Source organism: Rhinopithecus roxellana, chromosome 5 (genome assembly GCF_007565055.1).
Source record: "Rhinopithecus roxellana isolate Shanxi Qingling chromosome 5, ASM756505v1, whole genome shotgun sequence".
NCBI classification, from domain to species: domain Eukaryota; kingdom Metazoa; phylum Chordata; class Mammalia; order Primates; family Cercopithecidae; genus Rhinopithecus; species Rhinopithecus roxellana.
This window is the reverse complement of record NC_044553.1, coordinates 27057757-27201935: the sequence shown is the minus strand read 5'-3', so window position 1 is coordinate 27201935 and position 144179 is coordinate 27057757. Positions and strand designations below refer to the sequence as shown.

The 144179-nt window shown below is 45.5% G+C and overlaps 2 protein-coding genes and 1 non-coding gene across 4 annotated transcripts; all 3 read left to right on the top strand.

The window, feature by feature from the left end:
- Window positions 1–44932: 44932 nt before the first annotated feature.
- Window positions 44933–120160, top strand: ST8SIA2 (ST8 alpha-N-acetyl-neuraminide alpha-2,8-sialyltransferase 2). Of its 2 annotated transcripts, none has more exons than XM_010373447.2 (6): window positions 44933–45654; window positions 81504–81566; window positions 85703–85831; window positions 89774–90031; window positions 96058–96351; window positions 115530–120160. In XM_010373447.2, exons 1-6 carry the CDS (start codon window positions 45557–45559, stop codon window positions 115813–115815), a joined length of 1128 nt encoding a protein of 375 aa, XP_010371749.2. In that variant the 5' UTR covers window positions 44933–45556; the 3' UTR covers window positions 115816–120160. The 2 variants fall into 2 exon arrangements, with proteins under 2 accessions (XP_010371749.2, XP_030787593.1); XM_030931733.1 differs by having other exon boundaries at window positions 85703–85837; window positions 115530–116646.
- Window positions 68609–68739, top strand: LOC115898076. Its single transcript, XR_004057829.1, has one exon. It is a non-coding gene; the product is annotated as a small nucleolar RNA U109 (small nucleolar RNA).
- A 3396-nt stretch (window positions 120161–123556) lies between the features above and the next one.
- On the top strand, window positions 123557–124460 carry LOC104670262 (uncharacterized protein C15orf32). The gene is given in 5 exon segments (XM_010373448.1): window positions 123557–123620; window positions 123623–123673; window positions 123676–123744; window positions 123747–123905; window positions 124336–124460. Coding segments are annotated over 5 exon segments (468 nt in total).
- The last annotated feature ends 19719 nt before the right edge of the window (window positions 124461–144179 follow it).

Genomic DNA, 144179 nt, shown 5'->3' with positions numbered 1-144179 from the left:
TGCTGGTATTCACTGGGAGTAACTGTTATTACCTGTTTCCTGGGTATTTTGCTGAGGTCCAAGGGGAAGTGTGGAGTCCCCACCATGCACCTCCACTTAGGAGGTCCTCGCTTGCTGGAGCTATTTTTCCATTGCATTCTGGACACCAGAATCTCTCAGTACTTTGTGTCCCCCCAACTGGGACATGCAGGAACTTCTGGGTCCCCAGATGCCAGGGGTGGGTATAGGGGAACTGGGCACTATCTCAGGACCAGAAATCCTCAGCCCCTGTCCTCTACCTCTTGGGCTGTACCCTTCTGTCCTGGTGCCAAGCTGAGTTTTCCTGGGCTGCATTTTTGGAAACAAGGAGCAAGCTGTCTTACTCTTGGATTCACCTAAATTCCTTAGATATTTCTTTAAAAAATCCTCCTCAGCTTCCCAGAAGAATTGGACCAGGAATAAAGAAAGAACACTCTGACTCTCTGCCCTTCCCCCTCTTGCTATTCCTCATCCTCTCACTCTTCCTCATCCTTCCCAACTATAGAAGGACTTTCTACTTCCTCCTATGGTCTGATAGGAGCTGTGCCTCTTACATATCCTCTTCTTTTCTCAATACATTTGTCCTTTCTTTCCCTCAGACAATGAAGACAAAAAAATCAAGGGAAAAAAAATAACAAGATTACTCAAAAGAAAAGAAATTGGGAAAGGTGTTTTAAAAATATTATTCCAATTATATGAACAACCAGTAGCAGTGTTAAGTGACTTACGTATACCTTGTTTCATAAAATTGCATTAAAAGCCTATGAGGTAGTATTGTTGTCACCATTTCAGAAACGGAAAAACTTGGAGATTCAACAAGCTGATAACAAAGGCAGTAAGAGATGGAGAGAGGCCATCTGATCCAATATCTGAGCCCTTAACCCCTGGGCTACACGCCCTCAACTAGCCCACCTGCTTCTGCCTGTCTGAAATCCCAGAGGCCGCAGATCTGACTTTCATTCTCTACCTCTGGCAGCCCAAGGGCAGCATTTTCCCTAACAGCAACTAATGTATGTAAAGAAATATTTCACCATCATTCCAGTGTCTGAACCATTAAAGAAGAGGTTTGGGTTGATATTAACACAGGTCACCTAGCTCAGCCATATCAATTGTTAAAATATTAAAAATTGAACTATTAAAATATTTCCATTCTGGTGGTTAAATAGCTGCTGTCCACAAAACTCCCAAGTGCCATCCCTCAATGCCTCATCCCAATTGATTGGTATTCAAGCCCTACTCACTGGAAAATATTTTGAATATCACCCTACAAGAGAGAAAGAGGAGTTTCACCCTACTGGATTGGACATATATTTATAAGCACTCCCTTGAGCTATCAACGGTACCATAAAGTAATAGTCATTTTTTCTAGCATTAGTGAGACAACAGAGCATAATGTCTAGCACACAGCAGGTGTTCACTAGACATTAGTTGTACTATTATCCAAGCCATGTTGCTGAAAGTCTTCCTTGAGGGGGAGCTTGGAGCCCAGCAATTCCCAGAGTTAAGAGAACTGACAGACATTCTTTTAGAAGGCAACAGTAGAGCAATTTTCATTTAAATCCCCAAGGTGGAGATATGAATCAGAAATGGCTAGAATCAGAGCATCTGGATAAGTTAGCAGAGGCAACTGCCTGGGCATCAGAATGCTGGACCTGAATGGGCAATAAATGATAGCAAAAGCAAAGTGAAATGAGAAAGAGATTTGGGTTGATGGCAGAAGCCAATTGTGCTCACCACCAAGTCCTCCCTGTAGGCAGATGTGGGGCACTAACATTTACTGAGCACTTTAGCCTCTTTGACTTCTCATCTGACATAAAAAGAGTGCCAGCATTCCCATTTGTTTATGTTTGAAAACTGGAGTTTAGGGAGGGTTAGGAATTTGTCCAAGGCCACACAGGCAGCAAGACATGTGGCTGGAAATCACATCTATCCTATCTGGTTCTAAGGCAGTTATGCTGCCTCCTCCACGACACACTTTTGCACTTGGGTAGGAGTGGGGGATAGTTTACCCAGATGTGCCCTTTATGCACTGCTTTGGTTTGTCTTAACAGACCCTTTACAAGTAAATAACAAAAGCCATAGTCAAAATACTCATGTGTTCCAAAGTAGATATTTTAACAGAACCCACTCACAAGCCAGAGAAGCCTGTGACGATGGTAAGAAAAAGTAATTAGATTCAAAGTACAGAACAAAACACACACAGCTGTGCCTGGCAAGGGAAATAAGAAATGAAGGTATCAGTTGATGAGATGAGTGGGAAACAAAGGCACTCATAGCCTCAAGTGTTTCCATTGCAGTGGAGCATTGGGTGGTGCAGAGGATGCACTTCGCCAATCTATGGCCTCCCTGGATGAGCTGGCTTGGCCTTGGTGTGGACAGGAACTGTGAACCATGAGGCAAATGACTGTCGGCAGTGTGCCCAGAGGGTGGATCCATGGAATGGGAGCCAACAGCTGAACTGTGCATGCTTATAGCTGACATCAAAGCAGAGGCAATGGGCCGGGTGTACAGACCGAGGAGGAACTGCAGCTAGAGTATGTCTATATCCTCACATGGTGTCTGTAAGGTCTAGCCTTTGCTGATCTTCATTCTTGGCTATCTCTTCATGGTTTTTGGATTGCTCTTTTGTAGGCACAATGGCCTTACCTGAGCCTCAAACCAATCTGTGATGAAAAACATTTGTATCCACATCCCCACTCACAACCCACATCTTTTTTTTCTGCTTTTTTAATCAGTGAAGAAACTGCCTCAGAGAGAAGAGAAAGTAACAGACCTGGGAGGGTACCTGGGTCTTCTGACTGGGGGAACAGCATGGAATAAGAGGCAGAGAGAGAGTTTTGAGATCTGGTTCATCTAGATTCAAACCTGGCCTCTCACGAGCTGGGGCAACTTCAGCAAATTATTTGACCTTTGCAAGCTCCCATTTCTTCATCTGTAAAATAGAGATAATAGTATCTAATTCAGAGTGTAGAAATTAAATAAATTAATATATGTAAAGTGACTGAGTGTCCATAAATGTTATTTTTCTTTTTCCTTCTAGACCAGTAGTTTTTCCATTGTACTGGATAAGTTTCCGAGATTTGTGATATGGGGGTGAAAAAGGAAATTGTTTCTGGCATTCTCAGCCTTGTGCCCTCCACGTTTCCATTGTGATCATGGAAACTCAAGCCAAGGCTGCGCCATAGTGGGATGTCTGGGGCATGTTCTAGATGACCCTCTGCCTGGTTTAGACAGTTCTCCCAGCTCTAACGCTGTTTAATTCAGTAAGAAAACATCCGGCCGGGCGCGGTGGCTCAAGCCTGTAATCCCAGCACTTTGGGAGGCCGAGGCGGGTGGATCACGAGGTCAGGAGATCGAGACCCTCCTGGCTAACACGGTGAAACCCCGTCTCTACTAAAAATACAAAAAACTAGCCGGGCGCGGTGGCGGGCACCTGTAGTCCCAGCTACTCGGAGGCTGAGGCGGGAGAATGGCGGGAACCCGGGAGGCGGAGCTTGCAGTGAGCCGAGATTGCGCCACTGCACTCCAGCCTGGGCGACAGAGCGAGACTCCGTCTCAAAAAAAAAAAAAAAAAGAAAGAAAAAAAGAAAACATCCATACCTTTGATTAATAAATCCTCTGTGAGAGTAACATCAGTATGCAGCCATCCCATATGGTTTTGACAAAATTTTCATGAAAATGTGGGACTTTCTAAATGTGGGGCTCTTTATTGAGTATGATCAGAGTCAGCTCCATGGTTCCCAGTGGGCAGCTGTGCTTGTAATCTCACAGCACAACACCTTCTTCTGCACTTGGCTCTCCTTAGCCTACACCTTTGGAAGAGCTAGAGGGTCAGGTTCAGGAAAAGTAAGAATTTGGCATGCTCCCATTTCTCATACCAGAAGATCTTGCCTCATCTCAGAGAGACGCTGGCTCCCTTGTTCTCAAACTCACATAAAATACCTTTCCATAATTGGGGTTTCTATGCAGCAATGTGCTGGTAAATGTTTAACTATGGACTCTCTAGAAAAAAAAAAAATCTGATTTGTAGCATTTGCCAATTTCACGATGTAAACACTCTCATCATGGCGATTTCAAGCTACTGTCATGAGGCGATTGAACATGGAGTTATGAAATAGGTACCCAGTTCTCATAGGCTGGGAAGTGCTGGCTCTATTCTGCTAAATTTACTTACATTATCTCATTTAATCTTATCAAAAATCCTAGGAGTTAGGCATTATTGTTTCCATTTTATAGAACAGAAAATCGAGGCATAGAAAAGGAAAGTAACCTGGTAGGGTTACAGAGCTCTTAAGTGGAGCTGGGATTTGAAGCAAGGTCTGTTTGATCCCAGTGGCATCCCTATCAAACACTACACTATATCCAGTCTCCTTGTTTATACTGCCTGCTTTTCCACTGCACCCCCACCCCCAATCAAACCAGAAAGAATCTAATACATTATTTACATTTGTCTGCTGTCTTCCCACACTTTTTTCTCTCTCCATGAACCCCTGCCCCCAAGCCAGACACCCAAACTTTAATCTGTCTTTATCCCATCTCAGAATTTCATGTGTATGTTTTCAGTTTGCTGATGTTAATGAGTCTTTGTTACCACGAACATGATCTTTGTGGGGTTCTAGATTCCCCATTCCTATTATAAGACCACTGCGCAACCCTAAGCACTGTGTTTTGTCCTAAGAGATGGCTCAATACTTTTTTTTTTTTTTTTTTTTTGGCTCAATACTTTTTTAATTGGATAAGGATCTTGAAGATACTCTGGTAATCTGGGTCCCTGGAGCCCACAATTTTCATTAGCAGATGGATGAGTGAGATTACTTCCATCTCTCCCTCTCCCTCTCCCCTTAATAGAATTAGCTACTTTCTGACTGGTCTCCTTGTCTTGAGGTTTGGCACCACTGTGTCTGTCCTCAAATCCATGCTTGAGATGCCTTCATAAACACAAACCTGACCATGTTTGCAGTCCACTACTCAGAAACTGAGGGTCTCTAGTGCCTACTGTACTTAGTCCCTGGATGATTTTCTGAGCAAGAAAATGTGGACAAATAAGTTTGGGAAATGCTGCAAACCAGATCCCCTCTTTCCAGCTCACAGTGCATGTTAGCGTATTAGAGGGAATACAAAGACTTGTTTTCCTGTGTTCCTTGGGTCTTCTCAATGAACTGGATTACAGAAATGCATGCCCTTTGCCCTCTGAAACATCTGCTAAAATCTAAAGACTAGAGCTTGTAAAACAAACTTCAGAAAAGGCCTGCCTAAAAGGTGCCCAAACTCCTTAACTTCACCTTCAAAAGCTTCCAGAACCTTGATCTAATATTCCTCTCCAATATAGGAGCTTAAGCCTAAGAATGAGACAGATCCAGGTTCAAACCCCAGCACTGGCATTTAATAGTATGTCAACTTAAGCTATTTACTCTCCCATTCTGTGCCACAGTTTCCTTATCTATAAGTGACAATAACTGTACCTACCTTCAAGGGTTATTATTAAAAGATTGCATGAGAGAATGAATGTAAAGCTCACAGTAGAATATCTAGCTGATATGGTTCAGTTCTGTGTCTTCCCCCTTTGTTTTCTCTCTCTCCTGCTACCTTGTGAAGAAGGTGATTCCTTTCCCCTTTGCCTTCTGCCATAATTCTAAGTTTCCTGAGGCCTCCTAGGCATGCAGAACTGGGAGTCAATTAAACCTCTTTCCTTTATAAATTATCCAGTCTCAGGAAAGTTCTTTATAGCAGTGTGAAAATGGACTAATACGTAAATTGGCACTAAGTTAGTGGGATCCTGCTATAAAGATACTTGAAAATGTGGAAGCGACTTTGGAACTGGGTAATGGGCAGAGGCTGGAACAGTTCAGAGGGCTCATCAGAAGACAGGAAGATGTGGGAAAGTTGGGAACTTGCTTGAGACTTGTTGAATGGTTTTGACCAAAATGCTGATAGTGATATAGACAATGAAGGCCAGGCTGAGATGGTCTCAGATGGAGATGAGGAACTTCTTGGGAACTGGAACAAAGGTGACTCTTGCTTTGTTTTAGCAAAGAGACTGGAAGCATTTTGCCCTGGCCCTAGAGATCTGTGGAACTTTGAACTCGAGAGAGATGATCTGAAATTGGAGCTTATGTTTAAAAGGGAAGCAGAGCATAAAAGTTTGAAAAAATTGCAGCCTGACGATATGATAAACTAAGAAAACACCTGTTTTCTGGGGAGAAATTCAATCTGGCTGCAGAAATTTGCATAAGTAACTTGGAGTCAAATGTTAATTGCCAAGACAATGGGGAAAATATTTCCAGGGCATGTAAGAGATCTTGGCAGCAGCCTCTTCCATCACAGACCTGGAGGCCTAGGAGTATAAAACAGCTTTGTGGGCTGGGCCCAGGGCCCTGCTGCTCTGTGCAACCTAGGGACTTGCTACTCTGTGTCCTAGCTGCTTCAGTTCCAGTGCGGCTAAAAGGGGCCAAGGTATAGCTTAGGCCATTGCTTCAGGAGGTGCAAGCCCTAAACCTTGGAGGCTTTCACATGGTATTGGACCTGCAGATGCACAGAAGACAAGAACTGAGGTTTGGGAACCTCTGCCTAGATTTCAGAGGGTGTATGGATATGTCCTGATGTCCAGGCAGAAGTTTGCTGCAGGGGCAGAGTCCTCATGGGGAACCTCTGCCAAGGCAGTGCAGGAGGGAAATGTGGGATCAGAGCCCCCAGAATCCCTACTTGGGCACTGCCTAGTGGAGCTGTGAGAAGACCCCAGAATGGTAGATCCACCAACAGACCCCAGAATGATAGATCCACCAACATCTTGCACCGTGCGCCTGGAAAAGTCACAGGCACTCACCGCCAGCCCGTGAAGGAGCTGCCCAAGGCCATGGGAGCCCACCCTTGCATTAGTGTGCCCTGGTTATGAGACATGGAGTCAAAGAAGATCACTTTGGAGCTTTAAGATTCAATGACTGCCCCCACTGGATTTTGGACTTGCTTGGGGCCTGTAGCCCCTTTGTTTTGACCAATTTCTCCCATTTGCAATGCATGTATTTACCCAATGCCTGTACCCCTACTGTATCTTGGAAGGAACTAACTTGTTTTTTATTTTATCGGCTCATAGGTGGAAGAGACTTGCCTTGTCTCAGATGAGATTTTGAGAGACATTTAATACTAGAATGAGTTAAAACTTTGAGGGCCTCTTGGGAAGGCATGATTGGTTTTGAAATGTAAAAAGGACATGAGATAGGGGAGGGGCTAGGGGTGGAATTGTGTGATTTGGCTTTGTGTCCCCATCCAAATCTCATCTCTAATTGTAATCTCCATAATCCCCACATGTTGAGGGAGGAACCTGGTGGGAGGTGATTGGATGATAAGGGCAGTTTCCCTCATGCTGTTCTTGTGATAGTGAGTGAGTTCTCATGAGATCTGAAGGTTTTATAAGTGTTCAACCATGCCTCCTTCATGCACTCTCTCTCACCTTCCACCTTGTAAGATGTGTCTGCTTCCCCTTCTGCCATGATTGTAAGTTTCCTGAGGCCTCCCAGTCATGCAGAACTGTGAGTTGATTAAACCTCCTTTGCTTATATATTACCCAGTCTCAGTTAGTGTGAGAATGGACTAACACACTAGCCTACAGAAAAAGACTCAATGAATGGAATTTCTGTAATAATGACGATCTTTTTAAAATTCCCTTGCAAACCCGCTATGACACACTGCAACCAATCTGCTTGCCTTATCCCAAAATTGCCCCACGGGTCCAAATTCTAAGCACTTTCTATATGGCATGCTCTTTCTTCCTCACCTCCATGCCTCCAAACCCCTTCCCATTATTTGATGCACAGGCAAATGGTGGTCATGTGGTCAGCTCTCCCAGCACCTCTTCCTTCCTTGATGCTGTGGAAACCAGTATCTGACCTTTTAACACCTAGTTTCTGTCTCTCCTGGGGCACTTAATCCTCTTCCCAGTGTGGTTCTTGCCACCAGCTGGATGGGCTGAGGAAGCTTCCTGGTGCAATGTGATGGGCTCCAGCTCAGGTTTTAATGCTCCCCAAAAAGACTGGCTCTGTGACATTGAATAAGCATCTATTTCCTTATATCCAACTTGGAATAAGGAATCTGATATTAATAGAACTTCTCTGAGGATTTAAGGAGCTCGCCTGTAAAGTGTCCAGCGTTAGTTGGCTTTTGTTTCCCTCCCTCAACATCTCCTCTTACTCCAATCACACAATATTGGAGGCTTAAGGAATATTGAGCTGACTGGCCAAGTGGGCTTGATAAATAGGTATCTTTTAAATCAACTTTATAAACTTATCTATTTACCAAGTCTCTAACTTGCCTTGCCTTGATCCAACAAAAGAGGCAATTTCTAAATCCACAGTATCCGACTTTCCTCTAAAACTTCTACAGTGAGAGGAACAGTGCCCTGATCATGATGAAAGCAGTGAGATACCTGATCAGAAAGTTACCTATACACAAAAGCTCTTAGGGGGGTTTAGTACCACTCCTTTCGCCAAAAAATCAACTCAGCTACAATATGGAAACTTAAACTCTACTGGTTGTGACAACTAGAAGACAGAAGGGCTGCATTTTTTGGTCTCAGCCCCATGTATAACTTGATATGGGACCATGGGCTGACAAGGACTCAGTTTCTCCTTAAGCAAGTGAGGACATTGGATGGGAAGATAGCTCAGCTTTCCTTCCAACTTTAAATCTGTGGAAAACCACAGTGCTCTCTCTCCATTGCCTCAAGTCTTAGGTACGTGTTAATTAGCTCCCAGAATGGTGTTTGCTCTCATGCTAAGAGCATCCCACGAAGAGCATCAGACCAGTGGTGTTGCCTTCCATTAGCAAAGGCCATGCTGAAACCATCTGCTCAGCCCAGAGCTGCCTGTGGGACTCAGGCCACAGAAGCAGGGAGCTTTCTCTGAACAAGAAGGTCAGTGAAGAGGAAAGGCAAAAAGGGAGGTTGTTTCCTCTCGACTAATTTGGTGCCTTTGTTTTGTCTGTGATTCACATACAGCCAATAAATTAATCCCCCAAGATGGCAGTAATGATGAATTTGGTATTATGGTCTAACTCTTTGGTAATCTCTGTAGAGGGATAATAGAGACCTAGTCTCTACTGAGTGAGAGAGAGGTAGTAGATATCTGACTTGCTAGCCCTTCCTGTTCATTGGTCTATTTGTCTATTTTGACCTGAAATCAATTAAGAATTTCATACCCACCAGAAAGAAGATTAGCTCTTTGAAATCTGGACCAGCAGATTTTTGTGTTTCTGCTTTTACTTCTGACTTCTGGCTAAAGTTGTAGCACTGAAGCTATTAACTCTATATGATCATTTGTCTATAATTGAGAAGGGCCTTGACTTCTTCTAGATATATGAAATGTTTTCCTACTATGGGATGGTATTAATAAATTAGATTATAATGTTTCTAAAATTACAAGAGGGTTTGTTTTGGTTAGTTTATAAAATTAAACACTTGTATAAATAGAATATTTCTAAAATGTTTAGAAAATAAAACATTGAATTTATACTTTAATATCATAGACTAGACTTTTTAAAAATCCTCCTTTCACAAATTGTTCACTCAAACATTTTAAGAAACCAAGGTTACATAATTAAGGTAAATTTTGGAAATCACACTAGGTTGAGAAAAACTGTCTTTTCTCTGATTTATGAGTATTAAGTATAATACAACAGTACATATTATTTTACTTGAGTTTGTTTTCTCAAGAACAAAACAATTATCTGAATCTTCTAAACATGTACAGGTTTACTAATCAAATAAGCTAATAACTACTAATTTACTAAACAAACTCCTACGTGATGTTTAAGATTATGAAAATTATAAATTTGTGTTCAACTAAGTTGAATTATTCTCACAAACTTTTCATATCAACAGCAATTATTCTTCAGAGTGAACCAGTTTAGACACAATTTTCAACATCTTTAGTTAAATTAAAATTTAGATAAATATTAAAGTGAATTAATTAATGGATTTTAGAAACCCAGATATCTCCTATTAAGTAAGATAGAATATGACAACATTGATTGCTAAGCATAAAGTTTATGGACTTCTGACTCTTATCTTTACATACTATACAGCTTTTTTTTTGGATCATATTAACAAACATGTTCATTTTGAAGTATAAATGTCTAGATGAAGAAAATTGTATTATGTGTATCACAAACTTTGTTAGTCTGCTAAAATGCTTGTATATGACAGACAGTTCTCAATTATCTACCCCGAAATTTTCTCCGTGAAACAGAAGTTACTTAAAAGTCATAATTAATATGGATGATTAAGACTATATGTATTAGCCGATTTTCACACTGCTGATAGAGACATACCTGAGGCCAGGCGCGGTGGCTCACACCTGTAATCCCAGCACTTTGAGAGGCCGAGGCGGGCAGATCACGAGGTCAGAAGATCGAGACCATCCTGGCTAACATGGTGAAACCCTGTCTCTACTAAAAATACCAAAAATTAGGCAGGCATGGTAGTGGGCGCCTATAGTCCCAGCTACTCAGGAGGCTGAGGCAAGAGAATGGCATGAACCCGGGAGGCAGAGCTTGCAGTAAACCGAGATTGCACCACTGCACTCCAGCCTGGGCGACACAGCAAGACTGTCTCAAAAAAAAAGAAAAAAAAAAAAAAAAAAAAAGACATACCTGAGACTGGGCAATTTACAAAAGAAAGAGGTTTAATGGACTTACAGTTCCACGTGGATAGGGAGGCCTCACAATCATGGCGGAAGGCAAAAGGCACTTCTTAAATGGAGGCTGCAAGAGAAAGAATGAGAGCCAAGCGAAACAGGTTTTCCTTATAAAACCAACAGCTCTTGTGAGACTACCATGAAAACACTACCACGAGAACAGTATGGGAGAAACTGCCACCACGATTCAATGATCTCCAACCACGTGCCTCCCACAACACGTGGGAATTATGGGCATACAATTCAAGGTGAGATCTGGGTGGGGACACAGCCAAACCATAACTCTCTACTAGGAACACAAAGAAATACAAGGGCCTATGTGCTTTTGTTTTTTCAAGCAAATCTGTTCCAGAATATCAAGGCAAATGAAGGACAAGACATGAGAAGTGAATTTTACTTTCCTTAGTTTATAATGCCTGAATCTAAAAAGAAAACATGAGATATGTTAACATTTTTGCAGAGTTTGCTTCATTTTGAAGGGTGAGTTTCCTTGTATACTGACCAATGTCTTTACCTACAGTATGAAAGAATATTCTTTACTTTCTGTGTGATCATCCTAGACATAAAAGATTCAGAATAATTTTCTTATTAGAAGTAATTATAAGTAATTATAAATTATCAATAATTAACAATTTTCTGTGTCTTATTATGGTACTCTTGACTATTGAAAAAGCAAAACAAAACAAAAAAGAACAAAGGTTCATCCCTCATAAAAGAGCCAAATTTCTTTTCAAGTCTATGTTATTTTTAAATGTTTTATAATCACTTTGAAAAACTATTATTTTTCAGACACCTATCTTAACCGAGTGTTTAAATCGTCTCTAACATATCTCTAGATTTTGTCTTCCCTAGATTGAATCTTAATTTTAAAGTAAAACAAAATAAAATGTGTAGGGAGTTTTCTATACCTATCTTTAAAAATTCCCAGTAAGCCACTGGAAAAGGCTATTACAAAATTTGTTCTTTTACCTTTTAGAAAGAGATGCTAAAAATAATTAGGTTTGTTTGTGAGTCATGCTCTTTGACTAGACTCATGATCATAAGAAATGCATTTGAAAAGCTGTCAATTCACAAGGGCCGCTCCGCCTCCTGCAGCTGAGACAAGCCTCTGACCCTGGTAGGGAGCAATCCCTGACATAGCCCTGCCCCCCGGTTTGGATAACCTTGAAAATGGCCTGGTTTCTCCCTTCTCTCTTAGAGCCTCTATGGGATGAGAGGACTTAGGAGTCCAAAGGATTTGGGGGAGGAAAGAGTTCACTGACTGAAGGGAGCACAGGGAAGAAATTTCTCTCAAATGTTTTCTCTCCTTTCTGTGTTCACAGGCCCCCCAGTTTCTAGATGTTTCCGTCTCCATGTAACCATAGTGACCTTTCTAAGCCACAGAGAAGCTGAACCACTAGGATGGATGAGTGGGTGGGTAGATGGATGGATGGATGCATAGATAGATAGGCTGGCAGATAGATGGAAAGTTTGTTTCACGGATTTGATCTTACACAGCTGTAAGCAGTCCCTGCAACACTGTTGTCTTCGTGTCTGATGTTGGATTTGAAATCTTCAGGGCAGTATTTTGGGAAGAGAAGATAGACCTAATATGAGGGAGACCAAGGACAAGCTGGAACCCACAGGATGGGCTGAAACCTTTGTCAACCCTGATGTCCTGCAGCAGCTGGCCTTGGGCCATGGGGAAAATTCAATTGTTCGTGCACATCGTAAGAAAATTCATGGATTTCTCAGTTTTTTTCTATCACATTTTGGGCTACCATTTTTCTCCTAGTGTGATTTACCCCCAAATTTATCTAGGGATTCCATCAGGTAAGCACCTGCCAACTCAGCCTGAAGAGACAGTTCACAAGGGCCTAAACTTCGTACTTCCTCTCTGACTGTTCTCCCCTGGCATCAGCCCATGGGATTTCTATCTAATCTGTGTTTACAAAAGAAAAACATCTGCTTGGGAAACAATCTTTCAAAATTTTTCGGCCACACTACTGGGCAGTGGCTTTTTAATCTTTAAAATGAAGCATGCAAAGTCTTTTTTCCTCTGGCCCTACCACAGTCATCACCTTGGGAGAAAGTGGGCTCACCTCTGTCTGCTGGGCAGAGGGCTGAAAACTGGAGGTGGGAGATGGAGAAATGGCAGACAGGCCTGGAGGAGCAAATGGGGGAAGGAGGTACTCATCAGTTAACATTTAGAGGGGAAAGAGGTACACAACAGTTAACTTTCCATAATTTTCCCCCACCACACAAATATTCCAAATGGAGGACTAATGGCACAGTAATTTCAACAAATATCTTACTCCTTTCCAGCAAAGAAAGAAATGAGCTGACACATTGTCCTTGACTTTGAAAGTAGCATGTGGCCACAGTTGTTGGGAGAGGGACCAATCATGGCCGCTGAGCATCCCTGCACATTATTGCTGGCTGTGCCAGGATGCAAGGCCCTGACTGTTCTTCACTTGGGCTGCTTCTCAGGGACATGTCTCTCCCCAAAGAGCAGGCTTTCTTTCCCTCCCTATAAAAATGATAAATCCTCCAAGATCGGGGCTCATCCCCTGTCACCCAGCCCCCTGCCTGTGCAGGTACCCATCAAGGCACACCTATGTCACTTCCTCCATTCCTCATGGGACTTCAGGTCATGGAGAACTGGCATGAACATGAAACTCTGGCTACAGATTTCCCTGTAAGTAACAAAGTTCAATGTCCCTGTCCCAGATAGGGTAGAAGGGTAAAATCTCAGACCACTGACAACTGTCTTCAATGGTGGTCTCTCAATGCCTTCTCCAAAAGGGCATGTCAATCACCTTAACCACCATATGTGTGTCTTATCCATGAATGACCTCAACTAAGACCCTGCTAAGTAACATATAGAAAAGGAGGAGATGTTGGTGCTTAAAAAAAAAAAAAAAAAGGCAGTGTAGAAATGTATTGTCCACCAACTACTGGCTGGACTTGTCTGACACCCGTACTTAGAAATTCCAAAGCGCTACAGCCATGACATCAATCACCTGGCCCATTATGAGTGCCTGGCTGTGGTTTTGGTATGAGGCAGAAAGCCTCTACCAATCCAATCCTGTTTCTTAGCCCGCTGCTAGCAAATGCTCGCCGTTCCCAGGCTCCTTGCATCCTTTCCAGACAAGTTTTCAAACCTAATTAAGCTTAGCATTATCATTGTTTTTATCACATTAAGTTCCCACTCGGCCCTCAGCAGCAGAGACCACAAAGTCAGCACTGCATCTTTAAACAGAAACAACAGATTTTGGTTCAATTAAAAATTCATTAAAATGCAAATTAGTTTGTAAATTTTTTCCCTCCTTCTGATGATTCCTCAACGTGGCTTTTTAATCATAGCTGGCGCTGAAGGAGAGGTGAAAACCTGTGGCTAGAAAGGAATATAGAGGGAGAGCCAGAACCCTGGAGCTGTGGGGCACATGCTTCTCCAAGAACCGTAATCCCTTCCTTTCCCCTCCATAACTCCATTTCCTCCCCAGAGAGGACAGTTTCAGTCTCATTCTTCCATGGTGCTTGGCTGATAACACTCAATCATTTTTTCAGATCTCAATCTCACTGAACAATGTGATCTTAAGGGAAACACCAGGATAAAATGAATAATTAACCTTCTCCACATACATTCCCTGGCCATGCTGTAATATTCTGATAATGCTTTCATGATGAGTTCTCCACTAACAGGGCAGTGAAATTTGACTAGTGGGCTCCTGCAATGACTAAATATGAAAAATTAACACCCCAAGGGTTTAGCCAGGTAATCTCTTGGCCAAATCTTTCAAAATGACAGAAGCCACAGAGAAACATTCACAAACTAGTAACAGTGTTGGCCAGGCGTGGTAGCTCATGCCTGTAATCCCAGCACTTTGGGAGGCCAAGGCAGGTGGATCATTAGAGTTCAGGGGTTCGAGACCAGCCTGGCCAACATGGGAAAACCTCATCTCTACTAAAAATACAAAAATTAGCCTGTTGTGGTGGTGCACGCCTGTAATCCCAGCTACTCAGGAGGATGAGGCATGAGAATTGCTTGAACCCAGGAGGTGGAGATCGCAGTGAGCCAAGATTGAGCTACTGCATTCCAGCCTGGTAAATAGAGCAAGACTCAGTCTCAAAAAAAAAAAAAAAAAAAAAAAAAAAAAAAAAAAGTTTACTATACATGGAAACTATAGGACTTTACCTTGCATTCTCTCATGATCTACACAGCAACTTTATAGTGAGGCCTGCATTGTAATGTCTCACATAAAAATGGGGAATCTGAGGTTTGGGGATTCTGAGATACTTGCCCAAAGTCACCACTATAGTTCGGTTAGTTTGACCCCCTCCAAATCTCATGTTGAAATTTGATTCCCAATGTGGAAGGTGGGGCCTAGTGGGTGGTATTTGGGTCATGGAGATAAATTCCTCATGAATAGGGTAAATCTCTTTTTGTGAGTGGAGGGTGAGTTCTCACTCCATTAGTTCCCAAGAGAGCTGGTTATTAAAAAGAGCCTGGCACCTCCCTCCCTTGTCTCTTGCTTCCTCTCTCACCATGTGATCTCTGCATATACCAGCTTCTCTTCACCTGCCACCATGAGTGGAAGCTTCCTGAGGCCTCACCAGATGCAGATGCCAATGCCATGCTTTTTGAACAGCGCTGCAGAACCATCAGCCAAATAAACCTCTTTTTGTTAAAAATTACCCAACCTCAGGTTTTCCTTTATTGCAACACAAATGGACTAAGACAGTCACATAACTAGAAAGCAGTAGTCAGGGCTTGAACCCACATACATTGGATTCCAAAGTCAGTGCTCTTTCCATTACATTAATCCCATGACTTTGTTCCTGTGTCACAGACCTCATTCAGCTTATTGTTTCACTGAATTGACCAGCAGTTACATTCAATTGCTTCTGAGACAGGTTGGATGTATACTCCGATGCTGACTTTCAAGAAAACAATGCCATGCTGCCTCAGACTGAAGGAGAGATGGTCTCATCTTCCTGCTTACTGTGGGAAGCCAAGAAACTCCTGCAGGTTCATTAGATGCCCCTAATTGCTGAGAACACATTCAGGAAGTATGGTAAATGCAACTTAATTGAGAACTAATTAACTTGCTATAGTTATCTCGTTATATGCCAATTAAATGTCTAAATATTCCTTTCTTCTCAGATAAGGAATTTTTAAAAAATCAGTGATGAAACTGGATCTCCAAATGAGAGAATTCAGGTGGCAGGCCCCGGATGGACACCAATTTTACAGGGGCATTGGTGGGGCCTGGTGGTCCTGAAGAGGAAGTCAAGCTCATTCACATCATTTTAAAGGAAGATGTTCAAAGGCAGAGGACAGATTTTGACTTGCAGAAGAATTCTCCATTAAATCTGGTATGAAATGGGATTTGGCCCAGAGGCCCCAAGAGACATAACCTGGCAAGGGCTGTTCCTACTACCCGGCTTTTCTCCAGCTATTTAAGGTTTATGCTTTTTATCCCTTTGTTTGCTTTTAATCTGCCCTTTTCTGTGGAAATCCAAGGAGGCCTTTCATGTAACCACACATTGTCATCAGGAGTGTATTGCCAGGGCAGGGCTCAGTTTCAGCTCAGCTCCCAAGTAATCATTCACTTTTCATTTGTTTTCAGTGGCAATGTAGTTTAACCCCCTCCTCTGCTGAGTTTCCACAAGCTCTTTCAAAGAGAATCCCCGAAGATGGAGGAGCTGAAAGGTGCTTCCCTAGCCAACCAGGAAAGAAGGGAAGGCTGAAAGAGTAAGTCCATTCACAGGACTGCACTTTCAGCCCCGATGTTTCTTTCTAAAGAATGTCTGTTTAAATCACTGAGAAAATAAAATTCTATTCCCGTCAGAAACCTAAATCAATATCTGGTCCTGGGAGATGAAGGGAGTCGGATCCCATTCTCACCCAAACGTTGTCACTGGAACTGATGGGCCAGTGAGTGTGGGCTGCCTTGTTAAGATCACTTGGTGCTGCAGGAGGAAAGTGTGTATCTGGTTTCTCATCTTAATGACAAGCAGGCATGACTGCTTTGAAATGTTCTGCTTGACTCCCACAGCCTTCCAGTTTGACAACTGGTGCTCTTTTCAGATCTTTCTGACTTCCTGTCTTGTTGAAGAATGTCCCAGCCACGTCGTTCCCGGGGCTTTTCCATTCTTCCTTGCTCACACTCAACGTTCATCTACTTTAGGGGCTGATGGTGCTAACATTGTTTGTTGCAATCCTAGAGAGATATTAGAATAAAGAAGTCCCGTTCCCAAAGGGGAGTTACTCACCTGCTCTGCTCCAAACTGAACACCCAACCTCTCAGTACAGATATGTTTCTATTAAAGAAACTGATGGGATTCCTTACCTCTGTCCTTCAAGGAGATAACAAAATAATTAATTGAAAATGATGAGTTCACCCTCTGGAATGAAAATGATAAACTACTTATTATACAGTCAGTTTAGGCTGTGTTGCATTCAGCAAATTATAAATAAGGCACAGGGAGATTCTGATACGAATTTCCAATTTCTTATCATTACAAAACGAGTGTGATCCTGCCTTTGTTACTATACCTGGAAGCTTGCCTGCCGTCTGATCCATCAGGATTTGGAAATTTAAGCTTACTTCCATTGTCTCCAACCACACTCTTGTTCCATTTCAGTCTATGCCGGGACACACAGCTTCTTTGTACCAAGCCCTTGCTTTCTTCTATTTGCAGAAAATTCTCAATCTCTGCTTATGCATTTGTTCAAAGTTCACTTTAAGTACAGAGTATTTATCAACTGTATTGCTCTGCAAAGTGCCCGCCGCCGGAGACTCATTATGGGGAATGGCTTCTCCTCCCTACTTTGCATGGCCCTGCAGCTTTCTGTCTGTGTCTCTCTCGTGTGAGTGTTCTGTTTTCTTTGGCCAGCTGCCTCTGTTCTCAGCCTGCATCTTGATGATCGGTGGCATATTTCAAACTCCACTCCTTGAGGGTGGGGAAGTAACTACCAGTTTGGGATTGACATTAAAAGAGCTCTTATATTGCATGGAAATGTGGTTACTATGTCGAAATCCTTTTGAGCAGCACCCTGGCGACAGAAGTCTAACCCAGGCTTTGGGGATGAGGATGATGAGGCCTGCAGGGAAGTCTGGTTTCTTCTAGGGAATGTTTTTCAACTCTGGCTGCCCTTTGGAATCCCTTGGGTAGCATTTGCAAATTCAGACACCTCTGTCCCACCCTAGAGACTCTGATGAATTATCTGGGAGGCAGCCGGAATCAGGCTTGTTTCAAGTTCCCCAGGTGACACTGAAACCACTGGGCTAGAAGTGTGACATCAAATCAGAGTCCATAAGAAAAAACTGAGATTCACATTAAGGGGAGAGCAAGTGTCAAGCTCAAGTTCAAAGGATGAGCAATGGGATTAAAGTCCAGACTTAAAGCCAAGAGTCCAAAATGGGGCAGAAATGGAGCATGGTGTAAAAGAAAAACAAATCAGACAAGAGCCACAAAAGTCCAGAGTGCCCACTGCAAGGCCCATGCCCTGGTGGGCCCACAGTTCAGTCTCAAGACCAGAGGGGTTGGGGCAGCATGGCATAGTGCCTGAGGCAGGAACCACAGGGGTCTGTGACTTCCTGCTCAAGGATATTTCACACCCTTCTTCCAGCAGGACCTAAGAGTTGATTATCACAACAAATACAATAATGTAAAATCATTCAGTGTTAGGGCCGAAAGAAATAATTTAGTCCAACCTCCTTCATTACGTCAAAATCAGATCAGGATGTGTTTCTCCTCCCCCAGATCTTCACTATAAAGACTAAAAGACTCAAGTCAGGTATTCATAGAAGCAAGCAGAAGTGGCTTGAAATTTTAATAGGAACATTTCAATTATCATCAACTCTGTCATTGAAGGGTAGTGGGGAATGTGACATAATCTCTACATCAGCCTTTCTCAAACTTTAGTGAGCTTGGAAAGTGAGTGTATTAGAATGCATGTTGCTTGACCCACTCCAGAGAATCTGATTCAGTAGGTGTGGGGTGGGCCCCAGGAATCTGTATTTTTAACAAGTAAGATGCCCTACAAGCCCAGGCATTCTTACATGGGTGGTTCCAAAGCCAAGTTTTTAGAAATACTGGTTCTAAGTGATCTCATCATTTGTAAACCTTGGCTTGACTCCTGGATGGAAAAGCAATTTTCAGATTGGCAGTTATCAACCCTGGCTGCACATTAGAATCATTTGGAGAGCATTTTTAAGAAATACTGATGCATGGGTGTCTTAGTCCATTTGCACTGCTGTAACAAAGTGCTATTGGCTGGGGAGCTTACAAACATAAGATATTTAATTCTCACAGTTCTGGAGGCTGGGAAGTCCAAGATCAAGGCACCAGCTGGCTCAGTGTCTGCTGAGGGCCCATTTCCTGGTTCATTGATGCCACCTTCTCACTGTCTCTTCACCTGGTAGAAGGTAGCTCTTTGGGCATCTTTTATAAGGACATTAACCCCATTCATGAAGGCTCCACCCTCATGACCTAATTGATTCCCAGTTGTCCCACCTCCTGACAACATCACATTAGTGATTAGGTTTCAACATACGAATTTTGGGGAGACACAAACATTCAGGCTACAGTACTGGACCTTAACCCAAACCAACTGAATTAGAATCTCTTAGGGCTGAGGCCTTGTATCAGTTAGACATTGCTATAACAATACTGTATAACAAATATCTCAAAACTCAGCGGCTTAAAACAATAAACATCTATTTCTCACTCATAGTACTGATGATGGCTAGAACACAACTGTTCTAGCCTGACTCACCTTGGTGACTGCTCCAGATTGTAGGTTGGATTCAAGTCAGCTTCACATATGTTTCAGTGTCCTTGGACCAATGGCCAACAAGGATATGTTCTTCTCATAGTAGATCACTAGACTGCAAGGGGCAAGACAAACAGCACATTTAAAGCTTCTCCTCCTGTCATGTCCAGTAACATCCTACTGGCTGAAGCAAGTTTATGTGGCCAAGCCCAATAGCAAGAGGATGGGGAAAAAAGAATACTCCACTCAAAAGTCTAAACTATCACAGGCTCCACCCTAGACCAATTAAATCAAAATTCCTGGGACAGGGTATAAGCAATGAGAAAGCCCCCTAAAATGTACAGCTAAGATGGAAACTCATTCTTCTAAAGGGTGATTCAGGCCCCAGGCCCATAAATAAGCAGCTATCCTATCTGAAGAAGTTACAGTGCTATATATTTGGAATAAAACATGGAAAGTAGCACTGTGGCAAAAGTATGACTAAATAAATAACACAGAAAATAAAAATCAAGCAAAGTACATTGTTTGTGCTTGTCAGCCCTTCAAATATTTGGACTCAGCCCTCATATTCTGCACTGCTGACCCCAGCTCCTTTTCTGACCTTTAAAGAAAGTTTCAGTTCCTCCAATCATAGTCCAGGCAGGATGCTTTCAATTCTTCTCTCCCTCTGGTCTCACTCTTCTCCGAATGCACTCTATATGTTTTGTTGTGCACCCCTTCAATAAGGGGTCCCTCGAGCACATTCCTGCTGTGTTCATGCTGTGGCCTTAACTCGAGAGGAACAAACTCAGACAGGTTTTCCCCATGTCCTCAAGACCAAGTTCCTGTTCACACAGCCCAAGTGAAACCACTGCGAGGAGGCAGCACCTGCCCATCTGGCCCATCCAGCTCAGGTGCAGCCACCCTGGCTCCATGTCAAGGCCAATCTCTCAGCCTCTTGCCCTCCCAGATCTGCCTCTAACTTCCAGAGTGTCCCTGGACAAAGTCACTTCCTCCTCTTTTGGTCCTAATTTCTTCATCTGGAAGAAAAAAGTCCACAGCTGGCCACATCCTTTCAGTTCCGACCTTGGTGAGGATGGAGCTGTGCAGGCATGAGGGTGGCCCTCAGAGAAACACTGTTATAGTCAGGGACCCAAGGGAAGCCTAGAAACTTGCCAGGGGTGTTTGCCAATAGCATTCCCATTAAATGCTCAGACCTATGCAGCTCGAGAAAAATTGTTTTGTTGCTCCTACTAGAAAAATCCACTAATTGCATTCTCCCAATGATGGACAGTGGATAAAGAAGAGCGTTAATACTGTCAGCTCTGTGGGACAGTCTAGGATGCAGTTTCCCATCTGCTGCAGCGTCGGGAGAACTCGCAGGCCTCACTGTCTGTGGTGGCAGAGCCCTGCTTTTGCAGCAGCCTCTCATCACTCCCCACTTTCATCATCTCCCTGCACCTGAATACTTGGGAGTGGTTTGTGGGGATCATTCATCCATCTGCCCTTACCCTGACCAGCAGCCCTGGGTGGCCCAGCTTGGCCTCCCTTTCTGTATTCATCTCTCCTCTCTCTCTTGCTTTACCTATCACGTTGGCCTCCTGGACACCTCTGAAACACACCACATTCTTTCCCTCTTACTGGCCTTCACGCTGGCTGTTACCTCGAGCCTGAAACACTCTTGCTGGGGTGACCAAGCATCCCAGTTTGCCTGAAACTGTCTTGATTTTAAGATTGGAAGCACTGCTTTCTAGGAAATCCCTCAGTCTGGGCAAACAAGAGGGTTGGTCACCTTTCAGTGTTAAATGTTCACATGCCTGGCTCTCACTTCCTTCAGGTTCTGCTCTATGATACTTCCTGAAAAAGGATACCCTGATCACCTTTATAAAATGCCCACCCCAGGGCCAGGCATGGTGGCTCACACCTGTAACCCTAGTACTTTGGGAGACCAAGGTGGGCAGATCACCTGAGGTCAGGAGTTTGAGACCAGCATAGCCAATATGGCTAAACCCTGTCTCCACTAAAAATACAAAACTTAGCCAGCCATGGTGGTGGGAACCTGTAATCCCAGCTACTCGGGAGGCTGAGGCAGGAGAATTGCTTGAACCTGGGAGGCAGAGGTTGCAGTGAGCAGAGATCATGCCATTGCACTCCAGCCTGGGTGACAGAATGAGACTCTGTTTCAGAAAATAAAATAAAATACCCACCCCAATTCCTTTCCACTTTTCATCACTTACTGAATGCTGAGCTTGCATGAACTGTATTTATTATCTGTCTCCTCTGTATATCGAGATCAGGGACTTCATCTTTTTCCCTATTTAGAGCAAAGACTCGTCCACAGAAGGTATTCTATAAGTATCTTCTGTTGGACTGATTTTAGGCAAACCGAATTGGTGTCTTTTGCCCTGTTGCCACAGAGTGAAGTCCAAGGCATTGGACTCAACATCGTGCTCTCCTGGAACATTTTAGGAGGCCGGTTGGTTCTCAGGTTTCAAGATCTTGGACCTTTGCTCTTATCATTACCTGTTTAACAATAGCATAAGCTACCCAGAGATGCAGTGGCCAAGGCCTCAAACAGAATTGCATTTGCTCTTTATTTTTATTTTTATTTATTTGTTTGTTTATTTATTTATTTATTTTTTGAGACAGAGTCTCGCCCTGTCACCCAGGCTGGAGTGCAGTGGCGCAATTTCGGCTCACTGCAACCTCTGCCTCCCGGGTTCAAGCGATTCTCCTGCCTCACCCTCCCGAGTAGCTGGGATTACAGGCACATGCCAACACGCCAGGCTAATTTTTTGTATTTTTAGTAGAGATGGGGTTTCACCATGTTAGCTAGGATAGTCTCGATCTCCTGACCTTGTGATCTGCCCACCTCGGCCTCCCAAAGTGCTGGGATTACAGGCGTGAGCCACTGCGCCCGGCAGCATTTGCTCTTTAAACCTGCAGCAAAGTTTCATGGAGAAACATGAGACCCTCTAAACACAAATTTAAAGAGAACAGGTACAGTATGCCCAAGAACTGGAGAAGAGCTCAGTATTACACATCTGCTTTTTAATCATGAAACAGCAATGAAAACAGCAACTATGAAGCGCCAAGTTAATTTCTCATTTAATTCTCACATTTATGAAACTTAAATGATATTACTTCACCCTAGAATCTGGGGCACAGACAGGACAAGTAAATCACACCCACTGCTAAGTGACTGTAGATATTTGAAGGTAAGTCTGACTCTGAAGCCCTTAGTCTTCCCTCGATATGAAATTGCCTCCTCATTTCACTAGCTATGCTAGGAGGTAATTTTAAAATATAGTATGACATTTCCATAATAACTTGGAAAACAACATGTTGTATGAAAAATTAGGATACAAACATGTATGTATGCTTTACTAATATTTACATTTTAAATTTTACATAAGAAAAAGCATTAATTTAAACCAAAATGACATCCGGTTGCGTTAAATGATTATTTTTAAGTAACTTAAAAAATAATTTTCAAATGTCTGGTACTTCTAGATTTAAGAAAAATTATTATGTTTGTTCAAAGGCAAGTTAGCAATACCTGGTTTGCCTGTGATGAGACAGGTGGAGAGCTTCTAAGATCTCAGATCTTTAACATCACTGGCTTCTTCAGTGGTAGGAGTTATTGCAAAGAATGGAATCGGTCTTTCAAACAAAAAGGCAGAGAGCAGAGAAATGTTGATGGGATTGGGGTTGGATAGTGTCTTGGCCAGCACCGAAACTAAGTTGGGGGAAGTGGTCACTGTCAAGGGCCAAAGACTCCTGTGGTTGGACTACCCTGAATTAGTGCCCACGGACAGGCCCCCTGCAGTCAATAACCTCAAACCAAGATTAGTCTCAGAGGAAGCTGGGGAATGAACTTGGTGCTCGGTCCCCTTTCACTTACAAGGGAAAAAGTAAGAAGCAATTTTCTTTTTTATAGCTGTTTTGGATCCAGTGTGTTCCCTGAGAAGCTCTTAATATGGCTTAGCCTTTAGATGTTTTGACAAGTGTGTGATCAAACCAGAACAAGCCTTGTGTGCACTTTTAACCAAGTCTATTTTTCAAAAGCAGAAATTGGTGAATAGTGAAAGAACAACTTCTCTGTAAGAGGAAATTCCTACTGTTTAGGACTTTTAAATCGTTTATTTGAAATAGAGTTGTATAGGACCCAGGATTGTGGTGTGATAGGAATCACAATCTAAATAAGAAGTAAGAGCAGAACTGCTCTGCAAAGGTAGCCCTTCCATTTGGATCTTACTTACCTCTGGAATCACACTCCAGGAGCCAGGACTTTAGAGAGCACCTTAATTTAAAAACCACCCACCTCGGGGGACTCCACTGCCCCTGCTGGGTGGTGCTCCCATTCTCACTCCCAGGAGTCCTAAATATAAAACATACATCCAGTCACACACGAAGACACTGCCATATCTCAGGGAGGCCTGGGCTCCTCTAGCCACATCCACGCCCTCAGAACAATTCCCTTTGCACCTGCACTGGAAACTTATCCCAATGCCCTGTGTTCTCTCTTCATCAGCACCATGCACACCTCTCCAAGTAAGAACTTAGAGTAATTCCTAAGTCCCCTTTCAACAGAACCTATATATAACCCCACCCTAAAAAAATCCGAAAGATTTCTTTCACACCTGAGGTTAAACATTTGGAAGAGTACAGTGTGTGTGTTGGGGGGGCGTGTGTGATGCATGCGTGACTGTGTGTACCTGCATGCACCATGGATCTCAGCTCAGACAAATTTAATAGACTTAGCAGTCTTATTTTCTCTTGAGGAGTTGTACAGTAGGTTAAAAGTACATGATTCATAGTTTTTGCATTCATTAGTATCATTTCTATGCTGCCAAATGCCTAATTCTGATGCATAGTTCCCACTAAACCTATAAGCAAAAGGATTTATTTTATCATTTCATTTTATTCATTGCTTTTCTTTCCCTTTCAGTGTTTTCCTAGGACTATGCCATAAGCACAATTTCACTTGTGATTAGCCATGGGATTACAGTGGTGGGAATTGGGAATCTGGGTATAGGTCTCCGGGTGGATGGCACCTACCACCTGTGTGGAAAAGGCATGTTTCTAAGGACAGTGATGGCCTCAATCAAAATTTTTTAGCGAGGACAGAGGAAGCCTCACTTTCCAAAAAGTCACACCTGATCCCAGTGATTGAGTTCTGGCCCCAGGGTATTATGACCTTCTTAATATCTGTATTTTTGCTCAGTGGTTTGGACAAAATGCATTTCCCTTTAACCTGACTATTCTGAGATTCCTAAGTAGTCCCATCATGAACAGGCAGTTCACAGAAGCAGCACAGGAAAAGATGTGCACTCTCATGCATAACGAAATAATTTCTACCTAGCAGATGGCAGATCCACAAGTTTGATACTACACCGTATTAGCAAGTGAGGACAAACATTTTGACAGAAGAGTATACTGGCATAGCTCTTTGGCAACTGCCACACCAAAACATAAAATGGACATGATCCCTGATTTAGCGATTCCCCTCCTAGGACTTTATCCCAAAGCTACCATAGCCCATGTCAATGTTACTGAAGAAAAATCCCACACCTGTGCACACTAGAGTCACCTGACATTGTAACCTCACATCTCACACAAGCACCCCACCCTGCTCAGCAACTGCATCACTCTTCTCAAGTCAAATGCCCTCCTCTCCTGGATGACCTTGCCATACTAGCCCCTCATTTCTTAAACTCTTAACTTCTGTCAACTGGAGACTCCTCTTCAGCCTTCATTGAGGAAAACATGCACACACGACTCATTTTCCCAATTGAAAAATGGTAAAGAATCTATCAGGGGAGAGGAAAGAAAGGACAGGATTTTATGACAGTCAGCCTCAGAGCTAAATGGGTTTAAACGCCACCTACCAGTATGAGACCTTGTGCAAGTCATAGAAACTGTCTAAAATCCCATTTCTTCATCTAGATATCCAAGATCCTGGTCATGACCATGAATGAAAGAATCAAGGATGACTCTTGGGTGTTTTGACCTAAGAAACTGCATAAATAGTGGCACCACTAACTGAGATGGCAAAGGTTTAGACTAGTGGTTCCCCAAGTGTGGCCCCCAGGGCAGCAGGATGAGAATTACCCAGCCCCGCCCCAGAACTACTGAGTCAGAAACTTGAGCGGACCCAGCAACCTGCTTTAGCATGCCTCCCATTTCCTCCATTTCCGATGCATGGTAATATTTGAAGAGCGGTGATTTAGACAATATATCAGAAGTGAAGCAATTTTAGGTATTTTAGGCAGGAAAGCATTTAAGGTAATAAGTGCTTTAAAACCCATAAAAGGAGTGGTAGGGGGAAAACACAGGTCATGGGAGGGTGCCTCTGCTAGCTTGGTTCACCTCCAGCTTTCAAAAAGGTAGGAAGTTGCAGGAAATTCAGAAAACTTCTTGCAATAATTTCAGCTTCAGAGGTAGATGATTCATAGAAAAAGGCTGGAGGCCACCCCCTCATTGCCTAAGGTCCAGGAGGAACAATTATTTGGCTTCTGCTTATTTTCCTCCCTCCAAATCTCACACAGATGCTTCTTACTGGTGGGATCTAAACTGGAAACCCATAGGCAGGGGTTCTGGGGCATATAATTGACAAATGTCCAGCCCTTGTGATCGGGGGCAGAGCATAAAGGGAAGAATGGTGTTGAGTTACCAGCAGACCATCCAGCACAGACGGAAAAAAAAAAAAAAAAAAAACAGAGTTATGTTTGAGGTGAGGATGACACATTTTCACGGAAGTGTGAGGCAGGCAGTTGGGCACCTGAGACTGAGACTCAGGCGTGAGGTTGGAGAGGAAGGTCTCAATGTGAAAGTCTACATCATAAAGATGGCATTGAAAGCTTTGAATTCCCAAGATAGCATTGTCAGAGACAGCATGCAGCTACAGAAGGTATGAGGAGACTCAGAATGGAGCCCTGTTTGACCAGAGAAAGAACAAATAGTCAAGGACTCAGAGAAGAAGGGGCCACCCTAGAAAGTGGACTATTTGGAAGCCTCGAGGTGGGAGTGTCTGAAGAGAAGGAGGGCCTGATGCAGTCAGAGGCTGCCGGAGGTCTTGTTTGATGGAGATAGACAACAGACTCTTTGGCTGGCAAGACGAAGGCTACTGGTAAAACAAAGGAAGCCACTTTCAGAGGCGTGGTGGGGATGAAACTGTCTGGAAGCAATTGAGGGAGAATGAGCATAAAGGATGAGGAAGTAGAGACAGGGAATTGGCATCCCATTCAAGGACATTTACTATGAAAGGGGACAGGGGACTGCACCACTGCCAGGGTCTTGGCTGTTTAGAGGAAGAAACTCAATCTCAGAGAGTTTCTATGACTTGACCAAGGTCTCAGACTAGTAGGGCATTGAAACCCATTTACCCTGAGGCTGACTGTCACCAAGTCCTGTGCTCTGTTTCCTCCCCCAGACGGACATCCCACAATTGTTCAAGTTGTTCTTTTCTCTGGATTTGTTTTCTGATACTTATTAGAAAGAAACTAAATTCCCGAGTTACACCGCAAAGCCTCTTTTCAGGAGGTGACTTTTCTCTTACTGGAAAAGAGATGTCATTAGGCAGAGGCAGGGGTGAGGCCCCAGGCTGGTCTTTGTATCTTCAAAAGCAAACGCCTTCTGCTAATTTCCTTCCATAAGCACTTTCACAGAAAAAGAAGTTTCAACGTGATAACAGGGAGAAGGAAGATTGACACCCCTTCCCTTTGATTGCCCCAGGTTAATAAACCAGTGTTTGTGTAAAGGGATTGGCTCCAATGGCTCCATGAATCTAAGCCAGCCAAAAAAGATAACTCCAAAAATAATCACAACATGGGCAAGTGAGCACTACTCTGGGATGGGGTACCGAGCTGCCTGTCACTCACTGTCTTCCCTAAGGACATAAGATGTCACTACCTACCGGGGACCAGACCATAGATTGGCCATTAGATCTGAATCCTTCCTGCGTGACATGAGATGCACTTGATTTAATCAACCTAAGAGAGGCTGAAAGACAGCAGTGGTTTCTGCAGAGATGTTAGAATGATCTACTCATCCACTGGTTTGACCGAATTTACCCTTTGTAACCTGATGCTTGGAATCCTGGTCACATGTGCTCCCATACACGCTAGAAATTACCACCAAATCAGTATTCTCACAAAGCAAATAATCAAACTAAGAAAGGGTGATCTGGGCCGGGCACAGTGGCTCACACCTACAATCCCAGCACTTTGAAAGGAGGCTGAGATGGGCAGATCTCTTAAGCTCAAAAGTTTGAGACCAGCCTAGGAAACATGGCAAAACCTTCCCTCTACAAAAAAAAAAAAAAAAATTAGTCAGGTCTAGTGGTGCACACATGTAGTCACAGCTACTTAGCTACTTGGGAGGCTGAGGCGGGAGGGTTGCCTGAGCCCAAGAGAAGGCTGCAGTGAGCTAAGATTGCACCACTATACACCAGTCTGTGTGACAGAGCAAGACTCTGTCTCAAAAAAAAGAGGTGGAGGTGGGGGGTGATCTGATTTGAATTCCACCCTGAAATAAAATAATAAATTCTGTCTTATTTTCTTTCTTTACTAATTTAGTTAGAAAAGTAACACATGGACATTGTGGTGCAAAGTGAGGAATTACATTTCAGCAGTGTGGTGAACATGATGATGCCCCACTCAGATTCCCATTCAAAAAAAGACTGATTTTCCCAGTTGCTGGGGGTGCCGTGGGCTGATGGCTTCAGCTGTCAGATCTTTCAGCTCCGAGAGCTGCTCAGCCATGAGCATGCCCTTCCCAGGGAAGCCTACATCCCATGACTCATCACAGATAGGCCTGGCTATTTCTGTCCAACAGGGGACAATTTGTTTGGGCCATGCATGCTCCAGAGCTCCCCGGGGCTGGGCAAAGACTTTATCAAGCCTGCACTCAAGCTTTACTCCTTTCTTTGCCCAAACCTGCTGCCTCTCCCTTCCTCTCACCGGTGTTGGTACCCATAAAAATCCCATCTGCTTTCAGAGAATGCAACCTAGGATAACTGGTACTGGGGGTGGTTCAAGAAAGCAAGCTGGAGTTTCTGAGGAGGAGCCCTGGCTGCCAGCTGGCAATGAGGACCCCATCACTGGTGGTGCGTGGAGCATGGACAGCCTCCGGCATGAGGTAGCAGTCCAGTTGTTAAAACTCTCAGCTTTGATGAGCTGGGATGGCACGACAATGGAAGACAATACATCTGATGGAGCAATTGACCATAAGTATGTACTGGAGTGGGACTATGGGATAGTAACTATAAGGATAATGACTTGAAAGGCTATTGTTAAGCACCACTGATATTCTAGAAAACGTTCCTGAAAAGCTACAATTGAAAGGCAAGTATGAAAGCCAGAGGACCTTCTTGGTATCTAACAAAGAGTCTTTCATCTCCTGCAGTGGGAGGACAGAGAAAGCTGAGGCCCAGGCTCAGGACTTCATAGTAAGAGCACACAAACTCCAGAGAAGTTCAGTCCTCAACCAAGACAGCTCTGTTATGCCAAAGTCAGGGTCCTGGAATGGGAAAAATGAGGCCCACACTTTTGGGATAAGAATACCTAGGCAGATGCCTCTGGAATTCTGAATTCCCAGATTCCTCTGAATTCTCCATGTCTGCAAAAAAAAAAAGTCCTAACCCTCCCTACAAAGGTCTAAGGTTCAATGCAGAAGCTGCTTTCCCATTAGACAACATATTCCCCTTTCAGGATTTGCCCCTGCCTCCTCTCCTGGCCATTAGGCCTGTAGTAGGGCTAAGTCACAACATAACCAGTCTGTGGGCCTGATATAGGAGGAAGGGAGCTATATCCCAAACAGGCTGAAAACTTTAGCCAGCAGATGCTAGCAGGAGGCGGGGTGTTTAATCAGTGACCATGGGTGTTTGATCAACGGGGTGAGAACATGGCTCAGTCAGAGTACATTGATTTGGGAGCTCTCTCCCAAGACACACCTTGTCAAGAAGTCTGGGAAATGATGCAAACTTGCTACTATGATGGACCCTAGAAACATGGAACAAGTGATAGTTCATGCGAAGTGAAGTTGAAATACCAGAATGGCCACGGCAGATGCTGCAGGAAGGGATTAAAAGGCTCTGCAAAGTAGGCATTCTGGAGTAAATATATCATGTACAGCCGGAAGATACAACAGATGTTCCAATGTTCAACAGACGTGCTAAGAAAGACTCAAAGGAGATACCATTTTCTAAGGTGAGGAGTTAGGGGCACTAGCATCACTAAGATGTTCAGAGGTGGCTCTCCCCTGTAAGAAAGGCTGATCTCCCTCCACTCATGCTGCTTCTGCTCCCTCCTTTCCACAGGTGTTGATAGCTAATAAACATCTTGTAACGCATACTTCCTTCGTCTCAGTGTCTACCTCTAGAGAACCCAACCTGTGCCAAAGAAAAAGAAAAAATAATGAGAATTAAAGTCACCTCAAATCACAACCCCCCACTACCATCATAAATATAGTGTGTCTTGAAGACATGATATCTCTGTCATAAGAATATAAAATCAGCCAAATAAATTGTAAACTGGTAAGTCACCCTTCTGTTTATTCAATGACAATGTCAAAATCTCAATTTTTTCATCAGAATACAATATAAAAGCCTGCCAGTGCCATATGTAAATGATCCGTAGCCCCCAAACATTTTAAGAATTCTACATTTACGTCTTCCAGACATAATGACATCCAATATTTTGTAGTATATAGACCTCTTGACCTGGGTGTCAATTCTCTCTTACCATGTATCAAATTACCAACTACTTAGCAGCTTCAGACAACACGCACATTATCTCGTAGTGAGTGAGAAATCTGGCATTAATAAATTGGGTTATTTTCTTTACAGCCTCTTGTAAGGCTGCAATTGAAGTGTTGTCCTGGGCTGGAGTCTCGTCTGAATGCTCAGTTAGGGAAGGATCCCTCTCCAAGCTCACTCAGTGATTATGAGCAGGATTCAGTTCCCCTCTGTAGGTTGTTGAACTGGAACCTCATTTTTTTTTTTTTTGGATAGCTTTATTTCTAAGTTGACTTCATTTAACATTGATGGATATTCTTTTTTTTATTATTATACTTTAAGTTCTAGGGTACATGTGCATAAAGTGCAGGTTTGTTACATATGTATACTTGTGCCATGTTGGTGTGCTGCACCCATCAACTCGTCAGCACCCATCAATTCGTCATTTATATCAGGTATAACTCCCAATGCAATCCCTCCCCCCACCCCTCCCCATGATAGGCCCTGATGTGTGACGTTTCCCTTCCCGAGTCCAAGTGATCTCATTGTTCAGTTCCCACCTATGAGTGAGAACATGTGGTGTTTGGTTTTCTGTTCTTGTGATAGTTTGCTAAGAATGATGGTTTCCAGCTGCATCCATGTCCCTACAAAGGACGCAAACTCATCCTTTTTTATGGCTGCATAATATTCCATGGTGTATATGTGCCACATTTTCTTAATCCAGTCTGTCACAGATGGACATTTGGGTTGATTCCAAGTCTTTGCTATTGTGAATAGTGCCACAATAAACATACGTGTGCATGTGTCTTTATAGCAGCATGATTTATGATCCTTTGGGTATATACCCAGTAGTGGGATGGCTGGGTCATATGGTACATCTAGTTCTAGATCCTTGAGGAATCGCCATACTGTTTTCCATAATGGTTGAACTAGTTTACAATCCCACCAACAGTGTAAAAGTAAGGAAACTCATTTTCAATGGCTGTTGGCTGCAAGCCACCCTCCTTTCCTTGCCATGAGGGCCTTTTCCACGTGGAAGCCGCTTCATCAAAGTGAGCAAGCAAAGAAGACAATAGAGGGAGTCTCAGAGCAAGACGGAAGTCACCAAATCTGTAACCTTATCATGGAGTTGACATTTCCTCAATGTTGCAAAATTCTATTGGCTAGAAACAAATTATTCAAGGGAAAAAGATTACATAAAGCTGTGAATACCAGAAGGCAGATGTCATTGGGCACCATCTTAGAGGCTGCCCACCACATTAAATATGTGCATATTTATGTTTGCAAAAGTGGAATTGTGCTCTTTTATAATCTTCTTCAAATTTCTAAAATGCAAATGACTTTCTATATCCATAACAGTCATCTGTATATCATTGTTAGTGACTGCATAGCATTCCATCGAATCTCTGTCATGATTTATTCACCAAGTCCTACTATTGAACATGAGATTTTTTCCAGTTTTTATTTCTACAAGTGATGCTCTTATGCACATCCTTGTATCTAAACATTTCCACACTCATTTATATATTTTCTTGGGAAAGAATTCCTAGAAATGAGTGAAATTGTTGAGTTGAAGACAATGCTCTTTTTAAAGACTTGTTACTTTATGAAATGTTTTTAATTGATCTCCAAATAAAGGATTTGTTAGATTGGCAAGAGCCCTCCATTCCTCCCAGTGGTAAAGCATACTTCTGTTTCCAGCGCATGCCTATGTGCAGGAGAAGCCAGCCTCCTTCTGGTGGGTCTGTATATTCCATTCTTACTATCAATTCACCCTACATAATGGGAACCCCATATAACAAGGCTTCTATTATATCCCCAAATTGCTCTCAAGAGAAGTTGTTCCAATTTACCATCCTGTGAACAGTGTATGGGATTTATCCACATTTATTTTAGATCTGTTACATGAGAAGGTGCTGGTCCATCCTTAATGAAGCACATACTGTGGGTTTTATGCTGATCCATTTCCAAGATGCCTCTGGAGCCAGGCAGAGATCACAAGTGTGAGGGGTTTTCAAAACATTCATGGAAAAAATGGAACTGAAAGATAAAAATAGAAGCCAGGTATAGTGGCATGCATCTGTATTCCCAGCTACTCAGGAGCTCGAAGCAGGAAGATTGCTTGAGCCCAGGAGTTTGTCTCTAGAAAGAAGAAAGAATAAGAAGAGGAGGAGTAGGAAGAAGGAGGAGGAGGAGGAGGAGGAGGAGGAGGAGGAGGAGGAGGAAGAAGAAGGGGAAGAGATAATATACTTTATTTCTCAACATAATCTCCATGAAGGTCAAGACAATTTTGTAGGTGATAACACTAGCCATTTAGTCCATCTCTAAACAATGTAGGGTCCTTGGAATTTAACCTGTTAATGCAATATTTTCTATATTATTCACTAAAGAAAAATGGGTGCCCTTTACAGATTTTTTTAGGATTAGGAAACAAAAAGAATTCAGAAGGAGCTAGATCAGCATTATAAGGTGAATTCCTAATGATTTCCCATTGAAATTATCACAAAATTGTCCTTGTTTGATGAGGAGTGAGCAGGAGAATTGTTGTGGTGAAGAAAGACTCTCTGGTGAAACTTTCCCAGTAGTTTTTAGGCTAAAGCTGTGGCTAACTTCCTCAAAACACTCTCATATTAGCTCTCCAAAGAGACAACAAGCAAAATGACTTGAGCATCCCAAAAAACTGTTGCCAGGACCTTCGCTCTTGGCTGATCCATGTTTGGCTTTAATGAGACCACTTCCTTCTCATTGGTAGCCATTGCTTTGGTTGTGCTTTATCTTCAAGATCATGCCAGTAAAGCCATGTTCCAGCTCCTGCTACAATTCTTCAAAGAAATGCTTCCAGATCTTGATCCCACTTGTTTAAAATTTCCATTGAAAACTGTGCTCTGGTCTGCAGCTGATCTGGGTGCAATGAGCTTGGCACCCATTGAGTAGAAAGTTAGCTCAACTTTAATTTTTCAGTCAGAATCTTGTAAGCTGAGCCAACTGAGATGTCTTTGGTGTTGGTTGTTAATCATTGGTCCACTTCAATTAGGACACGAACAAGATTGACTTTTTTCCTTAAAAATTGATGCGGATGATCTGCTGCTGCAGGCTTCATCTTCAAAACATGTTATTCATTTGTAAACTGATTTCTTTGGGGGCATCAGCTTCATAAAATCTTTGTGAAGCATCAGTTATTTTACCATGCTTCCACCCAAGCTTCACTATAAATCTGATGCTTGCTCTTGCTTCAATTTTAGTAGAATTCATGTTGCTTTGAAAGGGGCTCTTTTCAAACTGAGGTCTTCTTTCTTAGTGCCTCAATCTAGATCTTGTTCAGATATGTTATAACAAGTTAGTGTGAGTTTATTTTTGTGCAACAAATTTTTGAAATCCATGCATGGATTTTTCATAATACGCATTTTTCACGAACATTTTGAAAACTCTCATATGTGAGTCAGACTAGATATAAATCACCAAAAAGTGGGGACCCTGTCAAGAACTGGAATGTCTATGGCCCACTAAAGGCCTTCATATTCAGAAACATTTTTAAACACATTGCTGGGCCAACGAAATATTTTTGTGGCTCAGATTACATTTGGGCTATGAATTTATAATCCATGATTTATTCTTAAGAAACAATTGGTAATTTTTACAAAGTAGAATTGTTGCCTCTGATCATGAAGCAAAAGCATTTCCTAAGCAAAGCCAATTGGCTCATACAAGTGATCTTGTGTAGTAAAGCAGTCAGTCCTTACTACATAAAAAGTCATATAAAGTGGGCCATCAGGTACTCCAAGATGGACAAAGAACAGAAAAATGAACAGACTTTCTCTTCTTGGGATGCAAAACCAGGTGTCATAAAAAGCATAACTGAATGAACAAATGATGACAGCTTCTTGCTACAGTGTTCACTTTCTCCTTACCTGCTATGGGAACAGAGCTCTCTCCTTTTGAGAATCTAGGAGTAATGGGAGATGCACTTATAAATACACCCACACTTTCTGTGAATCTCAGCAGCTTCAACTCCACATCCCTGGAGAACTGACTATAGGAATCCATTAAGTTAATGAGGGGTTAGGTGCAGCTATATCTGTGCAACATGTGACAAGCATCACCCCCTAATTGAATAAGGGATCTTCTGCAAAAACTCTGATGGAAAGTTATGGCTTCTATTTCTTAACTACCATAGTGCTGGGCACAGTGCTGGGCACATAAGGGGAAGATATTTAATAACTACCTGATGTTTGGTGCAGACTTCATGAATACAAATGCTGTGTTAATGTAACCCTCCTCCTCCTCCCCCAAGAGAGTGGATTTACTGTTTTATATATCTTCCTTTGGAGAGTAGATGGGGGGGCATTAAGGGAAAGACACCTGGTCTAATTTTATACTACATACGAATAACTGAGCAAAGTGGAGATAATTTATATTTTTTAACTTTTAAATGTAAACAGCTAGAAATGCACACCTACTCTGGTTGTGCCCAAATCAGGAATAGTGCAAAGTATCAATGTATTATTAATTTTCATTGATCATGGAAGGTGTCAATCTGCTATGATTTTCATTATTGATTATCCGAAGAACTGCTCAAATTTAATTTCTTCACCAAGGCTAGGAGCATTAATGAAAGGACCCATCTGCAGAGATTACCTGGACTTTCCAACCAATTTTTGATGATCCAGGTGCATCTCCCCTCGATTTGTTTGCCTTGAATACTGATTTCCACAGACAACATGCCCACTTTTCATCTCAGTTCCAATTATATGGTGATTGAAACTGGCTTCTAGGAGTTCGGGTTAGTCGATAAGCAAAAGGCAAGATTCTTGTCCTCCAGTCGGTTGTAACCTCTCCCAATTCCTATTCTCATTCTCTCACTTTCTCCTTTGACCCCTCCCTGCCCCAGGATTTACCTGGCACTGACTCAGACCAAGTCCGCTATCTTTCCGGGGCCCCTCTTCTAGCACAGTGCCACCTGGTGGCCCCCCTCCGCTATTACAGCAGGACAACAGCAGCAGGGGGAACACCTACCCAATCCGTGAAAATGAAGACAGCCAAGATTAACCAAATAAAAGAAAGCAAATGATCGATATAGAGAAACAGAGAAAGAGAGAAAAAAAAATTTTCCTTCTGTGGAACTTCCCATAGATTCAAAAGTTGCATGAAAACAGAGTAAGAAATGATTCTGTTGAGACTGTTTACAAACATCAAAACTATACTTCTATTCATACCTTTTCTCAAAATACCTTTTATATTGTATTGGTCAGGGGATGAGGAGGACTTTTGAGTGGTTAAACATTCCCTAAGGAAGCTCTCTCTTTACTGGCTTCTGAAAGCAAAACTATAAAATGTTTTTCTATTCTCTGGCAAATTATGATGAATCATCAATATTATTGATACTTAAGAGTATCCTTTCAAATGGCTGCAGCAAACCTCGGAACAACAATTCGTACCTCATACAAAGCATCTGATGTTCACAAAGGCTGGCTGGGTACTGTAATCCTGGGTCCTGGCTGGTATTTTGCCATGTAAAGAAGAAAAGAACAAAGTGGCAGTTATCTTTTTTTTAGCTGTGCTTTGGAAATGACCCCAAAAATGCTTATTGGATGTGATTTTAAATTTCTCTATTTTTAAAATGGGTGTTGCTTAGTGATTTCTGCCCTACCATTATTTGTGGTCAATTCCATTGTAGAGACTGAGAAAAAGAAGTTCTTTTCCTGCCAGCTTTATCTTCCCCATTGATTTCCTCACCCAACGCATGCCCCTAATCGAGCTTGAAATGAATGCAGCTTGGCTTTTGTTTTCTTCCTTTGTTGGCACACCTCTGCCAGAGGCCAGCTGTGGTCTGAGCTGCGGGCACTCATCCTGCAGGGAGGAGTCTGCTCCTCCTAGAGGCTGGAAACCAGAGGGAAAGAAGGGAAGGACAGGATGGGTTTCCTTTTGCTAGGCCTTGAGACGCAAGTGAATATTATCTTTTGAAATGAGCTGCACTACAGAAAATAAGAGCTTTATAACATACATGAGAGCCAGGAAGCTAGCAATCCAGTTGGAAAGGTAGAATGACAATGTTAGAAAATGTGGGAGGTCCTCATGCCAGATGAAGTCCCTTATACCTTAAAAACTGCAACATAAATGTAGTATTCTCAAACATATCATTGCTGGCCCAAATGTGGATTATTCACACAGACCAAAAAAAGGGAAAGAGAAGGACTTTGGTTAAGAAAGTCCTCCAGGGTATCTGTCACTGATTCTGCATTCCTGAACTCTCCCCATACAGCCAAAAACTGATGAACTTGAGCCCATGGGGCCCTCCAGTAAAACTGAGATAGTCTGGTTGATCTTATGGGGATTTAGAGGGGTATGATAACCACCTCTAGAGCCTTTCCTCCTCTAAACCCCAGGTCTTTTCCCTTGGGAAGAAAACTAGAAGCTCAAGCTGGCCTTCCTGATCTCTCTCAGTCCCATGCTCTGCTATACTGGGAAAGTCACATGCATTTCTCTGACTCAGTGTGTGAGTAATTTAGATGCTCACAGGGGTTGCTGGGATGAGCCCAATCTACCTCCCAGTGATGTCAGATAGCTTGAGGCCATGGCTTTTCCCAGGGCCACTTAGGGAAATTTACTGAACTGCTTTCAGACCGTAAGAGCAATGCAGTGCCCTCTTGTCATCTCAGTGAATTTCCAGAAATCTCCAAAACGGACTCTATTTTCTCCATTTGATCAAGGATATAATGGAGGGTTCTGTTACTGCCCAAGGATTTGGAAGTGAATAAATCATAGCTATTACCATATTATAACTTGTTGACGCAGAGGCAGATACACAGTTATAGATCCCTATATAGAATTGCCAAAATTATCTCCCTGTTAGTAAACATTTACTCTAAGCCTCAGTTATATCTGGGATTTCAATGTACCCTAAGGAATATTTGTAACACAAAAGTATGCAATTCTACTAGGCCATAAAGATAGTCTTTCCAAACAAATGTTAACACTAATAAATGTTAAGTAGTTATAATGCCCTCTTAGAGTTTGGAAGAGTTTGAGACCATTTGGATTTTACAAATCTCTAAGAAGCCGTCCAAAGAAACTTAAATTACTGTTGTCTTTTTTATCTCAATAAATTCTCTCCTAGCAAAGAAAAAAAGTTATTCCAAAATATGTAGTAGTCTCCACGCTGCTGCATTCAAGGTGAAGATAATTCTTCTCACAGAGAGCTGAGCAGTGCGGGATGACTGGAAGACCTCACCAAGGACTTTATTTGTTGATATTTGGAAAGGAAAGGTCACTTTATTATGATCCTTATATTTGTTTGCCCCTCCCCCGTGTTAATGTATCCTCTGTGCTGCTTCCTGCACGAAATCACCAGCACTGGTGTCTGAGCGATGGTGAGGCTGCCTGCACGAAATCACCAGCACTGGTGTCTGAGCGATGGTGAGGTAGCCTGGGACACAGCCCCCTCTGCCTGTGTTTGCTGGTGAGACTGGGGCACCATGTGGATGTGAAGCCACCGCGTCTTTTCTTGGAATCACCCCCTCGCTCCAAAAGCTAGGGGTTTGCTGTGATTCTTAGCCATGAACAGAGATGTCCAGGTTGGGTGATGATGAGGTCGTCACCAGGTGAAGAGGATGTAAGAAAGGAGCCGTGAAGCTTCTCCAAGGTTTTCGGCCCAGCCGGGGAATGCATTGCAACCTGTTTTCCTCCCCCGAAAATTGCAATATGAGTATTAGGTAGATGCTTACAAAACATCAAAGAAAGGTTGAAAATTGTCTGCAAAACCAATTTTACTAAATATGTGTGCTTATGTTGGTTTATTGAGAAAGAATATTAAGCTCTGGCAAAAAAAAAAAAAAAAAAAGAACCTCAGTGCAGAGAAAATAGGCATAACAAATTTTAATAACTTTTTTCCTCATTACAGAGTAATTTATGATCATTGTAGAAAATTTATAAAACAGAGAAAAGTATGAAGAAAAATCAAGATCAATGCAAATTTTACTACCTTGAGATAATTGCTATTTTATAAATAAATATATATTTAATTATCTTTCTATTTTTGCATTACCATAAATAATAAAGTTCTCTATGAAATGAGTACTTACTTTATGCTAACATTCTACTAAGTGCTTTAGACACATTATCTTAGTTTATTCTTACTAAAATCTGTGAATTAAGTATTATTATTGTCCCCATTTAACATCAAGGAACTAAAATAGACCAGGATCACACAAATAACGAAAGATAAAGATGAATTCTGAGCTCTGATAGGTGTGATCTCAAAATCAACTCTAAACCAGAACTACTCAAGTGTGGTCCAGGGACCAGTACTGATCCATGAACTGTACATTACTGGTCAATGCTGAGATAATTACAGGAATTGAGGACAAGCATTTAGACGCCTTTGTAGCAGCTTCACATTGTGATGCACATAATCGCTGACTCTTAGTGATGAAGGGTATGGGGGCACACAACTTGCATGGCTGGCCAGGGGCAACTAGTGTGAACTGAATACCAGTCAGGCAGTAGGACACTCGCTCTGAAATCAACTGGAGATTTAAGGAGAAAAAAATTCGGTCCTTTGCCACAAATAGTTTCCGAAGCATTGCTCTAAACCATTATATTGCCTCCCCGGAGTGAAAACAAAGAAATCAATGTAGCCAAGTAAGATGCTAAGAAATAGGAAGATGCAGCGTTATGAAGCTCAGCTCCAGAAACAGCTTTGTTGCTCACAACCTCGGTCATTAATGGTGACTGACTTTTGGCAAGTCCTTCTCCACCCAAGCATAAGACAGGGCCTTGAGGACTTGCCTGTAGAGCTGAAGATGGGAGAGAAAAATCCTATGATGGGCTTTTCCATTCTTACTGTGGCAGATGTTACCAGCTGTCCCAACCCCCCCTCCCCCCATCCCCTTCCCTCCCTTCTTCCAAAACTGAGTCTCAGCTGAGCACACAGAAGCTCAGAATAACGATTTGTTCCCTGTGTCCCTTGCAGCTAGCGGGGACACAGGACAGGGTCCTGACAGAGGAGTGTAAATGGGAGCATCTGCTGGAGGTGTCAGGAACTTTCCTCTTTCTTCCTTTTTATCTCTGCTTCCATTCTATTGCTTGGAACCTGGATTTGATGGGCCAGGAGGAAAGAGTCTCACCTTGGAGATGGTGGAAAGGAAGCTGAAAGGATCAGAATCCCTGGGGACTTTGCAGACTAACCACAGCAAAACCAGTGTTGGCTGCCTGCTGGACGACTGGCACATGAAGAAGAAATAAACTTCTGTTTCAAATAAGTCACTGGCGTTTGGGGTTTATTGTCCCTTGTAGCCAAATTCAATCCAAACTAGTATACTCATGCAGCCAAACTGGTCTCTTGATCACCCTCCCGCTCCCAGTTTTCCCTAGTCTGCTCTGTCAAATCTGATCTGAGGACTGGGAAGAGAGGATGTATAACCACACAGACTGCATTTGAGGCAGGGGAGAAGTAGAAGAGGAATCCCAAAGGAACATTTTACAAGAAACTGACTTGGCACCAACAGTTTCCTTCCTCTGTCCAGTGTTTGGTGCCAATATCCCAGCAGGTCGACATCCTGATGAATGCTGCCATGCCTTTGGGGACTATCCCGCTTGGAGTTTACTTTAGCAACAGTATTTCACCTGGCATGCTCACAAAGGTATTGTGACTGTGGCGACCTCCTGTTGCCACTGGTCCCTAGTTTTGTCCTGGAAGTGGCTCATGCTGGCTGTTCAATACAGTCATTATTAAAAATGGGAATATATCAACTTGAAGTTCAATAAATCATATCAAAAACAAAGGTAATAAATACTCAGAACTCATCACTTCCTAATTTCATTTTCCACCCTTGACCATGATCTATGTTATTGAAGTTATCTTGTTTCTTGTATGAATATGGTGGGAATACTGTGTCATGCTGGGCGGTTCACATCTTTTCCTAACTCTGCCTTCAGTGATGTGACGATGAGGGTTTGAAATTGACCATGATGGGAACAGATATTGACTGGTGTTCTTTCCTCCTAGATAATGTGGGGCCAGAGAGGAATAAAAGTCCCCATCCCTTCGCAGTTTCCAATCGCATTGAAGTATCACAAACATGAAATAAAATATTATGTATGAAGGAGAACTAGAACTGAACTCAGCTAGGAGGCAGGAGAGCTAGAATCTGTTCTCAGCTCTGAAACAAGTGGTGGGACTGTGGGCAAGTCCCTTGGTCTCTCAGTCACAGCATTTTTCATCTGGAAAATCCCACTGGACTCCAAGCTCCACCAGGGGAGGAGCTGCATCTACCCCATTTGCTGCCACATCCCAGCCCTCCAGCATAATTCCAGACATGTAAGAGGCAACGAAGCAATGCTTGTCAAGTGAATGAATGAGTGGGAAAGCACCATCTCCACCAACCCTTCCAGCTCTGAGAATGCAGAGGTTCATGATCCAAACTAAGGTTAACAGAAGTGACACAAGACTGAGAGCCAGGGATGGACAACATGGACCAGTTTCCTCAGATGCCTACAAGGAAGGGGCCATGCTGGACTCTGGGCAAAGGTGGGCAAGCCAAGAAGTTGGGCAAGCCAGGAAGTCTGACTCAGAGATCACAGTGATCATTCCTCGAAGCCCTGGTGAGAATCGTGAGTGGACATTCCTTTTTGTTCTTCTCTGCTGTCTGGTACCTGACTTCATGCTTTGGTTCAATACTGCCTTGAATCCCAATTGAAGAGTTTGTTAAAATCCCAGCCAAAAAAAAAAAAAAAAAATTGAACCATCCCCCTGCCTGTTACCACTTCGAGCTCACTGTGGAGCTCATTCTCACACCCCTCCCAAGATCTCTTGCTGATAATCTCAGAAATATTTACAGCAATTGCCTGAGTACATTTCTTTTCTTTCCTTGGCTAAACTATAATTTTGCTATTTTAAAAAAGTTACAAATGGAATGCAAATGTGCCCGTTAACTTTTCAATATTCTTACCACTCTGAGTCTGATTTTAAAGGGGAAAATGTTGCATTTGTGAGAATACTGAAATTTAATGTAAATTTCTCAAGATAAGGCAAGTTCTCTCATTTATTAGCAGTGCAGAAACACAATAGTCAATGAATCTATCCCGACTATGATATTCTACCTGTTGACATCACCCTCCCATCCTAACCAGCCCCAACACACACACAGTTCCTCCTTCAGAGATGATGAGAAAGCAAGACCATTACCACTTTGTAGTTATTTCACATTCTAAATTGCTCTTGGAGCGAGTTCAAAGGTGTTAGGTCAGAATTTTGAATGAGATTGTTGTTATTTATTCTTAAGGTTTTTAAAAAAAATCTGAACTGATTGAAAGAACTAGTTTTTTTCCATGTTGAAAGATGAAAACAGAGATTTATGATTATAGTCTCACAAATGAAGGGTGTGCAGTGAGTGAAGATAGATTCGTTCCCAGAATCCTGACATACCAGAACTAAGGGCACACAGTCAGAATTAAAGAAGATGCCTGTTTACAAATCTATTTAGAATTGCCCCAAGTGCAGAAGAGGATATTGGCCATCCCACAGTCCCACATGTTGCAGGGGTCAGGGTAGGAATTCAGCTTCTTTGAGTCTCAGTTTCCTCAAGTGTAAAAGGGAGATAATGATATCTATATGAAAGGATTGCCAGGATTAAATAAGAGAAATAGCCCAGGTCAGTGCCTTGAACTTGTGTGCGCTCACAAATGTTAGCTCCACTCCCCCTTGCTCCCTCCCCAATCTGACTTGCCCCCATTTCCAGCCAGTCACTTGGACAAGTTATTATCAATACTGACCTTACTACTCCCAAGAAGTGGCTCAGGTGAAAACTCTGCATAGCTGGGGTGGAGAGGGGGAGTTTTGCCCTATGTGTAAATGGTAGATACAGTTTTAGAGTTTCCATGAATTCAGGCTTCGGGCGGTTCCCCATTCTCAAGATTGCAGCTAGAAGGACAAACATGCCCTCAGCCAGTGTCAGACACAAGGAAGGGGTGTCCATGTGTGACCCTGTTGGGCTCCTTTGAGCTTCTGAAAAGCCTCTCGGCCCTCTGTCCCTCATTACTACAAATGGCCCAGGGCCTTACCAGTTGCCTGAATAGCTTATATACTCAATTTGAGTTAAAATGTTAATGGGTGGTAATGGCTTTTAATTTGCCACCACTCCCTCATTTTAACCCAAACATTCAATGACTTAGTCTACAGAAGTGATGACTATGGGACCTTCTGGCTTCTTGGAAAATCCAAGGCAGGAAAAGAGACTTGCTTAAACAGAGGGACAGGCAGGAGGGGAGGGGTCAGGGTGGCCAAGCCAAGCATGTGCCCATGTGGCAGTTCACATCATCAGTCTGACATTCTCTGCCAATCTCATTCAGTCTTCCTCTTTCCAGATTCCAGGAACAAACTCATTTTGCAGAGGCAGCAATGGGTGGTGGATGTACACAGATCACTTGTTAAAGGAGCTGGCCCAACAAGACCCAAACCTAAGTGATCATAGACAGCAGGTATTCTATAGTCAATGATCACAAGGGTCCCCATCACCCTTCAAGAAAAATCCCTCTTCAGTGACTCTCATTGCAAGGACAGCGTCTACGTGAGAAAGCTAGCTCTACTTCTGAGCGGGTATACTTGCGAGACATTGCTCTGTGGGTCTGATTACAGCGATTTCTCTATATGGAATCAAACCATTCAACAAAGGTTCCACTGTTTCCTGTCCACTCATATGACTCTTCTCTGGTGGGTGACAAGGAGGAAAACTGAGTCTGGGATGAGAACATAGGCCATCTAACAGGAAACAGAAATAGATTCTGCTGTAATCGTGGATCACCTAACAGGAAATGGAAATAGACTCTGTTGTAATCATGCTTGCAGCAATGAGGTTGACCTGACCTGGTGAATTTAGGATCACGGCAACACTTCCATGATGTTCTGCATGGTAAGAGTGTAGTAGGCAGAGAAGTAGAGAAGCAGATAACATAGGAGAGAGAGGTCAGTCAGCTTCTTCTTGCTCTTTTGGGGGATCTTATTAATCAATTATAAGTGAGCCAGGAGACCTTAGCTCTACTGTAGCTCAAATCCCCTATCATAATTAGACACTTGAATGTCTGTCTTCCTTTTGAACAGTGAGCCACTAGAGGGCAGGAAACCCGAGGCGTCTCTATCCACTTGGTGTCTCTAGCCCCTAGCACAGAGCCTGGTACAAGGTAGGTTAAATATTGCTGCAAGTTGGAGTGAATGGAGGAGCGATTCAAATAACGAGCAGCATACCACGAGCATCCTGTACTTTCCTCTCCCTATTCAGGTATCCCAACAATTCCCTTCAGAAAAACAAGGCAAAATGGTGACAAAAACCACTCCACACCTCCTAAACCACCCTTCCAGCAAGACAAAGGGAAAGATCTTGGCACTTTGAAAACTTGAAATAAGGATGGTTAGACCCCGTGCCAGTCACACTGATGGGAAACCCTCCTTTGACGTCTCATCCCTGCCTCTAACAGACAGGGAGAGTGAGGTCCAACATTGTTCTCCACATTAGAAAAACCTCACCCCAAGAAAAATACGTGGTATTTTCGAAGTGCTTACTGTAAAAGGAGCAGGGGTGCACTGACTTTGCCAAGGGATAGGAAGGAAATGAAGCGCTGAGGCAGGAATTAGTCCACTCTTCCTCTGGGTAAAAGACATCTGCTCCTGGCGCTCCTCAAAGGAGGTGATGCAGAGCTCTCCCTTGCCGCTGTGCTGCTTCCCTAATCTGCTCTCAGGCTGGGTGATGGGAGCTCCTCCTGCAGAGGAGAGCCTGTCCTGGCTCCTAGGGTCAACAAGTGCAGTAGCCCCTGGCTTGGAAGCCTCCCTCCTGCTCCTCCGTACACACGAAGAGGCAGAAGTGCTCTGGGTACAAGCGGTGCTTTGGTGGGAAATCAGAAGGCCCTCTTACATCCCCGGGGGGCGCCATGAAGGGACTTGGCTGCTGCCAGCCCCTCTGCAAACTCCTCTGAGTGGTCCAGGGAACAAGGCCAACCCGCCCCTCCCATTCACTGGGTTGTGGTTTCCAGCACTTAGGACATTCCGTACAGCTTCTCCAACGGGACTCCTCCTCCCCACACTCAAACCCCAAGGACCCTTTCATAAACCAGATGATCATTTCTGGAAAGTTACATTTCTTAATTTCAGGAATTGTTCCAATTAGTGCAAAGAAAATAAAAGGTAATTATCTAATTCCAGTAAAACTTAATGGGGCCCTTCCCATCCCTGGCTAATGGTTGGTGTGAAATGTAATTTGACTTAAACTGTCTAAGGCAGTGAAAGTGTGAAATATTCAGGAAGAGTGGGGGACATTACCCCTTGTGGGAGCCATATTTTTCTAGAAGGCATTTTGATCAAGACAGGACTCCCAGGGTTATTGATTTTGGGGCTACTGAGAGTCCAAGAACTGAGGAGATGAAGGCCACCCGGCGTCAGTACCGCGAGGGCGGAGGGAAGACGGGCGCTAAGTCTCCCATTGGGGTTCTAGCCGAGGGTTCCAGCCAGGATTTCGTGACCTGGGGGCAGCTCGGAGAGCTCTCCGGACCTAGTATCGGGTCTATAAATGGAGAGCAAGATAAGCACCTGGAGGGAGTGGTTTCTCGAGAGAGCCTCGCCCACAAACTGTAGTCAGCATCTTCACCGAAGTTGGCCTGTCTTGGATATTTCTTCTCTCCTCCCCTTCCTCCACCTCCCCTCCTAATTCATCAACTGCTGAAACATCTGCCTGGCTGAAACCGCCTTCTCGCCGCGCGCTGGGGGCTGTTCTCAGGTGTTGCTCTTTGTGTTGAGAAAACTTTGCGAGGAGGCGAGGGAGCTGGACAAAGAGCGGGCGAGGGAGGGCGTTTGCCAGCCTGAGGGGTGCGCCGGGCGGTGCGCGCATTTCTCTGGGCTCAGCTCAGTACCCGGTCGTTCGCGGTGGCCAGAGCCCAGCCTCTCTAGGCCAGGAGTGGCAGCCTCCGGCTGCAACCCCGCGCCCTCGGAAGCTGAATAAAGCCAGGCGGGAGAAGCAAAGGCTAGCAGGTCTGGACGCTGGAGTTGGTGGGAGGAGGCGAGCAGAAGCGCGGAGCAAAGCTGTCAAACTGCGCGCGGAGCCCGGCGCGGGGCGGGGGAAGGGAGAGGAAGGAGGGAGGGAGGGGCAGGCGGGAGCCGAAAGGGAGCGAGCGGGCTCGCCGCGCCTGAGCAACCCCTGCCTGTCGCTGCCGCTGCCGCTGCCGCTGCCGCCGCCGCCGCCGCCGCCGCCGCCGCCGGCCCAGACTCGCCCCGAGCGCAGGGTATCTGCCCAGCTGCGCGCGGCACGCGGAGGCTCCGGCGTCCGCCGCTGCGCCCTCCAGCCCCTGCTCCTCGCGCCGGCCCGCGTGGGTCCCGGCGGGCGCGAACCCACCATGCAGCTGCAGTTCCGGAGCTGGATGCTGGCCGCGCTCACGCTGCTCGTGGTCTTCCTCATCTTCGCAGACATCTCAGAGATCGAAGAAGAAATCGGGTAAATAGCTGCGCCCAGGCCCGTGCCACGAGCCCGGGCGGTATCTCTCCCTCCTTCCCTACTCTCCACCCTCCGACCCCCTTTGTGTGCGCCGCGCCCCCACCCCCCTCCGTAGCTCCGCTGGAGAGGTAGGGACGGTTTGGCAGAAGGTAGCGGTGACGGGGCCCGGGACGGTTTGGGGAGAGGAGGGTGGGGGCGCGGCTGCCGTGGGGTGTCCCCGGGCGGGGCTCACGGGAAGCCCCCAGCTGGCCCGCGTCGGGAAGCGGGCTCGCCCACCCTGCCCCCCTGCCTGGCGTGTCCAAGCGCAGTGTCGCCGGGGTCGAGGGAGGGCGCCGGGGAGTGTCTCGGGCGGGCGGAGGGGCCGAGAGTGGAGGGAGGCAGGAGTTTCTTTGTCTCCGGCACGGCCGCTTTCTCGCCTTGGCAAAGTGGGCAGGGAGCGCGCAGGGATCTCTGAGCTGGGGGAGGGGTTCCCCGGGCCGGAGCGGAGGGCGGGGGCTCTGCATGGGCTACGGGGAAGCCGAGTGCCTCCTGCACACACAGACAGGCACACGCGCCTCCCGCCGGCCCGGGAGCCCGGCGTAGGAGCTGGCACCACTAGAGAAGGGCTCGCATAGCTGGACTGAGATCCCCGCCCTCGCCTGGCTTTGGACATTCAGCCAAGCCACGGCGACCCCGGCGACCCTGGGTTCCTGTGCGCTCGCAGCGCGGAGACAGAGACATTTCGGGAAAGTCTGTACTGCCGCCCGGTGGGTTTCTGGGCCCTCAAGCGGGCGATCTGGCCCTTTTTTCTCCCGACCTCGCCAGAGGTAGGGCGGGACCGCGAGCCCGGATCCTCCCGGCTCCGGACTTCCTGGAGCGCGCACTTGAGGCGCGGGACGCACCAGCTGTGTGTCCCAGAGGCTGAGACTCGCGCCCCGCCCCGCAGCCTTCGGCTCGCCCGGGCGGGCCCTTCTCCAGAACCTCCAAAGGGCGGTAGACGACAGGTGGGGAGGCAGCCAGCCTCTGAGGAGGCTCGAGGAGACCTTCGTGGCCCTGGGTAAGGGGAAGGTGAGGTCTCAGAGAGCGCAGAAGGTCTCTTCCTCTATGGGATTTGTGCCCTGCCAGGCGCTCTTCTCGAGTCCGGCGCCGCGTGCGCCCCTCCTTTGTCCCATTTGTTACTTCATTTGTTATCTGTGCTAGTTGAGGGTCCGCCACACTATCAGTCCCTCAAATGAGAGATGCCAGTCTTAGGTCCAAGCAGGATGCCGAGGCCCCAAGGACCAAAACTTGGGACAAGTGCCGCTTCCCGCTCTCATTTTCTCCCCGCCCCTACCCTTCTCCCCCCCCTGCCCATCTCCCCGGAATTCCTTCTGTGAACTCCACTGGGCTTCAGGAACCCCTCTCCCTGCCTCTCTGTCTCCTCTCATTCTCGGTCTCCCCAAGAGCTCTGAAAACTTTCACAAATGCTGTGCAGTTAATACACAACGTGCCACCATCTCCCACGCAAAGATAAACATGCTACTTTTCATAGCTGTTCGCCTCAGAAACGTGGATCGGAAAGGAAATCGGGCAAGTCACGTCTTGGGGTAATGGAAGATGCAGTGAGAAGGGCCTTCCTCTGGGCTCTTCGGCTTCTTATTCCGGATGTGGGCACTGCCTGGCCCAGATCACTTGCTGATCTTTGCCCATGTGAGAGGGAAGGCCCGGCGCTGCCCATTGTTCTGCTATAAAAACGTAAGTGCCGTGATCATCCAGGCACCCCTAGGTCAACCCTTCACTGAATTCTTAGCAAATACCTTCCACATGCTGGCAACTTTTAATTTTTAAAACGCAATCAGGAGATCACTTTGCACATAATGTTGCACTTTCTTGCCAAATGCATGGTGAAGCCTGCACTCCCCACATCATGTTGTTCCCATATATGTACACACCCCTGGGACTTGTTTCACTTGAGGGCTCTCTACCTCTTTTTATCCTGTCTCTGTTGGGCCAATCCTAGGAAAAAACTGTCAAACAAGTCTGATGCGTCACCTCCTGTGGCATCTTCCTTCCCTCTCGTCCCAGGCTGACCACTGGCTTGACCAGTCCTGACCAGGCCTGAGACACCCCCTCTCCCAGGCTGAGGTAGCTGCCTTAGAACAACACTACACATGCCTTTCCACTGGGACAGGCACTCTAGCCCCATTCACGGTCAGCCCCACACATGTTTAATCCAGAGGAATGGAGGCATATTTTGGGATTCACCATGGCTGGAGAAGGAAACACATGGGCAGAGCATGGGAATCCCAACAGCACCTTCTGCCTGCTTACAAGTGAGGGTTTTGTGTGTGTGTGTGTGTTTTTGAGATAGAGTCTCACTCTGTTGCCCAGGCTGGAGTGCAGTGGCAAGATCTCGGCTCACTGCAACCTCTCCCTCCTGGGTTCAAGCAATTCTCCTATTTCAGCCTCCCGAGTAGCTGGGATTACAGGCACGTGCCACCACACCAGGCTAATTTTTGTATTTTTATTAGAGATGGGGTTTCACCATGTTGACCAGGCTGGTCTCAATCACCTCAGGTGATCCGCCCACCTCAGCCTCCCAAAGTGCTGGGATTACAGGCGTGAGCCACCCCTCCCGGCACAAGTGAGGTTTTATCACTAAATTCATTCTTGGAATTACCCCAACTTTGAGCAGCTGGGCTCAGCGTCCAATAAGAGCCATGGCACAGTGGCCAGTGAGGGGCATCAAGAGGGCTCCACCTTCCTCACCATATGCCTTCCTGGAGACCTGGAATCATACTCAGGAACACGAGTCTGCTGCACCAGCCGAGCCCCTCCATCCCCAACTTGCTCTGGACCTGTGCTAGGGAGGATTACAGATGATCTGCCGGTGTCGGCCCCTGGGAGAAAGCGATGGCTCTGTAAAAGGATGGCTGTTTCTGGGAAGTAATGAACAGTGGGACCCTGTGATCTGTTACGAAGGAAGGAAAAATAGAAGGAACCTCTTTTGGGGGTAACTTTTTCAAGGATTAAGGAACTTTAAAAAGTGAAAGAAGAAAGTAAATCACATGTGTATTATCTGGAGGAATAAAACTGAGATTTAGTTTTCTGAAACTCTTGATTCTCTTTTTTATAAAATAAGGCTTTTAATGTGGTGGTCTCAGAGGTCCTATCCTGCCTGAAAAATTATGCGCCATGAATTGAGGGGCAGGACTTTCTTTGAGGGGAGTTTTCTGAGACACACATCTCTTTTCCTTAGTGATTATTTTCAAAAGTTCAATTTCTGACTCTCTTGCTCTCATTCAGCTGGAGCTGAATAAGAAAACAAAATGTGGAAAGATAAGTTCTCTGCAAAGCACCTAGAGAGTCCTGCCTAGTAGCCAAGGAGTGAATTCAAATTCTAAGTCAGAAATTGGGTGGGGCTTTCGTAAAACAGCCCCTGATCAACTCATGCACGCTCCCAAGTTTTAGATCCAATTCAACCAAGTTGTAAGCTAAAATCTTCTGCTTGTTTCTTGGGCTTTAATCTTGATGTAACTTCCACTAGGGGACTGTGAGGCATCACTGTCTTGCTCATCATGGTGTCCATGGAACCGGGGACACAAGGCATTCAATAAACATCTGTTGGATGAATAATGTCCTGAGTCTGGCACAATGATGGGCACACACGGCATCCTTGGGCAAAGTTGCAACTCAGAGCTGGCCAGGAACGGGGTGGCTCATGCCTGTAATCCCAACACTTTGGGAGGCTGAGGCAGGTGGATCACCTGAGGTCAGGAGTTCAAGACCAGACTGGCCAACATGGTGAAACTCCATCTCTACTAAAAATACAAAAATTAGCCAGATGTGGTGGCGGGTGCCTGTAATCCCAGCTACTCGGGAGGCTGAGACAGGAGAATGGCTTAAAACCTGGGAGGAAGAGGTTGCAGTGAGCTGAGATCACGCCACTGCACTCCAGCCTGGGCAACAGAGCGAGACTCCATCTCAAAAAAAGAAAAAGAAAGAAAGAAAGAAAGAAACTCACTGAGCCTTGGGACAGAAAGAGAGCATAGGGGTCTCCCTGTAGAAACATTTCCTTTTTATCAATTAGGGTAAATTTGACACTGAGAAGTAACATCACTAATCTGAGATCACAGCCTGGCTGGTTTAGGGCAGGGCAGGCTTGCACAGGTCTCCACTTTTGTAACCCAATGCGCTAATCCTCCTACTAGTTCCTCTACTCATAAAGGAATTACAGAAATCTTGTTAAAGAGAAGTTGAGTAACTAGTAATGATAACAATAGCAATTATGACAATGGTGAAGATGATGATCATGGTTAGCATTTACTGAGTGCTTCCTAAGAGCCAAGAGCTATTCCAAGTGCTTTATAGGTGTTAACACATTCCAGCCTCATGGTAATCCAGTGGTCACCTACCAGTGGCACTGTTTGTAGAGCTCTGTGAGCCAGATGCTATGCTAACTGCTTTGAAACATGTTTGCTGGATCCTCACCAGAACCCTCTAAGGTAGGTACCATTTCTATCCCCATTTATTGATGAAGAAACTGAGGCCTGGAGAGATGGTATACCCTGCTGATAAACTTGTGATAAAGCAGCTGTATGGAAGGCCAAAACCCATGCATGCTCTTGACCATCATGCTAGACTGCCCTGTCCTCTAAGTTATTTTTTTTACCCTGAGCTAATGTTAGGGAATACATCTGAAGACTAACTCATCCCCGGTGGTTCTTCCAAAGGCCCAGAGTTTTCCTGAGAGCCTGGTCTGGCCTTAGTAGTTGCTCCATCAGACATTTAGAAAGAGAGAAGGTGAAATGAGGAGGACCAGAGGAGGACTCTGAGCACATCTCCCCAAAATGTCCCTCTAGTCCAGCTAAGTTCAGTGCCATGCTGGAGGAAAGAATGGCATTAACCCCAGCCTGTTACACAAGGTCACCTGCCATGGGTATGAGCATTCCAGACTCTCAGGTGGAGCCTGGGGCTAAAGTGACAGGAGGAGGGAAAGCTCCTATTCCATTGCAAACCTGATTCTGATGTTAATGGAAGGGGCCTGCCTCGATACTATATGCTGTATGTTTGGGCATCTAGGTGTCTGGAGCAGGGGAGATAGTAAAGATATTTAACAACTGGTACCTCTCCAGCACCAACCTGTTAGAATGGACATCTGACCCGTCAGAACTGATGCCATCCAGTACACCACGACCAGGGGTCCTAGTGCACGCCAGCCAAACACCAGGCCCTGTCCGGGAAAACACTAGACAAGGAGAGGCTAGCTCTGATCATCAGCCATGATGAGATCTGTGAGCAGGCAGCAACTACTGCCAACAGCAGAGAGTGAGGTGAGGTGCATCGTTTAGTGGATGAGTGCACGTGGACGGGAAAGAAAATGACCTTGAGCAGTCACAGTCCAGGCACTCTATAAGAAGTGCATATGTTTGCTCAAGACAATGCAATTTTTTTTAAAGCCCAATCTTCTCCCTAGTCCTGGTGTACTTCACTGAAGTATAAGCATGATTGGAAGATAAAATAGGAGAGAAAGAAGGTCTGGTTTTAACTCACTTGCTCCAAGTCCTTGTTGCCAACTGTTCCAAACATCACATTTAAATTGTAAATAGATATCCATCTTAGAAACCAATTCACCACTCAGTGCCTCTTTCCTCCTGTAAGGCAGGGTTGCTAGGTTTTAAACATGTTTTAGGTTTTACAAATTGGAAATGTTGTAGATTGCAAATTATAAATACTTCTTCGAGAGAGGGGATTCTAGAAAGGCTCCCATTGCTTTTCTCAGGGCATACAAAGCAATGCATCTTCTGACTTTTGCCTCTTTCTGTAGCCGGCCTGGGCTCCAGCCATTTTGTATTGCTTACAGGTTCCCCAAAGTATCCTAGGATTTCATACCTCTGTGCCTTTGTACATCCCGCTCCTGCTCTGTGGAATGCCATCCTTGCATGCATACCATCCTTCCTGCTGTTGCCTCGCTCCTCCCAGGCCCTTCCTTTCTCTCACTGCTCTGTCTTCTCCTTCGAGGCTAAGGTCTGGTATCTCCTAGATCCCGTCCCGCCGAGACATCTACATTGGTTGCCCCTCCTGTATGCACCCTTTGGACCCCATCATGCAGCACCCCATGGAGATACATTTCACAATTATGTTTTCTTTATCCTTTATCCCCAGCCCCTGGTGATACGTATATGATTTAGTAAATGAAGCCCATAAAATTTTTTTGAATGAACAAACTGACCAACGATATGGCAAAAATAAGCATTCAACCTCTCTGCTCCCAAAAGTACATACTATTCTAACAACAATTAAACACCCTCCACTTGATCTGGAAGCCCCCTGCTTTTCCTATGTATCTAGCATGGAAGGTGCAGCCCGGTGAAGAGCACAGTCTGGCTATGACATTATTCACCATTGTGGAATGTTTCAGGCCAACGGAAATAAAAGCCCCTTTCTAATTTGTAAAAACACCCAGTGGTGTTTGCCCCCTGCCAGTTTAGATAAAAACCAAAGATCTAGAGCCCAGATGCCAAGCCTCTGCCGGCTGTTGGTTCTCCAGAGAGCCCTTTCCAGCCCTCCACTGCCCATGGTGCTGCTGAGGCTGTCCCCTCCTGCCTGGAAGGACAGCCGGTCCTGTCTACTTTAATCCCCTTCAGGGCTTCCGTAGTGGCGTTGAGAGCAGACCAGGAATGCAGGGCCAGCTGTTTCCTTGCAAGGGCTGGTCCCCAGGTAGGATGCTGGAAGCTGAGCGTTAGAGACGTTGACAGAGTAAGAAATGTGAGGTCAGGTCGGGATGTGTCATCTCAAAGATTTTCCTTATGAAGCACCTTCTAGTGGTGTTTTTATTTGAAAACACTGGTCAAACCAGCAAATCCTGCTGATGGGTCAAGACTTGGGGGAGCTGTGTGGATCCTAGATGAGGTCAGGAGCCTCATCTCTCTCAGCTGTCTCAAGCAGAAATGAGTTAGAGACAGATGGGAGGACGCAGTGAAAACGGCCGGGGGAGGGACAGGAACATGAAAGCCACCAGCTGGGCGAGTCAGGTGGCTGTCTCCTGCCAGGGCGTGGGGACAGGCTCATCTTCCGGAGAGGCGCTGCGGGGTGAGACACTGTCCCCTGTGGCCGACTGGCTGACTGCCCCTGGGCTTGCTCACCATCTCTCCAGAGCTGAGGCTGGTCCTTAAGCGTTGAGATTAGTCACTCTCCTGGGTGGCATCTGGGCTGGTTTTAAATTCTCCCCAGTCTCCTGCAGTTCATCACCCGGCTAGGAAGCTGCCCAGTGTCCTGACGGGACCTGTGTGTCCCCGTGTTTTCTCAGCTTTGGCTGTCACTGACTTCGCAACAATGGCCATGAGGGAATGGCTCCAACTGGGGAGAGCAGTGGCCCCGACATGACATGTGTCTGTATTACACGTCGGCAGTCAAGGTTCCTCCTGACACTTTCGAGAACTTGGGATCCCGATTCACTCCCCTGGGAAATCCAGCGTCCCGCCTTGCTGTGTGGGTGTGCCTTTGACTTCCCAAACTGCTTTGCAAGCATGAAGCTCTCAGCTCTGTCACAGGGTTTCCCAGAGCCGTTTTGTTATTATCGGAGGAATGCGGAGGGACTGAGCTCTGCTTCCTGGGCCTTTTTTAAGGTTCAGGGCAACAATTCCTCCTCTCCCTCCTCCAGCTTCTTAGTTGATGGCCGAAGGATGAAAGGACCCCCAGGTCAGTGGTTCCCACATGGTGAGCCACAGATGAGTGGCGATCTGAAAGGAGACAGAAAAAAAAAAAAAAAAAAAAAAAAAAAAAGCACAATGTAGCCATGATTATTAATAGTTTCAAGTTGCCAGCTGCCATTGCTTGGAAAGAACTCTTCTATATTCTGAGATAATGTTCCTTTTTCCTTTGGGATACTAAGATGTCCTTTCTTTTATGAAAGGGGGTGATGGTAGCTATGACGTTCTCCCTTGGCTGAAGAGGGTGGTAACCTCATGAGTCCCCAACCCCAGTGTTTTGGAAATACTATGGGTCCTTGAAATCTGATAGTCTAGGGTCTGGATCCACAAGGTACGCTGAAAAGCTCACTTCAGGAAATAGCCTCACTCCTCACATATTTTCTTCCCCATGGAGATGATGCCAGCAGAGAATAATAACAAAGTCATTTTTTGTCTGTGTCTGCTGGGGTCCCAATGATTTTCTAAACACTTTAGTTATCTAAACACCTATAATCCTCCCAACAGTCTAAGGAGGTCTATCTATGTTATTATTATCTCCCTTTTACAGATTAGTGAACTGAGGCCCGGAACAGTCAAATAACACAGCTGGTAAAGTGCAGAGCTGGGATTCAAACCCAGGCTCCAGGGAACAAGGAGAATTCTCCAAAAACGATGTCTTAAATGGCATCCAGTGGGGAAGAGATGCATGCTTGTATTTTCAAGGAATAAGCCTTGGAAACACAAAGGTCTGTGCGAGAGAGAACCCTGGGATGTAGCGATGCTGAAGGAATCTTAGGGGACAGCATACTGGAGCCCAGGCCATAATGGGACATGGCAGCCAAAAAGATCAATAGAATTTAGGGTTGCCAGCTCCAAAACACCTTAATGTGGAATAAGGGCCAGGGGCACACTGCTCTGCCTCTGCCTCCCCTCTTTTCTTCTCCTCTCACACCTGCTTCCCCCCATGGAGTCTCATCAAAATGGCTCCGGAGCACGGCATTTGTTTGACCATCTTATTACCAGAGAGAGAGAGAAACACTGAGAGAGAAGAGAAAAACAACAGAAACGATTAAGGCCTGGATTTTCTTCTAGGGGAAGACAGAAGGGTTGGTGCTGTCAGCTTCCCCAGGTCAGTGGAGCCTGACAAGGAAGGGAGGGAGGGAAGGAGTGAGGGAGGGAGCGCTTCGGGGAGGGGCCAGGTTCATGCAAGGAGGTAGCACATCCCAGGGAGCCCCCTTTCCTATGGTAACCGCATTCTGCTGAGAGCTCACATGGATCACCTCACTCAACCTTCCCAAGCACCCTGTTAGCCCATTTGCAGATGAGGAAATGGAGACTCAGAGAGGTCGTGGGACTTGCTAAGGTCACACAGCTAGTAAACACGAAGCTGGGATTCCACCCAGGTTTGCCTGACTCCATGGTCCATCTGGTCTTAGCCACTTTTTTATACTGCGGTTACTTGACTACTCGCCCCCATTCCTCATGCCTCCTGCCCTGGGCCTCCTACACTTTATTCCATTTTCTGTACCATGCAGAGAGTTTGCACAGAGATGCTGGAAACTTTTGAGACTGTAGAATAGACTCATCATTGTCAGATAACTTCGCAAACACAATGGCATCCATCACCATTGGGCACAACACTTCAGCGGAGGCTGTGGAAGAGGCAGACATACCTGGACTCTACCCAGGGAGGTGTGAGCACTTGTTATTGAGCTTCCCCAGTTCTAATTTTGAAAACCGGCTGCACACGGAGCAGCGATACCCAGGGTTAATTCTCACCTTCTTGGTAAATGCCAGAGTAGCTTAAATAATGAAGGTGGGAGGCATATGATGTCTGGAGAAAGTGAATTAGTAAATTGATAGGGCAGGTGACTTTAGTTCGCTATTTTCCTGTAAGCAGTAAAGGCCCTCCCTCTGCATCTCTTGAGATTCCCACAGTTTGGTATTTGACTTTAGGTGGACTCAGGATGATGCCCAAATTATACGCTAATCAAAACATTTAGTTCCCAGGAGAAGCAAAGAGAAGGACAAGAGAGAAACTCCCCGTGATGTTCTGTCTTGGCCCGGGCAGGGAACCTCTTAGGCCAGCTGGACACAAAGGCAGCAACATGCTGACAGACAGCATCCCAAAGAAAGACCTGTGATGGCCCAGTCTTGGTGGTAAAGCCAGTTAGGGCTCCACAGGCCCTTCCCCAACCTGCCAAAACTGCCCACCATAGCTCTAACCTCCAGCAGAATGCCAGAATGACTCACTTATGTATTCATCATACATCTCTCCCTGCCACCAACCGGGGGCTTTACTTTTATCTGTAAGGACTGACAAGTTCTTGCCAGAGCTGGATTCATGGCATATGATTCAGGACATTGGGCCATACCTTTGGAGAAACTGAGAGCTACTCTTGGAAGATTAAGGCTCTAGTCTTCAGTGGAACACTCATTACCTGTGTGACTTCAGGCAAGTGACCTCACCTTTCTGAGTCTCAGTTTCCTAATCTGTATAATGGGGTTAATAACACCCAACTTCCAGTGTTCTGAGGATTAAATAAAACACAAATGGTGGGAATGTAAAATGATACAGCTCCTATGGAAAACAGCATGATGGTTCCTTAAAATATTTAACATAGAATTACCATGTGATCCAGCAATTCCACTTCTGGGTATATATTCAAAAGAATTGAAAGCAGGGGCCAGGTGTAGTGCTCACGCCTGTAATCCCAACACTTTGGGAGGCCGAGGTGGGTGGATCACCTGAAGTCAGGAGTTTGAGACCAACCTGGCCAACGTGGTGAAACCCTGTCTTTACTAAAATTACAAAAAAAAAAAAAAAAAAAAAAAAAGCCAGGTGTCGTGCTGCGTGCCTGTAGTCCAGCTACTCAGAGGCTGAGACAGAAGAATCGCTTGAACCCGGGACGCAGAGGTTGCAGTGAGCCTAGATCACACCACTGCACTCCAGCTTGGGTGACACAGCAAGACTCCATCTCAAAAAAAAAAAAAAAAAAAAAAAAAAAAAAAAAATTGAAAACAGGGACTTAAACAGGTATTTGTACACCCATGTTCATAGTAACCTTATTCACCATAGCTAAAAGGGGGAAGCAACCCAGGTGTCCATCAGTGAGTAAACGGATAAACAAAATATGGTAGATGCCGGGCATGGTGGCTCACACCTGTAATCCCAGCTCTTAGGGAGGCAGAGGCGGGAGGATATCTTGAACCCAGGAGTTTGGACCTGCCTGGGCAATATAGCGAGATCCTGTTCTTAAAATTTTTTTTAAAAAGCTATATACATCCAATGGAATATTATTTAGTCTTAAAAAGGAAGGAAATTCTGACACAAACTATAAGATGGGCTAACCTTGAGAACATTATGCTAAGTGGAATAAGCCGGCAGTCAAAGGACAAATACTGTGTGGTTCCACTTATATGAGGCATCTAGAGTGGTCAAATTGATCAAGACAGAAAGTAGAATGGCAGTTGCCAGGATCTGGGGAAGGGGAATTTGTTTAATGGGTATAAAGTTTCAGTTTTGAAAGATGAAAAGAGTTTAGCAGATGGATGGTAATGATAGCTGCAGAATAATATAAATGTCTTAATGCCACCGAACCGTACACTTAAAAATAGTTAAGATGGTAAATTGTATGTTATGTGTATTTTACCACAATTGAAACACACACATGCACAAGCAGCCAGAATAGTGCCTGGCAGATGCTCAGGACACGCTGACTTACTTTAAGAGCACAGTTGTGATTTTAAACAAAGCAGCATCAATGTGGATATTATTTAATTTTAAAAATAATACGGTGCTGAAAAGCAGATACAGAGGAAATGGAGGGAGTAAAGGGGGGAGGTGTGGCTATAGACACAGAATTAGAAAAATACAAATCATCACTTTGTTGTATGTTTGGATACACAAGCTGGAGGCGGCCCACATCCCCAACATTTGGGATTTAGGATTGTGGAAAGGGCAAGCATACTTTTGTGTGGCCACTCTGAATTCTTGTTGGCTGGCCTGCCCATCTAAGTTTAGTGGAGGGGTCCATAAGCTTTCGCCAAAACCTAAGTTGCAAGGAGGGCTCAGAGTGATGGGGGAGGGAGGCCAAGACGGTCCAGAGCCCCCTCCCTCCCAGATGCAGCTTTGCGAAGTCTCTTTCTTTATCACCTGCCTAGGGGTGGCCTCTAAGCTATTTTTGGCTCAAGGGTGAACCTGAAAAGAAAAGAGTCCAAGATACGGATCCCAAGATTTGGCTCCTGCTGAGCTGGGAAGAGGTAGGGCACAGCTGGCTCTTCCCTTTTAGGCTCAAGCCGCACAATCTCTATAATACCGCAGGAAGGAGCAAATGAGGTGGATTCCAGGAGGCTTGAGATGCCAAAGCCAATTCTCAGACTTGAGAGAGCATCACAGTCACCTCAAGGACTTGTTGAAAACAGAACGCTGGACACCTCCTGGAGTTTCTGTTTCCACAGGCCTGGGGCAGGGCCTGAGAATTTGCATCTTTAACAGGTTCCAGGGGATGCTGACACTGCTGGCCCATTTCAGGACCACACCTTGAGAACCACTGGGCTAGAGCCTTGTCACTCAGTGTGGTCCTCAGACCAGCAACATGGAAGTCATCTGGATATTTGGTAGAAATGTAGTGTCTCAGGCCCTACTCCAGACCCTAGACCTGCAGAATCTGAATCTGCTCAGTAACAAGCTCCCAGGTGAAATGTATGCACACTCTGCTGGGGGTATGATTGGTTTCCCTGCCTTCTACAGAGCCTCTGCCCTAAGCAGTGACCTTGGCCCATCACACTGGGGGTAGCCTGTCAGTGTGGCTCCACTGCCCATCACAGAGTCAGCCTAGAGTGACCTCCAAATGGATATCAGAAAAATGAATAATGATTCTTATTACAGCCACTCGTTGGATTCCTGAGTGTATGCCATGAGCTTTTTATACATTGTTTCACACATTTATTATAAAACCCCTTCAAAACCCATTTTATGGACAAGTAAACTGAGACTCAGAGTGACTGCTTAGGAAACAGGAAAAGCACTTAAACTGTTTGGCGATCTAGCTGGCTCTGTTCCTAGATGCCAGGGGTTTAGCTTTTAGCTATTAGCCTACTTCTCTTCCTTTATCCTCCCAAATGAGGCTCAAGGCGTAAGATGAGGAGAGCAGAAATCTTAACCAAGGGTTGAAGTGATTTATTACATGAGTCCAGGGAGGATACAGTGTGTCCAGAAACAAGCTTGACCTGGCGCTGGAGCACTTGAAGGAAATTTCTAGAGAAGCTGGACAGCAAAGCGCTCATCAGCTGTGTCATTAAGCCCTCTAATGAGCTTGGCTGGGATGTGATCATTCACACAGCACAGGGCCCCACTTCACAGTTGGCGTACGTAGTCACAGTTCCCTAGAGTTCTGGGGGTTCCTGAGTGGATCTGGTGGCCTGCCCAACCTGCAGTCCAATTCCAAACTCCACTCTCAGTTATAAAAAGCAGGGGAATGGAGGGGGAGGCCTCTAGGGGTGATGGAAGGCAAGTCTAGGGGAGCCTTTTAAAACCAATCTGCTCTTCCAGATAAAGAAAGCCTCCAAGCAGGCTGGAAGCCAAGAATTTAACTGTATTTATTTTTGCTATTACCTTCCATTTAGGGCAAGGGATATTGGTATTCTATTTATGGTAGTAGTATAAAGATTCCTTTTGTGATGAATTCATTTAAGTTTTTAAGTGAGTCAATTTAAAGGAAAGTATTAAGTCAATAATGTCTAGTTAGCAAAACGCATGAAGGTAGACCCAGAAAATATTTGAAGTTTATGCAATGACGTCCCAGCCTTTCTTCTTCCCTATAGTCATTATCTGCCCCGGATGGCAGCAAACTCACAGCAACTCCTTGCAGAACTTCTCCCCAGAGTGAGTGAGTTAATCCTTCAGAAAGTACCTACTTAATGGAAGCCATTTATAACTGTGTCTGGAAACGGCCCAACACACAACAAAAGAATCCTTGAATAAAACAGCCTTATGAATGATTGAAACAGTGTACACCAACCCTCCTCCAAGAGACGGTGGTCCCCCCAAGAGGAGAGGATGCCTTAGGCCCAAGAAGACCTATCACCCCTGCAACACCACTAGATTAGACCCTCCTCTCACTGTCCTCTGAAGCTCTCTGCCTCTCTCTGGCACATCTCCCCACACCATGTTTGTTATATGGTTTCTTTCCTGCTTGTTAGCTTGTAGCTCCTTGAAGGCTAGGACTGTTTCAGATGTGTGCCCCATTGTACTTCCAGTTCCTGCTACAGTGCCTGGTAGAGAGTAGGTGCTCTTTTGGAGAAAGAAGGGAAGGAAGGAGGGAAGGGATGAAGGAGAGGGAGTAAGTTCCTTGAGGGAGGATGAGATAGGCCCCAGTTACTGATATTCTGGGATCACTTACATATTTCTCTCTGTGGCCAAAGGAGAAAAAAAATGTGGTAGGGTCTATATTAGCTCCCTGTGCAATTGTCTGATTTGAAATTCACTGAGTTCCATTTTATTTATTTATTTATTTATTTATTTATTTATTTATTTATTTATTGAGATGGAGTCTCGCTCTGTCACCCAGGCTGGAGTGCAGGGGCGCGATCTCAGCTTACTGCAACCTCTGCCTCCTGGATTCAAGCGATTCTCCTGCCTCAGCCTCCTGAGTAGCTGGGATTACAGGTGTGTGCCACCATGCCCAGCTAATTTTTTTATTTTTGGTAGACATGGGGTTTCACCATGTTGGTCAGGCTGGTCTTGAATTCTTGACCTCGTGATCTGCCCGCCTTGGCCTCCCAAAGTGTTGGGATTACAGGCATTTCATTTTTGCCCCTCATTTCATGAAGAAAGACCAGCCCACAGTTTAAGGAAGTATTCCTAACAGGTTAATCCACAGTTCTATATGGGCTCTGAGGTCTCGTGCATAGAAGCCAGAGGATTGGAGGGATGTGTCCAGAATTGGGAATCAGGTGAGCTGGCTCCAGGCAGGCTGAGATCAAGCTGATAACAAGGAGATTAATAAGGGCCTGCAACCTCCTCAGTCTTGTTTTAGGGAGGAGGGTTTTCAAATCAATGCTGCTGGTCTGGCTGGCTTAATCATACCTAATCTTCTTACCTTTTGAAGCTCATGCGTTTGGGAGTTGAGATCAATTGAGATAAAATAAAGTAAAATGTATTGACTTTGGGATTTTTAGTCTTCATCAGAGTCCCATTGTGTAGTGTTGTTTTTATTTTCTGTCTTGGAAATAGGCAGAGATTAGCTGCTGGAGAGGGTTGTTCTGTCTGGACTAGGTGGTCTATTTACTTTTGTTCTGCTTTTTTCCATTTTCCACTCGATGATTCTTCATGAGGGAAAGGCCCATTTCTTTCCTGTTCATCTCTATATAGTCAGTGCATGACACCTGGCAAATGCTCAGTAACTATTTCTCAAATGCAGCATTGCAGCGTCACCAGCGCAGACTGTGTGCCGTGAGCCACCCTGCTGGAAAAGCCAATCTTCTCCCGATTAGGTGCAAAAACAGCAGCCTTATAAGGCACTCACAGTGCCCCTGGAGAAAGGCATCAGGACGGGTTCCTGGAACTTGGTTTCTGTGACGGTTACCATGAGCTTTGTGCAGTCATTGCAAACTATGTGTGAGCAAAATGCATCCAATCCATTTTACAGGTGTTTCCAAGCCCTGTGCTGGGCGCTGACAACTGAAAAGATGAGTACAGCATAGGGAAGGTGCTCATGGAGTTGTGATCTGGTGGGGGAGCGAGTTGTTGTACGATGATGAGGAATGTGTCTGGAGGTGAGAGTTTGGGTGTCTGAGCTTTGGTTGTGGATTTGCCACCACCAGGCCATTGCCCTAAGGGCAGGCCCTAACCTCTTTGGGCCTCAGTTTTCCCATTTATAAAAAGTGGACTCGATGAACCCACAGGTCTTCACTTGCTCTAGAGCAACAAAACTGGACAGCTGTCTCAAGGAGTTTTCCTGTGGAGTGGAGTTCAGCCTCACTGGAAATAGCAAATCCACTTGCTGCTATGCCTCTAAATTCCTTGCCCTGAAATTTTAGAGCAGGGCAATAAATAGGTGTTGGTCTATTTTCACCTACCACCTGCTCTACATTAAAAAGAAAAGAAAGCTGCTATATGGCAAGAGGAAGACAAGCTAATATACTGGGTATCTGCTGTTTGCCAGGCACTGCATTTGGAATGTCCTGATAAACTTGCAGGACGGGGAGTAATAGCATCATCATTGCTGCACCCCTCAGTTCCACTTAGAGGACAATTGCATCACAGCAGGATTGGTGTTCCCGTCAAATGACGTCCTGTACACCAAGTTTTAGAAAAGCACATGAGTGCATGTGAAAGGATGTAGAAAAGCTCTTTTCAAGCATAGTTAAATGTGGTGATTTTGGAAGTCTTTTTCACTTACCTATCAGGAAAATTCATTATCACCAACAAACATCTTATGAGTGTAGTATATCAGCCTAAATGCCATCCCTGACCTCCCATGGTGAGCTCTGACAGGTAATAAAAACAAAAATAACAATAGCGTGCTCATAGTACTGATGATTCATACCATAGGAGCTCCAAAGCAGGGGTTCCCCACCAAGGACTGGGAATGTGAGAAGGCAGGATCTGGGGGCTTGAAGGAAGGGCCCAAGGACTTGAGCTGGGAAAAGAATGACATTGGTGACCTAGATGGAGAGAATGGCCAGAACCAAGGAAGTTTCCCACATACAAGGAGGAGCTGTTCTCACGTTTGTGATGTGGCTGCCACAGACTCTGGCAGTGCCTAGAGGTGGAGGAAAGTGGGGGAGGACGGAGGGCTTGGAGCCAGGCTGTCAAGGGCCGAAGAACTCAGACTTGATTCTTTGAGGGTTTCTTTGGTTCAACATGGGGTCCAGAGACCTCTGAAGAATCTGTGATGGGGTGCAGGAGATCCATGAACCCCCTGAAATTGTAGGCATTTTTCTGAGTAGATGGTTCAGACATTTCAAAGGATTCCCAAAGGGACCCACAAAAGCTAAGAGGAGCCACTGTGGACAGTTGGGGCTCTTGAAGTGCTTTGACCAAAGGTACGTGCAGATGATGCGTCAGTTGCTTGGAGGGGGCAGGTGCTGGGAAGATCACCCAGGGGAGTAGCATTGAGGGCTGGGTCGGGGTGTTGAAAAGGAAGAGGGACTTAGGAAGCCATGATCATGAAGAAGACATGACAGCTCTCCAACACTCTCGGGACAGTCAGTAACGCCTGTGTGAACAACTGAGCCCACTGTGGGCGCAGGACATCAGAGGGGAAGCTGTGTGTTATGGTCCTGTAGTGAGTTTGGTTTTAAACATGATGATTTTAAGAGGCCGAGTTTATCTATGTGGAAATGAAGACATTTAAAAATTATGAAGCCACCACTTGCAGGAGCAACTAGGGGATGAGAGAGCAACAGAACCACCCCTCTTTCATTTTATAGGTACAGCCACTGAGGCCCTGAAATAGGAAGTGACTTCTCCACAGTCACCTCGATGGTGGGCAGCTGGGGACCAATTCATAAGAGAATAATAGAAGAAGTTAGGCTGGAGGTGGAGATCTTAAGCTATCGGGGGGAGATGGCAATTGAAGCTCTTAGTGTAGATAAAATCTCTAAAGTAGAAAAGACCCCAGGATTAAGCTTGGGTCTTTGCTCTGATTTAGAGAATTGGAAACAGAAAACCAAGGTAGCAAAGGCCATGCAGAAGGGCAGTGAGAGAAGTATGAGACAACCGAGAGGAAGAAGCAAGGCAAGACAGGCGGGTGCTCCCGGCAGGAGGGTCCTTACAGAGGAGGACCTCAGGCCAGGTTGTCAGCATATCCCCAGTGGCATTTGAGAGACCTCCTTTCTTGGAATTGTGGGGTGAAGCGAGATTCCAAAGAGAGGTCCCTGCTAAAGGGGCCAGTGAGGGCAGACTGGCCTTGCCAGAGGTGTGAAAAGGAAGTAGAAGCAGGCGAGGGGTGGAGGCAGGCAGGAGAAGAATGTTTTACAAATAAAATAGTTCATCTGTAAAAATAAAGAAATGAGAGGAGGGAAGGAAAGGGGGAGAGGTTCAATGATACGGTCACAGTCAGGTGAAAATGAGACCAAATGGCAGAAGTGGGGAGGGGAAGAGGAGGGATGAAGGTTCAGAGACCATCTGCCGGGGTGAGCGGGGCGTGGAAACATGGTAAATTTTAAAGGGAAGATCCTCTAACTCATTAGGCTCTTCTTGCCTTTCAAGTTGTGGCCCATGCAGACCTCTCTGCCTGATATTCTTCCCACAGCACTTCGCAAGGCTGGCTCCCTGTCTTCCTTCAGAGTTCTAACAAATGCCATCTCTTGAAACAGCCCTTCCTGTCCACTCTTGAGTATCCATGCGGTCTGGTATCCACCACCACTTGCCTCTGTGTTTTCGGTTTGTCTGTCTGTTTGTTTGTTTGTTTGGAGACAGGGTCTTGCTCTCTCTCCCAGGCTGGAGTGCAGTGGTGTGATCTTGGCTCACTGCAACCACTGCCTCCCAGGTTCAAGCAAGTCTCATGCCTCAGCCTCCCAAGCAGCTGGGATTACAGGCGTATGCCACCACACTCAGCTAATTTTTTGTATTTTTAGTAGGAACGGGGTTTCACCGTATTAGTCAGGCTAGTCTCGAACTCTTGACCTCACGTGATTCGCCCACCTTGGCCTCCCAAAGTGCTGGCATTAAAGGTGTGAGCCACCACACCCAGCCCTTGCCTCTGTTTTCTTCTTAGCATTGCCCAGTAATGGGTAGGTGTTTATAGCCCTGTTCCTTTGCTGTCTGGTGTGGGGTGGGTGGGGGGCAGGGGAGGCAGTGAGTGTGTGTTTGTTTCATGTCCCCAAATTTCTGTTTTAAGCACCTTCAAACTGGAGACTATCTGTCTCCATTCCCACTGTGACCCCAGAGCCCCGCTCACTGCCTGTGGCAGAGTAGGTGCTCCGTAATGCTCAATAAAGAAAGGCATGTTAATTGATACAAAAAGAAGGGAAGGTAGAACTCAGCCATAACCTATCCTCCTCTCAAAAAACTTTTAATCAGAACAATAATTACATTAAAATGAAAACAGCATCTGCCAGCTGTTAATATGTTTTCATTACCTCTTTTACTCTTCACAGTTCACCCTTTTGAAGGAGTGAGGAAACTCAGTCTTGGATGTTCTGCGGGTTAAGGTAGAGCTAGGGACCACACTGAAGCCTGTGTTCTCATTTGCCACCTCATTTTATTTTTATAGTATTGTATCAAAGAGGCATGTTTGTCAAGAAAACAGGGAGGCCATATCCCGTTTCCCTCCTCCTCCTGGCCAGGGGGTGGGTAGTTTCTGTGCATCCTCACCGCACACTTACTGAAGTACTGCCCTGTTCCAGATGTGCCCCTGGGAAGCCCTTTGTGTGCCAGGGTGCTGCTTCACACATGCATGTGATCTGCCCAGGACAAAAGGGATAAATCTCCTGTCCACTTGTCAGGCCCGTGTGGTCATGTTGAGAAGTCAGGAGGGAAGAATTCTCTCTGCCTTTGGATTCTTCTAATCCCTAGAGAACAGCAGACAATGCCCTTTCACTCCAGCCTTCTTTCCTGAAGTTTTCTATAAGAAATTGATGGCAGGAGTGTGGGGAGAGGGTGAGGCTCTGAGGCACCCCGAATGTGACGCCCTCAGTGACACCTTCAGCCATTGCCCTCAGGGCACCATCTACAGCCACCAGCCCAGACCCTGGGGGCTAATAGGCTGTGACTTTCATGCCCCCTCCAGGCCCAGCCCAAAGTGGGAGTCTGTGCTGGAACTCTGGGCAACAGGAAAAGCAAAGGAGGGAAGGACCCATTGATTCTTCTTTGTACCTCTCTTCTGTGGGTGTTCAGAACAGAAGCCAGCCTCCCTGCCTTCTGCACAGCCTGAATGTCCTGATGGAATCTGCTGGAAATATTAAAAGCACAGGGCCAGAACTGCCAAGAAGGAAGGCATAGGAATAAAATCACAGGGGACAACCCCAGGTGCCTGCACACACTCCCCTTGCCCTGACCTGGCTTCGTACCTCTGCCTCTCGGATCTGGCTGGGTGAAGCTCTGGCTTCTGTCTGGAGTCAGGTGTAGTGACCCAGGTACATTGGCTGCCTGGCCCTGTCCTCTGGCTTCCTTGTCAGTTTGTTCCTGTGACACTACATTCCAGTTTTGACTCAGCTCAGGTTCTAACAAGCCCCCACCCCAACCTCAACTTTGTACCTACTTCCCAATTTGGAGACAGTCTGTCAGACAGAGCTGTATTCAAATTCCACCTAGAGCTCCCTCCTCACTGTCAATCTTGGCATATGATGCTTAACATCTCTAAGTAAATTGGAGGAAGAAAAATGCCCAATTCATAGGGTTGGGTCACGGATGAAAGGAGTAAATCCACATCAGGGACTGCCATGTGGCAAGGGCCCAGCCAGCATTAACTCTGGTAATAATTACTGTTCTCAACATCCATCCATCCGAACAAGGTTCTTCTCATGTTTGCATCCAGACACCTGATTCTAGCATCAAGCTGGTCACATCCCTGGGGCCACCATCCTCTCTATGACCCATCACCCACCACAAGCTATTGTGGCATTAGTTGGATGCAGCCATTTCCCATGCCCTAAATCAACATGGCTGGAGTTAATTTCTTCCACCCTGAACCCATCTTTGGGCTTTCCCCAAGCCAATCAGGAAGTGGCTCACAGGGAAGACCCAAGGGGCAGAACCTCTCCTCCACCCCTTTTCCTCCCCAGAGCCGTGGGCTCCTAAAAGTTCTTGGGCTGGGAAAGGTGGGGACAGAGGTCACGGCTGATGCCAGAAGACACCTGGGACTGTTACCCTTCCAGAGGCCAGGGCTGGCTTCCTCTTCCTATTTTATCTGTTGGTCATCAGCAAGCTCAAGAAGCAGCCTCATCAAGCATCTTAGGAAGCATGGAGCTCCTGAATTTCCTTCTCCTAAGCATTTGTTTCTGAACATCACAGAGGGAAAAGGACTATGCCCCTAGGTGTTCCTCCTCCTGCTTCTGCTTGATTTTATCAATAAGCATCTGGTCAGCTGAGACTGAGAAAGGGCAAGAAACTAGCACCTCTGCCACTTCCTTAGGGCCTGCAGTCCTAATGAATCTGGTACAGGAAGGGCTTCTGAGTCAGAAGTTTGTGGAGAAAGTGACATGAGCTGAATTTTGTAACTGATAGGAAGATGAGTCTAGGGATCTTAAATTCAAATGCCTTTAGGGTCCAGGCAAGTCACAGACATAAGTGATGACGCTCAGAGTGAGACAATAGGGAGTAGTGTGGACTGTAGAAAAATGTAGCATATGCACCCCTCCCCTGCCCCCCTAAGAAGAGGACACCGATACTTCCCAACTCCAGCAATGACTATGGTTCAGTGTTATCAGATCTTTTGACTGTTTAAAAGGAGCCAGAAATGAGGATATTTTATAATGACTAGTCTCTTGAGTTTTAAACAGTAGCCTCTGATTTTAAAAAGGTTGAACATGCAAGCGCCTGAATATATATTTAGGCCAGATATGACCCAGGGCTGGCAGTTTATAAACTCTGAGATCAGCAAATGAAAAATAGAACAAGGGATTCCAGAGAGAGGGCACGATATTTAAAGACACAGCCTTGTGAACTGAGTCACACATTCCAGAAGCTGCCCCTTGCCTTGTGGGGGTAGGAGGTGGATGTGTGGAAAAGAAGATGAGGCTGAAGGGGCAGTTCAGAAAGGGTCTCTGTGCCATGCTAAGGAATCTGAATCTGATTCTGAAAGCTGTAGGGGTCGGTAAGATACCCTGAAGAGTTTAAAGGAGAGAGAGGCACATGGCACACTGCATTTCGGAAAGCTGTGTCTGTGTAGGAGGGGCTGGTAGATAAGCAGTCTCTGCACATGAGCAGATTAGATGGAGGCACAGGAGAGATTCAGGGCAGAGGGACGAGGGCACTGGCACTCACCCTCCTCAGGTGGGAGAGCTCAAATCTGGAGGCTGGGGGACTCTTGAAGATGGGGGTGTGGTGAGGGAGAGTGGGGAGTGTGGACATCACCCTGATTCTGAATGAACTAGGGGCAGCTGCCATTCCCTGAGAGGACACTGGGAGAGGCAGGTGGAAGGGGTGGAGGTGGGTGGGAGGTGTGTGGAGGCAGCCAGGATGTGCTGTGACTGGAACCAGGAGTGAGATGTCCAGAGGTAGATCAGACACAGAGGGACAATGGAAGCAGGGTTTGGAAAAGCGGCGCATGCAAAGGGCACGCTCACACCAACCCCAGCATCCTGAGAGGCTGGGAAAGAGAAGTTCAAAGAAAACCTGGAGAAAGTGTTGCCAGAGGATGAAGGAGGCAGGAGTCTATGGCCTAAGGGTACTTTGGGGTCGTGCTTAGGTCACTGGCAGAGCAGAGAGAATGTCCCATTGGACCTGCTCCAGGAGAGATAGGGACATGCTGCAAGGGTCTCCATGCCAGGGACCCGCCGGGGTTCAGTCCTGCACAGCCCCGTGGATTGTGGGCAGGTCTCACCCACCTCCTGGCCACGTGATCTTCAGATGTGCCTCTTTTGCTGAGGAAAAGAAAATGCACATGTCCACTCCCCAGCGGGCCCGCCTCTGAACGGGCCCCCAGCACTCCATCCATGAAAGCTACAGGGGCAACAGCAGGCAGTGCGATTCTACCACGCTAGCACACTCCACTTTCTCTCCTCCATTGCTTCTTATTTCTCCCTAATGGACTGCATTGTTCAAAATCAACTTCCCCAAGGACAGCTCTTCCAAGGGGACTTGTCAAACTCCACAGGCAGCAACTGGTTTGTTCCTTTCCAAAGGGCAGTAGCCATCACCTTCAACAATACTGCAACTAACATCCACGTCTGTCTAGTCCTTCTTATTTTAATCCTATAGCAGGATTCCAACTAAGAGAGGAGGACATCAAGACTGAGAGAGGTCTAGGGCTACAAAACTAGAACCCATCAGGAACCAGAACTCCAGTCCCCTCCTGGTGGTCCCATCCATCCTCCTTCCATCTGATACCAAGGCTTCCTGAGTGGTAACCACCATGGCCGCTGGATCAGAGGGAGTGGCCATTGCCTTAGAACCGGGCAGGTGGGGAGGGGGACACATCAAATACCCAGAAGAAAAGTGACTTCAAAGCCCTCCCCAAATGAGTGCCCCCCAGAAATTCTCTCACGAAGAGGCTGCAGCTGACATTCACAGGGATGCTGTGTCTGAATGCAGGTACATCAGGAAGGGAACAAAAGAGAGGGAAGAAAGCCAGGTTGAAGGCAGAGGTCTTTCAAGTCCCCTCGTGGCAGGCTCAAGAGCAAAGCATGGCATCCTGGATGGGCATTCTGCTTCTCTTTAAAGAGCATGGATTTATCCATACCATGCGACATGAATGAAATGAGGAGTTTGCAGTGCTGCCAACCTCTTGGTTAAGGTTCTGTGTAGTATATTTCTCCTACAATAAAAAAGCAAAAATAACATCTGAGGTTAACAATATATCTGCAGTGCAAGGCCCAGTGACTGTCAATAATGGACGCTGAATAACTGAGCAGTGGAGGATTGCATGAATTTTCATATAAAACTGCTCCTATGTATCGCTTTGAATGGCTGGGTCACATCTTATCCTTGTAGTGTAATGTGAGTGGAGAGTCTAGCTTGAATATTTTCCCACTTGCCATCTCACAACTATTTGCTGAGTAACCCTTGCTTCCTCTTAATTCTCTGGGGCCTCCTCGACATATGTTAAATCCTCCTGGGCAGGAGGTGAAGGGCAGGATGCAGGGGGCCACTTTCTGCAGGCATAGGAGTTTGGGCTTCATGCAGATCACGATCAAAGCTTTGCTGCCTTGCTTGCTGGGTGACCCTGGGCAAATCACTTAACCTTTTTGAGCCTGGTGTCCTATTTCTAAAATCAAGTCAGAAATAAGAAAGTTTCTATGGGCCAGGCGTGGTGGCTCATACCTATAATCCCAGCACTTTGGGAGGCTGAGCCCGGCAGATCACTTGAGCCCAGGAGTTCAACACCAACCTGGGCAACATGGCAAAACCCAATCTCTACTAAAAATAACAACAAAAAAAATGTGGGACATGGTGGCACATACCTATAGTCTCAGCTACTTGGGAGACTGAGGTGAGAGAATCAGCTGAGCCCAGGAAGTCGAGGCTGCAGTGAGCCGTGATCACGCCGCTACATTCTAGTCTGGGCGACTGGAGTGAGACCCTGCCTCAAAAAAAAAAAAAAAAAAAAAAAAATAGCCTTTGGTAGAGTGCCTTGCACATGGAGGGGCTCAAGGGAATGAAGTTCTTACTATTTTTAATTGATGTCTTGGAATCTACATCCCTGTCTAAGGAAGAGACAGGCAAGAGAATTTTTGTCCTGTCTGGAACAAGAATGGTCACTTGGGATGGTGGAGGCATCACTCTTACAGACTGAACTTAGGTTGAAGGGGAGAGAAGCTGTTTTGAAAATATATATGTATATATTCAAATGGTGTTGTGTATTTGGAAATTTTACAAAACTTTCATTTAGTAAGAAAAACTGTAGAAAGAAATGCTGAACAAAATCTTGTTGGGTGTAAATATAGAGAAAAATCACAATTTTTAATGTGGCACCTCTGCCAGGGGAACAGTAGGATCAAGGAGGAATTTTATGCCATTTTAAATGAAGTCTTAAATGTTGCAAGGGGATGATGTAAAATAATGGATTTTCTGGGTCAGAAGGCTCTTAAAGATGCCCTGGGGACTCTAACCCATCCCTTCACTTGGGATCCTTTGTCATGTCTCTCAGCCACCTCATGTTTCCTCCAGGGGGCATCCAAGGGGACATTTGCCTCCCCACTCCCAGAGACAAGGTCTCTCCAGGGCCACGTGTGAGCTGGGCAGAAGCTGGGAACCAGACCCAGGGAGCCCCAGTCCACCTCTCCAGGAAGGAGGGAGTGGCCACCCTCATCCAACACCGATGCGGTTCGAGCCATCTGGGGGCTGAAGAATGTCATTACAATGTGGCCATATCAGAGCTCTCTTGGTACAGTGACAGGAACACAAACCAGCCAGGCTCGGAAGAAGCAGGGGTGGAGTGAGGAAACAGAGACAGCTAGTATAGACGAACCTGCGAAAGTTTGCAAAGAGCTGGCGAGAGAGAAGTCGCTGAGGGGAAGATGGGCATCTCTGAATCCTCTTTTCTACAGAAGAGGGTCATCTTCAGTGATTTGGGCTCATCTCTTCATTCAGTGGTCCTCTCTAGAACACACTGGATGTGCAGGAAATACGCCCTCCCACAGCAACGCAGAGATGAGCAGGACCGGTGTCCTGTGCCTGGCCATGATCTGGGGAAAGGGTGTTGAAGCCAAATGCATAGAGATAATAGTGGCTGAATATAGGAGGCACCCTTCTGCAGGTATGTCCCGGACGTCGAGGCATGGTGACAGGCCCGGGCTCATTGTATAGCAGGGAGCTCCAAAATCGGCATGGGGGAACTCAGCAAAGGCTCTATAGCCATGAGCACCATAGAGAAGTAGTCCTCTCTGCCCACAGCTTTTTACTAGGTCCAGTTCAACCAACAGCATGCATATATATATTGTCCTGGGTTTTAATTGCTTTGGTTTCTGGGGTTTTGAGCGTTAAGGATTTCAGAATGCAGCATTATCTTACAGGTCTGTTTTTGGTTTTGTTTTGTTTTCGGGTTTTGGTTTTTGGTTTTGGTTTTGGTTTTGGTTTTGTTTTGTTTTTTGTTTTTGTTTTTGTTTTTTGAGGTGAAGTCTTGCTCTGTCGCCAGGCTGGAGTGCAGTGGCACAATCTCAGCTCACTGCAACCTCTGTCTCCTGAGTTCAAGTGATTCTCCTGCCTCAGCCTCCGGAGTAGGTAGGATTACAGGCATGCACTACCACGCCCAGCTAACTTTTTATATTTTTGTTAGAGACGGGGTTTCACCATGTTGGCCAGGATGGTCTCGATCTCCTGACCTTGTGATCCGCCCACCTCAGCCTCCCAAAGTGCTGGGATTACAGGTGTGAGCCACTGCACACAGCCAGAAGTCTGTATTTTAAAGTCTGTCTCCTTTATAAGATAGGTGCAGATCAGAGGACGAGTCCTGCTTCAGTTGGTAGAACCTGTTTATGAATCCTCTCTAGTTGGCATTTCTGTTCACGCCAAAAGTGTTCTGGTTTGGATGATAAGTTATATTGTCCCCCGCTGGTTATAGGTGACCCACAGTTTCATTATGAGAAAGAGGAAGGATCAGGAACAATTGCAGTGAGAAATGCTTGGCATCCGAGTGACTTGTTTACTTACATTTTGATGTGCAGATGCCTCTAAGTACTTTTATATAAAGACTAGGGAAATTGACTGGAACATAATCAAAGCCCAAAGTTCTTAGGGATGTTTTCTGAAGTTGAGCAAAGGAGAGAGCCGAGAGTGAGCTGGTACCTTTTGTACACCAATAAAAGCTGATTAACAAGCAAAAGTTTGCTGGAATCAAAGCAAAAGGATAAATCCAATCAAGCTAATATTTAAATTGAAGGCAGAAGGGATGGCAAGAAAATAACTGAGCAGTCAATAAGGAGAGCTCAAGGGTCATCATAAAAAGAGAGACACCCAAAATTCTCCCAACTGGCCCCTGCAACACCCTAAGAAGCCCAATACCAGACATGGCAACTGTCATGGAAACAACACTATCAAGATTGATACCAACATAGGTCTCCAGAGCTTCTGTGCCCAGCGGTATCTCAGTATCTGTGAGGTTCAAGAGCTTCAGTACAAGGCTAAGACTTGCTATATAGGAAAAGTATCTCAGAGTCTGTTGTGCACTTCACTAAAGCTATTCTGCCCGTCTTGGGGAGCAAGAGCTGTGTGTGTGAAATTGGGGGAGAGTAACAAACTGGAAGAAGGCCTGAGTTTAAATCTAACTGGGAACACATCTAAATTGGGTGCAAAGACCTTACTAGAAGTGCTGCTTGCTATCTGTAATGTTGAAGCTGCTGCAAGGAGCCACCTGTACTGTCACGATGGGTCCTGGCTGGCAATCCAAAAGTAGCCAATGCCAGCTTTCAGCAAGATCCATGGTAGTTTTCACACTGGTAATGAGCTGGCAGTGCAGGAGTTCATGATTCTCCCTGCTGGAACCGTAACCTCAGGAAAGTCGTGCTTTACCAGAAGGATGTCATCAGGCAGAAATATGGCAAAGATTCCTCCTAGTGAGGACAAGGGGTGTTTTGCTTTTCACGTCCTAGAGCAGGAATCAGCAAACATTGGCTCACAGGTGAAATCCAGCTAGCTCCTTGTTATTACATGGCTTGTCCTCCAGTCAGAAAAATTCAAAAGAAGAATAACATTAGTATCAAATGATTTACAATACATCGAACACTGTTTGAACTCTTTGCATTCATTAACTCATGTCATCTTTACAACGAACCCATGAAGTAGATACTATTTATTACTCTATAGATGAGAAAACAGATGGAAGCTTCTAGATAGGTTAAGTAATACTCAAAGATCATACAGATAATGATTTGTTCAGCTATAATTACAGACCCAGGGAGCGTTAGCTCAGAGCTTACTCTCTTAACCTGCTTCCTTGTATGAAAAGTTCCCCAATGCTTTAAAGGTAGAGGGTAAGTTCCTAAAGAGAGATTCAGGTATCACATTCTGGTGTGTTCACAAGAGGGAAGATAACAGTGTCTCAGAGAAGCAAGGAACAAAGCAAGCTTTGTAGAAGAACAAGGCTACCTTTCCATCATGATGGCTGGATACTAACTTTGAATCCTAATAAGCAAAATCGTATGCCCTCCCTGCAAAATTACATTATTCTCATTAGCAGTCCTAATGAAGTTTTTTATGACAAAAACATGGTCTCAATTATTATTATAGCTTAAATTTTGTCAATAAATAATGGTGGAAACTTGTTTTCTCTCTTGTTACTTAAGTATCTGCATAGTACCGTCTGTTTTTCCTCTTGGCCCATAAAGCCTAAAATATTTACATTTGGCCTTCTTGGAAAAGTTTGCTGACTCATATCCTAGAGAATACAGAACCCTGGAGCTGCTATGGAATGTGATTAGAAAGGCTGACTATATTATAAGTAGTGAATGGCATGGACAATAGCCTCTAGTTCTTACAGTTTGGGAAATATGACCTTGAAGTTTTAGCCTCCAGATGTCCTTAGCAGTTACGTCACTTCTGACCAGTTGGTAGGCAGGTACGAGTCCTTCATCAAGGGCTACTCAATGGTGTCTACTGAAGATGCTTTGGACCAGGATAACTAAGAAACTTGGCAGCAGCTGTCTGCTAGTGCAGGTTATATCCATGTGACAGGGAATCATCTCCCTGTGCCCAGCCGGAAAGGAACTACCAAGACTACAGACAAGGACTCAGGCAACTGCCTCCTACTCAAGGTGAATCAGAGAGACCCCATGATGGAATCTCTTCAGAAGTGCAAAGTGGCCCAGGCCGAAGGATAGGGCACTGTTTCCCACTGTGTTGGGGTGACTGAAGATTCTTGCATTGCCAAACTCATGGTGAGGATCTGTACTAGGTCAACCAAGGCTGGGGCCCCTTGCCCATCTGAGCACTTGGCCAAGTACAGCCAGTTCCTCAGATGGAAAAGAAGATGGGTAGCACCTTTGGTTGTTCTGCAGACAACAAATTCAAAAAGCTCTAGCCAAGTAAGTTCTGGGGCAGGCGAATGCCTGAGCCAGTCAAGCACTTGTCAGCTTGTAGGACCTCTACTGCTATTCTAATTATCTGTGCTCAAGACTTTAGACACTACCACTTTGGAGGGGTCTTTCCTTGCTCATCTCTGCGATGTTCTGCCTCCTTAGAACTGCCGTATCAACTTTTGCATCAAATGCCACATCCTCTGATACATGCTATGTGTCAGATGAGACCTTGAAAACATATGCTAAGTGACAGAAGCCAGACACAAAAGAACAAATAGTGTGTGGTTCTACTTACATAAAATAGCTAAAATAAGCAAATTCACAAAGATAGGAAGTAGATAGTAGTTACGGGGAAAAGATGTAAAGAGGGAGAGTTTTTGCTCAATGAGTGCAGAGTTTCTCTTTAGATGATGCAGAAGTTCTGGAGACAAGTGATGGTTGCACATTATGAATGTATTTAACAACATTGAACTGTACACTTAAAAATGGTTAAGATGGGCCAGGCACAGGGGCTCATGTAATCTCAGGTACTCAGGAGGCTGAGACAGGAGAATCACTTGAACCCAGGAAGTGGAGGGTGCAGTGAACCGAGATGGCGCCTCTATACTCCAGCCGGGGCTATGGAGCAAGACTCCATCTTAAAAAAAAATGGTTAAGATGTTGTCTTAGTCCATTTTGTGTTGCTATAACAGAACACCACGGGCTGGATAACTTAGAAAGAATAAACTTATTTATCATAGTTCTGGAGGCTGAGAAGTCCAAGAGCAAGGCACCAGCAGCACAGGGCCAAGTCTCTTTGCTTGCAAGATGGCATGTTGAGCACTGCCTCCTCCAAAGGGGAGGACCACTGTGTCCTCACATGACAGAATGGTAGAAAAAAGTGAACCCACTCCCAAAAGTCCTCTTTATAGTGGCATTAATCCATTTATGAGGGCAGAGCCCTTAGACCTAAACACGTGCCATTAGGCCCTACCTCCTAACACTGTTGCATTGGAGGTTAAGTTTCCTATTCGACCATAAATTTTGAAGGGAACAAAACATTCAAGCATAGCAGATGGTAAATTTCATGTCATATGTATTTTACCACAATTTTAAAAGTTGGGATTCGGGGGAAGAATTCTTAAAACAAAAGCCTTTGACCACTGTTGACAGCCCTGGCTCTAGTCATGTGACCGACCCCAAATCATCCTGTTCCTCACTTTTCTCCTGTCCATGTGTCCTTGGAGTTTGTTCCTGGGCTGTCAACAGGCATAAACCCCAGTGGTTTTAAGGTGCAAATTGAAAGAAAGCATTCAGTAGTCTCCCAAAAATGTGAAGGAAGAACCATCTGCAAATTCATGCATTGTGCTTTAGTTTCATCTTCTATTCTCAATACTAATCACCTGTTTAAGTTGGGTCTAGACTCAATTAAAATTGTCAGCTCCTGAAAGTTCATTCTGAGCCTGACTCTCTCATGAGAAACTGTAAACGTGGGAAATTCTAACACAGCTAGGAGGTTCCAGCACACTGGACCTTACCTTACCTATAAACAACTGGACTTGGTGTATATATCAGAACATCATGATGTACCCCATGAATATACACAGTTATGAATTTTCAATTAAAAAATTATTAAAAATAAGATAAAAATAAACGATTGGGCTTGATTGAAGAGGCTAAGCAAAAATGCAGTTTTCAGGTTTTGCTACTTGCTTTTCACTAGAATAGATCCAGCTGTGTGTGGTATGATTTTGTTTTACATTTTTTTAACATACCATTTTTATTTACTATCATAGTTTACTGTGTAGATTCTACAAGGAGAGAATATAATGTCCATAGTATGAACAAAAATTGACATTCTTTTTTTTTTTTTTTTTTTGGAGACGGAGTCTCGCTCTGTCACCCAGGCTGGAGTGGTGCAGTGGTGATCTCGGCTCACTGTAACCTCTGCCTCCTGGGTTCAAGCGATTCTTCTGCCTCAGCCTCCTGAGTAGCTGGGACCACAGGTGCGCATGACCACGCCTGGCTAATTTTTGTATTTTTAGTAGAGACAGGGTTTCGCCATGTTGGCCAGGATGGTCTCGATTTCCTGACCTTGTGATCTACCCACCTCGGCCTCCCAAAGTAAAAACTGGCATTCTAAAATGTAGATCTTTAAAGTCGTCAACCTCTACCCTTACAATGATTGAGAAGTTGTAGCAGGGTCAAACGGACAGTTGTTATTACTAGTATTATACCTTATTTTATAGAGTTCTTTATAGTGTGCGAAGTGTATCCCCACGTATTTTCTCATTTGGATGATCTAAGCATCTCTGTTTCTACAATTTCAGCACTCTGTGAATTATCTTTAGCAAATGTTTCTTACCCAATCGTCTTCTATCAATCAACCAGGCAGGAATCAGCAGTTCCCCATCACAAGGAATATAAGCTTATTTTAATAACATTTGAGGCAAAACCTAATTAGAAAAAACAAATCCCTCATCAATTCCTGTGATTTATTCTAGAGCCAAACATCTGCAGCCCAGTTTCTTTGAATGATAGTCTCCCTGTCCTATGAACAACTGAGAGTTGAAGCGGTGTCTTGTACAGGTGTAAACAATATGCGGGAACACAGCACAAAAACTGCAGGGACGACTTTAGAAGAAAAGCCCCCGCTTAACTCTTGATTTGCTTCCTGAGTCCCAGTGGGGCAAAGCCCTGTGCAAGGCTAAGAAAGTGAACAAGACAGGCTTCTATCCTGTTTTACTATAGGTTCTGTTATTATTTACATATGTCACAGCCAACAGATGAAGCGATGACTGCCAGGAAGAAGACAGTTTGTTATACTCATATCACGGGGCTCTACATAAGGAGTTACTGGGGTTGGTCCGGAGGCAGGAGGAGGGGGAAACTGGCAAGAGCCTTTATTGTGGTTTGCACAGGAAAGAATGGGCAAGGTGGGGCCAGAGCAGGTTTAGGATTGGCTAGTTTGAATAATTTCAGCAGGCTCTGCAGGGTAGGAGCTGTCGCTAGTTGCATGGTACCTAGCCAGGGGTAATTAGGGTAGGGGAATACCTGGCCCTTCATCAGGGTAGGGGAATACTGGCCCCCAATAAATGAGACAGTAGGGGCGTGGATTCAAGATTGCAATTTGACAGAAGCATTCCCAGGACAGTCGTTTGCCATCTCTAGAAACTGGCTAACCCTGAGAGGGGCAGTTTCTCCAGGGTCAGAAAAGCCCCAGATGTCAAAGCATTGGAATACAGAAAATAAAAGACATGGTTAACACGCCCCCGCCCCACCCAAGGACTTACACTTTATTGTGGCCCGCAGGAGGAAGCTGAACCTGACACACAAATCCCCAGGCCTTGGTCTCTTCGATTGTACGAGGAGGAGTTCAGATTGTGTAAATGACAAGATTTCTGTAAAGCCTCTCATCCGCGATTCCATGAAGTAATTAAATACGAGAAGAAGGTGGCAAATGCTGTAATAGAATTGAGTGCTCTGGGAAAAAAAGGAAATGGTGGCTGAGAATTGAAAATTGGGATGGTTTGGAAGGAGGCACCAATGCTGGGTTAGGGAGTTTGCATGGAAAGGTGATGTGGATGGGTGGGCTGGTGGGGCCGGGGTTGAGGCATGGGGGATTCCTCTTCTGAGAGTCACCAAGCAGAAAACAAGAGTTCACCAGCAAAGAAATATCTCCACCAAAATGTCCAGTGCCGAGGTTGAGAACCCCTGAGTTTCAGTAAGAACTGGCATGGAAAAAGTGCATGGATTTGTAGTATCCCAAGTCAGCAGGACTCGATGTTCTCCAGGACCTGGCTGGAAGCAGGAGAAGAGAAAGGCTGGAACCAGCTATTTCAAGTCATTTGGTCTCCTCTAAGCCTGGCTCTCAGGGACTGGGGCTGTGAGGAGGGGAGGTATTGGGCAAAGGGTACAAAGTTTCAGACAGGAGGAGTAAGTTCTAGAGGTCTGTTCAGCATGGTAACTACAGTTAATAATACTGTATTGTGTAATTGAAATTGCCAAGAAAGTAGATCTTATATGTTCTTAATACGCACATACAAAATGGTAAGTATGGGCGAGACACGATGGCCCACACTTGTAATCCCAGCACTTTGGGAAGTCGAGGCAGGCAGATCATCTGAGATCAGGGGGTCAGGAGTTGACCAACCTGGCCAACATGGTGAAACCCTGTCTCTACTAAAAATACAAAAATTAGCTGGGCATGATGGCAGGCACCTGTAACTCCAACTACTTGGGAAGCTGAGGCAGGAGAATTGCTTGAACCCAGGAGGTGGAGGTTGTAGTGAGCCGAGATCAGGCTACTGCACTCCAGCCTGGGTGACAGAGCGAGACACCATCTCAAAAAGAAAAAGTAAGTGTGTGAGGCGATGCATATGTTAGTTACCTTCATTTAATTATTTCACAATGTATACAGATATCAAAACATCATGTTACACATAGCATATATACACAATTTGTCTAATTTGTGTGTCTATTATGTCTTAATAAAGCTGGGGGGAGGTTGGGCACTTGGCAAAAAAAAAAAAAAAGAAAAAAGATTAATGCATCCCTACTGTCTCCTAAGCTATACTCCATGAGCATGGGGACTATATGTATCTAGCTTGGCCAAAGCCTGAAATATAATATTACTCAAAATATTTTTGTTGAATGAATAAGAAAATAAATGATTTAGATATGTTGCTATCCTCATCCAGAGCCACCTTAGATTTCATGACAGAAACTGGGTTTGGTTAGTTAAGGTTTGCTTTTAGTACAAGCCAAATTTTGGATTTTTATAAAGTTAAATCTGTTGACTTTTTTTTTTTTTTTTGGTAATTTCTTCTTATTCTTCTAAATTTAAAAAGTCCCTCCCATCCACTCCTCAGCCCTTATCAAAGATTTGATGAATATCCTCTTCTCTGTTCTTACCAGTTTCTTGTGGGTTTCCTTCTTTAAATATTCAACTGTTTTGGCCAGGATGGCTGGGTGCAGTAGCTCACACCTGTAATCCCAGCACTTTGGGAGGCCGAGGTGGGGAGATCATCTGAAGCTGAGAGTTTGAGACCAGCCTGGCCAACATGGCAAAACCCTGTCTCTACTAAAAATACAAAAATTACCTGGGCATGGTGGCAGGTGCCTGTAATCCCAGCTATTTGGGGGTCCGAGGCACAAGAATCACTTGAACCCGGGGGGGCAGAGGTTGCAGTGACCCCAGATCATGCCACTGCACTCCAGCCTGGGCGATGAAGGTAGACTCGGTCTCAGAAAAAAAAAAAATTAACTGTTTCATTCTATCTTTCTCAGAGGGTGGTGCAGGTACCCATGGTACTCCTTGTGATAATGTAAGATGATTTTAGGAATTCTATTGATAAATATTCTTGTGGTAATGGTTGTGTAGGGTTTTTATTAATAACTTTGTAATCAAGACATCAAACCTGTATTTCACAGAGGATATTGCTTAGGGTAAGGGTAAGTTTTTAAAGATGGGTCTGTTTTAAAATTTAAGTGGATAATAGTGCGTGCAGTTGATAAATATGAAAAACTGGTGATAGGGATCTGAAAATTACTAAAGTTTGGGAAACATTTGTTAAATCCATTTTTTTCTGTCTAGAGTAAGGTAACACTCAACTGTTTTTCTCCCAACTCACCACCAGATCATTAACCAACCATTCCAAACCATTTATTGAATTACTGTGCTTGACTTAATGTCTGGCCTAGCAGGTCTCCCCTCCCCGCAAGGAGTTCTAGGGTCCAGCTGGGGGCATGCGAGCAGACAGTGACCCATGGGCCGTGGCACATCCAGCAATGCCCTTGGGACCTGACCCAGATGAATGTGGGTTACAGGACCCGACATTCCCAGACCTCAACGTGGAAGTACAAGAATGCTATTATCCCAAGGAGATATTTCCAAGGGGAAATGAGGAGGGACAAAAATAAATATTAGGCATCAAATTAAAATGAGAAGACCCAGTGATACTCTTTATAATTGAGAACTAGATTTGTAGTGATGAAATTTGGAACCTTAAGTAAAGGAGAACTAAAATGAGAAACTGGGTAGGTCATCATACCCTTTCTGTTGTCTGGTTATCTGCCTATGAAATGGGTGAATATAGCCTGTTGGCAAATAATGTTGAAAAGACAATTTATCTGGAAAAGACATGTACATATAAGCATGCACACACACGTGTGTGCACACACAATGTGATATATACAAGTATGCGAATCCTAAGGAAATCAGATACAAAAATCCAGACTTATAACCAGTGTGTGGATAGGTACTAACTCCCCCTGCAGTGTTCTCATTTAATGACAAGGTTTCCTTTCAATACACAGCTTCCCCAGTGATTTTAATTATTTCTTTGGAGTCCGCTATCACCTTGACTGAAAGGCTAAATGGAACTTTAAAAAATGAGAAAAGCACGGAGTACCTCCCCAAACCTCATACCCCGTCATTTTTTAATTAATAAAAATAATGAATCTCACATACAACTTTTCTAAAACATGCAGGGCGGCTGGGCGCGGTGGCTCAAGCCTGTAATCCCAGCACTTTGGGAGGCCGAGACAGGCGGATCACAAGGACAGGAGATCGAGACCACCCTGGCTAATACGGTGAAACCCCGTCTCTACTAAAGAATACAAAAAACTAGCCGGGCGGGGTGGCGGGCACCTGTAGTCCCAGCTACTTGGGAGGCGGAGGCAGGAGAATGGCGTAAACCCGGGAGGCGGAGCTTGCAGTGAGCTGAGATCCGGCCACCGCACTCCAGCCTGGGCGACAGAGCCAGACTCCGCCTCAAAAAAAAAAAAAAAAAAAAAAAAAAAAAACATGCAGGGCAAAAAGTGGGGGGTTCTCAAGGCACATGTATTTATCCATTCCCCACGCCTAATGTGTCAGTGAAGTGGGATGAAACCATGTGGCCAGACAGAATGGGATTTGGCAGAACCAAATAGAGAGTAGGGCTGGAAAGGACCTTAGAGTGCTTTTACTTCAAAAGCCTATCCTACAGAGGAAGAAACAAGGGATCTCATGACACACATACACCTTTCTTACTTCCTGGCAGAGTGACACCACTTAATACTATTTCTTTTGCCACCAAAGAGCAAATTGCGATCACTTTTGAATGGAGGCACTGTTGAGTTAACCTTGCTGCCTCTGTTGAATTTCTGGAGTCTCAAAGTTGGAGAGAATGCAATGGACAACAGCTCACTACATGTGAGTGAAAGCCAGAGAAGACAGCCAGTGGGTGCTGAGTCATGCTAGAGCAGATGCTGAGTCATGTTGAATCTTGCTATCCTGTGGGATTCACCAGGGGAGACTAATCCCCAGGGAGTTTATTTGCTGTCTTAAATGCGGGTCTCAAATGAGAACCTGGGTACCAATTGGAAGAATATTCAAGTGGGGAGGGAGGCAGGGGAGGATCCAGGAGGTCTACACCCTATAAAATGTTTGGGCTGTGTCTGGGGCCAGGACTTTGCCCATTCTGGAGAGTCCAGAATGAGGTCTCTTCCTCCCTCTGTAGTTTTCCTGGTGGGCTGTGGGATCTCCTGGCAATTGAAGAGGGCTTTGCAAAGATGCACTGGGTTTATAAATAATGCATTTCCTTTGTCTTGCAGGAATTCGGGAGGCAGAGGTACAATCAGATCAGCTGTGAACAGCTTACATAGCAAATCTAATAGGTTTGTAAATTAGATTTTGTGTTCATTTGTTTTTGCTGTAAGGCAGCTATTAATCTGCTTCTCTTCTTTGCTGGATGGTGCCCTTCTTACTTAGCAAATAGATCTGTTTCGTTTCACTTTGGCTTTGCATTTCCCTAATCACTTTTGGGGGGAGCTGTCAATGGAAGATCACATGAAATGGCCCAAGGTCTAGAGGCTGCAGAGATGGAAAATGCAGATGGGTAAGAGTCACTTTCTGGAAAAGAGCCCACCCACTTTGCAATGCCTAGGACGCCAATGAGCTTACTCAAACTTGCATGTTTGCTAAGCAATGGAGACCCTGAAGGGAACCAGGATTTTCACTCAATTTCATTGTGGTAAATGGTTTGTCCAGGAGGTTAAGATGGAAAATAAAGCATTCAGAAACTTTGCTGAGACCTCTTAAAATATTTAGGGAGTCAACACAGTAATGTTAACCCCGATTGTTGAACGTATGCTCCAAATTCTGAGTGTTTCTACTTCATGTAATGGTGCAGAACAGTCATTGCCAGGGGACAGCTGGATGCAGGAGAGCACACAAAGCCAGGCTTGCCCCTGGCTATGGCTACACCATGCTTCTGAGTCCCCATTCTCCATCAATGACAAGTGCCCCATAGCTATGACCTGTAGTCTTACAAGCCTGAGCTTAAGGAGCAGTGGAAGGAAGTGCCGAGTTATATGATGTAAACAAAGGCTACTACTCAAAATCAGGGGCTCGTTTTGCTTTCTAAATATCCTATTTTGGTCATTGTGGAAATAAGAGGTCCATATGATGCAGAGGATAGTCTATTATTTGCCCTTCCGTATTTTTTTAGATCTCTTTTCTGTATGAGACCTGTGAAGTACATCTGTCCCTGACTCTGCATGACTGACTCGAGAAACTGTTCCCTCGGTCCCTGACATCATTGCTTCTAGCTCTCTAATTACCTCTTAGCCACCTTGGAGCTATCAATGAAGCCTGTGTTATGCCAGGTGAAATGCAAATATGACAGAAAGAAAGAAGGCCATGTGCTCCTAAGTCCCTCTCTGTTCTATTAGGAAATGATAGCCCCGTTTTGGAGAAAAAAGATCCTGCCCCTGAAGCCCAAGTCCTCGTGGTAGCTTGAGGGGCCACAGTCTCATATTAATCAAGTATGAGAAGTGGAAAAAACAGTCCTGGGATCCAGGCAGCCCTGGCTTCACCCCCGGTGTCTGTTAGCCAGGGCCTTAGGCAAGCGATTTTACCCCTCTGAGCCTTGGCTCACCCATTTAATTAGAATAATACTGCAGTGTCTTTGTGGAGTGTTTCAGGATTAGAACCACCAAATATAAGGATCTATCTAGCCCAGCACCTGATATGTTAAAGGTAGTTATTTGATGCTTGTTACTACCACTGTGGATTTATCTGTGGCATCATAAGAAGATCACTGGGGGTGAAGTTCGGGAGTTGGGAGGTGAAGCAACTTAAGCCTGAGATGTACCTCTAGTGTCATTTTGGAAATGGAGAAGGGACTGGAAACAGGAGAACACATTCATTGAAGAGGAATACCTCAGCTCACCAATCCAGCATGTTTGTGCAGCACAGAGCGTGTAAAACCTGTGAACCGAGGTGGACCCTGGAGTTATTTAATCCATCCCCTTTATTTTACAGATAAGAAGGTTGGAAATCTGAAGTGACTTTTCCAAGTCCACCAAGGTAGACTGCAACTGAGCCAGGGTTAAAATCCCTTAAGACCATAATGGGCTATGCAGGATGCCATCCAAATTCACCCTGGAAGGTGGAGAGAGAAAGGGAATTTTACCATTATCCACACCAGCATTTATCTCTCTCCCTTTCCACCCTTTACCATCTTGTGTCCTGGAGAAGTCTGGAAACCTTTCCTGGAGGTTTCCGAGCAGGTCCCCTCTCCAAGTATCCACAATAGAATTCCTCTACAGCTCCTTCTTTCCTGAGAGCCTGGTGCCATCCCATGTGCCCCAGTCTCTGAGAAGCATCGCCCTAGACTGAACCCACTTTAAGCCATGAGATGCCAGGGCCCAATCACTGATTTCTGATGAGCACATCAGCTAGCCTCTTAGGACGATAACTCCTCATCACCAACGTTAAAGCATTTCTGTTGTGCATGCCTATGCACTTACCTACTGAGGTAGGCTTCAACGAAGCTTGGGCAAAGCCACTAATTCTTTGTCCCTGAGGTGAGTGCCCCTGCCTGTGGTCTGCATAGAAGTTGGTGGTACCAAAAGTATGCAGCAATGCCAGCTCCTGCTAGAACCTCATGAGGTGGCCGCCAGTGGGTCATGCCAGAAACATCGGTGCTCCTTTGAAAATTCCAGAACCTCACGAGATGGGTATCTGTCTCTTCTACACCCTGTTTCTATAAATGGGCAATCTGTGGCTCAGAGAGGTAAAATGATTGACCTACAGTCACACAGCCTATGAAATCTTTCCACTGTACCCTCTGCTTCTTGTATGAAAACAGTAAAAATTTCAAAGGGTTAGGTCTTGTGTACCCTCTCAGAAGCTCCCTTAAGCCTGCATGCTAGGAAGAGTTCCTCTGCCTTACTCAAAACTCATCAATTCTCTATCCTCTGCAAAGTTACAGATATTTGAGTTCGAGACAAGTGATATCAGCCAGGAGTCAGAAATACTGAGGAATGGAGGTGGGTGGGTGAAGGGAACATGTGAGACAACATGCACCCCTAAACGAATTCCTTCTCTACCTACAAAAGTCAAAGTAGGTCCAGGCATGGTGGCTCATGCCTGTAATCCCAGCACTTTGGGAGGCTGAGGCAGGCAAATCTCCTGAGGTCAGGAGTTCAAGACCAGCCTGGATAATAGGGTGAAACCCCATCTCTACTGAAATACAAAACTTAGCCGGGTGTGGTGGCGTTCACCTGTAATCCCAGCTACTCAGGAGGCTGAGGCAGGAGAACTGCTTGAGCCTGGGTGGGGGAGGTTGCAGTGAGCTGAGATCATGCCACTGCACTCCAGCCTGGGTGACAGAGTGAGACTCTGTCTCCAAAAAAAAAAAAAAAAAAAAAAAAAAAAAAAGTAGAGCGTCGGGTTTAGAACTCACTAACAGGATTTCATCTTTTTTAACTTGGCTGTTTCAAGATAAATGAAGAGGACATAGATGTTTGGTTTGAACTCTTGAAAGCTTCAGAATTTGTCATCACAAATCCACTTATTCTAACTGGGAGAATCTGCTGTCAGCACAGACAAAAAGAACTTTGGATGTGACCCACATACATCTGTGTGCATCCGGCAGCAAGCCGGCTGACTCTTACACTGCCTTCAAAGATAGAATTGTAACCCAGTTTATAGAAACCTACTAGCATAGATTTCAAGCCTCTGAATTCAAGCCAGTCCTATAATACCTGGTGTTCCTGAGTCAGATGGAAAGGGGGTGTTTACCCAGAATCATGATCCACCCAGGGAATATGAAGCCAGCCAGTTCTTTCATTCACCCAAGGCTCCCCCAAGATCGATTTCAACGTAAATTCAACAATACTTATTTATCGGGTACCTGCTATGTGAGACCACTAGGGAATATAAAGTGAATGCTGGAGATCCCTTGCTTACAGTCTCCTATGAGGGACAGACACAGCACAGATGACTGTGTAACAAGGTCCATATTTCAAGGAGCATCTCAGAGTTACCCTCAAGAGAGTGATGGGGCCGCCAGGGAGGAGGGGGAAGCCACAGGCTACAATTACATTGTCCTGGTATGAGTTCTTGTTTTCTCTTTAAGTTTGGAAGCCCATGATTTGATACTTTGTGGTTCATATACCTGCTTCTTGTAGAGTTTCTTATCAATAGCTTGAATAAGAAATATTACTCTTCTGACAGTGACTGCGAGGTTTTACCAGGAAAAAAAAATCACTGGGGGCGGGGGAAGAAAAATAGGTTTATCACCCTCCTTTCTGTCTCCAAGAATGTATGTAGGTTATACCTGAGGGACAGAGTTTGTGCATTACTGGAAGATAAATAGACTTCCTTCTCTTCTCAGGTAATAACTGCAATTTTGCTCTTCTGGAGAAGTTTACATTCAAGCCCGTGCAAAAACAAAACTATTAGACTTGTCATCGGCTTGCTAACACATCATGTCTACCCTCTTCCTTTTTTTTCCTCCTTCCAGGGCTGAAGTTGTAATAAACGGCTCCTCATCACCAGCTGTTGTTGACAGAAGTAATGAAAGCATCAAGCACAACATCCAGCCAGCCTCATCCAAATGGAGACATAACCAGACACTCTCTCTGAGGATCAGGTACTGGTAATTACCTTCAGGACAAGAAGTAGACTTGGTCTTCAGCACACACCGGCAAATTGCCGCTCTTCATCATCTAAAGAAGTCAGGATAGAAATAAAATGTTTACCTCCCGCTGAGGCAGGTTTCATCTGTAAGTGATCAATTGGAAATAAAAACCCCAGACAAGCCTAGCAGCCCAGCCTGTGGTGACTGGGGCCAGGCGGTGGCAGGAACACCCGCTGAGGTCCTGGACTCAGAAGCAGCAAACCTTGAGTCTCGGGTCAGCAGCAGAGGGATCCTGGGCAGTGGAGGCCACAGGTGGCTGCTTCTTCCCAGGCATAAAGAGTCCTTACTTATTGGGGCCTGCCTGGGATTCACATCCCCTTTCAGTGACAGTCCTCCAGTTTGTTCTTGGAGAGTTGCTCCCTCCCTCAGCTTTTGTGGCTTGCATAGGCTGCTCCTCCCCCACAACATGAAAATGAAAACCTAGAGCCACAGGGGCATCCGGAGAACCCAGGAACTGACAGGACACCCAACCAGAAGGAAGAAGTCTGTTTAGCCAGAGAGCAGCTCTCGCCCTGATCTATGCAGAGTGATGTTTTCAGAGCACTGCAGGCGTCATGGGGCAGTGGCAATGGGGAACCGTAGAGAAGGATTACAACTTCAGCATTTTGCACACTTAGTTTAGATGTAGCCATGATTGACCCAGCAAATATTTGTAAGTATAGTCCAACTGTTCAGTTCCAGGCATCATGCTGGGGCCCCGGGGGTGCTCGCGTGAATCAGACATGCTAGGTGGGGACACGAATATAAGCAAAGACAAGACAATGTGGTATGACATACACATTAGGTGGTGCTGCATCTTACATATATATAGATGGAAATAAAGAGGCCATGCTGAGCAAAGAGTCATTCATTTTGTAAGAGGACTAAGAGGACTGGTCAGGAAAGGCTGGCCAGGAGCAGTGGGTTTTGAAGGATAATTAGAAGTTCACCAAGCTGCTTCCCACATGCACAGAGTCTGTGATCTGGTGCTTGTGAACAGTGCTGCAGGAGCAGGAAGCAGGGGGCAGGGAATAGGAGGGTGAGGTTGGGATGGTAGCCAGGACCAGATGGGGAAGGCCTTGATGACCATCCCAGGCCATACCATGGGGAGAGAGGGGAGCAGCCACCAGCAATGGCACCACACAGAGCAGGGAGTTGCCCCTGCCACAAGGCTCACTATCAGAATGGAAATGCCCCTGCACCCTAGTTCTTGAAGCTTAGTTTTGGGACCTGTGCAGGGCTGGGGAGTTGAAAGGCATGAGCTCTGGGGACCTGGCAGCTGAGAAATCATTGGAAGTAGCTGACTCCCTGCCACCCTGCAATCCTTACTCAGCGCCTCTTCAGAGGCCTCCTGGTGGCCCTCCACCCCCTCACAAAGCCCTAACAGCTGCCCCCTTTGATCAGGGGCACCGTGGAGTCAGCATCCCCAACTGCATTGGTTCCCTAGGGCTGCTATAACAAATTACCACAGACACGGTGGCCTAAAACAACCGAAATTTATTCTTGCACCGCTCTGGATGCCAGAATTCTGAGCACCCCCTTGCAGGCTCCAAGGGAGAACCCATCCTCTTGCCCTTTCCAGCCTCTGGTGGCCGCAGAACTCCAACCCCTGCCTCCATCTTCATGTGCCCTCTCCTCTGTGCCTCTGTCTTCTTCTCTTCTGTCTTCTATAAGGACACCTGTCATTGAATTTAGAGCCCACCCGGGTAATCCAGGATAATCTCATCTCCAGATCCTTAAGTTAAGGATGCTCTTTTGAAATGTGGTCACATTCATAGGTTCCAGGGGTTAGGAGGTGGACATATATTTTAGGGGGGTCACCATTCTCCCCACTACACCACCGTGAATGAAATCCTCCTGCCAGTATGATCTACCCATGGTCCCCAATGTCCCTTTCTCCAACCATTGGGTAGAGAAATAGCTCCCCCACCCCTCGTGAAGATGAGACTGTCCTTCATAAAGACCCTGCAAACACAGTCCCCTCAGGAGCAACAGCGTACCTTCCCCCAGAGGGAAAAAGAATTTCCTCCAGCTTCAATTAATCACCAAGATTATTCATAATAAAAGATTCTGCAAGTGATTTGGAATGATGTTTAATAATTGATGGTAATTTCTCATAATTAGTTAGAAATTAATTCACTCACAGAGGTGTTTATTTATGGGCTTTCTAGGGGCTCTCTTTGTTTTTAAATACCTTGGGGTAAGTAATTGCAAAGGTTTCAGCAATTTCCCAACTCTATTAGTTTGTCAAGTCATATAATCCTTGGTAAAGCACAGTAAATAAAAACAATGCCTCTGTTTTCCATCAACAGATATGAATCATTCTGCAAGGGTGGTTTCCCCTACATGATAGCAAGAGACGCAGTCATTAGTAGAAAAAGATAATGGATGAGAAGCATCAAGCTTACCAAGCATTCTAGCTGCCCCCTGACTTCCCCAGAGGCGCTTGAACCTGGACACACATTAAAGTCACCTGGGGAGCTTTTGAGAGCAATGCTGACAACTGGGCCACTCTCAGAATCAAGATTTCTCACATGTAAGCCTGGAGATTTGAAGGATTTAAAGGTTCCCCAAGTGACTGAATGTGCAGCCTACTGGAATGTACCACAGGTTGTGAACATCTCAAATCCAGCAGGCTTTCAGGCCTCAGTGTTACTATCTGTGAGATGGGATAGCCATCCTGCAGCGTCTCACATTTGCAGAGGGCATGAAAATTCTGCACCTCCAGGACTCTGAAAACAAAGAACAGCATCTTTGTATCTGTTCTAGATAGGAATTTGCAGCAGAATATGAAATTAATTTCAGCTTATCTAGGTACCCAATTTCTTTCTCTTTATGACTGGAATCATTTCTAAAAATCTCGGGTGATTTAAACAGTTCTTTAAGTAGAACCCCCAGCTAGGATTCTCAGGCTCCTTAGGGGAAGCTGTGTGTTTCAGGTGAAGCTTTTTTGGCAAGTCCAAGAGGACACCCATCCCTTTCCTGACCCCACTCGATCTCTTCTTTGTGCTTTGCTAGATGATTCGATTCGAGAATTTTCTCTAAATCAAAGCTACCCTAGAGTCTAGAGAGCTGTCCTTCGTTCTGAAACAACCTGGTCTCTGTGGGACCAGGAAGGGGTCCATATTTATAATCCCCCCCCCCATAAACACTAGATAGCAACTTGAGGGGGACAGTAAGCGGACATGCTCCAGCTTGCAGGATGGCAGGCCGTCCTCTCAGTGTCTCAGAGGCGGAAAATGTCCATACACGTCACAGTATCCATCCCCCCAGAAAGCTCCTTTGCCCAGAGAAAGCTTCCGTGGAAGAAAATGGGCCAGTAAGGAGTGAGAGGCACCTGTCATCTGGCTTTCTGCTCCTAGACTTTAGTATCCTTTTCTCAAAATCTAGGAAGTGTGGGAGTAACAGAGAAACTTAGATTTTGTACCTAACCGTTCACTTTCATCCCTGTCAGAGGGTGGCCCTAAATCCGCCTAAGAGAGTGAGAGTAATGTAAGGTCACCAAATGTCTGGGTGTGCCCCAGACTGAGGGGCTTTCAGGGACATGGGACTTTCAGTGCCTAGGCCAGGCAGTCCTGGGGAAACGGGTGATGGGCCACCCTTCCTTCTGGGGCCCGCTTGAGGAGCTCACCTCCAGTCCTAATGGAGTGATTTCCCAGAGCAGTTTTCACCTCACAAAGGAAGAGGGTGTAACCCTGGCAACCCCCATATTGGCCGCCACCATAGTTGCTTCTGGGCCACTTCTGGCCGTCCCTGCCTGGAACCCGTTCTCAAGGGCATCTGAACTCTCAGCATACTCTGTGTATTGGCTGGGTTGCAGCCACCCTGCCGGATGACCCCGGATAGGAAAAGCTGGGCTGGCAAAGGGCAGCTGGCACCATGGAGACTTTCCTCACACATGTTTGCTTTTCACAGGAAGCAAATTTTAAAGTTCTTGGATGCTGAAAAGGACATTTCTGTCCTAAAGGGAACCCTGAAGCCTGGAGACATTATTCATTACATCTTCGATCGAGACAGCACCATGAATGTGTCTCAAAACCTCTATGAGCTCCTCCCCCGGACTTCACCACTGAAGAACAAGCACTTTGGGACTTGTGCCATCGTGGGCAACTCGGGGGTCTTGCTGAACAGCGGCTGTGGGCAGGAGATTGACGCCCACAGCTTCGTCATCAGGTAACACGCCCCAGCAGGCACTCTGGGGCCAGAGCGGCGGGCAGGCTGTGTTTCAGTGGAGCATTGCCAGTTGTCCCAAGTGACTGAAACGAGGCCTTGACAGGGTTAGCCCCTACTCTCAACCATGACTGCTCATCAGAATCATTTGGGGAGCTTCGCCTCCAATGTCCAGAATGTACCTCAAACCAATTAAATCAATGGAGGAGAGGGGAGGAGAGGCGTGGCAGGGGTGCGGGCAACCCAGGGAGCACAGGTCATTCTGATTTACAGCCAAGGTTGAGAATCACTGATCCACAGCAGAGGTGGGCAGATGCTGGCCTGCAGCCTACTTTTGTAAATAAAGTTTGGTTGGAACACAGCGACGCCACCCATTTTCATATCATTTGTGGCTGTTGTCTCACTACAAAGAGTGTGGAGTCACTGGGCACGGTTAAGTCATTGGGTGGAATTGCAGAGTCACAACAGAGAGATCATATCACCTGCAAAGCAGAAAATGTTATTATCTGGCCCTTTACAGAAAAAGTTTGCTGATCCCCTGAGGTAGAGCCTGATACAAAAGGTTGGTAAGAAAATCTCCTGGGCTGGCTAGTTGTTGGTTCAACTTTGCAAAACTCTTGTAAGTGTCTTGGAAGGGGGTGCCCTACTAGTGACTTTATTACCCTGTTCTCAAAATCTGGGAAGTGCGGGAGTAACAGAGAAACTTGGATTTTGTACCTGACCGTTATTTTCTCGAAAATATCTGCTCTCATTTTCCAGTTGCCTGGGACATTTGTACACAAGGTTGCCCTTGGCCCTGACACCTGACCCCCAACCCACCACAGTCATGGAAACAAGGCTTTGCTGTCTCCCGATCAAAATTAGGGCATGCAGAGCCTCGAGTTTCATTGCAGCCGGCTCCCCAGCCTTGGCAGAACTGCATACGTTCTCATGTTTCTGTGGGGACCAACTCGAGGCAAAGACAGCCTTGTCCTGGGGCTTTGGGAAGCCACCTTATCGTAGAGTTCCCTAAACCTTGAGACAAGGGAAGAAACCGTGTCTTTACTCTTGCGTCCGCTGGGATTGAAATGCTACCGCAGCCTGGCAGCCAGAGTTTTGTCATCCTCTGCCAGGTCCGTCTGGCCCTGGCACATCCAACAGCTCAGTCCCTGTTTTTCAGAGCCCTTTAGTCTAAAGTCTAGTGGAGGGAGGGTGAGGGGAGGGAAAGGAAGAAGGAAGTGTGGCAGGTCTGTCTGATTGGAAGTCAGAGAAGGAGTGACGGTTGGGCGTTAAAGGTGAGGGTGTGGGGGCCAAGGCCTCCTCCCAGGGGGTCGGATCCCCTCCAGGAGTGCCCAGCAGTATCCGGTGGGGGCTTTCTGACCTAATGCCATACACTTAAGCCATGCCTCTTCCATTGTCACAAGTCATGAGTCCCCACAGTGAGCATCACACAGCCCATGAAGTCCTGACCCAGGAATTTTGGAGGCAGATTTTGGCCACAGTTTCCTTTTGGAACCCTTTCACATAGTCAGCAGTGCGCGGTTCAAAGCTGGGCCTTGGCTTTGCTACCCATTTGTCACATGACTTGGGGTGTATCTCTCTGCCTTTCTGGGCCTCAGTTTTATCATCTGTAAAACAGGCTGGGTGGACTGGCTGGCCTTGAGGTTCTTTCATTATGAATACGGTCTGTGCTCTAGCCTAGTGCTTCTCAGACTTTACCGTGCACAGGAGTCTCCTGGGCTTATTGACATGCAGAGTTTTGGGGTCTAGGGTGGGGCCGGCAACTCAGCATTTCTAACAAGCACCCCAGGGGACGCCACTGCTGGTGTGTGACTGCACGTGGAGAGGCGCAGCCGGGGTGTACTCTGCCTCACTCCTGGGAGTCATGTCCATACCCATCCACACATACTTGGAAAATATGGATCAAAAGTGCCAAGGAGCAAGCTACTTCAAAAAGTGCAGTTGTTCTTTGTCCCTTAGGCCTATGTTCATGGCTCTGAAACTCCCACGTGTCTCTGGGGTGGACCTGAGGGGTGTTTTAGGACAAGATTTTGCAGCCCCACTGTGTACAGACTAACGTTTGACATCAGGGATACGGTACCCAGTAGTGGCACTAGCTCCTCCACCCCCCTGGGACTGTTCCTCTGGGTTCTTCCAATCTAGGAGTTTGTTCCATGCCCTGCACTTGGAAATATGCTATAGGCCAAAGCCCCACACTAACAATAAAGAGAGCGTGAGTGTGATGTTGCAAGCATTAAATGAGATGGCATATGGGAATATGCCTGGGATGGTGTCTCCCACACAACAGGGACACTAAGTGTTAATTCCCTGGGGACTCTGTCTCCACTCCACCCACCTCACCCCCAAGTGGTGAGCTCCTCCAGACCAGAGTAGCTGTGTCCATCTCCAGGCCTCCTGTCCAAGGCTGTGCCAGGCCAGAGGAGGGCCTCCGTGTGGCTTTGCTAGAATGGCAGACACTGTGAAACTCCTGATAGAGGTTTGTGTCTCTGCCAGTCCAAGTCTTCAATCCATTCACCCTACCTCTTCTGTGGGAGAAACGCACAGACACACAAGACCTCACCCCCTCTCAGAAAACTCTATGTGGGGAAGACAAGCTTGTAAGTCCTGGTGGGACACATGGCACGCAAAATGCAACGATCTTGCAAAACCTAGTGCCTCCTAGGGAGTTCAAGGCAGGCTTCTGGCAGAAGCGGCATTGGAGTGTGAGTTGCCTTTGACCAGTGAAAGTGGTGAGGAGGAGGAAACAGCATGAAGAGAGGCATGGAAGCAAGAAGGCAGATGCATGGATCAGGCAGGGCACTGCTTAAGCAAGCATCAGCTGCACAAAGTGCTGCTGGGAATGGATGGGAGGCTGGTCCCAGGAGAGCCCCATGATCCTGCAATGCCAGGCTAAGGACACTGTGTCTATCTGGGATCCTGTGCGCAAAGTATAAGCTCCCAGCTGTTTGGGGATCAGAACTTCATTGGGCACACACATAAATGCATGCACACACACGCACGCATGCACTTCTTCCATAAGGAGAATCTGATGAACAAATGCCCTTCCATGGATAAACCACATTATCATCATTGTTATCCCTTACCATTTGTTGGCCACTTGGAATGTACCAGGTGCTATTCTATGCACTTCCTGTTTATTAACTTATTTAATTCTCACAACTACTGTGTATGGAGTGCTCTGTTTTTATCCTGGCTTTGCAGTGAGGAAATTGAGGCAGAGAGAGGCAAGTGCCACACAGCTAGTGAGGGCTGGAGCCAGGCTGTAGACCAGGTAGTTGGCTTCCAGAGCCTGCCCAAGTTGCCTCTCTCACCCTGCAGAGTACTCCTCAATGTGTACCTGTGGGTGTGGTGGTTTCTGGAAGGGAGTGACTCCTCTCCTGCCCGGAGCCAAGGCAATCCAGAAGTCACTTTGGGAGGCCTGGCCTACTGTTGGACAAAAGAGAGCCTAGATCAGATTGAACCCCTTCCTAACGCCTCCTTCTCGCCTAAATGAAGCAATTCACATCTGGTGGGGAAGGAAGACGTCTAGACAGTCCACTTAGGGCAGAGCTCCCCTACCCCAGCATCCTCACTGAGGCACAGTCATTGGAAAAGCTTGGACTTCACAGCCCCTCCCTGCCTCCCTCTTCTTGTGCCTCTGCAGGTAAGGTATGAAGCCCCTACTGTGAGCCGAGTCCTATACTGAATGAGGGCTGGGGCCTGCCTACAAGGAGCACACAGCCCCTGTTCCCATTGCCCACAACATCTTCCAGGAGGTGGCATCCCAGACTGGCCAACATTGTAGTTGAGAGTGTGTTTCCTGCTTCACCCTTCTGGGCCACCTTGTGAGCCGCCAGGGTTAGGTGACACATCCCCTTCATTCTCCTTGCCTCTGTCACAGCCCCTCCTGCCCCATGGTTGCTTCCAGTCCATCTGAACTGCATGGAGTCCACTTGGCCCTGCCTCGGGACCTGGAGCTTGGCCTAGAATCGGCCCCAGACCCTCAGGAAGGCCTTGGAAGCCTGGCTAAGCCGGGTTTCAAGGCAATAGGAGTAACTGAGACCTGGGCAGCCCCACACTGACTGATGTACTCCAGTGACACCTCAGTCTCTGAGGCCTGTGGCAAGGGCTTCTGAAGGGGAATTGACCCAAGGCAATCCTATCGCTTTGCAGTGTTTAGTCACAGTTAAAGATAGCAAGACCTAGGGGCAGGGATGAGAAGAGGGGATATTTTAGGGCGTTCAGTCTGAAATCACAAACAGGCTCTTTGAGTCAAATATACCTGAGCTTGACTCCTGGTGGTTCGCTTTCTAGCTCCAGGCCTTTGAGCAAGTTAATTCTCACACACTGAGCCTCCATTTCCTCACTTGTAACAGGAGGGTCATTAAAACTGGGTCACAATAAAATCAGTTGACCTATGTTAAAGGACCGGTCAGTGCCTGGCACACACCAGGGGCTCAAAAAATAGGAGTTTTCTTTCTGATTAACCCACTTTTTCTCCCCAGTTGTTGAAAAAGGAAAGTCCTTGCTTAAAGGGAGGGATAAATGGTGCGTTCCTGGATTTCTTCATTTGATGATGACTTGCGATCCCTTGTCTTCATGTCTCCAGCCTCTATTTTTATACTCTTAACTGGATTTCTCAGACTTCTTTTCACTGGTCAAAGGGCTTTTCCACCATTAAATCCTCTGTGCCAGACAACAGCCAGACCTCCCCTGCAGTGCCCTCTGCTGCCATCCCAGTCCCAGGCACAGGCAGGAAACCCAGATATGCACACCCAGGCTGGGTCTCCCACAAGGAAGTCGTCAGGTTAAATAGCCTCTGCTATTTAACCCAGGCAGCCTGACTTGTCAACATGAGTTTGCGGTGGCCTCTTAGTTTGCCCTCCAGTACCCAACTCCATCCCCTCCAATCCATACCGCAACGTCATCTCATTGCTTTCTAATTGTGGCCAAAATTTCTAAACCGTCCCTGTCACTCTCCTGCTCCAGATCCCTCAGTGGCTCCCTATTGCCCTCAGAACCAAGTCCCTGGCACACACGTCCTTTGATACCTCACTCTGCTTGCCTCCCAAACCGCATCTCCTCCACGCAATATACTCCAGTCAGACCAAATCACTTGCCTTTCCCTAAACACCCATGTTGTTTCCCACCTCTCTGCCCTTGGATACCTTTCTTGTGCCCACAGTGCTATAGCATGGTATTCCTAAACTGCTTGGCTATAACACTACCTGAAGAGGAAGGGCTTGTGAAAAATCGGTATCAATGCTTAGGCTCACCTGCTGAATCAGAATCTCCAGGTGAGGAACTGGGGAATCTGTATTTTTAATGAGTGCCTGGGGTGATTCTTCTGACTTGGCAAACTGGAGAAGCACTCTTTTCATGTACCTTGTCCACTAATAGACTTCTGCTTAGTGGTCACCACCTCAGGGAAGTCCATCTGACACTCCTCCTTCCCATAAAAATGATGACAACAGTTAGCATTTATCAAGCTCTTACTATATCCAGTAGTGTTCTAAGTACTGAGCATGTAGCAATTCTTTTAATCCTTGGGAGGGATGCTGTTGTGATCTCTATCATAGCTAAAGTAATGGAAGGTCTCAGGAAGCACAGAGAGGTTGAGCAAGTTTCCCAGAATCACACAGGTAGAAAGTGTCAAAGCGAGTTTAGAGCCTGGAAGTCTGCCTTCGGATCCCTCACTCTGTCAACTGATGGGCCAGGTCACTCTTGGCAACAGCATTATCATCTTGTGGACTGAGGACTGGCTTACTTGCTTCTTTCCTCCTCTCTTAGATCCTGAACTCTAGAAGACAGGCATTTACATCCACAGGGTCTAGCAAAGTTCTAGGTACATGGTATGAACTCAGTAAACATTTGTGGCAGAAAAAGGAGGAGAAAGGATGACGGGAGGGGCCTGTGAGTGTGGAGAGATGCCCTGGGTCTTTGTTTGGGGATGAGAAAGAAGCAAGGAGAGGCAAAGGATGGGATCAAGTTAAATAGAAGAAGGGGTCTCAGCTTTTCCAAAAGGATCATGTTGCCTTTTTCTCCTGCAGGTGCAACCTGGCCCCAGTCCAGGAGTACGCCCGGGATGTGGGGCTCAAGACAGACCTGGTAACCATGAACCCCTCGGTCATCCAGCGGGCCTTTGAGGACTTGGTCAATGCCACGTGGCGGGAGAAGCTGCTGCAGCGGCTGCACAGCCTCAATGGCAGCATCCTGTGGATCCCTGCCTTCATGGCCAGGGGCGGCAAGGAGCGTGTTGAGTGGGTCAACGAGCTTATCCTGAAGCACCATGTCAACGTGCGCACTGCATACCCCTCGCTGCGCCTGCTGCACGCTGTTCGCGGGTAAGTGGCCTCCCTACAGGCCAGTAGGACTGTCACTAAGTGTGGGAGATTCTTGGTAGGCAGTATCCTTTTCCCAGGTGCATTTCCACCCCAGCTCCACCACTCACTTGCTGGATGGCCTCAGCAAGTCACCTGGCCTTTCTGAGCCTCCACTCCTTGAGAGATGAGGGGGTTTGGCAAGTGGGTTTCATCTGGCATGCCAATTTTGACCAATGGGTAGTGCTTGCCTAGAGAGCTGAGTTGAGAATGATCCTGGGGGTGGGGCTGTCTCGAGGCTCAGTGGGAACAGATGCCATGAACATGGGAAGAGAGATGGTGGCTGGCAAGTCACATACCATCCCAGGTGTGTGATTTTCAAGAAAATCAGGATCAGACGCATTTGACTTCAAGTAATTCACCTTAATCTCTTTAAACTTTAGTTGCCTCTTCAGTGAAATGTGAATGGGAATGGTAATATTGGAAGATGTGAAGACTAAATGAGATAATGGATGTGAAATGCCTAGTATATTTCGGTAGAAACACTTAATGTTATCATCAATCATCGCCATCTTTATGTCTCAGTGCAATATGCTCTAACTCTGCAGAGCACATCTTGTTGATTGGGCTGAGATCTTCAAAGGAGCGTCTCCTAGGGTGTTTTTGTCCACACGCTCTTCTCTATAAGATGGAAGGGAACTTTACCTAGGCAATATGAAAGAGATAGGGAGAGTTAAAGCAATGGAATCCACTCTCTTTAAGAAGAGTTTTGATGTAACTAATTAGCTAAGGATTCTCCTGGTTAGGCCTGGATCTCTAATTCCAGGAAAGAGATTCCAAGAATTAAGGAAAACAAATAGGAAATGTTGAGGAGGGTCTGAACTATTCCTATCAAGAAGTCCATGTCAACCTGGATGGCATTCTTAAACAGCCCCAGCCAAACAAGTAGTAGTTCCCAATCTCTTCCTTGTTTCCTCCCATTCATGTGACCTGGCATAGATCTCCCTGGCACTTGGATCAGTAAATTGGCTAGGAATTTACTAGTGCCCATTAGAGCAACCACAAGAAAAATAGTTTAATATTAATCATTCATTCACTCTCTTCCAGTTTTCTGTTGCAGGTAAAAATCATCTCATGACTTAATAGCGTGAAAAAACAACAGCAACATTCATTTTATATTGTTTACAATTTCTATTGGCTAAGAATCTGAGAAGGGCTCACCCAGATGGTTCTTAGGTCAGGTGCAGTCAGATTGGCTAGAAGTAAAACAGTGGGGGGCTGAAGCAGCTGGGGTTAATCATGCGTCTCTCTCCCTCTCTTTATGTTGTATTAGGGTTTCTCTAAATGATCTCTCTCTGTGGGCTAGATAGGGCTTCCTCATAGCATGGTAGCCTTAGAGTGGTAAGACGTGTACATGGTGGCCCAGGCTCTAGCACAAGTGGCCCAGAGACCAAGGCAGAAGCTGCATCACATTTTAAGACCACATAGTGTCACTTCTATTATCATCTACTAGCCATCTAGTCATTAAATTAGCTTAGAATCAAGGGAAGTAGACATAGACCCTGCCTCTCAATGGGAAAGTGCCCATTTGTAGATGCGTTTTAAAACCTACACATATTCATTCCACCTATATTTATTGAGTGTTTACTATGTGCCAGGCTCTGTTCTAGACACTAAGATACGGTAGTGAATAAAATAAAGTCCCAGATCTCATTAACAATTATGTTTTCTTATAGGGAAAGATAAATTACAGGTAAACAAATAAATAAGATATTTTTAAATAGTGCTATCAGGAGAGTCTTCTCTGGAAAGAAGTTGGTTTGAGCTAAGTCTCAATGAACGAAACAGCACCAGCCATGTGCAGATCTGCGGTAGGAACCCTCCAGGTGGAGGGAACCTTAAGTGCAAAGGCCTTGAGGTGGGAGGGTGTGCTCAAGGTTCAACCAAGAGACAAATGTGGCTGAAACAAAGTGAGCAAGGAGAAAGGGGGAGGAGATGATATTAGTGAGAGAGGTAGGAACTAGAATGCACATATGTTTGTGGGCCATGGTAAAGAGTTTGGATTTGATTCTAAGTTTGAGGGGCAGTGAAGGAGGTGAGGGAGAAGATCTGAGTTGTGTCTTTAAAAGATCCCTCCAGCAAGAATGAAAGCTGGAATATTTGTTGGGAAGCTGTTGCAATAGCTCTGGCAAGAAATGATGATGGCTTAGACTAGGATTATGGCGTGGGATATCTAAGAGTTGGTCAGATTTGCTATAAAATTTGGAGGTAAAGGCAGCAGGATTTACTGGTGGATTCTGTTTAAGGACCATAATGGGGGAGAGAAAGAGAAAAATCCAGGATGACTCTTAGAGTTAGAGTTTGAGCAAACAAGCCCAAGCAAACAAGCTTAATGTGGCAGTGCCATATTCTGTGATAGAAGAGCTTAGAAAAGCCCACACATGTTTGGGGGCATTGCAGAAGGAAGTTCTTTCTTGAACATATGAAGTATGAGATGCCTGTTACAAATATATACCCTACCACACTCCTGACCTCCCAGCTTGGGGTCAGGCCCTATACCCAGTTGCCCATCCAACCACATGGCAGATCAGCAGGGACATGAAAGAGCCCAGTGTACAGACTCCCCACTGACTGAGGGGCATCAGTATGCTCTTCATTGGGGCCTTAGCATAAATCAGTGTGACCTTGGGAAGCCTTCTGAGCCACCCACAAAGGATTCTTGTCCTCATGAAGGTGAGTGTGGTCACCCAAGCCTGTGACCAACACTGGTATCATTAAGATGGATATCAACAGGGAAAATTCATTGCCCCCAAGAAAGCCCTAGAGAGACATTCAATAAGGAGCAGCCACATGTGTGTCTGATGGAGCCAGAATGATACCTATATGGACACAGGGCTCAATGGGGCTACATAATTTATCTTGGAGGTTGGCCTGTCAGGACCATCTTTTCACTTCATCCCTGTCAGAGTAGGTCTGCAGTGGCAACCCTCCCCTCGTGGACTGTTTAAATATTAAATATTGTTTCTTCCTAGAAGGAGGAAACTCTTGAGATGGTTCCGAAGTCCTTGGGGATAAGAGGAGAAACACTGCCTTTTGTTAAGGAGAGAAAAAGTCCCTTGAATGGGGAATGGGCAACCACCTGGAAGAAACTGATACAGCCAGAGCTATTTCCAGCTATAATTGACTCACTTTCATCTGTCAAAATAGCATTAAGCACCAGTAATAAACCCTTTAAACAAACAGGCTGTTCATCCTGAGACTGCAGCATCTTCAGTTGCAGGAGCCCCCGGGAGGAAATACTGCAGGATGGGTGAAGTTAGCCTCTGCTTTTAGTAGGGGGAAAAGAAGGGGAGAAGGGGGTTTAGAATGGATTTCTGCCAATGATCCTCTCTCTCCGTGGGGCCATTGGACCTTGCAGGGTGCTGGGTCTAATAGGACACCAGTGAAAAGGTAAGAAGCATGTGTTGTTAGCCCTTGCCTTGGAGGGACCTTACCTGGTGTTCACTGCAAGTGGAAGAATGGGCTGGGGAGGGATGCAGTACAAAGTCACACAAGAAAAGACCAAGGGATTGTAGAGAGGAAGATTGAGGAGGAATCTGGCCAAGAGGCACTGTGCCCTAGCATCAAAACCATTGGCTTTGGCAGTAGCGACACCTCCAAAAGGTCCAGACCCCAGCTCCGTGACTGGCTTGGTTGTATCACCTGCCTTCCCCCTTCCCCCAGAGCCCCATCAATCAATCGTGGCTATTGTGATTGTGGCAGCTGCCACCTGCCACTTGGAGAGCTACAATGTGGGAAAGACATAAGACTTGTCCCATGGACTCAAGAGTTCCAGGGGCTGGAGCCACAAGGAGGAAAGTGCAATAGGCTGAATTTAAGACAGGACTCTGTAGTAGTCAGAACAGTGGACTAAGTCAAACCAGCCACTCATGAGTTCTTCACCTTGAAGTCCCAATAATGGACTGCAGTTTGCAAAATAATCTTTTTTCCTATGTTAAGATATGTTGCCCAATAAACCCCCCGTTTATAGGGTATGTGGGGGAGGTGTGAATAAACTTTTATTGTGATAAAATATACATAACATAAAATTTACCATTTTAATGATTTTTTTTTCTTTTTCAACTTTTATTTTAGATTCAGGGGGTACCTCTGCAAGTTTGTTACCTGGGTATATTGCATGATGCTGAGGTTTGTGATACAAATGATCCCACCACCCAGGTACTAAGCTTAGTACCCAACAGTTTTTCAACCCTTTCCCCATTCCCTTCTTCTCCAGTGTCTATTGTTGCCATCTTTATGTCCATGAATACCCAATGTTTAGCTCCCACTTATAAGTGAGAACATGTGGCATCTGGTTTTCTATTCCTGTGTGAATTCATTTAGGATTACGGCCTCTAGTTATTAGATCGTCGGGGAGGGTTTCTTGTGACTGGGAATTGTTAATATGGTGTGTATGTACCACATTTTTTTTATCCAATCCACTATTGCTGGGCACCTAGGTTGATTCCATGTCCTTGCTATTATGAATAGTGCTGCTATGAACATGCCAGTACACGTGTCTTTTGGTAGCATGATTTGTTTTCTTTTGGATACTTATCCAGTAATGGGATTGCTGGGTGGAATGGTAGTTCTACTTTCTTTGCAAAATCTCCAAACTGCTTTTGACAGTGGCTGAACTAACTTACAGTCCCACCAACAATGTATAAGCATGCTCTCTCTCCACATCCTCACCAACATCTGTTGTTTTTTGACGTTTTAATAGTAGCCATTCTGACTGGTATAAGATGGTATCTCATTGTGGTTTTGATTCGCATTTCTCTGATGATTCACGATGAGCAGCATTTTTTCAGGTATTTCTTGGCCACTTATTTGTCTTCTTTTGAGAATTGGCTGTTCATGTCTTTTGCTGATTTTTTAATGGGGTTGTTTTATGCTTGTTGAGTTGTTTAAGTTCCCTATAGATTCTGGATATTAGACCTTTGTCAGATGCATAGTTGGTGAATATTTTCTCCTATTCTGTAGGTTGTCTGCATTTAAAGCATTGTTAATTGTACATTTCACTTAGAAGAAATTCAGTCTTAGAAGAAAACTTACAAGAAATTTTTCATCACCTTGTGTTTGGCAATGGTCTTTTAAGTATGACACCAAAAGTACAGGCAATGAAAGAAAAAAATAGATAAATTGGACTACCTAGAAATGTAAAACATTTGTGTATCAAAGGACAGTGTATCAACACAGCTCATATAATTAGAGAAAAGTTTTACAAATACTATACCTGATAAGGGATTAACATCCAGGATATGTGAAGAACTCTTACAATTCAACAACAGAAAATCCAAATAACTCAATTTGAAAATGGGCAAAAGACTTGGAATAGATATTTCTCCAAAGAAAATATTCAAATGGCCAATAAGTACAGGACAAGATGCTCCACTGATCATAAGGGAAATACAAATTAAGTACATGAATGTATTAGTACATTCTCACACTGCTGTAAAGAAATACCTGAGACTGGGTAATTTATAAAGAAAAGAGGTTTAATTGGCTCACAGTTCTGTAGGCTCTCCAGGAATCATAGTGGCTTTGGCTTCTGGGGAGATCTTAGGAAGCTTCCAGTTCTGACAGAAGGCAAAGGGAGAGTGAGGCGTCTCACATGGCAGGAGCAAGAGAGAGAGGGAGGTGCTGTACACTTTTAAACAACTGGATCTTAAGAGAACTCACTCATTTTCATGAGGACAGCATCCACTGGATGGTGCTAACCCATTCCCAAGAAACTGTCCCTGATGATCTAATCACCTCCCACTGGTCCCACCTCCAACATTAGGAGTTACAAAATTCGACATGAGATTTGGTGGGAACACAGATCCAAACCGTATCAATGAGATATCACTTCATACCCTCTAGCATGACTATTAGTAAACACACATACACACACACAGAAAATAACAAGCGTTCGTGAGGATGTGGAGAAATAGGAACCCTTCTGCTTTGCTGGTGGGAATTTCAAATGAGAATTCACTTTTAGGGCAGTAACCAGGGGTCAGTATAGTCATTTCACATCTAGACATAAGTCAGCTACCTTGACAAAGCATTTCATGGGCAACTTGGACTTGACGGACAGTTTAGGGAATCGAAGGGGACAGATATTAACTTGTTACCTTCATTTTGTTACCTTCATTTTGCAAAAGAGGAACTTAAGCTCGGACAAGTTAGGTCATTTGTATGAGGCCATCCAGCATTTAAGTGGCACAACCAAGAACTGAACTGCACTGTCTCACTCTAATGTGGTGCACCAGGTGCAGCAGAAATTTGCACTCATTTAGTACTCGGCTAGAGACAGGGATGGCAATGAGCTGAGTGGGCCAGGAGCTGCCACACTGGAGAAGGAGTGTTAGAAGGTAGCAGCGCATGAAGGCTACACATGCACACTGCAGTTGTTCAGAGCCTGGGGCAGTGCCTTATCAGGGAGAATAAGCTGAAAGGTCAGAGCTCCTCAGCATCCTATCAAACACCAGCCAGCACCTGGGCATGACACAGTCGTGCTGAAACCCCAGCTGAGGCTCCCCATGCCACTTGCCCTTGAATGTGCCTTTGGTTTCGCTCTTCTTAATTTGTTTGGCTGCCCGTACAACAAAGGCATTTTTTTTTTTTTTTTTTTTTTTTTTTCAGAAGAAAAGCAGGCATCCTTGGGTGGTGACTCAGAAGGGCTCAGAAATGCAGTCACACCTGCATGCCGTTCTCAATGGCTTGCGACAGGACATGTGGGAAAACAGCTGAGGGGTACATATTACCATAGTAAATGCTTACATGCTGCATGCCATACTAAGCATTATCTCATGTCACTAGAGGACTACTGCCATTATGCCTGTTTTAAAGATAGGAAAACTGAGCCTCAAGGAGTAACTTGCACAAGGTCCCACGGCTGGTTAGGGACAGATCCAGGTCTCCTCCCTGCTCCTGATCCTCCTGATCACCATCCATTTGCCCCTATTACACATAACTAGGAAATAGTGATGGCACCCTAGAGAATCATGTCAGGAAGGCCAAAGTCAGGATGGGTTTGAGTTTATGCAAATATTAAGAAAAACAGAAAAGTCTTTTTATATTTCAAGTAAGAACCAAAGGGTTAGGAGCAGATGGCATCGGGGCTATGAAGGGCAAACGTATAATGAACTCCTCAACTCCTATATCTGTTTTTTCAGCAAAGATGAGTCTTTTACTTGGATAGGAGAACAGGGCCTTTGGGTTCTTTACTGACAGTCCCACTTTCCTGCTCTAAAGCAGTGGTTCTTAACATTCATGGTCCCCAGACCAGCAGCATCAGCATCACTGGGAACTTGTTAGAGATGCAAATTCTCAGGCCCACCCCAGACCTGGTGAATCAGAAACTCTAGGAGTGGGGCCCAACAATGTGTGTTTCAACTGTGCTCCAAGTAATCTGGATGCACAGCATAAGTTTGAGAACCACTGCTATCCACAGAGTCAAAACCAATGAACCTCCCAGGGGCAAACTTGCAGTCAGACCACTGAGCAAGCTGGCCATAATCTTCTCCAAATCATGCAGAATTAGAGAAGGGAATCAGGCAATCTCCGTCCCAATTTTCTAAACATGAGGAAAGGATGGACAACGGTGAGCTTAATGTCAACACCAAGCCAGAGTTTCAAATAGGTTATCAGTCTTATGGCTGATGAATGCTTAAAGATGGAGACGTAAAACTGGAAGATACTTGGGCACACTGTTCTGATGTTCCTTTGTGAGGCAGGCAGCGGACAGGTAGACCAGGGATCAGTATAGTCATTTCACATCTGGACATAAGTCAGCTACCTTGACAAAGCATTTCATGGGCAACTTGAACTTGACGGACAGTTTAGGGAATTGAATGGGACAAATGTTAACTTCTCGGAACAACCTGATAAAATAGATATTATTTTCCTCTCGTTTCTATTCATAAGGAAACTAAGGGTCAGAAATGCAAAGTAAATTGCCCAATTGGAATTTATAGAACATCAACATATGAGTTTGGGGGAAAGGGGAAATTCAACCCATAACAGCTGGGTTAGATGGCCTCCCTTCCCACGCTGAGACTCTCTCATTCAACACATCTGAGTCTCTGCCCCACAGTGTACTTATGAAATTTCTGCCTATCTGAGGCAGTGAGCAGGAAAAGGGGAGCATGTTTCCGAAACCAAAACAGAAGGCCTGCCCTTCTGTAAACTGCAGATGAGAGGAAGGAAGCTGGAATTTAAATCCACATATATAGACGTCAGTGATCTCTACTATCTCCACTGTGACTTCCTTGTATCCTTGACAGATAGTTTAACCACTATCTGCTGACCATTGACACCCAAAGGATGCTAATTAATTAGATTAATGTGGACCACAGAGAGACCTCTCTGAACCAGCCACTGGGCTTGGTCTCTGTCCCCATTTTTACCAGTAACTTAAATGACAGCATCAGTGGTCTGCTTAGCACATTCACTGGTGATGTGACTTTTGGGGGATTCTCCATATTTAAGGTCTCAGAATTAGAACCAAATCAACCGAAGAGGAAAAAATTTGACATGGACAAATGCAAGATTCTGTACTTAGGTTCAAAACATGTGTACAAGTACAGAGAGATGAACAGCACCAACCATCGGTGGTGTGTGGTTGCTCAAAAGGATAACATGGTCTTGAGTCACAACAATGAATGCATAGCATCTCTAAGAGTCAGGGAGGTTGGTGATGGCCTTGCTTTTCTCTGCCTGGCCAGATCCCACTTAGAGAATCACATTTTTCTTTAGGTGCGAGGCCAGAGAGGGGCCACAGTAGCAGAGAAATTTGGAAGCTGAGAGGTTTTGAGAGAGAAGGCTCCAAGGAACAAGAGTTTCATTTACTCGGCAAATACTCATTAGGCACCAGTAGGCTCCAGGCCTGTGCTGGGGGAATAAAAACGTCAATAAAACAAGGCTCCTGCCCTCCAGTGGCTCATAGATTTGGTCTGTGAGGCTCCAGGTATAGAACTAGGGTTGGGGGAGGAAGCCAGATTCCATCCAGACTTTGGGAAGAATATTCCAACAAATAAGATCATCTGAAATGGGCTTGGCTGCCTCTTAGGAGGTGGTGAATTCAGTATCTTTGGAGATGTTCAGGCAGCAGCGAACCTCCCATTACTGGGATGGTGGAGAGGAAATCCCTCTCACACAGAGTTGGCAGATTAGCTCACTAATCAGGGATACCATAACAACGTCTCACAGACTGGGTGGCTTAACCAACAGAATGTATTATCTCGTAGTTCTGGAGGCTGGAAGTTCAAAACTCAGTTGTCAGCATGGTTGGTCCCATCTGAGGGCTGTGAGGGAAGGATCTGCACCAGGCCTCTCACCTTGGCTTATAGATGGCCATCTTCTTGTTCCCATGGCCTTCTACCTGTATGCCTGTTTCCAAATCCCCCCTCTTTGCAAGGACATCCGTTATATTGGATTAAGGCCCACCAATGACCTAATTTTAACTTGATTACCTCTGTGAATACCCTCCCTCCAAATACAGTCACATTCCAAGGTACTGGGGGTTAAAACATCAACTTATGAGTTTGGGGGAAAGGAGAAATTCAACCCATAACAGCTAGGTTAGATGGCCTCCCTTCCCACGCTGAGACTCTCTCATTCAACACATGAGTCTCTGCCCCCACAGTGTACTCACAAAATTTCTGCCCATCTGAGGCAGTGAGCAGGGAGAGGGGGGAATGTTTCTGAAACCCAAGCAGAATGCCTATCCTTCCGCTCTCACCAGCAGCTGGCAGGGTCCAGCCTCTGGTGCCAACAAGGCGGGCTTCAGGGGCCCCAACCTGAGCAGCTCACCCAGGGGCCCCTGGCTCTGCTGGCCTGTGGGGTGGCATGGAGCCCTGGCTGGCTGTTGGCTAGGAAGGTGAGCAATGGAGTGGAAGGACACCATGGCAATTGAGTATGGCCTCAGGCAGCTGGTGGTGAATGGCTCTAATTTAATTACAACATAGAAGGAGGCTGCAACCCACAGAGAAGGTGGCCCCTCAGGCAGGAAATCAGCCCACTGGCCCTGGTGCAGACAAGGCCTGTGAATTGGTGCTTAATTAGGCACCAGGAGCCTAATTAAGGCTTTAGGATGGCACTGATTGAGCTTGCCTCTGGCCACGGCCAGAGGGGCCAGGTCAGCAAAATAAGCCCTGCTGCAAAGACTTGAGGACCCAAGGTGAGAGAAGAGTAAGCAAAGTGCAAAAAGATAGGGAGAGACCAGCAAAGGTTGCTGGTGGCTCCTCCCAGACAGGACCCTGGCAATCCAGAGAGTGTGTCCCTAGGGCTGGTCCCTTCCCCATGCTGGTCCCAGTCTCCTCCGGTTGACAGAGGGTGAGGTGAACTAGATTCACCTTTCTGGAAGTGTGCTCCATGGAAGAGAAAAGGAGGGAGGTCTGTGGTATTAAGGCATAGGTGGCTCCTGGCATTTGTGTGTAATGGATCCTCTCTCTCTCCAATTTCTTTTTAAATAGCAATGCATACAGTGAAAAGAAATCCAAATTGGATTAAAAGATTTAAAGTAAAAAGCAAACTCCACTCCACACCCCCTGTCTTCCTCCACAGAAGCAACCTGTTAAACCGGCTTTCTATGTGTGGATCCTTCCAAAAATACCCACTTTTTACACATACGGAACATGTTTTAAGTACTGCACCTTGTTAAATTCTGGAAAGTATTCCATATCGACACACACCACCTCATTCTCCTTCACAGCTGCCTGGCAGTCCACTGTGTGTCCGGATCATAATTTATGTAAGCAGAAGGCATTGGTGGGCTTTGAGGGTGTTTCCAATTTTTTGCCAGTATAATCAATGCTACATTGATCACCCTTGTGCTGATATCTGCAAACATATGCACATCTATAGGTTTGCTTTTTAGAAGTCTTTGCCAATTTGCATTGTTAATTTGTATCGTTACTGCCAATTACCCTCCCTAGGGGTAGGTATTGATTCACACCCTCACCTACAATTATTGAAAATACCTGTTTTCTCTTAACCTCACCAATGGGTGTATTATCAACATTAGTTATATTTACCAATCCAGTGAAAAATAGTATCTGATTGTTTTTTGAAATTGGATTCCTTTGATTATGAATGAGATTGAATATAATTGTTTCTTTGGAGTGGCGTCAATTGAAACTCCAGAATCCAGCCAGAAGGCTTAAGCCTCCAAGAAATGGTCTTGCTGGAGGCCCTGCTGGGCCACAGGGAACAGAGTTGATACCTGGGCATGAGCAGCAGTCTCACCACTCCCGGCGGGGCCTGCCAAAAAACCCCCAGTGCCATACTTTTCTCCTTTCGTTTGGTAACTTGCTGTCTAGGATGGTGTGAGCCTGCCTTTCTCATGTGCAGTCCTGGCAGCTGCCAAGAAGGGCTTGCAGTGAAGCTGGGGTAATTTATCTCTCCTGATAATGTCCCCAGAATGAGCCTCTAGCCTCTGCTTGCTGCTTTTCATTCACTGCTTTATTAAAGATTTGTGAACTGCCCACTTTATACATGTGCCATGCTAGGATCTGGAGTTATACAGAAGCAGGAAGTCAGTCCACTTGCTTTTAGAATTTAAAACTGTAGAGAAGGAAAAGACAGGTAGACAAGTAATTCCAGGGTAGCGTGATAGGTGCTGTGATAGGGGAAGAACAACATACCGAACACAAAACCATCCAGGGAGGTCCAGGAGGCTTCCTGCAGGAAGTGGCTTCAAAGCCAAGACCTTAAGAAGGGACTGCTAGCCAGGACCACATAGGAGGTGTCGTGGAAGAAACCAAGATGTTCCTCATGACAATGTGGCTGTGCACACTGGGTAGTGGGAGAGATGTGCAGGCCCAGATCCCAAGGGCCTCACAAGCCCAGTGGAGGCCATCAGGTTTTATCCTGTGGACTCAGGGAGTCATTCGAGAGTTTTCAGTGGCATGTCCATATTTGAGGCTAGCCTGGCTTACTTGAGCAAGAGTGTTGGCTTAGGCAGGCACGGAGGCCTAGGGATCTGGAATTAGACTCAGCATCCTCATGGCTTGACCAACCTTTCCCAACAGCTTCAAATTCTGAGACGAAAGCCTCAGCTCTCCAATACTGCAGAGATGGCGTCTCATTCTGAGATATCCTGCAGCACACCAGAGCCCTCAACAGTGTTCCCAAGGAAAGAACAGCCGTGGGCTATAGGGCCCCTGGATCAGGGCTGAGGCTGCCAATGCAGAGGACAGGAGACCAGGAGCCCGAAAGTTCTGTTCCCCGCTTTGCTGCTGATCTTGCACAAAGCATCACTGAGTCTCCCTTGATGACCACCTGTGAGGCATTCCTGCTTCTTAGGGACATCATCAGCTTTATCCCATAGTGCTTTTAGCTTCTTGGAGAAAGCCCTCTTGGTCCCCTTTTCCACCAGTGACAGCCACTATTCTTTCCACGTACCCAGCCCAGGAACCCAGGGAAAAAGACGAATGTGCTTTGGAGATGATTTTGGCGATCCTCATTGATTGCTGTCCATGCTCATAAAATACAGTGCTTAATTGTCATAGCAATTGGGGTAGCCAATTTGAAAAATAATTACTGACTTCTTTGAGATTACTTTGCCTTCTAATTAAAATCTCAAGACTGGGATATTAAAGGTGCATTGTCTATGCAACGTCCCGGATGCACCCTGCTAACCTCATTTGGGAAGGCAAAATTAATTAGTTTGTGTTTTAACACCCAGCTGTTATCATAAGGAAAGGAATAGTCTACAAGTCGGCCATGCACACAGTCTCTAAATTGGCCAGAGCAACGGAGGAGAGAGAAAGGAAATCGAGAGTGATTTGTTCCTGTGTAACTCAGTTAGCTTCTATTACAAGCTGCCTGTTAAGTGGCGCTCCCGTGTCCCTGTCAGACATCGCTCAGGAGTTCTTGTTTACCCGTAGAGGCAGAATCGGAAATAAATGGGTCCCTCTGTGCCACTGAGCTCTGGATTCATTCCGGAGCCTCATTTGCTAACACCTTTTCCAGTTAGCAATTCTGGGTGAAAAGCCTGGCCCCAGATCTGAGAGGCTGGGCGTTTCTATTCCCGTCCCAACTGGCCGCAGTTACTAAGCTGCATGCACTGCTGGCTTCCTCCTTTCTTCTTACCTACATCTTCCCATTTTTCAATTCCATTTGAGTCAAATGTTTGCTGAGTGCAACAGAAGTCAGGATGATCAATCCTAGGCTATGCTACAGTAACACACCCTGAGACTCCAGCACTTTAGCACAACAGAAGTTTATTTCTCACTCTCACAAACTGTGATGTGAGCTGGCAGGGGCTCTCTTCCAATCAGTGATTCAGGGACCTACGATTCTTCCATCTTAGGCTGACATCTTCTGACCAGGAGACTTTGAAGTTCTCCAAGGCAGGGGAAGAGCAAGTGGGAGGAGCCTGCTCTCGAACACCAACCAAGAAAGGACACATTGTTTTTGTCGCAGCCTATCGGGCCAGAACTAGTCACTTGACCCCAGCCCAGTTACCAGAGAAGCCGGGAGATGTTTGTTGAGTGCTGCTGTCTCTGCAACAGTGCTTTGGACCCAGCACGCACTGAGCAAGACGCCTTTGAATCCTACTACAAAGGGGTGTAAGGTGTGGTCCCTGCGCTTGGGGAGACCACAGTACAGTTTCATGTTCCTCTTCTGGAAAGCATCCCTTCCAACTCTAAAATGACCATTCACTTCTAATGCAGTCATGGTTCTCAAGGCCCTTAGCACAGAGGCAGCAGGACCGACGACCTTCCCAGGAGCCCACAGCTCAGTGGGAAAGGCGAGTGTGCACAATGCATAAGACTGTAGCCAGGGGAAGACACTGGTGTGCAGGTGACCACAACTGCCCAGAGACAGGGCAAAAGTGCAAAGGAGTGTTGATCTGAGCCTTGATAGGAGGAGGTGCCATGAAATAGCACAGTAATGAATTTTCAGCCTCGGTTGCTAAGCACAATAAGAGAAGTAGAAACAAAGCTGATGGTAATCAGCTGGAGGTGGTTAAATCGGTCTGACTGGGGAGGTGACGGCAGAACAAAGGGAATATTTCCAGGAAGATAGGATGCACGTGCTTAGTTTCTGGAGGTGGGAAAGAGAGTTCACCACAGGGATCAGTGGGGAAAGGCATCTAGGGGAGCACCCAGCACGTGTGGAGGCCCAGCACATGCCTTAGTAACCTCAGAAGCACCTATGGGCCACTTGGATGTTTCATCGCTGATTCGATTCCTGTCTCCTCCTTTCTGGGCATAGCATTGATGGCCTGAAAAGAAATTCATTTCTGAAAGCCTTCCCCTACTAAGACCTTGTTATCAGAAAATAAACAAACCATTGTTTATCTGGCCTGTGTTAGGGCTTGAATTCACTTAGGAAGTAAACATCGGGAGGCTGTTTCATGCAGGGACACCATGGTGGCTCCACGATCCCTGGGTAATGTCAGCCCACAGCTGCAGCCAGCTCATTCCTAGCCTGGGGAGTTGCCATGGGGTGAAAAATGCTCAAGAATCAGGAGCCTCAGACCCCTGTGTTTTATACAAAATGGCTGTCTAACCAGCCATTTGAGAAGCTTGTCTCTTCTCAAGCAAGTCACACCAGACTCCCGCGTGTTCCTCTCTAAAATGACAGAAGAGGACAAGTTCAGTTTAGGAGGCCTATGCATTCACCACACAGACATGGCCTGTGGGATCACCCAGTAAGGCTCATGGTGTTGTTTTGTTTTTGAGATGGAGTCTCGCTCTTGTCACCCAGGCTGGAGGGCAATGGCATGTCTTGTCTCACTGCAACTTCCACCTCCCAGGTTCAAGCGATTCTCCTGCCTCAGCCTCCCAAGTAGCTGGGATTACAGGTGCGTGCCACCATGCCCAGCTAATTTTTTTTTTTTAGCAGAGATGGGGTTTCACCATGTTGGCCAAGCCAACTCCTGGCCTCAGGTGATCCACCCACCTCAGCCTCTCAAAGTAAAATTTTAATTAGTTGCCAACATTTAAAAATTTGGAGAATTTGCATAAAAAATTCCGATTTCTAATACTCAAAAAAAAAAAAAACTGAAGATCTGGGACCACCATACTCAACAACAGTAAGACTGGCTGCCTGTCACGATGCCCCAGTCCTTACCATTCCCTATTGCCTTCACAACACTGAGGCTGGGTGTTCGTTTTTCTTACACATGTCCCAAATCCCCACTCGCTCAGTCACATCCCCTGCAAGTCTGCTGAACTGAGCTCCTCAGTCCCAATCACCTTTAAAACCCTTTGACTATAGTCTTGACACTTCTTCTTTTTCTCTAAATATATCTCATTCTTGGGTCCTTTTGGCAGAACCACCTACCAGTCATCACAGGAGTTCTTAGGCATAGCTGCACATTTGAATTACTAGGGGAGGCTGTGAGAATCCCAGGGTCTAGGCCACACATGATAGTGAGATCCAGGCAGCTTTTAAGGCTCCAGGTGATTCCAGTGTGCAGCATAGGTTAAGAACTTCTGCATTAGAGCTGAAAATGCAATAGGCTAGTTTAGGAGGGGGTGAGCTCCCCATTACGGGATGTAGTTTAGCCAAGGTGCATGAATACTTTGCAGGGGTGTGTGGGAGGATCCCAGCATCAGCTGCTGCCCTTCTGGGATTCTTCTCCTCTTTACAGTCCCCCTGCTTTTGCCCCTCAGATCCTCCCAAGCTTAGCTTGGGCTTCCGATTGAGCATAGATGGTGCTGAGGTGGTCTAGGCAACGGCTCCTTATCCAGCAAACCCCAAGCTCAGCATCAAACATCCCCGAACCAGCACCGTCCCTCCTGCCTCCTACATATTAGCTGATGACTAAGCAGATGGCCATGTGGGGTAGTCCCAGGACAATCCCATTAGACCAAGCACATTCCTAGCCACCCACCTATCTGTTGGGTCTGCTTCATGAAGGTGAAAGAACAAGGACTTGGGGTCAGAAGGCCTGAAAGGAGGACCTGGCTCTACCCCTTGCCATCTGGGCGGGTTGCTCAGTCCTCATGCCCTGTGTGGAACCTGGGTCTGAAGTGTGGGCCTGAGTGGAGGACACCCTGTAAAGTGGTAGGTGAGGGTAAGATGCTGAGAGAGGCCCAGATCTCAGCTGATACAGAGGGAAGGGAGACGCTGTGGAGTGTGGTTAGGAAGGTTTGGAGAGAGAGAAAGGGGCATGAAATGGGCCTTTCAAATGAGACATTTAGCCCAGAGCTCAGAGCAAAGTGGAGACATGGGCCAGTTATCTAATAACCCTGATCACAACATAGCCTCTTAAAAACTCCAAGGCATCTTGGGAGTTCTTGAGAGTGGCACCAGTTCTGTACATAGCCAGGGGGACACCCCACCCACAGTCTGCCCCTCACATTCCCAGAACTTCTTGGAGACTGGTACCACCCCCCCCCCCCCAGCCCTCTACCCACCCCATAGAAAATTGGCTGTGTTCCCCTGGTATCACAAATATAAGAGGAAAAAGCACCAAACACACATGCCTCTTCTGGGAAGCATCCTTTCCCATACTAAAGTAACCATCCACTTCTTCAGCTGTCATGAGCCTTAGCACAGAGACAGCAGGAGAGATAACTTTCCAGGACCGCACAGCTCAGTGTGTAAGGCAGGCATGCACACCTCAACCCCTGGCACGCAGGTCTCAATGGGTGCCCAGAGGGACATACTTAGACAACTCAGAGATAGGTGAAAGCTCAAAGGAGTCTCTATCTGAGCCTTGGTAGCAGGAGGCACTAGGAAACAGCACAGTGCTGTGGTATCTACGGGCCAGACCTTCTGGGGAGCTGATGCTGGCGGGTGGCAGGGGCCAGGTCTTGCAGACTTTCTGAACTATGGAACTTGGATTATATGTGGAGCAGGGAGAGATTTTGGAGAAATGTCTGGGGGGCCACTAGGTAGAGGACAGATCACGGTGATGGGCTGTCCCTGCAGAGACTTCTGAGAGATAGCACGGGGAAGAAATGACGAAGATCTCAGTGTCCACAAACACTTGCTTCTGTTATTTTTCAACTGCGCTGTGTTTGCCGTTACCAGCCAGAACCATTGCCCCATTCTGTGTCTGCCTTTGTCCCTCCCTCGGGTTTCCAGTTGGAAAATTCAGCTGCCAGGAAGTTTCTTGGCCCAGACAGGATGAAATCAGAGAAAGTGCGAGGAAAGGGGTCTTCAAAGGACAGGGTTATGAAACAACTGCGGTTGTCTAGGGGCCACCCAGGAGGCTCCTGCCGTGCCCAGGAGAATCGTGTTCACTCTGATTCTGGCCACCTAGGACCACAGCCTTCATCAGCAATGTCGAAGGGGAGATTCAAGTCACCCCAGCCCCATAGTCGGGATGGGGGGATGTAAGAATGAGGATTCTCGAAATGCATTTTATTTCATCAAATGTTACATGATTAGGTGACTCACTGAACTTACATAGATTATTGGTAATCTATAACCTCGTCTGATTCACAGGCTAACACCTCCTACAAACACACAAAAAGGATTTAAGGTCGACACTCTGGGCTGTTTCTTGGGTTTCCTTTTATGAGTTGTAAAAGGAACAATTTTGCAAAAACAAAGAAGTGTTTGGGCTTCTAGAAAACCTGTCCCTCCACCCCAACATTCCAGCTAAAAGCACTGAATCATATTAAACAGTTTCATCTTTCAGTAATATGTAAATGTTTTCTTTAACATATCTTTACTTCTGGCCTGAATTTAATGGGTGAGTTTGATAATACAGTCACATGCATCTCTGCAGAGATGTCAACAGAAACCATGCTGGCCTTCGTTTTAGTTAGGGAGGGAAGCCATGGAGTTTGCTTGAGGACAGAAAGATGTGAATTGTGTCTGGTCTAGAGACACAATGGTAAGAAATTTGTGGTAAGGAAAATGTCTTCCCACCAAGGCATACGCATTGCCTTTTAAGGGATTCAGCCTAGGGTAAGTGGAAGCTTTTACTAGAAATAAAGACATTTGACCACACATGAGCATGCGTTCTGAGTCCCAGAGGGAGAATAACTGCGATGGAAAGTAAGACGATGTCAAGTAGAATGGATGTTTTCCCACTTTGGGAGAAAATTCTAGATTTTCTTGGAATGTTGAGACCTGGAGGATATCTTAGAGATCACCTAGACTGTGCCCCATCAGTGCATAAATGTGGAACTTTAGGTTCAGCAGAGAGATGTGGCTTGCTCAAAGGCACACAGATAGTTGGTGGCCGAACTGTCACTAACACTCAGGTCTTGAGTTACTTACCCTCTCTGAGCCTGTTTCCTAGTCCGTGGAATGGACATAGTCTCTTCCTCACTGCATTCTTGGCTAAGGTGCACCCTGCACCCTGCTCTCTTCACTTCTCTGTGTTTCCTCTTATAACCCTTTGACAGAGGACTTGAGGCAGGAAGCAGGGACTCTGTTTCAGAAGTGGATACACCAAGATGTAGTGAGCGGTCTTTAGAAGAAAGAGAGTGGGCAGAACCCTGCCTGGCAAGGCAAACCAGTGTCCAGGGCCCCCAGGGTTTTCACCCTCAGTCAGAGATGGGTATCAGAGAGGGAGTTCTGCGGCAGGGACAGCAAGGAAATCTGAAGATGCTCAGGAGGCAAGGACGGAGTCAGGAATGCAGATCTGTAAGGGGACACCCCATGCGACCCTCAGAAAGGCAGCAGGCACCACGCAAGAGCCAGTGTTTTCTCAGAGGTCAGCAAACTGCTGCTCGAGGGCCAAGCCTGGCCACACCCGTGTGTGTTGTCTGTGGCCCTTTCATGCTACAGCTACACAATGGTCAAGTAGTATTGGGATCATTGTGGCCCAAAAGCCAAAAATATTGATCATCTATCCCCTTACAGAAAAAGGTTGCCAACTCCTGCTTGAGCTGTCCACAGGCCTGAGTTCAAGTCAAGGGCTGCCCCTTTCTACCCAGGTAACTTGTGCAAGCCACTTTTCACCTCAGAGCCCCATTTCTGCATCTGTACCCACAGCAGGTTTGTTTTGAGAATTTCATAAACTTATGCCTGTGACCACACCCAGGCTCAGGAACAATTCAGTTGCTTCATGTGCTTGTCAGTCCTCTGTGGAGGGAACCAGGGATGTGTGGCTGGATCGGTCCCTATGATTCCTGGAGTGGCAGAAGGCAGGCTGCTGGGCAGGATAAAATGTTTATCTTCCTGGAAGGGATGACTCACAAACCCATGTTTCTTTTTTTTTTTTTTTTTTTTTCCCTACTTGTTCTTTTTTCCAGATACTGGCTGACCAACAAAGTCCACATCAAAAGACCCACCACCGGCCTCTTGATGTATACCCTGGCCACACGTTTCTGCAACCAAATCTACCTCTATGGCTTCTGGCCCTTTCCACTGGATCAGAACCAGAACCCAGTCAAGTACCACTATTATGACAGCCTCAAGTACGGCTATACCTCCCAGGCCAGCCCCCACACCATGCCCTTGGAGTTTAAGGCCCTCAAGAGCCTACATGAGCAGGGGGCTTTGAAACTGACTGTCGGCCAGTGTGATGGGGCCACGTAGGGTGGGCACCCCATGGGACTCAGTGGCTCACATTTCCTGCCAGCTACACCACAGGCAGATGGGAGTCGGGGTGGCACAAACAATAGAACAAGCAGGCTAGTGGTTTTCTTTGTTAAAGTGTAAAACAGTGACCAGAATATATATATCTATACCTGCATATATATATTGACCTGAGTATTTATAACTGTGTGGTGTTCATCTAGCATTAGGCAGATAGGCCACAGGAAGAAGGTGTGGAGAACCCACCTGAACCAGATTGAGACTCATTCCATCTTTGGGGGTGGAAGGACTTGACATGAAAAGAAGCCAGTCCCATGACTTTGGATGACAAACTGCCTCCTGGCTTGGAGGGATCTTTGGGCTCATGGATGAATGGAGAGCCACCTGTTGTCAGCTACCCCAACCCTCTGGGATATGTGGATTCGGGGAGAGCCGAGGCCCAGAGGGGACACTTGACCCAGTCTAAAGTGGGTGCTATTCACAGAGGAGAGGGAGGTTGGAGAGTTCAACCAGACAAAGGAGCACAAGGAAGCCAAGCAGCAGAGGCCCTGTCGGCACAGAGGGCCTCGTTCCAAGAACTTAGAGTTTGACTGCCCAAGGGACAACACGACTGACTCATACATTTCAGACAGGCCTCTATGACTACAGAGAGAAGGCTGGAGGAGACACAATGGATGGTTCATGTTCTGGCCTAGTGAGAACCACCAAGAACTTTGGGTGAAGCAAGCAGATGACACTGAAGAGGAGTAATGTTCCGAATCATGTTTTTGAAAAATCAAGACCTCCTGCTAAGGCCCCACTAGAATGAGGCAGGAGAGTGTCTAAAATCTAGTTGCTTTGGGTGTTTTTTAAAGCAATGTAAGTCCACCGAGGAGAAAGAGACCCTGGGATTTCACCCTCTGGGTTAGTCTCTGTCTCACCCTGTTAGAATGTCACGAGGGACTGCACTGTCCCCTCTGCCACCAGGGAAGCCACAATGAGAGCTTGAAAGGGTGCTGTCAAGATAAATGCCATCCTTCTTAAAATACATATGATTGCCTTTTTGGGTGCCTCACAGAGCCCCAGAGTGTGAGACCTGAAAGAATGTTCAGCATCTAGCTCCATGTCCCTGCAACCACTCTCTGTTTGCCTTCTGCATTCTGCACTCTGCAGGGCCTTTGCAGCCAGACTGCTGTGTCAATGTCACTTTCTTGTCACTTTCCTACCCTGATGGTCACACTAGCCCACACCAAGCTTCAACACTGAGGTTTTCAACTCTGCAGAGAGAGGCTTCCAATGTCCACCCCACCTCTGGGCACCACCTCTTCTCACAGAAGCAATTTTAGAATTTTGCAAAATCCTTTTCCCCCTATTGAGATTAATATTTAAGATTTAAAAAAAAAAAATACCCGAAGCCAAATGCAGTTCCAAATAGTGGACATAATATCCCAGGGAAATCTAGGCTCGATGCCTACAACTTAGGAGCTGGAATCACAGGTCTCATGTAGAGAAATAGCCTACTTGATTGTTAGTTGTATTCCTTCACCTGATGAATAACAGTGTTTTAAAACATATTTGAAAGATAAGTAAAAAACTACTATCTTGAAGGTGAAGGGAGTTAAGAAAAGTAATCAAGACCTGCTCCTAAGCATATGAGACCGGATGTAATTAATCAACAGCAATGCAGAACAGGACCTTGGCTCTAAATTAATGGTTGACGGGAAGGGAGTGGAGGTGGCAGAACCATTAACCCTACACAAGAACACTCCAGCCCAAAACCGTGAGGAAGGTGATGTATCTCTGATTTTCCCTTGTTGTTGCTTGAAGTCTGTGATGGGGGATTTGCATTATAAAATGAATATTTTAAAAAGCAACAGCCCTAATAGCCTCTGTGGGAACTGAGTGGTTTCGAACTCCTCACAGGCAGTGGAAATAATTAGTACCATATTTTATACGTCTCCAGAGCCTTTCATCTTGAGGATCTCAAAGACCCTAGAAGACATTTAATTTCTAAAGCTTGAAGTGTCCTGGGGAGCAGGTAGAATTTCCAGCAGGGCCTCAGTGGATTCCAGAGTGTTTCATGGTAAGCGCTGCGGGGAACCCACACGTCAGGTTCTGGAGTTGGCCCTGAGCTCTATCCACCAAGCCAGCACCCCACCATCCATTTGCAGGGGAGTCAAAGGGCCGGAACTCTTTGGGGGACCAGAACATGGTTTTCTTTCTGCCTATCTTAGTCATGGCTCCTAAATTTGAAGCTGATGTGAGCTGGAGAGCAACGAGTCCTTCCACCCTGCCTTCAGGTTCTCTCTGGAGAAAGGTTAGAGACCCCAGGACAATCAACATGTGCACTGTTCCCCCACTTGGCTTGAGTCCTGCACTGCCAAAATGGCCTGGCCATGTGATGGCGGAGCTCCAGGGGCCGTGGCTTTTCCTGGCTCATTGCCCTTCTCCATCTGGGCATGCACAGTCAGGGACCAATTGTCCTTCCCTGCCCATTCGGAGTTCAATTTGAGCCTCCACTGCAGTTCCTGGTGTGGGCCAGCTGGCCTTGGGTGGCTCCAGGGAGTCACACAGCCTGTACCCGACCCCCAGATCCGCTGCTGTAACTGCAGAGGTCACAGGCATCCCTGGAGAATGGGCCTCCAGCCTCAGCCGGCCCTCACTGCTGACAGGCACCCCTCTGTCACCTCCTGCCACCTGTCAGATGCCCGGTTCGCCCGCCATCAGCCACCCAAGTGGTTCTGACCTCCATTCGCCTCAAGCCCCAACGGGCCCCCATCATTCTACTTCATGGAAGAGATGGAGCCTTCTGAAATGAGATCTGCCCTTAAAATCTCTTCTCTTCTCCTTCCCCTTTCTGAGAAAACATCGTCCCATCAGTTACGTTTCCTGTACACCCTCACCCTCTCCTCCACCTCTGTCACCTCTGCCCATTAGCACACACTCACTCCACCTGGACTGGCTCCTGCAGCCTCTTCCCTTACCTCCACCAGCCCCGGGAAGGGCCTCCAGCACCCACGGCTGCCCTTCCTCTTGATGCCTCTCAGCTTCCTCCCAGCTCCTAGCAGCAGTGTCCCAGCGCCTCCACGTTGCCCCTCTCACCTCCCAGTTCTCCAGGCCACTTGGCTCTGCAGCGACCCCTCCTGGATGCTCCCTGGCCCCTCGGCACCCAGAATGCCACGTTCTTGTGTTTTTTAACTCCTTCTTTCCCAATCCCTCTCAGCCATGTATTTATTTATATATATATTATTTATTTATTTATTTATGATTTATTTATTGACACCCCTACTTTGATTGACAAAGGAATCAAGGTAGATCTGACCAGTATCCCCCTCTCTTCTCCTTGCCCCACCACATGGACATGCCGTACACTGGCATCCTCTCCTGGGTCCCTCTGCGCTCTCCATCAGCAACCTCACACCTGCCTTCAGACCAAGCTGCACCTCCCTAAGCTGCCCCTGCCCCAACCCCTCTCTGCAACCCAGCCCTCTCCTGAGCTCTAGGCTGGGATTGTACCTGTTCGGGGGACACTGACCCCATCTGCTCCCACGGCAGCACCATCAACTCAACACGTCAGAAGCCAAGTGGATCATCTGTGTCCCCTTCCCCCACAATCCCTCCATTTTCTACTAAAAGACCCGTGATCCCATCAGCCACCCAGTCTGAGATGCTGACGTTATCTTCGACTATTCTCCCATGTCCTGCCTTACTAATTCTTCCCACCAACTCTAACCTCGCCTCTTTACTTGTCATGTGGACTACTTCAGCAACAGTCTCATCTCCCAGATTACCTTTGTGCACGCTGACACATTGTCCAGTCCACCCTGAACATGCACAGTGATTTTTCTCTCCCATTGCAAACAAACCTTTAAAAGTTCCCCGGCCCATGAACAAATGTACAATTCTCTATTCTGACATTACAGACCACCGGATAAGGCCCCACTCTTCCTTTCCACCCTCCCCTGGTCAGCCTAGGAGAGTTGTTTTTCCTGGAAAGGGTGCCTGCGTTTTACTGTCTCTGTGCCTTTGGTCTTGCTGTTCCCATCCCCTGGAATGCTCCCTTTCCTTCCCTTCAAAGCCCATGCGGAAACCACGTCCTTCATGAAGCCCTCCCTGATCTACTAACCACTGGGATCTCTCCCTCTGCGGAACCACCGTAGCACTTTATTTGTACCTTTCTCATGGCACTTACCATATTCTGCCTTGTATTATAGTTATTTGTGCACTTGTCCTATGACTGTTCTTAGACTGTAAGCTCGCCAAGGGCAGGGACTGTGTTTTATTCATCTGTATCCATCACAGCACTAGGCGTGGTGCATAGCACACAGCAGTTGCTCAATAAATGTTTGTTGGATTAAATCCTTAATGCCTGTAGAGGGCTTTTAGTTAATGAAGTCATTGTGCATCTATAATGTCACAAGAACCTCTGAAAAATCATGTGGGTTGGACCAAAGCAGAAGTCATTATCCCCCTTGTATAGGTCGTAAAACTGAGGCCAAAACCCTGCATGAAGCCTCATAGCTTCCTGGTAGAATGTCCACCCAGGTCTTCTCATCCTTACTTCAGTGCTTTTTACTGTTCATCTTTGTGGTGGGGTCACTGTAAACTGAAAACTAGCCGTATGCAGAGGCCTAGACACAGAGACCCGGCAGACCTCAGCATGAACCCCATCAACACAGGCAAAATCTCGCTCCTTTCTGGGAAGGACAAAAGCCATTTGGGTTTTACGAGGCCTGGGAGGTGGAGCTGTAGGACCCCATCAATCATTCCCACTGCTGTTTGTTGCAGGGTAGGAAACCATCCTTCCAGATGGCAGGGAGACCAACAACTCCAAGGGGCTGCCATTTGATAAATCTCTTCATGCCTAATTAAGGCTCCCTTTCCAGAAGGAATGGAAGAGGGATGTTTACTGATGCCAGTCAGATGGGACTCCAGACAAGCGTACTGCCTCATGAATGTCCTTAATGGTATCCCCTATGACACTGACTGGTCTGCCCCAGCCTCTGTCTCTCACCAACACTGCCGAATGTCATCTCTTCTCATCTTTATCTCCACTCTTTGCTTCCTGTCTTCAGGGCTTTTCCCTTGACATTCACCAAGAGGAGAGTGAGCCCAGAGAGCTGAGTGGCATCCCTTCTTCTTGGGTCCCTGAGCCCTGACCTGGAGCAATGCTGTGAGATAGCAGGAAAGGAGGGGAGTGGGGAGCACTCTATGCCACTCCTCATGGAAGCAGAACAAAAACAGGCTTTTGTTCTGGTGGCAGGTCATCCACAACAATGGGATGTTTCCGTGGTTACCATCTAGAAGCAATATCTTAGTTGTTTGGGGATTTATGATGGGGGTAATGTAATTTCTATTCTTAGCAATCCAGGTGATAGGGCAATTTCCATATACAGTCCACTGAGCCATCCAGCCCCAGATCGTAGTTTCTCTAGAATCATCCTAGTTGTCTGCAGCCAAAGCCCAATAGAACCACCCAACAAAGAGCACTAAAGTTTCCTTGTGACCTTTCTCAGTCTTCCTCACCACTTCTTCAGCCACCTTTCCCTAGAACCCGGGGGATGGGAAATGGGGCTACTATGGGCTTCCAAGAACCGTGCCAACAAAGATCTCGAGTTCTCCAGCCATGACAATATTTTTAAATATTTAGGAGCGTTCTCCAAAACTGACCCAGCACCAGCTATGAGCAGCCGTCCCTTAAGGAATTAATAGAAAATGAGGACCCAATGGCCAAGAAGTGGGAGGACTGCCGTGCAACCCACATGGACCCTAGCATGATGGGTCCAGGCAGTCACGGGGGGAGTGCAGCCCTCCATGCAGCATACTGAGGCAAGTCAAGTGGGATTGGTGCAGGAAAAAGCCCTTTCAATTTGTTTCCAAGTGTCTTTATTTTCTAAAATGAGACTGTAATGGTGGAGCTGCTGGACAAAGTCAATGAAGGGATGACTGGGCCCTCAGAATCATGAATGCTTAAGAGAAGTTGTGTGTTGCAGGGAAGACCACTCTGGGGCAAGCTGTTTTACTGCATTCTCATTCCAGTGGCCAAGGTGGGCAAGAATATAACTCACTGTAATAACAACAGCGGGACAGGTTAACTGCATCTTGTGTTCACAAGTGCCCCATCTCTGGGCAGGAGCTCTGGAAGGAGTACCAGATAATCTGAAAGCCTGACACACAAGAACCTAGAGGGCACAAATGAGACTTGGCTCTGGTATTTTTCCATCTGTAAAATGGAGAAGACAGCTACTGACCTCCCGTATGGAGTTATTGCAAAAATGCAAATATAGGACAAGGTAGATAGAGAAATTGAGTAGAGGGAGTGGGGATACTCAGTGTTATAAAGCAAATGAAATATATGCAGCTGTGAGTTTTCAGGATTCTGTTTGTCTAACATCAGATCACATCATCGCCCTGCTTAAACCCTCAGTGGCTTTCCTTCATCCTTGCAAGAAAATTCCAAGCATCTTACCATGGCTTACAAGACCTTGAGCCCTCCTCCCTCTGGCTCCCTGTCATTCTAGTGTCATGGCCTTTGCATTTGTTGTGCCCTCTGCCTGGAAATCTGCTTCCCAGCTCCTTGTCTGCCCCCTCTGCCTCATCTTTCATGCTTCAAATTGAATGTCACCTCCTGGGGAGCCTGCTCTGGTCTCCCTCAGCTAATTACTTTCTATTATATGACACATTATCCTGCTAGGTGGTCTTCATAAACTAAATTATCTCATTTGTTTCGTAGTTCTCAACCCCAAGAACCCTCCTAAAAGATCCCAATGCTCAGGCCACACTCCACACAAGTTTAATCAACATCTCTGGCTGATCATGGACATCTTCCTGGCTCACGGTCAGAACTGAGAAACAATGACATATCTGCTCACTAGTTTATGGTCTGCCTGCCCTTCTCGGATGCTCCAGGGGGACTTGTTTCCCACAGCGGTCACCTATGCCCTGGAAGGTGAAAGTGGCCATCCTCCAAAGTAATTGTTGATGACTCTGCCTGGGGTGCTGGCAACAGACTAGCAATGTGACCATATCGCTGGTGCTCTCAACAGGCACAGGCCAGCTTTGAATTTCCCAAGGGTGACACTACCCTCTGCAGCTCCAGATAAATCCCCAGCATTTTTACCCATTAGCTGAGCTAGTGGGTGGAATTTTTCCAGTCCCCATTTGACCCGCTCAGAGAATTTCATGAGCCTTGCCTTACACAGGGTTGTGCAGGCTTTAGAACCCCACCCCCTAGCCCCACCCCGAAGACCTTTACGAGCACAGCTGGACATTGGAACCACTGGAAGAGCTTTAAAACCTCCTGAAACCTATGCCTGGCCTTCAGGAAATCTGATTCCTTGGTCTGGCGTATGGTCCAGGCATCTCCTGAAGCTCCCCAGGTCACATAGAGGTGCAGCCCCAGCTGGGAACCACTGACCCAGACCCAGTTCCTGAACTTCTGTCACTTCCATGGCAGCCCCTCTCAGGCCCGTGGTGTGAAGTCTTTCTTTTGCTTCTGGCTTCTGAGAGTTTCCTTCCCTGATTCCAAGTTAGGCTCTGTTTTGTCTGGTGGGTTTTGTTGCCACTGCCATTGTGTTAGTAGCATCCAGGCCTCTGGATTGCTGCATGCTTGCAGTGGGAGGAAAGGCCTGTCTACCATGTTCTCTACTTCCCCTTCCACGCTCTGTGAGGACAGGGGCCTTGTCTGGCATGTTCACTGAGGCATTCCTGACCACTAAAACTGTGCCTGGCACAGAGTAGGCACTTTATAAACTCCTGCTGCATGAACAAAAGAACAAGTGTGGATGCTTCAAAGGAAGACTTGCACCCAGCTGACCCTCAGAGTGGGAAGGAGTCCCACCTAATAAGAAGAACACCAAGACTTCCCCAAGAGGAGAAGGAGGCCATGTGTCTGAACCCTGTGTGAGATGCTTTGTATACTAGCCCTTGTTGGGGTGTTGCACCCATTTTACAATCAAACAACCAAGAGTCTCAGAAATTAAAGACTCATTTAAGATGCCAAAGTTCACGAGTGGATGGTTTGATGCTGAAGCCAACATTTTTAATACCACCTCAGCTCAAAAGCCCTGAAGGCCACTTAATTCTATCAACCTTCAACCATCTTGTCATAAGGTGAGCCTGCACTCAGGAGTGACAGGAAGACGGAACTCAGCTTCCTGTAGCCCAGACTCCTCATAGGCTACTGCTGCACCCTGGCTCTTCCCACTGGCAAAGCAGATACAGACCCAGAGCACACCTGTGTAGCAATGCCAATTGTTCAGATGCTTCCTTGCCAGGTGGTCAAAAGCAATGGCTCTAAGCCTTCCATGTGCCCCACGCTCCAGCACTGTGGCCAAGGTCCATTCTGATTGGTTCAGGTCCCTCTGTGTTGGTAAATACTTTGCATATCACCCATGCTCCCAGGTTCTCCAGGCAAGAAACTAGGAGCCAGGTGGCCGATTTGGGCATTTGGGCCACTGGGCAAGACACCAGAGGCTCACTGCATTGGTGTTTCTGTGGCAGTTACTTTGGGTGACTGGCTTTCCTCTCTTGTTTTCCATGGACACATCCTTGACCCAAAGCAGATATTCTGTGTAGCTCATATGCGTACAGATTACAAATTCAACTGCAGAAGCATAGAGAGGTACTGGAAGAGGCATCTTATGAGAGTCAGCCAGGACTGGTAATGAGCAAACCCTTACCTTGAATAGCCTCTGAGAGGTATACAGTGAAGGGCCAGAGAATGACAGAAACAGAAAAAAGGTCAGAGGATGACCAGAAAAGAGCAGGACATGTTCATTGAGCACTAACTAGATGCTTTACATGGGCTAGGTCATTTAATTCTCATAGCTACCCATTTGAGGTTGACATTATTATTATTCTCACTCTGCAGAGGAGGAAACTGAAGCAAGAGGTTGATAAACTTGCCCAAGACCAAAAACCTAGGAAGTGGTTTAGCTGGGATTTAAACTCAAGCCCTCAGGTTCCAGAGTGGTGAAGGAAGTCTCTAAGCTTGACCTTGATCTGCTGCCACTGAAGCTGACGAAGGTCATAAAATGGGCATAAATAACACCAGCTTCAGAGGGGGTGATGGAGGAAGGAGCTGTCTAGTCAAAGTGCTCAGTGCAGTGGCTAACACACGGCAGACATTCAACTAATGGACGGTAGCTCACTACTCGACTCAGGATGTTGCAGAAACACAAAGCCATGCCAACATTAAATGAGGTGCTGACATTAATTTAGGGGTGCAGTCTGTTCTATCACTATGATCCTAACTGCAGCTTTCAGGTACAGGGAGACAGAGAAATGTACCTGTTTGGCTCAGGTCTAGAAACTGAGGCCTGAGATCAAGCCAAACTCATGGCATTAGATTTCGTAGGTGAGTGATCCAGCCATTTCCCACAGTTGCTGTCCCCACACCCGGCTCAGCTGCCAGCGCCTCTCCAACGCCAGCTGTCACCCAGGTCCACCCAGTGGAAATGCTCCTAGTGCAGCACCAGCGACAGGCTCTGGCTGCATAGCCCTGGGCCCATGGCTGCTGCGGCTGCCTTTTGAATTTGCCAGGGAAGCTGAGCATGCTTCTTTGCACACACAGGGCCACTTGGCTCAGTGTCTGAGAATGAGATGGTAGGCAGCCAGGCTGCCGGGAAAATGTGGAATTGCTCTCTGGCAGAGGCCAGCCTGGAAGTGAGAAGTGAAACCAACAAAGCAGAGGACAGAACAAATGAATGAAGAGCAGGAGTGCAAAATGGGCTGCAAAAGTGTGGGGCATTGTCCTTGAATGCTACAAGATGCTACCAGCTGACCTAATCGGCACCCTTGCTCCAACAGCTTGCCTTGAAATTAAATGTTTGCATCAGGCTAGGTTACTGCAGGGAAGGGGTATCAGGCCCTCCTTTGCAGCATCAGGGAAAATAGGGGACCTCAGATGGCCCAGGCCCTACCTCTGCCTCCTCAGCTTCCTGACCCAGCAGAGTGGATTCAGCCACTCAATGATGAGTAAAGTAGAAATTAAAAGCTTGCCGGACTGGGTTGCTCTTGTGATTAAACCAGATAAAAGAGCCTTAAGTTCTTCACCCACTCAGAGCATTAGATGCTTGGCAACTCATTGCTTCTCCTCTGGGGCTGCTTTCTCAGGCCAAGGGGACAAGGACTAGTTTGTGTTAAGCTTTGCTCAGTTTCTACCTAGCTCAGCCTGCCTTCTTCACTGTTGAAGCAAGCAGGCATGGCCTGGCATGCAGTAGGTGCCCAATAATGAATGAATCCCTCTTGAATGAATGGATGAATGCTTTCCAGTTTACTGAAATCTTTCATCTTTGGCTACTCAACAAGTGGGCTCCCCAGGCCTCAGTTTCTAGGCCTGAACAAAATAGGTACATTTCTCTGTCTCCCTCTACCTGAGAGCTGCAGTTAGGAGCATAGCAATAGAACAGAGAGCACTCTCAATTTAATGTCAGCACCTCATTTAATGTTGAAATGGCTTTGTGTTCCTGCAGCACCCTAAATGAGTCAAGTAGTCCAGCCATCATACCTTCCACTTGTTGAGTGCTGTGTGCCAGCCATGGCATCGAGCATTTTGATTAGGCTGTTCATTCCTGCACCACCCCGTGTGAGGCTGGTATTATTTATCTCTATTTGATGGACAAGGCCCATGGCTTGTCACATAGCTAGTAAGTGGCAGAACAGGGATCAAACTCAGGTTGAAATTTGCTTCTAGGGATCTCTGCCTCCCTAATCTATACAGCAATTGAAGCCTATTCATTCTTTCATTCATTCGTCTCCATCTTAGTCAGTTTAGGCTGCTATAACAAATATACCATCGACTTGGTGGCTTCACAGCAAACATTTTATTTCTCACAGTTCTGGAAGCTGGAAAGTCCAACATCAGAGTACCAGCAGGTTCAGTTCTTGGTGAGAGTTTGTTTCTTGGCTTGCAGATACCCATCTTCTTGCCATATTCTCCCATGGCAGAAAACAGAAAGACAGAGGCAAGCTCTGGTGGTCTCTTCTTACAAAGTCACCAATCTCATTCAAGAAAGCCCCACCCTCATGACGTAATTATTTCCCCATCTCCTAACACCTCCTAATACTATCACACTGGGGGCTAGGATTTCAACCTATGAATTTCGAGGGGATTTCTTCGCCCATTCATTTAAGAAACATGAGGGAGTGTCCACTAGATGTCCTGGCACATGAACACCCTGTGTTTGCCCCTGCAGGGGCTCGCAGTGCAGTGGTAGGAGGGGGAGGGGGAGCAGACACATAGGAGAGCGCTGTAAGAGCTGTTGTAGAACAATGGGCACACAGCTGTGTAGAGAGAGGGAGCACAGAGAGAAAGGAGCCTGGAACTCTGCTTGCAGGAGCTTACACCAGAGAGGACACTTCAGGCGAAGCTTCACAGAGGAGAGAGTAGCCTTTGAATACTTGCTGCTAGTTCTCCAACTCACCTATTTCAATGCCTTCCTCCTTAACTTATCCATTCTATCTAGGATCATCTTTACTGCCAAATGGAAGCAGAACTTTGAAATAAGCCTTAGGAACATAGTTCATGTGTCCATGAAGGGAGCTCTCCTTTCCTCTACAGACACATGGACTGCAGGGGAAGAGTGAAGGCTGGGACACTCTGACCCTCATAACCCCATATCCAAAGCTTGGCACCCTTCCAGTTCCAGGGCTGTGAGGTTTAGTACACATGCATAGTACATAACCTACACCAATGCGCCACCCAATAGATCTCAACAAGAATAGGTCAAGAAGAGGTCTCCACGTGTGTGTCAAAGAGTATGTGCTTCCATTCATTCATCCAGCTTCAGAGACACCACTGAGAGCCAGCAATGAACTAAGCCCTGCTGTGGACATTGTAGGACACACAGTCCCTGCCTCAGGAAGCTCAAATCTAAGGGGGGAACAATTATGCACAGTCAATGACAGAATGAAATAAAGAGGAAATGCCAATCCAACCAACTGGGGGCATTCAGAGGATTCACAGAGAAGGTGATAGATGGGCTGGACCTTGAAGAATGAGTGGGATTTTGATAGTGGGATGTTGACTCTCTGGTCTACCCTTCTGGGAAATCTCCACCCTCTTCAGTGGCAGCAAGGAACAGAAGAAGCATTCAAGCTGCTAGTTATCACACCGCTGCCAACCCTGGCCAATTTACAAAAGCCACCAGGGGAATAAGCCTTGCCACCATTGCCCAGCCTCCCTACTAGGTTGTGATGATGCCCTGGGTGAGGCCACCTCGATTCACGAGGCCCTTGATTTGTGGATAATGGTCTCAGCGATGCCAGAGAAGGGAGAGGCAGGTGCCCACACAGTCAACATTGAGACCTGCAGTCTCACCTTGTTTTTGTCCAACCCAAGTCCACCCCTTCATGCCTTCATTCTCTTTCCTCTTCACCTTCCCCCAGGGTATAATGAGACCTCCATGCTCCACTTCTAATCATAGTTTTCATGGTTTGTTTATGAATCTCCTGATTGTAATACCAGTCACCAGGCCAGCCATTGAGGGAGTGCTATAGTTTCCTATACTGTCAATTGCATAAGCAATTGAGATGCAGATCAGTTTTCTCCTGGTGTTTCTTGGGGAGGATGGATGTTTCCAGCCACCCTCCTGTTGGAGTCAAACTGGACAGAAATGGGGAGCTGAGGATGAAAGTGGTGGCTGCTCCATAGATCACTGAGCTGGGCAAGTGGGGCCCGGCCCTGTCTCTAACCACAGCCACCAGCATGGGGTGGGGGCTGCCTGGCATATTCTCAGCTGCAACTTCTGTTCCACTTTCAACATCCACCTGTGCTTTGGGTCTCCTCACCCATGGCCTTGCTCCGTGGCTCCCCTCTCTTCATCACATCACTTTCTCCTAGTCCTTATAGAACGAGACCTGCTCTCTTGATTTACTTAACAATTTTAATTCTACCAACATAACAGAACTATGCCCACACACATATAAAAATAACATTATTCCTTTACAACCCGCTTAAATCATTTCTAAACAAATACGTGTTCATTACTTGTCCTAATATACATGCTTCCTCCAAAATAATAGCTTTTATCATCAAATCTACCCAACAGTAGATTTCAGTAAAACTAAATTTGCCTACAGAAAAAGTAGGCATTAGAGGGAGCTGGATGCCCTTAAGTCATGACTGGCAGCCTGGCATGGGAATCCACGGTCACTAATAAAAGACACACAAAAGTCAGAGCCCAACCCAGTAACCACAAGCTCCTCTGACTACGTCCAAGATGTCCCTCCCATCTTCCCGGGCACGGAGTCTGCTCCTTCTCATTTCCTCAGCCATGGGCTTCACTGTGCCCAGGGTTCAGATGCAGCGGCTTCATTTGCCTGCCCATCTTGGGCTCACCCTGCCATAACCTCCCAGAGCTCATGTCTGCTTGTGATTCTTCTCTCTGACCCCGCACACCAAGTGGACCCCAGAGTGGCTGACCCCTGGCTCTTCTCTGGGAGCCTCCAAAGAAATCATTCCTGGTGCAGTCCAGATGGGTAAAGACAGGAATTTTCTGGGCCCCAATCCCTAGGCACTCCATTCCAGCTGGTGTTAGTGCAGAAGGAAATGCATTCAAGTCTCCAAGAAAAATAAAAGCTCAGATATGAGGAACCAACTTGATAGTATGTAACACTGAAATTGCTTCTCTCAACCCCAATCTGAGTAAATATCCACTGATAATGGAAAAGACACATCCCTGTTGCTTAAAGAAGTCTCTCTTCATATTTGCTCCCTTATATTGATTGATTTTGTGTAGAAAATAAGATAAAGACTCAGAGTTTAAAATAAGGCTTGTCCTTTACCTAAAACCTGCATGGAAGAAGGAGGTGAAGGGAACACTCACAAGCAGGAGCTGATTGACAATCACATTGCTGAATGTATCAAAATTATGGGCTTTCTATTATGCCAGGGTACAACCTAAGACCCTCTCTGAGAAGTGCCTTGTGGTCTGGACAGGAGGAGGGGTTTCATGCTTCTCTACAGATAAGGGGAAGACAAATTGTATAATTTAGCAAACTCCAAAAAGGCTAGTTGAATGGGATTTGGATAACATTCATTTAAAACGGGTCAGGATGCTTGTCCAGCAAAACATTAAAAAGCTATCATTTTGTTGAGATTATAGGTTTCTTCCTCTCCCCACAGGTCATATGGATGCACATCTATTATGGAGTAAATCTCCTTATTTCAATCATCTCTTCTCCAGCTACAGTCTCATGTGCATCAGCACTAGGAAGATCATTTTTCCATTTGAGTTACATTTTTCTTTGTTCAGTCTATTCTGCTCGAGATCATTCCGCTGTTAAGAATCCCTTGTCCAGCAGCAGGGAAAGATAAATATTTCTTTAATTATCTCATTTATGAATAAGATTATAAGTAAGATAAATAAAGATAATATAGGTAATATCTATAGATATTTTGAAACCTCACTTCTTACCGAGATGCCTATGATTTCCCATCCTTTATTCCTCGAGCTCTCCTAGCTAAACCTGAGCCAAGACTTCCCCATTCTTACAGCAACCTCAGTTGTTCCAATTAGAGTCCCCAGAGTCTATCTTTCAGATATTCAAATGTTTCTCTTTCTTACTAAGAAAATATAAGAAGACTCAATCTCACCTTTTTGTGCATTTTTTTTTTTGCATTTTATTCTATAGATATGTTAGTACGATTCAATCAGGAAAACAGAAACTTCTTCAAGTATTTCAAATAAAAAAGGATTTAATGCAGAGAATTAGAGGCTTACCACATTGTTGGATGAACTAAGAGAATGAAAGTCAGAAAAAACTACCACTAATTTCAGGAAATTAGAGCATACAGGAACCTCAGGAAGCTGCCACCAGAGCCTGTGTATCTCAACACCCCAAAGTGGGTAAACTGTAGCAGGAGGTCCCGTAAGCCACTGGCGAAACCTCTGGCAGGTCTACTGTTTCCTGATGCCCAGGTGATTCTCTATCCTGTTGCAGGTATAAGAAAGACCTCTGTTATTCTTCAACTTTTCAAATCATGCATGGGTGCCTCCCATTGGTGGAGTCCAAATCAGAGTCTTGCTGGCATGAGATGCCAGGAAATGCAACAGTTCCCAGAATTCCAACCACATAAATGTGGCAAAGAGCTTTGAAGGGAGTGGCAATGAATGTTAGTTTCCTAAATCCAGTACATCAGGGGTCCACAATTCTCTAAGCACTATGTTAACAGTTTTATATATATATATATAATTTGATTTTTTAAAAAATCATACTTTAAGTTCTGGGGTACCCGCAGAATGTGCGGGTTTGTTACATAGGTATACACGTGCCATGGTGGTTTGCTGCACCCATCAACCCATCATCTACATTAAGTGTTTCTTCTAATGCTATCCCTCCCCTAACCCCCCACCCCCTGACAGGCCCCAGTGTGTGTTGTTCCCCTCCCTGTGTCCATGTGTTCTCATTGTTCAACTCCCACTTATGAGTGAGAACATGCGGAGCTTGGTTTTCTGTTCCTGTATTAGTTTGCTGAGAATATTGGTTTCCAGCTTCATCCATGTCCCTGAAAAGGACATAGACTCATCCTTTTTATGGTTTCATAGTATTCCATGGTGTGTATGTGCCACATTTTCTTTATCCAGTCTATCATTTATGGGCATTTGGATTGGTTCCAAGTCTTTGCTATTGTGAACAGTGAGCAGATTTATATATATTACCCACATTTTTCACATGAGGCAATAGAGCTCAGACTTCTTAGGTAATTTGTCCAGGGACGCACAACCAACCAGGGATCATGAGTCAGATTTCTGAGCCCATGCTCTTTCCACAACACTGCCCTGCTTCATGCAATAGTCTAGGAAACTTCTGCAACCTATCATGTCCTTCCTGCAGTGCATCTCCAAGGACAAGTTTCTCCCAATCCAGGGGCCGCAGTTTGGGTGTCCTTATTTCTCAGCATTTCCATGCAGCTATGTCTCCTGCTCTCTAGATGTTCTTTCCCAGATGGTCCTGATGCTGGCACTGCATGTCTCCCCCACCAACTGCAACTGAGCCCTAGTTGTCTGGTGCTGTCTGTGAGCATGACACTTTTTGCCTACTCTCAACTTGACATTGTTAATCTTCAAGCTAGAGCACAGAGAAGGAGTCCTGGCAAGCCTCTGCTCTAACTTCCCAGGTGCCTCTTCAGAAGCTCTGCAGATGGCCATTGAAAGTTGGCTAGTCACCAGTCTGGTCTTTCAGGAAATACTATGGGGTTTCCCAGGATTATTATCAACTGCAGAGGCCACTGAGGTGCTGATCAGCTTTCTCCTTGTCTTCCTCAGGGACAATAGAAGTCTCTTGCCATTATCTCATGGAGTCAAACTAGACAGAGAAGAGAGGCTGAGGAGAAAAAGCAGTAGCAGCTTCATAGATAACCAAGCCAGGAAAACAGGGCCCAGTATTTTTTATTCTGGCTTGGAGAGAAAAGGACTTTTCTTTGACATGAAGAGCAGAGTCTAAGCATCTCATGATGTCTTCAGCTAGAATCCCACCAAAGTTCTTACAGTCTCCAGGAGACTTGGTTTTCCATCCCAAACAAAGGAATAATTCTTACTCACCCTGTCCATGGGAATTAAGGATGTGTGATGAAGTCCTAAGCCAGCGCTCACTCCCGACTACAGGAAGAGATGAATGACAGGCAGAAATGCAGCACTCAAAACAGCGAGGTGCTCCACAATTTGCCTCTCTGTTAAAAAGAAATGTACAGGGTTGGAGGGAGGTATTAACAGAAGTACTCACCCAGGGTCTACCACCACTATTTGGAGGTCATGGAAGAGGACAGCACAGACGGCCATTCTACAAAGTGATGACTTTTCAAAAGTATTTAGTAAGTTGGCATGACAATCATTAAGACTCATGAAAGATGAAGCCAGGTGAAATCAAGACATAATGACACATAACGACATGGTATTGTTTTATCAGTGCTTATAACCTCACACTCAACAGCGTAGACACCAACAGAGCTCATCTCTGGGTTCACTCCTCCATGGGACACACTAGCCATACTTCTGGCTGTACTGGGTGTTGACTTTGAACTCAGCCTATTTTAAAATAGCATGAACAATGTGAGTGTCTAGAAGCTGGGGCACAAAGAGGAGCCCTGCCTGCTTTTGAGTAAGGCATTGCCCTTACCAGTCCTGAGAGAGAATTTTGAGAACAACATGATTTCTATTCTGGAATTGCTATGGGGTTTCCCAGGGAAACATTCAATCACAGGCTAGACTCAAATCTGGATGTTCTAAAGGCAGGAAACTGATTTAGATAGCAAGGAGAACTGTTCTGGATTTATAATTCTGGCCCTTGATTCCTATGCATGACACTAGGCACTGCCACCAGGGCTTAACTCAAAAGGCCTTGGCTCTATACCAGAGGATTAAATGATGTCAAATGTTCTCACATATGTGTATATATGGAGTAGGTCCAAGATGCCTAACATACACCCAGAGTAGACTTAACATTGGCGTGGGTTAACTGAGTCCCAATAATCTTCTCAACATTATACCAGGGTTCAGAAGTCAAATCCCAAGCACGAAGCATTGTGTTTGTCCTCCCTTTGGAAAGCAAAACAATGACACACTTCTACTGGAGACACAATGAAGCCCGTGAGAGCCTATCCCAGGCTACAATCTCGACATACTGTCCCTGTGTCCCAATACACTCCCCTGACGTCTCCATTTATTCTTCCATATTCTCCATGCGAAATATTAGCTACATTGCAATGTGTTTCTGGAATGGGGTCTCTTATAACTCTTTATAAGGAAGACCAACTTGGCTTTCATCAAGCTTTAAATAAATCAAAGCATCTAAATTGGAAAGGAAGAAGTCAAATTATCCTTGTTCATACATGATATAACATCACATTTAGAAAAATCTAAAGACTCCACCAAAAATCTGTTAGAATGGATAAACAAGTTCAGTAAAGTGATTTTTCAAGTTACAAAATCAGCATACAAAAATTAGTAGCATTTCTATACCCCAACAGTTAACAATCTGAAAAATAAATCAAGAAAGCAATCTCATTTACAACAGCTACAAAAATAGTATATTAAAATACTTAGGAATAAATTTAACCAAAGAAGTAAAAGATCTCTATAATTAAAAGTATAAAACATGATTAAAAAGAAGTGGAAGAGAGCACTCACAAGAATTGAAAGATATTCCATGCTCAGGGATTGCAAGAATTAATATTGTTAAAAAGTTCATACTTCTAAAGTGATCTACAGATTCAGTACAATCTCTACTAAGATACCAATGACATTCTTCACAGAAATAGAAAAAACAATCCTAATATTCATTTGGAACCACAAAAGACCTGAATAGCTAAAGCATCCTGAGCAAAAAGAACAAAGCTGGAAACACTACTTGACTTTAAAGTTTACTACAAACTACAGTAACCAAAACAGCATGGTACTAACATAAAAACAAGCATATAGACCAATGAAGTAAAATAGAGAATTCGGAAATAAATCCACACATTTACAGCCAATCCATTTTTTACAAAGGTGCCAAGACGATACACTAGGGAAAGGACAGTCTCTTCAATAAATGGTGCTGAGGAAACTGGATATCCATATGCAAAAGAATGAAACTAGATCCCTATTTCTCACCATATACAAAAATCAAATCAAAATGGATTAAAAACTTACATATAAGACCTGAAAGTATGAAACTACTAGAAGAAAAGATTGGGGAAACACTTCAGCACATTGGCCAGAACAGAATATTTCTGTGTGTATAAGACTTTGAAAGCACAGGCAACCAAAACAAATGGGATTATATCAAGCTAAGAAGTTTCTGGCCTGGTGCAGTGGCTCACATCTGAAATTCCAGCACTTTGGAAGGCTGAGGCTAGAGGATCACCTGAGCCCAGGAGTTCAAGACCAGCCCAGGCAACATAGTGAGACTCCCACCTCTACAAAAAAAAAAAAAAAAAAAAAAAAAAAATAGAAAACATCAGCTGGGTGTGGTGGCATGTGCCTGTGGTTACTCTGGAGGCTGAGGTGAGAGAGCAGCTTGAGCTGGGGAAGTCGAGGCTGGTGCAGTGAGCCATGATCGTGCCACTGCACTCCAGCCTAGGCAACAGAGCAAGGCTCTGTCTCAAAAAAGAAAAATAAAATTAAAAAATAAATAAATTTGTAAAAAGCTTCTGCACAGCAAAGGAAACAATAAACAGGGTGAAGAGATAGCCTACAGAATGGGAGAAAATATTTGCAAACTATCCATCCAACAAGAATATATAAAGAATTTATATATACCAGAATATATAAGGAATGCACACAACTCAATAGTAAAAAAAATAATAATAATAATTCTATTAAAATATGTGGTATATGTACACCGTGGAATGTTAGCTGAATACAGATTTTTCAAAATAAGACATCCAAGTGGCTGACGAGCATATGAAAAATGTTTAGCCAGGCATGGTGGTGCACACCTATAGTCCTAGCCACTTGGGAGGCTGAGGCAGGAAGATCACTTGAGCCCAGGAGTTCAGGGTTACAAGTGAGCTGTGACTGCAGCACTACACTCCAGCCTGGGCAACAGAGTGAGACCCTCTCTCAAAAAGAAAAAGAAGAAAGAAAAATGCTCAGTATCACTAAATAAGGGAAATGCAAATCAAAACCATAATGAGATATTATCTCACCCCAATTAACACGGCTATTATCAAAAAGACAAAAAATAACAAAAGCTGGCGAGGACGCAGAGAAAGGGGAATGCTAGCACACTGTTGGTGGGAATGTAAATTAGAACATCCATTATGGAAAACAGTATGGAGTTTCCTCAAAAAAAACAAAAATAGACCTACCATATGATCCAGCAATCCCACTGCTGGGTACATATTAAAATGAAAGGAAATTAGTATATCAAAGAGATAGCTGCACACCCATGTTTATTGCAGCACTATTCACAATAGCTAAGATATGGCATCAACTTAAGTGTCTATGGACATATGAATGGATAAAGAAAATGTGGTATGTATACACAATGAAATGTCAGCCATAAAAAAAAAAAATGAAATCTTATCATTTGCAGCAACATGGATGGAACTGAAGATCATGTGTTAAAGTAAAATAAGCTAGCACAGAAAGATAAATATCACATGTTCTTATTTATATAGGGGAACTAAAAAAGTGGAGGTAGAGAGTAAAATGATGGTTGCCTGAGGCTGGGAAGGGTGGAGAGGAGGGAGGAATGAAGAGAGGTTCATTAAAGGGTATGAAAATGCAGTTAGATAGAAGAAACCAGTTCTAGTGTTCAATAGCACAGTAGGGTGACTACAGTTAATAATAATTTATTATATATTTCTAAACAGCTAGGAGAGAAGATTTGGAATGTTCCCAACACAAAGAAATGATAAATGTTTGAAGTGATAGATATCCTAAGTATTTGATTTGATCATTAGGCATTACATGTATGTAGCAAAATATCATATGTACCCTATAAATATGTACAATTATGTCTTGATTCAAAAAATACACACACACAGACACACACGCATATGAAACAAGGCAGGTTCTATCACTGTTCTTGGATTAGCTAAATTGTAGTAAGTATACAGGTATTAAACATCTAAAAAAAATAACTTTTTTAAAAAATTAAGAAATTATTAAACATTAAGCAACAAGATGCCTCTTCTGAGTTGAAAAAGTCCATGATAAAGCCATGGTAGACTATTCTTTCACATTCTAAGGCTTATGGTAGCAGAGTCACAGTACAACAGTTTTAGGTGTTGAGGGGATAGTTGGTGGATAAATTTTTGTTTTGGATGATGAAAAAGAAAACTATCTTTCTCCTTTCAATACTCCTCTTCAATGAAGCTTCCTCCAACTGACCATGATCTGTCATCTACAAAAATGCTTCAAAGCTAAGAAATATGCTTATCACCCTCACTAATGAGGAGGAATATAGGGTGAATAAAAAATGCTTTTTTTTTTTTTTTTTTTTTTGCGTCATGAATAGCAGTGGTACAAAACTGTTCCAAGTTCCAAGTAAAAACAATTTTAAATGATAAGATATATGTAGGATTCCAGTCATAGTCATCCAACTAAAAAGCCAATTTCTAAGAAATGTGGGAACAGGACTGTATAAAGATGGGGATGGAAAGCATCCACTTACCTCTACTTCCTCCAGAACCCCCATTAAAATGATAAAAAGGAATACAAATCCACTGGCACATAAAGAATTGGAGAGAAAACAAGAAGAGACATTTGGGAGAAAAAAAGCAGATGGATGAGTGGGAACTGACTTGGCTACGTTGTAAGCTGGCTTCAGGAAAGGTGGCACCAGGTGCCCATGAATGTGAGGATGAAGATGAGACTAAAAGCAGAAAAACTGATTAAAAGACTTTAAAGGAGCAATTAGGCCTTCAGGTTGCCTCTCCCCTCTGGGAAACTTGAAGATGACTTCTCACACGCCCAACATTGGAAAAGCTAAAGCCAAAAACTGTGAACACCAGGGACAGGTATAGAACAACAGCACCAACTGAAAACAGGGGCTGAATGACTATGTCCACACTGAATGCTGACAGAGCCCCCATCGCCAACCCAGATTCTATCCTTCTTTCCCATCTCAGCTTCCAAAACTTTGGTTTCCAGGACTCACCTTCTTGGTAAGCAATTAGAAGAGACTTTTTTTTAAGGCTTCTGTGCAGCTCAAGAGGAAAAACCATTAAGATACTGATACCAGAAGCCAGCCAGATCACTGTATACTGAAGCTCATAGAAAAAAATGAAGGAAAGAAAGAGAAAGAAAGAAAGAAAGAAAGAAAGAAAGAAAGAAAGAAAGAAAGAAAGAAAGAAAGAAAGAAAGAAAGAAAGAAAGAAAGCTAGCTTGTGGCAAAGGCAGCAGTGGTTAATAAGCATTCCATTTGCAACTCCACATTTCCCAACCCACTTGCAGTTAGGTGGAGCCTACCTGTAACTTAATATGACCAGCTGACTGTAGGCAGAAGTGGCATGGACTGGAACATATAAGAACAAGTATACAATTGTCTGACTGTCCCTGCTGAGGTGCCCAAAGAGACTGCATGGTCCAAATGAAGCAACTATAAAATGATGGCATCTCCATGAACCTGGTCCCCTGAGTGTGGAGTAGAGTTCTACAGAAAACATCACTAGATATGCTGTGTGAGAAACTAACCTTTATTTTGTTAAACCACTGAGAACTGGTTGTTGTTTATTTCAAAACATAAGTCTAGTCTTTCCTTGCTAACACAAAGCCACACACACACACAGAATTTTTAATCACCATTTTGGTGCATAATGTTAAATGAGTACTCGTGGATCACCAGAGTTCTGAGAAAAATCTCTAATATAAAAAATAAAGGCTAGAACAAGTCGAAGATGGCAACTTGGAAGAACAAAGATTAATCAAGAGAAGATTAAGCATTGAGATTAAATATTTCAATGAAGTAAAATAAAGTATTTCACTCAAGAGATATGACCAAAAATGCTATAAAAAAGAAAAGTGCATTCACAGAACAAAAAAGAGCTCTTATCATTAAAAATATAATAGCAAAAAATAAAATTCCATAGAAGCACTTGAAAAAAATTTGAAGAATTCTCCCAGAAAATAGGGCAAAAAGACTAAGATCAACATAGGAGGTCTATCATCCAAATAATTACAGTTCCAAAAGAAAGTGGAGAAAAGTAAAGGGAGAAAAATAAGTATCAAATAAATAACTGAAAAAAATAATTCAGAACAGAAATAAATTAATTTTTAAATTTTAAAAAATAGCTCACAAAGTGTCCAGCAAAATAGATGAAAAAAGACTGATATACTTTTTATCTGGGAATATACCTTTTATCTGGAGAAATTTTCTGAAGACAACTAAAAATGCTAGATAAAATATTTAAAACATCTTACAAACATAAAAGCACTAATGGGAGTGTAATGAATGTCCCATCCAAAACCTAAATGAAAGCAGAAATCTAGGGAGGTAAATTGAACACTGAGGTCAGTTTTGACAAAAGGCATCACCAAACTGAGTGAAATTAAGTTTTCCTTTTGTGAGATAACAAACATTATACTACCAGGATAAGAGAGGACTAGGAAGAAATCCATTCCATAAAGTTTCAATTTATACCCAGGGGTCTGCAAGGACAGGTGCTCTGGCACTCAACAAAGCAGGGGATAAAAATCTAGAGCATCCCTCCAAGGGATAAAAATCTCTTGGAGCAATCATGACCAAAAGCTGGCATATATGTAAATTTTCAGCCCAGATGTTCATCACACAGATAGTCCAAAATAAACTTCCAGCCATAAATGTAGTTGAAAGTGATCCTGGGCTGCTAAGGCCCCTTGCAAAAGCCAAAGTGAACATTCTCCAGAGGAAGACACTTTCATCCTAGCCCAAAAAAGACTTCTTACAAATAAGTTTTCCAGAAAATGAGTGGCATCCAGTCAAAAATAACCAAGCAGTGCTCACTTTGTCAGCATATGTACTGAAATGAAACAATACAGAAAAAAAAAAAAACGGCATGTTCCTCGTATTAATAAGTTAACATACAGTTACTCTGTCAGCCATCAGTTCTCCTCCTAGGTATTTAATCAAGAGAAACGAAAACATACGTTCTCACAACGACTTGTACATGAACATTCATAGCAGCATTATTCCTAATAGCCCCAAGCTGGAAACGATCCACATCATTATCAACAGAAGGATGAATAATCAAATTGTGAAATAGTTATACAATAAAATGTTACTCAGCAATCAAAAGGAACAAACTATTAATAGGTGAATGAATTTAGATTGTTTTCCATCCTTCAAATCTTTGCTGCCTTCAAGCCTGAGTGTGAGAGAGTGGAAAAGGAAAGGAAGACTCCATTTTTCTCTCTCCTAGCTCCACCTTCTCCTCCTATGCGTCTAGCCATGGCAGATGCCTCCTCTAACTGGCCACTTAACAATTCCAGTTGTTGGCTTCTGGGAATTCAGAAGTCACCCTTCAGAGATGCTCTCTGCTAGGATCTCATTATCTTTCCAGTTGAATTTCTTTGGCAAAGTCCCTTTCAAGGCACCTCCAGGCCAAGTCTCCCCCTCATGACCATTTGACTCAGAGGAAATTCACAACATTGCCTCCCAGCAGTCCCAGTTCTCCCAGCCCTGGTGCCTCAGCCTGAAAAACTGTCTGTAGATCTGAGACGTGTCAGACTCCAGGCTGCTCAATCCATGGATGCCTCTCTAGCTTTCCAGGTGGCCCTTCCAATGGCTTCTCTCACTTCGTTTGCCTCCCCTCCCCTACAGTGCATAGATTAGGGCCATGTTTCAGTAGCAAATCATACCACATACTAGCAACTCTCTCCCCAAATATCCTCCCTTTCCAGTCGCCAGTTTTGATGGTTTTACGCTGAGATGGGTGACAGTCTAAGGGTCAGGACACTGGTTTTAGGTCATCCCCATTGGCAAGTCCTGCATAGATGCTTAGCAAGCTTTGAAATGTGGGGGTACGTGCCTGCAGTGTTTTAGATCTTGGCCTTGGTCATCTTGCCTAAAAGAGAAGCAGAGAGTCTCGTTTTAACATGCTGTTACAGTGACAGTTTATAAAGGTCAGGCAATCTCAGAAGCCAAATTTCTTAGAGCGCAATCTCTAAGATCCCAGAAAATAGATATTTGGTAACTTAAGAGCCATTATTATAGCTGATTAAAACTTAAGAGAACTGCAAGAAATGTGAGCCACATCTTGGCAACTAAATGAAAACTAAATGAAATTCCATTATCTGCCCCTTGCCTCTGGTTTACAACTGCATTAAAACCAGAATTCCAGATTAGCCGCCTCTGTGTTTTCATGACATTGAATGGTCTGTTGCTAGAACTCTTCCCCAGCCAAGAAGAAAACTTCACAGCAATGGACAGATGGATATAGGAATTTTTTTACAGAGGCTCTCCTAGTGTGACAGAGTGATGTGGAAGCTGAAACGCCCTTCTTCAGTCATTAAGAGGTTTCCAAATAGTGCCCAGGCTTCTTAAGGTCAATTGCTGAAGTAACTGAATCATAGTTTGAAAAATGGTGTTGCCAGAAGGGACCTTGGACACATTCTATTCTGAATTGGATAAGTGGGGAGCACACTCATTCTCAGACCCCATATTCATGGCAATCATTAATTCATCTCACCACCCTGCCTCTGAGCCTAGCCTCAATGGTACCCACCAGTGAAAGATGGCATGAGGGATAAAATCTACTTGCCATCACCAGTTCTACCTAATTCCTTTATTTTGTTGGTGAGGAACATCATTATATCATGTTCCTATCATATCATAGCAGTGTGCTCCAGGTCACGCTGCTGGTCAACAACAAAGACCAAACTCCCAGTTCAGTGCTCTTTCAACCACCCCACCCTGAATTAATGGGAGAAGGAGCCCTTGCCGCTTACTTACCTTTGGCCCATCCTTCCCATCAAGTCTTTTCAAAAACTGAAGCCTTATTCTAGTTGTAGATGTGACCAGATGCCAATTTTTAACAGAGTATCTCCTGAGCCATAATGCTCCTGCTCTTCCATCCTGAGATCTTCCCCAAAAATATCAAATCAAGTTCAAATGCCTTTGCATGGACTACTTAACTCACAATTTCTAGAGCCTCCAGAACCATAGCAAAAAGTCAAATATTATGCTTTCAAGTTAAAAGGCCAAACATATTCCTGGAAAAGTGAAAATGGAATACTTACAAATACCGTATCATAGAGCACTAAACTTTTGGAGCTGATTACATTTAAGGTCTTGAGTCTAGAAGGAACCAGAGTTAACAAAACCATCTGTTTAGATGCTCAGCATCTTTCTGAATCTTTTTCTGACTAATTTGCCTACCTCTGTCCAGAATGGAAAGTGCTTGTGGGTTGGAGGTGACCGGGAATGCAGATGTAAAGAAATAGCGCATTCTATTCCTGGATTGCATATTACTATTCCATATGGGGGGGGTGAGCCAAAACATATGGCGTTCCATCTGCAGGATGGGGCTGGCTGGGTCCCATGAATGGCTTTTAATGCAAGTAGATTCAGCCTGATTTGGTCTGCCTCCAAAGGAGAAGAAAAGCCAGTGATTCAAATATTGTGTAAAACCATTGAAATTAATGGCACAAAACAAGACTCATTTGTATTCTGCCTAATTTAAAAGATGTCTGCTTGGTGCAAAGTAATGAATTAGTTACGGGGGTGTTTGGACTGAATATTTGACAGTCTCCTTGAAGGAACAAAATGCCTTTTTTCCATCTTTCAAACCACCCTCTGTTAAGTTATTTTGAGCCATTCCCCCCAGGAAATCCATTAAGCATTTCGACTTCTTTAACAAGTCAGACTTCAAGGGGTTCACAACACCAGACACAGCCGATCCTGCTTTGACACCCCAAGTCTAGGATGGGAGGGAGAATTCAAGGAGATGCTCTTTGTAAAACTGCCTCATATGGTTATCTTGTGAGTGGAAGACCAGTTCATGCCCTTCCAGTTAATCTCCAAGGGACACTTGACATCAGCAGGGCCAGTGGGCAGGAGACCTGACCCTTCCCAAATGAAGAAAGAACTAGAGAATTTGGAGTTCATCCTAGACTGATTGCACTGTGCCTCCAGGCCACACGTTGCACTGAAATATCACAAAGGACACACATGCAGACCCAGCTACTGCTCAGTCACTGAACTACACCCTACCCGTTCCCGAGTTCCTGGTCATGATGATGATGGTGATGGAGATGTTGCAAAGCAGTAAGCGCCTGCTCTGTGCCATGCATCACACTGCACGTGACACACCAGTTGTCCGAGTTCATTCTTACAGTCCCTTCATGAGGTTGGCACTGTCCTCCCTACTTTACAGATGAAGAAGCTGGAGTTCAAAGAGTAAGCTGTCAAGGTCACGAAGACAGAAAGGGGCAGCCAAGGATGTTCACGCCAGTGTTCCTGCCCCACAGCCCATGCAGAGATTAAAGAGGAAATGTTGGCATGGCTGTCCCTCTGAACACCCATCTGGGCTGTGGCATCTCTGGATAAGCTGGCCTCACCTGCTGTTTGAAGTGCTAGTGAGCCCAAAGTGGGGCTGCCCGGAAAAGCAACTCCTCCCCAGGCATGACCCTTATTCAAAGAAGAGGGCAAGACCCTGCATGGACCTTGATGGTATCATTCCCACCTGGGTGGGACCGAGCTTAAAATTATGATCTTCACACTGGTTTTCTTAACATCTTATTACATAACTCTGATCAAGACAGCAGTGATTAAGTCCAAAATGTACCCAAAATCCCATACTGCCCATTTTTCCATATGGAGTGAAGGCTTTGTGCTTCTAACGAACCATTCTTGGTTGTCTTAGTTACATGGTTTTCAAGACTATTTTGGCAACCTATTTTATTTTTCCCCAAATGAAATTAGCAAACAGAATTCCTTCATTTGAAGAGAGCATGGGGCGGGGAGGTGGCGGTGGGGGAGACTCATGGCTCTTCTTCTCCCCGTAAGGAGAAACCCTGAAAAGTCTAAGAAATTTAAGGGATCCATGCACCATTGTTGGAAATTTGCTGTTTTAGACCCATTTTTCACCTTCCATCTGTAAATGTCCTGCCAGATTCAGAGTCATGGATGCGTATTTCTTGCTAGGAAGCAAAATTGTGGAAAGCTGCCAGGCTTATCGGTAACAAGAGCCATTTTTATAATTGCACACATTAAGCAAACTATACCAGCCTAGATAATCACATATGGTGGAGGTCAAGGGAACCCAAGCCTGAATCATTTCCAAGAGAAAGAATTAGTGGAGCCCTTCAGACAGAAGTGGCCTTTCTTTTGTAGCAGACCACAAAGCATGTGCACAGGGACTGTGCCTTGTTTATTGCTTGATTGGAAGGAGGTCATGAAGTCATCACATCTGCTTGCTTTGTGCCTTCTGCCACTTTCAAGATGGGGATGAAACATATCAGGAAATTAAAAGAAGATACTATTTAGTTTTCTAGTATCTATTCTAAGTAAAACAATAACATATGGATTTCTTGAAAAGGTGAATCAGGGACATTTTTGAAGGTTCTTTTTGTTTGTTTGTTCTCCTTTGGTTTCTTCTCTGTCTTCATTTCGACACCCAGTGTGAGGCTGAGCACAATTTCTTTCTGGTTCTCTGATCTCAGAGCACACACATCAGAGCTCTTCACTGAGGAGCTATTTGTCAGCAGCTGGCCCAGCAAGTGCCAGTGTGGGCAAGTTCCAGGGTGCATAAGTAAAGAGCTACGTGAAGTCAAGGATACCCTGCTGGGCTGAGCGTGCTCCCAGGGAGAGGGGCCTGCTTGCCCAGGCTGGGAGCCAGCTCTTGCCTCTAAAAGAAAATTAGCAACAAAGCCCATGTCCTGGAAAACTTTCTCTATGCTCAGACATTGATCCCTGCCTCCTCACTCCCTTCCTTGGGACAAGAGGTCAAACAGCGTCCTCTGGCCACATGATTC

Coding starts and splice junctions, on each gene's coding strand:
- ST8SIA2 (XM_030931733.1), top strand. CDS start 45,557: ATGCAGCTGCAGTTCCGGAGCTGGATGCTGGCCGCGCTCACGCTGCTC. Junction 45,655..81,503: donor GAGATCGAAGAAGAAATCGG/GTAAATAGCTGC, acceptor TTTGTCTTGCAG/GAATTCGGGAGGCAGAGGTA. Junction 96,352..115,529: donor CTGCTGCACGCTGTTCGCGG/GTAAGTGGCCTC, acceptor TCTTTTTTCCAG/ATACTGGCTGACCAACAAAG.